This window comes from Abrus precatorius, unplaced genomic scaffold (genome assembly GCF_003935025.1).
Source record: "Abrus precatorius isolate BTA unplaced genomic scaffold, Abrus_2018 Scaffold4, whole genome shotgun sequence".
Taxonomy (NCBI): Eukaryota; Viridiplantae; Streptophyta; class Magnoliopsida; order Fabales; family Fabaceae; genus Abrus; species Abrus precatorius.
Window position 1 is genome coordinate 19,823,135 of NW_020874384.1, and position 129,385 is coordinate 19,952,519.

Below are 129,385 nucleotides of genomic sequence, written 5' to 3' on the forward strand. Positions count from 1 at the left end.
GAACTTCACTAGAATTTTATGTAACAATTTTTACAGTCCCTTGGTTTTTTATCTCTTATGTATATTTAAAATCCCTTCTATGTTTTATGTGCAATTCTTAAATTATTGTATTTGTTTATTTACTATCCTTCGTTGATTAAATCATCTCTATGTTTTATGTGGGTTAATAATGAGTTGATTTTTTTTTTTTTATAAACTTCGTTTATCTTCTAACAAGTTAATTTCTAACATATTGTATATTTAATTTAATTATATCATAGCTTTGGGCCATCTATATGAATTACAGGTAAATAAATGCTCTTTTGTTTGGTTGGCTCCATTGGAATATGACATCTCTCTAGATACAGTAATAATATAGCATCCTATACCATCCTAAAAAATATCAAATAATATCCTATATAATTCGAAGATTATATATATATATATATATATATATATATATATATATATATTCAAGAGGAACAGTAGTTTGAAATCAAAATCGACTATAATTTTATTAAAAAATCTAACAATATATTCGTACATGTTAGTTAAAAATCATTAAAAATAGTTTAGCACATGAATGTATTTTTTTAAAAAAAGCAGGTTAAAAAGGTTAAAAAAATACATTAAAAAGTATATTTTTAACACTCTTCTAATTTATTTATTTAGTATAAGTAAATAATTGAAGGAAAAAGAAGTAGGCATTGTTGCTTAACTTTGCAAATCAGATTGATTATAACTATGCATTTAATAATCATTGATTACATATAATCACTGTTCCATCAGTTTTAGAAGAAAACAAGACATGGATGGATTAGAACCCTCAACCCGACCTATAAATTTGGGCTTAGTTTAAACTACTAGACATAATTGTTCGAATTATAATAAAATAATTGTTCATAAATTACTTGAGTTCCCATAAAATTAAAAGAATTAGTTGTCCCTTGATAAACTATGCATTTTTAGCACATAATATTTCTGGTTTTTTAAACAAAAATAATGAAAGTAAAATATCTTTACGTACTAATACAGTAATACCGTAATTTATAATAATTTTATTTATTTATTTTGTAATTGTTATCTTTTAATAAATAGCAATATCAATAATAATAATTCTATAATTTATTATTAAATGTATTCTCAGATCCATTTTAAGAAGTGTCCTCCGGTGAAAGACGTGAGATTAATTTTCCTTTATTAATAATAAATTACCATTAATTTTTATATTTTTATTAAATTTTAATCAATTATTAAAAATATATTAAATAATACATCGTTAGCTTTTATGCTTGCATGCTTGCAGAGCAAGCATCAACTTACTTTAATTACTCAACTAATGCACTCTTAATATCTCTTTTTGCCATGATACTCGTTACAATGCCATTGCTTTTAGTTAGAATCTATCTTTCGAGTTAAAGCTCATTTTTTATGACTCTCTCTGCAAAGCAAAGAGATTCCACTTTGAGCACGAAGCCCCTCAAGCAGCAAATGCCATGCAACAACTAATTAACATGCACCCAAATTAAAAATAAATAGAAGACTCAGCTTCTTTTTCTTCCCTCAATACCAAATACTATTTCTTATTCAGATTAGGTTCTTCAACTTTTTATATTCAACTTTTCTATTTGTTTATTAAGGTAGGCCTTCTTTCTCTAGAGTTTCATAGTGAGTCGTGACTCGAGATCTTGGCCACATAGGCTTTCGAAAGTTTCAAAAAAGGAACCCTAATGCGGCTGGGAATATAAAGAGAAGCCTAATAAACCATTGTTTTATGTTTCCATGACAGCTACAGCTCAGTTCCAAGTGCCCTAAAAAGAATCCTTGTGTGGTTATTGCGTCGACATTTACTTGAAAATTTTGTTATACAATCTCCATGCACATATTATATATACAATAATTTGTTGTTTTATGGTGTTACCTTTTTCTCGGAAAAATAATTGGCGTTACTTTTTTTTTTTTCCCGATTTTAACATTTGTATAAAGTTTCATATTTGTAAAAGATCAATGCATATATAGAATTATCATAACTTGTTTTTTAAAAATTATTTCACCTAAAGTAGTTTTTAGATTCGTCAGCACAAATGTTATCATCAAAGGGGTACTCTTATAAGTATCTAGGTATTAACAAATTAATTTTTTGATATGAAGCTAGATGAGACGTGTGATATAAATGAGGTATATATATATAAAAAACTATTATAGTTTTTTTAATCTTCTCAGTGTAGATTATGTGTAATTTTAGTTCATTTATACTTTTAGTTGAGTTCTTTTATTTTTAAAATTAAGTAAATTTAGACTTTTAATTAATTTATTCTACTTAAAATACTTGAATTATTATTATTTTATCTGAGTTGTCCATTTTTTATGCATGTATGATTTTTTTAAAATATTTTGAAACGAAAATTTAATTAAAAAAATGGTAAGATAAACTGAATTTAAGATAAACCCTCACTCTACATAGACACACAGTAACGAAACTTCTATATATAAGACCATGTTAATTTTTTATTATTTTTTTCAATTTGCGCTACCTAATTATTTTAATGAATTATTTACTAGTTATCACGAATTATTTTAATGAAAAGTGAAAAAGAATTTCACTGTTTTAGGGTTTTATGAGTGAGGGATAACCATTAAGATAAATTTTAATAATGTTGTTTAAGAATCACATTATACTGTTTTTTTTAGAATGTGATATGTCACTAATTAAGATAACACATTAAAATTTAGTGTGTGAGATTAAATAATTTCATTAATTTGTAGTAATGTAGGTTGATTATAAAAACTAACTTAAGGACTAAAGTAATGATCTAGCCTTAAAAAATAAATGATATGTGGCAGAGAGAATAGTCCCTAAGAAACCAAGTGATTTAAATGGGGTCGTTGTTGTCTCTCTCGCGTTAAGAATGACATATTTTAAGCAGCAAATGTAATGTCGTTTATGTGCTACGAAATTCAACGCCTACCATAATTATTGTTACTAATTAGGCCTACCAAATTATGTCGTTAAAGTAGCTTTTGGTGTGTGTTTCGTTGTTCTTGAATGTTTCATCAACTTGCAAACTTGGAGTACAATTATCCATGTGACTAGGTGAAGATTACTCATGAATTCCAAAACTTAGTGGCCAACTCTGCCTAATTTTTATGAGAACAGGCCAAGTCATTGATCAGACTAGTGTTTGTCTTTGTAAAGAAAAGAACCAAACACTAGCTCTAATCGTGCTCAACTCACCTTATTTATTTTCTTCACCGATAAAACTGTGACCTAATTAATTAACATTTTTTAAAATATATAATTTAACATTTATAATATTAAAAATTTATAATTTTCTGATCCTTTTGAGCTTTTGTGCTAATTATTTTGGACACATTTGTTCCACGAATACTCGCGACATAAGAGTAAGTTGCTTGCAACTTTTCTCACTGCCAAAGGTCCTAAGTTTCAAGTTTCTTTAAACAAATCGTGTAATATTAAAGGGAGTAATTTGTCTTTTACTATAAAAGACGGCTTGTGATCGTATAAGCCTTTTAATTTTTAATTTGTGTAAAAGGCACCTGATCTATGATTACCAACTATAATCCCCTTCATTTTTACACGAGAGGACAAAAAATTATTCATGATTATATCTTGTCCTAAGTTATTATAATTAAACTATATAAATTATATTATAAAAAAAGTATATAAATCATTTAATTTTTTATTAATTATACTATTTTTAAAATATTTTAACTATCTGAATATATTTTCATGTTTTTATATGAAAATGACCCTTTTATTAGTATGAGAAAGAATCGATTTACAGTGTGAGCTATATTTATTTTTATATTAATTAAAATTAATTGCTAAGTAAATTTTTTATTCTGTAAATTATATTTATAAAAATTTATATTAATAAAATATTTAATATTTTATTCATGTATACTACATTTAAAAACATGTACTTTTTCCAATGAGAAGTGATATAGTTATACTAATATAAGTTGTACAGTTTTTATATTTTTAATAATTTTATATGAAATATTTTTTTTATAAATTTAATTGTTCAATTATAACTATATATTTTTAAATTAATTCTGAAAATTTTCGTAAAGCTTGATAATGATAAGAATGCAGTTAAAATATTTTACCATATTTTTAAAACTATACATTATGTTAATTTAAATGTATTAAAAATAATTTAATATTAATATAAAATTTTATAAACATAATTTATATTATAAAAAAATAATTTTAAAATAAAATACAGTAAAAAATTATTAAATGATATAGAAATTGATGTAATTTAAACTAGTGTAATTTTTTTAAATGTAGAAAAATTATTTAATATTTTACTAGTTTTTTAAGTTTAAAAAATTTAGTATAAATAAATAAAAAATATATATAACTCGTATCGATGTAGGTATAAACTTAATTTTTTTTTTTTTTTTGTCAACATGTTGAACTAATGAACTCAATCAAATGCAACTTTTCAGCTTAAGCCCATTCAAAAGGACTGCTAGAATTTGACCATGGCAATTTACGATTCAATTAAACGAAAATAAACCCTGATGAACGACAATAATGCATAGGTTGCATTTTTGAAACATCGCATCAAAAGAAGAATCTGGGCCGAATATAATTTATAAAGAAACTCTAAGAACTAAAAGTTTTTTTTTTTTCAAAAAAAGAAAATGTTTTTTTTAATGAAAAACTTATGACAAACGTTATCTAATTTATCTTAGACATTATTTACATACATAGGGTGGGACAAGTGTAAAAGTATGAAACAACTAATATTATTCAGACAAAATTTAATATACACATCACATTACAAGGTTTATTTTAGAGTCTGGACATCACATCACACATTTTCCTATAGGTTTTTTCTTTTTGCAATGCCATTTTTTTCCAACCACACCAACTTTTTTTCAGAAACAAGTATTCAGAATTTATTAATTATTTGAAAAAATTACCGAAATGGGTGATATTACTATTATTTTGGTCAACTGAAAAAAGGGTGATATTAAAAGAAACTACTTTTGTTATATATCTTTACATATGTCACGTTCCCCCAAAGAATGATAGAACAACAGCATGTTGGCCCAAAGCTATTATTAAAAGTTAAAACTAAAAACAACGGGCCCAGACACAACCTAATCCATTCAGCCACTCACATGAAGTGATTAAAATCCATTGCCTTTTTTTACAAAAATTACAACCTCCTCTTTGGAGTATGGGGCTTGCTTTGGGACTTTTAAGTGGATTTTTTCTTGGACAATAAACATATTTCCATGATCAGTGATTACTAACCCTATGGGCCTCTATAAAAATAATTATATAAAAAAGAAAATAAAAATAAATAAATAGATATGAAAAGTTAAAATGGAGATGCGGGGTATCGATCCCCGTACCTCTCGCATGCTAAGCGAGCGCTCTACCATCTGAGCTACATCCCCATTTGTTAGTTGATTGCCAATTACAGTTTATAGCTGTTAAACTAGTTTGACATCTTTTTGAAAATGTCTTCTGCCAAATGGTTTTCGGTTTATCTGTGTCAAAAAAACCTTTAAACAAGCAAACACATTTTTCCCCTTTAAAATCAAGATAAAATTTAGGGAAAGCAAAATTTTTGTTATTCTCTCTTATGTACACAGATATTTTATTTTGTAAAATATTTTCCTATATTATGCTAGTGCAGTTGTTTCTGATAATGAAACTAAAAGACGCATTATGTCGATTATTTAAGGTTTTCTTCGAAATAAAAAGGTGTAAAATGTAAAAAGGTTTTCTTTTTTTCTTTCTTCTAATTTGATAATGAACATGCATAAGAGCGTAAATAAGTTCAGTAGTTGATATTTTAATTAATATTTTGAAAAGCATTAATCAATACTTAGTGTCGATTAATTCAATTTAAAATTTTAGAATATTTCATACTTTTATATTATAAAATAATTATTACTATTAATTGTACAGAAAATTTTACATCCTCTAACATTCTTATAACTTTATCGCAACTCCATGTTTTTATATATATATATATATATATATATATTGATTAAGATTAATATATTATAAATGTAATTGTATTAAAATTCCCCGGTTCATTGACGAGGTGGACGATTCTGATTCATCATTGATTTGTACCGTTGCATTGGTCCGTTACCTTTGGGTTTATTGGGCCCTTGTGGTCATCATAATGACAAGCATCCTATGCGACACAGCATTGAGGATAATAGTGCGCACATATCTTATTTTCATCCCATCCAATTAAATAACAAATATATAATCTTTATTATTATCAAGTGTAATTTTTCATGATAGTCGCTTTTTTTTTGTTGAACATGGTTATTCTAATTTAGCATTTATTTTATAAATTTTAAAATATATTGTTTTCAAAATATTTAATGTTAAGAAATATTTATTTATTTCTTTTACATTCAGATTTGAAATTTTAAAATCTCAACTTTGAGATACTTTTATTTTTTTAATTATTTTTCTCAAACCTTAATTATCTATACTTTCAATTTTTTAAAATTTATTTAAAAGGTTTATTTTTTAAAGTAAACTACTTATATTTTTAAAATTTTTTAAAAATCGTAGTGCATAAAACTTATATTAAAAGTAACGATGGGTATACACTCTAGAATTAGAGTGTATAGGGTGAAAGAAAAAGAAAAATAAAAGAGTGAAAGAGAAATGGAAGAGCGAGACATAATAATAATAAAAAGGACAGATAAAAAAAAATTATATTAATTAATTATAAAGTGTGCAAATAATAAGTTAGATCTTTATTAGAAATCTGTAACTTAATTCACATAATCTAATTTAGAATGTATTTTTTTATTAAACAAGTTTATATGTTTTTACAAATCTTTAATTTGAAAGGGTGGCCTTTGTTACATCCAAAAAGTCTTTATAAACCAAAAGGTCGGGCTTTAATTTTTATTTATCGTAAGATTTTTATATTATAACATTTATTCGTTTATTTAAAACTTTGATGTTTACATAATTTGTTACTCGTTAGCTTGATTAAATGAGTTTATTAATCTATTTAAAGGATCTTGTTATATATAACATGCACAGAAAAATATCTTAATATAAAAATTGCTTTTAAACACTTTTTTAACGTAGACAAACTTTTCAAAAGTAAGTGTCTAATAGATAAATCCAACTCTCTTTGGATTTAGAAAGTGAGTTAAAACTTCGGAAATTTACAACTTGGTTCATCCTACTCGTTTTAACTCTTACTAATTTCAAGAACTAGATTAGGAAGTGAGTTTTGAAAAAAGAAGAAGAAGAAGAGATATTTAAACAGTTTAATGGTAAAAATAATATAATAAAATGACTGTAACGATTGAAAATTTTTAATTCTCTTAATAAGTTGTAAGAAATTATTGTTTTTTTAGACACTGTAATTCAATCATTATTTACAGTTAGCCACATGAAAATCAATTATGAATTAGTTTTCGAATATATTAGGAATTAGAATACAGCCTTTCGTACATAAAAGGACTAAATAACTTGCGTTTTTTTTTTTCTTTCAAATTTTGGATAGTATTCTTAAGATATTAAAATAAAAGAATAAGTTAAATTAAAATAAAAAACTGCATCTAAATTTTGTTCTTTATTTTTTTATCTTGATTATTCTCTTTTCTTGAATACTTGCAATGTCACTGTTCAAACTTGAGACATTCAATGGTAGCGTGAAGCACAGGTGAGGGGGGAAGACATGCGATGCAATGGCAGATTAGTTCCCGCACAAGGCGGCGTTGCGGGTACGCTGTCTGTAAGCACTGCAACACAAAAACATGACCTTTATCTCTCTCTTTTTCTTTACCAAAAAAATGTGGCCTTTTCACAGGGATGGAATAAATTGAAGGCTTTTATTTTCGTGATGCGGAATGGATAAATAATTATTGAAATATATGTAAATTATTTTAAAAATTTCATTGAAATTAGTATTTAGTTTCTTTTATATAAGTTTAATAATACAGGAAAAAAATGTAGGAAAAAAGTCACCCTTCAATTAAAGGAGAACTGTGATATGAATTGGATTGGACTCCGAAAGAATGATCCTCATCAATGTAAGTGTCAACTGCCTTCGGTAGCATTAATGAAAATAAAAAAAGAGAGAAACAATGCATTTTTTTAAAAATATAAATAACACATTTTTATAATAATTAAAATTTATAAAATAATATAAATCTCTATTTTTATTTAATTAATTTCATTTATAGCTTTACAATTTGAAATAAATTTTAAGTATTAATAACAAAAGGTTATGTATTTAAAGAATGCCTTTAAAGGTATATAGTATATATTTTTTCTTTACAAAAAAAACATTTCCCAGAACTGACACAAACAATTAATAAAGTAGCTACTAGGCAGCAAAGGGGGTCAAGTGTTGTGGAAGTGTAACCTGTTCAAAGTAGTAGCAAAGCAATTAAGCACCTTGCAAGCACAATGGTCGCTGTTGGAAATTGTTGCAGATCATAAACAATAGCGAAGAGAACCATAGCCTTATTATTTTCAAAATATTTCCCTCCATTAAGCTAACTAAAGCCTTGAGGCTAATTGAGGAGACATGGAAATCAATTCAGTTTCAAAGCCACTAATTTTGTTTTTAACGGTCTTGTTTCTGGGTTCTGAGCTGATACACTGCAATGTCACCTACGACAGAAAGGCTCTTCTCATCAATGGCCAAAGGAGGGTCCTCATCTCTGGCTCCATTCACTATCCCCGCAGCACCCCTGAAGTATGTCTCTCATTTTCTTCACTCTTTAGCCTTTTTCTTTTCCTATGTGTTTCATGTTTCTTCTTTTGTTGTTTATGTGGTTTCAGATGTGGGAGGATCTAATTTGGAAGGCCAAACATGGAGGTCTTGATGTCATAGACACTTATGTCTTCTGGGATGTTCACGAACCATCTCCTGGCAATGTACCACTCTGGATCTTCCTCTCTCTATTTGAACCAGCCTCACTAGAAAAAAAATAAATTTTTTTTAGTTCTTTGGTGTTTTTCTGATATTGGGTTGCAGTACAATTTTGAAGGAAGATATGATCTAGTACGGTTCATTAAGACGGTGCAGAAGGTGGGGCTTTATGCAAATCTTCGGATTGGACCTTATATATGTGCTGAGTGGAACTTTGGGTACATATTGCTTCCATAATCCATATGTGTTTGTGTGTGTGTGTGTGTTTAAATCTTTATTGTCTTTCTTTAGATTTCTTGTTTGGTGCTTAGTATGTAGGCTTATTGTGATTGACAATCACATTTTTTAATGGTGTAGGGGAATTCCTGTTTGGTTGAAGTATGTACCTGGCATCAGCTTCAGAACGGATAATGGGCCTTTCAAGGTTGAACTTCAATTTCATTGACACGGTTTCTCCCTGTTGATTCAAGTCTTGGATAATCTGACATTGCCGGTTTTTGTTTTTTAGGCGGCAATGCAAGGTTTCACCCAGAAAATTGTCCACATGATGAAGAGCGAAAAGTTGTTTCAATCTCAGGGTGGTCCAATCATTCTCTCTCAGGTATGTAATTCCTTTCATTCTATGGGTGGCATAAGTGAAGAAATACTCAAAAAACCTTGGAATGAATCAGGCACTCTCGCACATTCATACCAATGAATCACTATTCACTACTTCTAGAGAAAATCTTCAATTTTTTTCTCCACTTGTGTTGTATTTTCTAGATTGAGAATGAGTATGGACCAGAAAGCAGGGCAATGGGCGCTGCTGGCCGTGCATACGTAAATTGGGCTGCAAGTATGGCTGTTGGATTGGGTACCGGAGTCCCCTGGGTGATGTGCAAGGAAAATGATGCCCCAGATCCTGTGGTGAGCCCTCTCATTCTTCTAGTTGACTTCAGTTGTCACACTCCTTCAGAAATAGATTTTATTTGATCTCAAGCTCTTTCTTTAGTTCATCATAATTATGTTGTTACTGAGGGTTGAATATGATCCATCCAATTCTCGATTGCAGATAAATTCATGTAATGGTTTTTACTGTGATGATTTCTCTCCAAATAAACCATACAAGCCTAGCATGTGGACCGAGTCTTGGAGTGGCTGGTAAGCTATATATTGCATTATATTTGAAGTTTGTTCTGTAACTTTATATACAGTCGTCTGAATTTTTTTACCCACTTCTTCTGATATCTTTTTTCTATTCCCCATGACCGCATAAGGTTTACTGAATTCGGTGGCCCAATTCACCAGCGACCAGTTCAGGATCTAGCATTTGCAGTTGCTCGTTTCATCCAAAAGGGTGGCTCTTATGTGAATTATTACATGGTTGGTCACCTATTATTTGTTTCCTAATTTCATGAAAAAGGAAAACTCTCAACTAGTGGAATAAGGCTCGGTTGTTCTTCTTGTTATCACGAAACATATTTTGCCTTACTTTAAAAATCTGAAGTTCGCCTTTGTGTTTAATGACAAATGATAGTACCATGGAGGAACTAACTTTGGACGATCAGCGGGAGGCCCATTCATAACTACAAGCTACGACTATGATGCTCCAATTGATGAATATGGTGAGAAATTCATGCTTTATAATGAGAAGATTCTTTGATTACTTTGGTTGCTGCATGATTCACTGGCATCTATGATTTGTAGATACAGTTTACTGGGCTGTGGATTGCTGTTTTTTTTTAATGAAAACCTAGCATATGAAACAATGTATCGTGATTCTTAAGTTAGAGTATAGATGCAAATGACCTACAAGTCAAATTGACTGCTGTACTATTTTGGTATTTCCTTCTATTATATAGAGCAAACTACATGCATGAATTGTAACTAGATTTTGTTTCCATTAGCTGTGACCTTATGATTAAATGTTATGTATTTATCCATGCTAACCCAATATGAACTCTGTTGTAATTGAGTACTTCACTGTGTTTAGGTTTGATCAGGCAACCAAAGTATAGTCATTTGAAGGAGCTTCATAAAACTATCAAGCGATGTGAACATGCTTTGGTTTCTTCAGATCCCACTGTTGCTTCATTAGGAGTTTTACAGCAGGTAAGTTGTCTGATATAAAGCAGTTACCATCTTCAAGTTATGTGCTTGTTATAATTAATCTTTATGGTGACTAATACCCTCTATTCTCTATGTCCTTGGTGATTTTACAGGCTCATGTATTCTCTTCGCGGACTGGAGCATGTGCAGCTTTTCTAGCAAACTATAATGCACAGTCTGCTGCTAGGGTGACCTTCAATAACCGACACTATGACTTGCCTCCCTGGTCCATAAGCATCCTTCCTGATTGCAAAACTTCTGTGTTTAATACTGCAAACGTAAGAATACTTCACGGGATCTTTTGATGTTATGTGTATCAAGTGTAATGGAAACTTTTGTTGTCCATCAGTATTTATTTGTTATCAACTTTTCCCTTTGCGTCAAGTCATTGACTGGATTGTTACGTCTGCGTGAAGGTGAGAGTTCAAACTTCAAAGGTAAAAATGCTTCCTGTCATTTCTAGGTTGTTCTCATGGGAAACCTATGATGAAGATCTATCCTCTCTGGCTGAAAGTTCAAGGATTACATCTCCTGGACTCTTAGAACAGCTGAACGTTACTAGAGACACCAGTGACTATCTATGGTACATTACCAGGTAAGTTGCTTTTATTTGAAGGTTGTCTTGTTTATTTTCAAACAGTTATCATATTATGACTTAAAATTCTTTTGGACTGTCTGCATAATGATAAAACAACTAAATCCTCAATACCTAATGTAACAGTATGCAGATTCAAGCTGAATAAATTTGCTAGTTTTGGTTTTCCAGAAGTTGCTGAACTTGGACATTTTAGACATATTTCAGTTTTAAATTCTTGGATGGATTCTGTTATTCTACATTCTCAATTCTTAGCGTTTGAAATCTTACTGTTTTGTGGTTGGCATGTTGAAGCATTGACATAAGTTCATCAGAAGCATTTCTTCGAGGAGGACAGAAACCCAGCATTAATGTGCAGTCTTCTGGAGATGCTGTTCATGTTTTTGTTAATGGGCAGTTTTCAGGTATAGATAGACATGCAGTAAAACATTGTAGTTCTTTCTTTTGCCTAGTGATTGATTTGAAAATGAAAGATTTCGTAATTTATTTTACAGGTTCAGCTTTTGGGACAAGGGAACAGAGAAGTTGCACATTTAATGGGCCAATCAACCTACGTGCAGGAGCAAATAAAATTGCACTTCTCAGCGTGACTGTTGGATTACCAGTTAGTACTTTGTATTTTGCTTGTAAATTCAACTGATCTTGATCATTATGTTGCACTGCTTCAAGTGTTTCTATTTGCTTGGTTAATATGTTTGTAGTCACTGATTGATTTTCCTTTTCCTATTTTTCACTGGAAGAATGTGGGTCGGCATTACGAAACATGGAAGACAGGGATCACTGGTCCGGTTTTGCTCCATGGTATAGACCATGGACAGAAAGATTTGACATTGAATAAGTGGTTATATCAGGTCAGAATTCAGATGCTCACAGATCTAACGTGATATATTAAATGCAAAAAGAAAATGTTTTGAAATTAAGATGAGTTCTCTAACAGGTTGGCCTAAAAGGAGAGGCTATGAATTTGGTGTCTTCCAATGGAGTCTCGTCTGTTGATTGGGTCCAAGAGTCACTAGCTACTCAAAGCCGATCACAATTGAAATGGCACAAGGTAAGAACGATTCCAGCTACTAGATTATGTAATATGCCTAATTTGGATAAACTTCTTAAAAAAATTTTATAAGAGAAAAAAATTAATATAAAAAATAAATAAAACTTCTATTATATAATAATTTATCTCTTTGAATTTTAGATAAGTTAAATTTAAACGAGAGTTTTTCAATTTTTTTTCATTTTTTATATTATATTTTTTTTTCTTCTATAACCTATATCAACTAGAATCTTATCATCTACTTCAAACCTACAGGCTTATTTTGATGCACCTGGGGGTAAAGAACCACTGGCTTTGGACATGGGAAGTATGGGTAAGGGTCAAGTATGGATCAACGGGCAGAGCATAGGGAGATATTGGATGACTTATGCAAAGGGTGACTGTAAATCTTGCAGCTATTCTGGGACATTCCGGCCTGTAAAGTGCCAACTTGGTTGTGGACAACCCACTCAACGATGGTACTGCTTTTCTGTAAAAGATAACAGCAAACTTATTTTATGTCTTCAGGAAAATGCTACTTTTTAGAGCCGTTGAACTTGTGTGGTATGTCAGATCAATGTCACGTGCAGGGTGATAAAATAGTGTGCGACGGGTGTCAGTATCGTTACTCTCTAGATATGAATAATGATGATAATAATGCAATGGCCTTCTTTGGTGCAGTGTGTCGGATCCAATGTCACTATGTATTATTATTATTTTTTTTATGAGGCCAATGATGGAGGAATGACATTTAACCGCTTTCTATTTGGAAATTTCGCAGGTATCACATTCCAAGGTCCTGGCTAAAGCCAACCAAGAACTTGATTGTAGTGTTTGAAGAATTAGGTGGGAATCCGTGGAAAATATCTTTGGTAAAGAGAACGGTACATACTCCTGGAGTTCGTGAGTAGTGAACCCAATTCAGAGAACTAAAGAACCTGAACAAGAATAATTTAGTTTCCACCTGTGAATTCTCTCTGTGGCTTTCGTTTGCATTGGTTGAAGCAAGGGTAGCTTTGACACATTAAGTTATCATAACTTGGCAATAAATCAGCATCTGTCGGTGCGTGGCATTTTTCAACGATCGGGGTTAGACGTGTTAATCCTTATTTATGTGATCGAAATGGGTCACCGTGATTGATACAAATGGGTTGCCAAGATGATTTGTAATCTATTCGTTTCGACAAGTCAATGTATCTACTTTTTTCAAGAGAGAAAATTATCTTCGACGGGTGTCTTCGTTCATTTATTTCCATTTTGTCTGCATACGCAAGTATGTTTGTAATTGCCATTCAATCATCTACGTATCGTTAGTTTCAATCACTATCAGCCGCAGTTTAAGCTATTGTAATAAGGCTACCATTTATGCACGCGATCCTCATTGTTGACCCCCATATGATTATGGTATTTTAAGGCCCCGGCAGCATCTTCGACTAATGTCGTATAGCATCCTCTTGTTATTGCACGGCCCCGCCATCTTGCCACTAATTTACTTTTCTTTAGGAGGGTTTGCATGGGCTCCACAACCTAATCAATAGCGACTGACTATAGAGTGAGTGAAAGAGAGTACATGTGAACTTGTGCAGTAAGTCTGCCTAGAAAGCGGATGCTTGAAATGTAGTGATCATTGTAACTAGATGAAGTCCCTCATTTGCAATAACCTTAAAATTTTCTTGTGAAACTCGGGTTAAAATTTGGCACGACTTCGTATTCAAAATTTGTATTTGACTCTCTTGATAGTATTAATAAGAGAGCTTAGTTGATGCTTATCAAGAACGATACAAAAATCGTTGACATGTTAAGAGGGATCAATTCTTGTCATGTACTAACAGTATCTTGCCTCCTCTCTGCATCATTTATGTCGAACTCCCTAGCTTTTTCCACTATAATATATTGCCATCGTGCGTCCAAGTATTGGTTTTCCTTTTAAAATTTTTTGTTGCTTTGGCGTCGACGCGTCGTCACTTCTGCCGTGGTTCTCATTGATAATATCGTATATCACGTATGACCCGTCCGATTGTGTTAATCTCTACTTCAACTAAATTCTGATAATTATCGTTAGTTCCTAGTGTTTCTAAAAAATATCAAAATGAACATTTTTTAAAAACCAAGCATGATCCCTTACCTCTTAAGCTCCCAAACATACCTAAAGTTCTAAAACCAAACTGTTTGATTCGAAGGGCAGGAACTTCAAATCACAGTGCCACCGTTATAATCCATAACTGATTAACACTACTATAGAGAACGAGGATACCTATTTCTGCTTTTGAGCAATTAATAAAAATTACAAATGTCACAGTTACAAATGTCACAGCAACTATAAAAGAATAACGCACAAAGCTGAATATTTTTATAAACCGTCAAGTTGGTTGCTAATCTTGCTAGTTTCATAATCAAATGCATTTCAAGTACGATTGTGCAACAATTTCATTTACACATACTCCGACTCCAAACCCACACTGAAATCACGCAAGCTGATACAGAAATAGCTAATTGCAAACTGACTCGAAAACAATAACTTATTATTCTCAACATATTCATACGACACTTCAAGCAGCAGCAGTAGCATGTTTGCTTATTGTGAGTTGCAGCTCCTCCTTCTTAGCACCCACAACCTTGTCCACCAGTTCGCCTTCTTTCAAGAACAGGAAGGTTGGCATAGCCTCAATGCTCCACTCCTTAGAAACAGACTGAAGAAAAACCAAGGTGATTGGAAGATTCTTATTTAAGGAAATAGTCCTCAAAACACTTCGAGATTTAGGATTAGAAATAAAATGAAGTTATGATGAAGATTCAGGTATACTCACTTCCATTTCATCCACATCCACCTTGAGGAAGACTACATTCGGCAACTTCTTAGCAATCTCTGCTAGAATTGGGGCAATGAAACGGCATGGGCCACACCAAGAAGCAGTAAAATCCACCACAATCTATTCATGTAATTCCTTTCAATATTTTGCATTTGTTTATAATTGAAAAAAGAGAGGGGGGGGGGGGGGGAGAGTTGAGAAGATAAACAATTTTAAAGAATCATAATCATACTAACAATACCACAATCTTCAATAACTTCAATAACAGACGAAATTGATTTTAAGAAAAGGCAGGCAGTTTAAGAATTTTAGAACAAAGGTGCAACTTCAGGATAATAGAAACATTAAAACTAATTATAGATTTCAAATAGTAAATACTGTGACTATGCATTACCATCTTTTGTAGAACATTAAGTTCATCCATCAACTGGTAAAAGCTGATAATTTCGCGTCGATTAATTTGAAAAACATGACAACATAGCAGCATAGTAATGCACGCAACAAACACCATCATGATGCAAAATGAACAATCCTAGAAGAATCTAGAAATGATATGGCCCGTTTCCCCTTTCGAAGTCAAGAGGGTAAACGAATTTAAAAACCCTAATGCGCTTATAATTCTACAAATCAACAAGCTACGAGGAAAAAAAATGAAAGAGCAAGTTTAGGGGTAATAACCAGTTTCTTGCTCTCCTTTCCCTTCTCCAGATGTCCCTTCCACTCATCCACGGAGTGGACACCGATCACCTGTCCCTCTTCCGCCATTCTTCTCTTTCTTCCACACTATCGATTAAGCTTTTCCTTCAAATTTTATTAGCTGTGAACGCTAAGAAGGCCCCTGCCTCTTATATAGGATTTTCGGATCGTTGTGGTTTCTTATTAATTTTTTTTTACCAAAACATATATAAAATTTGGTCTCACGCGCTCCTTGCGTGTCCACACTACGTGACGCAAGGCCACATGTCAACGGGCATTGTGTGGTGACTCATCATCACCCATGACATAAGAAGAAGAGGCGCGTCAAGTCCGAACGCCAACCAGAGAGAGTCAAAGACTGCAAATACTGGTCTCCAAGACGTGTCCAATTCTTTATAACATGGGCCAAGGTTAAGCCCATGAGGATGGTATTGGGCTTTATCTCCCGCGCCCAAAACATAAAAAATTTCCACGTGGAGAATCCAGAACCGCGAACAAAAATTTCTGGTATCCTCTACTTAATCATTATTATTATTATTATCTCATCCACATACACATAGTCTTGGCTTGTGGTTTAAACTTTAAACCACCAGATTTAACAAATCTGACTCCATCCACGTCTCGTCTATTCGATATATATATTTTTTAATTTTATTTTTACACGCATTTGATTTCAGCTAAACGAGTGATTACAGTGGGAGTGTGTGGGGAGTAGTGTTAAGTATTAACAATACAGTAAGCACATAACTCTCCCATTAATTTCTGTTCTCTCTCTTCCAAATTTAGTATTGGAAATGGCATTCCCACAGCTCATTCCTACTTCGCCTTCTTCTTCGTCACTACCTCACAACCCCTACTTAAACCCCATCAGGCTCTCCGCATACCGCAGATTCCCCTCCTCCACATCGCAGAATCTTAATATTCTCCGCCGCCGGCGCCGGAAGCTGAATTCCGTTCTCCGGTGCTCTGCCTCGTCTTTCTCGGAGAAGCACCACACAAACTCCCCCAAGTCCGACGACTTGGTGGAGCTCCCTCTCTTCCCTCTCCCGCTGGTCCTCTTCCCCGGCGCCATACTTCCGCTTCAGATCTTCGAGTTTCGCTACCGCATCATGATGCATACTCTCCTCCACACCGATCTCCGATTCGGTGTCATCTACACTGACTCCGTTTCTGGAACTGCCGACGTAGGCTGCGTCGGCGAAGTCATTAAGCACGAGCGCCTCGTGGACGACCGGTTCTTCCTGATCTGCAAAGGCCAGGAGCGGTTCCGCGTGAGCAACGTGGTGCGCACGAAGCCGTACCTGGTGGCGCAGGTGACGTGGCTGGAGGACAGGCCTTCATCGTCTTCGAAGGAGGTGGATGTGGAGGGTTTGGCGAACGAGGTGGAGACTTACATGAAGGACGTTATTCGGTTATCGAATCGGTTGGGAGGGAAGGCGGAGAAGGAGGTTGGGGATTTGAGGAGGAACTTGTTTCCGACGCCTTTTTCGTTCTTTGTTGGGAGCACGTTCGAGGGCGCTCCGAGAGAGCAACAAGCGCTGCTTGAATTGGAGGACACCGCCTCAAGATTGATGAGGGAGAAGGAAACCTTGAGGAATACGCTTAATTATCTAACTGCTGCCTCTGCTGTCAAAGACGTCTTTCCTTCTTCTTCTTCTTCGTCCTCTTCTTCTTCTTCTTCCTGACGCAATGCGAAGGTATTGTTGTTTTCTTGTAACTTGATCACAATGGCATTCGCAGAAACATTGAGAACAAAGAAAGTTGTAAATCCTTCTCGTGGGTAATCTTATGTGCTCAACAATCCTCTTTCTTAAGCGCATAATTTTAAACACTGAGACTACTGTTGTAATTTAAAACAATAGTTAGTGACTTAGTGGTTATACTATTGTACGGAGTTGTAAGACGTTTTTGTAACTTGTTGTATGTATTTTGATCATCAAAATCCGCCTCCTTATTGTTCATGGGAACTTAAGGGCCTGTTTGTTTTACTTTTGGAATTCCGTTTGTACACTTTCCGAAGTTAGCTTTCATATACAACAGGCTGTAATGATTGAATGCGGAAATAATTGGATTCAGTTTGAGGGATAGATTCATGAACCTTTGTGTAAAAAAATGCTTGGTTTCCCTGTCTGATTCGAACAATTGTTTAACTATGGGTTGAATTATCATTGGGGCCATCAGATAGCATACCAATCAGGCTCTGGCTTTATTTTAATTGTTCTGGATTAGTTTCGGGTGGCGTCTTCACCTGATTTTATTGGTTTCCAATCTCTGTTATTCGCTAGACCGGGATTTAGATGGTTTCTATTGTTTTGGTTACTTACGTTTGGTGACAACTTGGGCATTTTTATACAAAAGCTTGTATAAAGAAACATAGATAGTTGATAGTTTCTGTCAATTGCGGAAATATTAAAAGGGCACAAGAGCCTTTGATATTTTTCCTACCTTTTTCCGCAGAAATTACACGCTGCTTTATACGTTCTTTCATTATATAATTTGGTTGTTCAATGAAACATAAAAACTCACTTGTGCGTGTGGCATTGTTCTGCCTGGTAAAATAATGCTATTGAAGTTCTAAAATCATTCCGTGAATTTCATACAAAATATACATGGTATTAGTAAAATAATCTTGATGAGTGAAAAAGTGGAAGGGATACATTTTGGAAAGAAGTTCCCTTCAAAACTCGGTAATTAGATGTGTGACATCAACATTATTGTCCCTGGAAACATTATTTTTTTTATAGGCATGTTTAATTTATGTTTTGCAAATTTTAGTTTGATAAAGTGGAAAGACTTTCTTTTCGAGTATGGTGTGAGACGAAATCTAATAATTACGGGAAATATAACTATTTGATGATAAACTTTTGAGTTTTTATGCATAATCTGATCAAAACTCTCATTTAGTATGTAAAATGTATAATTTGATTAAAGTTAGTCATTAAAATTTAAAATTTTAATATCTAATTAACAATTTACATTAATTTTTGTTGTTAAGAGAAATTAAAATTGAATAATAAAATTATTATTTATCATGTTAAATGACATATAAACTTTAAAAATAATTCATTTTCATTTCTAACTTTGCAAATAACAAAGTTTTTCTTTGTCTATGTTTTCGCTTCATAAGTGAGAACTTTGAAGATACTAATAAAATCAGTCTTAAAGTGACAACACTACTGTTAACTTTAACAAGAAATAGATCATGTAAATAAATAATTTTTTCATTTACAACAAAAAAACTCCAAAGAAAATTTGATAATTGATGTCACTAGTAATTGAGATGTCTCACATGTAAAACTTTTATTGAAATGATTAAAATTGTTATATACTCATAAATTTGAGGCTTAGATATATTTATTCAAGTAAGAAAACTCAAGACAGAGAAGTTTTGCAACGTAAATGCTTTTGCAAAGATAGTTGGAAAAAGATGCCATGAAAAAGGCGAAGCATAAGCGCAAAAATATGAAAAATCAAATACTAAAATAAACTATTTTTAAAAGATTATATAACAATATTGCTATGTGTCATTTTAAATAACAAATAATCGTTCTGTCATTAAATTTTAATGTTTCTTAACGATTATTAAATTTAGAAACTAAAATTTGAAATTTAAACAATAAATTTAACAATACTGCATATTTTAAAAACTAAAATAAAAGTTTATTTATAAATAATGAGTAACTTAACTTATTCAAGTCATCACTACCATTAATATGTCCTACTGTCGGGAGTTTGAACAAATGCAATTTCTCGTACAGGCTCTAACTGGGGAGTGGGTTGTTCCTTTCGGCAGTATCTGCGATCTCCGAGTCCTTATCTTAATCTAGTCCTACGAACTTAAGTGATCGCATGAATTGTCTTAATGAGTCACATTCGTGTTAACTATATATGCTAATAAAACTGAGTAGTACATAACAAAACATACATGTGTTCCTCTGTAATACAGTAATATTACATTAGAGTTGTACGTGCATTCCCTATTGTCCCCCCCCTTTCAATGTCCCTATATCATAGCGAATATAATCCATTCGACAAAACTTGTTTCCTTTTGAACCCTAGTCAGCTGCTAGAAATAGAATAAGTCGATAATACATATAGGATTGCTACTAGAATGACTCAACCATAGAGAAGTAGAAAATAAATCCTTATTGAGATTTCCAACCTCTTTGATTGCGGGAAAAACCTTGGTTCTCTTGTGCCATTGTTGTTGTCCCATTTGCAATTCTCTGGAAGTATACAGACATTCAATAAGCATTGTTTTTTATTAAAAAAAAAAATCAATGTTAGTAACATATTTTTACAATATACTGTATCTATCACATTCTCTATTATTTGGAATATGAATAGAGTATGTTATTAGCATTTCTTGTAAAACATTGCAGCCAGCAGCCAGCTTACGATTGTTGAATTGAAATGAGATTCGATTAGAACAAATGCATAGATAAATTCATTACCCAGTTTGTGCACAACATTGGATCATTTACTTATGACTAGTATAGGTAAGAAGTTCATACAACCTTAAGACATTGGGCCTTTCCTGTATCACAGATAGGATAATCTTGGGGGCAGCAGTGGCGCTTGTCTTTACAACATACAGCAGAAGTTAACCCACAGCATTTCCATGAAAAGCATATTCCAAGAAGGCGCTTGGCACAGCAACATGTTTCCCCTTCTCCACAGTGAGTAAACAGATTACATTTTACAGGACCTGGAGGTGGTGGGACAGGTGGATTAGGTTTGGTCTTGGTAGGATATGAAGCTAACGTGTTGATTCCACATATCCCTTTGGAATCGCCACTGTTTCGTTGCATGTGTATGTAACCATTCATTCCCCAACCTCTCCCCCATGAGTTCTTTACAATCCAATAATCAACTCCATTTTCTGAACCATATCCCACTATCAATACTGCATGATCAAGAGAAGTTGAACATGGCCCGGTGAAGATACCCTAATACAGAAAAAGAACAGCATCATATAAGATACATGATACAAATATAAGTTGATACTAAAATTGACCAGGGACCAACCTTTGAGTACAATTGGAAAGCTCTTTCACTACCACATATGCCGACGCTTACAGGCTGTGATGCAACAGCCTTTAGTACCTCTTTCTCACTCGGAGGCACATCAACATAATCATCAATTGTAACAACACGCCTTTTTAACTGTAGAATAGACGCAGGGTAAAAAAGGTGAACACAGACAACTATACTAATCTCGGCAAAACAAATGAAACAGAAAAAGAGAAAAAAAGCAAGACAATATGATTAACAAGCACGAGCACCCTATTTGAAATAGCTTATAGTCTTTTTTTTTTTAACTTATTTTAATAAATTCCTTAGTACAACTTATTAAAATAAGTTATTTCTAGCTTATCCTAGTAAGTTTCATGATTGAATTTACAAAGTAAGCTATGATTTTCAAAAAAGCTTATTAAACAAATGCTTAATTAACATTGTAACTAAACGTACGCATACTAACATAACTTAAGAATTCATCATTTTGGAGGGGAAGTGGTAAATGAAACAAATACCTTGTCCTTGCTGCAAGAGCGTTGGCGAGCTTGATATGGATAATCTTCTTCAGTGTCAATCCCGCGGTTGTCTATGACAAATTGATACGCATAGTCCATGAGTCCACCATCACAACCGCTGTTGTAGGACGTATCACAATCTATGAGCTCTTGCTCAGAAAGGCTTGCAAGAGACCCCGTCACAATCTTATTTATACCCTCAATAGCACCCGTAGCTGAGAACGCCCAACAAGCACCTACATAATACACATCTCCCAATTGTCACTCACTCAATTACATCATGCATCTATATACATTCACTCTCTACAAATTGCAATCATAATTTAAAGTTAAAAAAGTAAGAATAACATGTCATGAAAAATCATGATGAATACTTTTTGGAAACAAATTGCTGGTGATTATAGAGTTTAACTATGATAGTATACATTAAAATACACTGTACATGTAAATTTTTAAAAAACATAAAAGTACAGTGCGTTTTAATTAAATTATTATCAATATTAAGAAAGTGAAAATTTTTAATAGAAGATAGGTAGTACCACAGCTTCCTTGGTCTTTGACGGGGGTAACTGCGCCACTTTGTCTCCAATCGATCTGAGAAGGAAGGTGTAGAAGGTGATGGGATGGTTGATTCTGAACGCGTTTGAATCCAAGGAAGGAAGGGGGTAAACCGAGACGAGAGGTTTTGAATTCGTGGTGGGTGAGATCGGCGAAAGCGTTGAGGGAGAGGGTGTAGGTGGAATTTCCCTTTTGGTTGTGTTGGGAGACAAAGGCATAGTTTTCCTCGAACACTTTGAGCCTGTAACGTTTTTCCTGTTCCGAAGAGTATGTTTTGGCATGTTGCTGGCACCAGGTTTCGAAGAGTTCGGAGGTGTCGGAGGAAGAGGCGAGGGACAAAAGTGCGGAAAGGAAGAACAAAGGTAGGATTTGTAAAAGAGGATATAAACAAGTCATGTTCATGGTTTTGGCTTTCGAGACAAAGCTCAAATCCAATTCCGAAAAAATAGGGACATTCAAGTGTGTGTTACCTGCCTTTGCCTTTCCCCTTATTCTTTTCTATTATGTGGATGGATCATGAATATTGGATCTCAACTCCGCACCCACATAATATCAATATTTTAACAACTTCCCAACTATAGTCTCTATATATATGAACAACTATATCCACTAATTTTTCTCACTGTTTGTCTCAAAATTGGACAAGTGTACCCGCATTTTCTGCATTATATTGTCTAATGCCGCTCTTATTTAATTCTTTTTTACATTGATTTTTAATAATTAATTTTATTTTTAAATTGAATGATTGAATAAATGTATTTTCAATATCATTTTTTTCGTTAATATAATAAAGAAGTACTGGCGTGGACTTTTTTATTGATTTTAAAATATTAAATATTTTATTATTTTTAATATAATAAATAAACTGTTATTTTCAATATATTAAATAATTTCAACTTTTTTTAAAAAAGGAGACTTTGTTTCTAATCAAAATTGTTATGTTTTATTTTCTATTGACGTTACTTTTTTTTTCTTTATTTTCTTTTATGATCTCAAGAGACTTAATAAAAAACTCATTAAAATATATTAAATTTTATTAAAAAGAGAAAATAAGTTATTACAACATGAATGAAAGGTAAAAAAAAAAAAGGAAAGAAAAATTAGAAAATGAGATAATTTAAAATTTCACTGAAATATATTATATATTTACTAAAATTTATACAAAATAAAAGAGACAAGTAATAATTTTAATAGAGTTAATATTTTTTATTAAAAATAATTTATTTAAAATATTTTTGACAGTTAAAAAATTAAATTAAAAAAATTAAATGATTAAACCAAAATAAAAATGAGAGTTAAGAAACTAATTCATTGATTTAACATAAAATAAATATAAAAAAATATACATTATTTATATTTTTCAAATGAGGTCACAGTACAATTTTTTAGAACCTAAAAAATTGGAAAAAAAATCTAAGAAAGAAACAGTTAAAAATTGACAATTTTATTATGAATTATTTATCTCGAGAAACAATTAAGAAATAGATAAAATATGTCCAACGCTATATTTAATCAAACTTGTTTTTCTCATTTTTTTTTCAATCAAACAAGGGGACTTTTTTTTCTTAAACTAAATAATTTAAAATTTTAATCTTTTCCAATTTAAAAAAAAAATCTTCCTTTTTTCTTTATTTCTTTCATTACGAGAGGGGCATTAGGTTGAGTCACGTGCAGGCGGTCCGGCTCAGCAGCGAAGAGGAGGTGAGAGGCACGTGGTAGAGTTGAGTTGAGATTGAGAATCAACAGTCAGAGACGGTGGCGTGACGCTTGAATCGGATCGTCCTCTGCTGTAGCCACCGCAGCCCAACTTCCTAACTGCCGCCACTTTTTGGTTTCCACTCCTCTCTTCCATTTCCACTAAACCATGGACCTCGATCCTCGTCAATACGATAACGTTGTATGTTTCTCCATCTTCTCTTTTTAACTTACGATTATTTCTTCAATTTACTTTTTCTGATTTTTAAATTACCGCAGTTATGTCCTCAATTTGTCATATTCTAATCACATAACTAACTAATAATTTCCGTCCTCCTTTCAATTTCTTTTGGTCTTCTTAACCAATTTTCGTCCATGTTAGTTGTTGATTGAGAACTCGACCGGAATGTATGTATTATTAATGTGGTTGTTGTCGTTGCCCCCTTGTTTCTCCGAAGATTTAATTTATGATAAACGATTTCTCACTCTCAGCGAAACCCTTGAGCCGCGACGACAAATATTTCAATTAATTATTTTCTGAAAGATATTTCCCAACCCTAATTTCGGATGGCAAAAATTAAGCCAAGTAGGGAACGGAAAATGAAATATAATCTGCACATGAATTACTAATTATCTGCGTCATTAAGATTTCGGTCTTGCCAATTAGTACCCTTAGGCATTGGTGTATAAATAATTGGAAGTGAAAAGTTCTTATTGAAAGTTACACTAGACAAAGAGGTGTATTTATTATATTTTCTGTCAAAAGAATTTTCACTTTTAGTTCCTTATCTGGTGGCTTAATTTGCATTTGCGTTAAAATTTTCTCCTCACTTTCTTTGGGGAAAGAAAACTTAATTGAACTGAAGTTGAACTTGTGTAGTATGCTCTGTTGGGTTTCTAATTGAGATTATTGATATCCTAGTTGCATTGATCCTCTTGCCATAATTAATGTGATTAAGTTCCATATCTTTTTGTGCCGCTTGAATTTACAGGCTATAAATGATAATGACATCCACAATGTTGTTCTGTCATATCTTATACATAATTGCTATAAAGAATCAGTGGAGTCATTCATTGCTTGCACCGGGATGAAGCAGCCAGCAGATTATTTGGAGGACATGGAGAAAAGGAAAAGTAGGTTTTCTGTCATATTTCAGTATAGAAGATTAATTCAGGATGTTTTGTTGCTTCCTGATCATGTTTTATTTGCTTGCTCTTCCTAGGAAGTTTAGTGTACACCAAGCATTCATTCATAACCACTCTTGTAAATTTTGCATCATCTACAAATGCACATTGGAATAGTCAACCCCGACTTGGCGGATGCTGAACTATTAGTTCGCTTTATTACTACTTTAAACGTCTGCAGCTCCTTGGAATGACCGGCTGACTTTTGTCTTAAGGGTGCGATTGGGTACACAGGGTTTATATCATAAATTTGACTCTGCAACTTACTGAAATGAGTTTAAAAAAAGCTTATTTTGATAACTAAGAAGCTTATTGAAATAAGCTGAAGAGATCTTATAAGAGTTATAGATTTATAAGCTAATTTCATTAGCTCTTCTAAACTCCTCTCAAATAAATTTGAGTTGTGATTATACTTTTTTCTTGTGCATCCTTTTTACTATTTTAAAATATCAATTGGGCTTTTCTTGACATTTTTTTATTTCTTGCCCTGCAGTCTGCGGGGTAGAGGGTGCTGGGAAATGCCTCTGATACCTATGAAGTTAATTGACTTTCTATTATATCCTATTACAAGTAGTAAAGACCTTCTTAATGTTATATTTGATTTTTCTTCAGGAATCTTTCACTTTGCACTAGAGGGAAATGCACTTAAGGCTATTGAGCTTACAGAACAGCTGGCGCAGGATATTCTAGAGAACAATAAGGATTTGCAGTTTGATCTTTTAAGCCTTCATTTTGTTGAGCTTGTCTGCTCCAGGAAATGGTGAGCAGAAATTAGTTTTGTCTCCAAGAGAATATTTTGTAAACTTCCTGCTTTCATAGAATCTCATTTTATTGGCAGCACAGAAGCTTTGGAGTTTGCTCAGACCAAGTTGAGCCCTTTCGGAAAGGAGCACAAATATATGGAAAAGCTCGAAGTATGATTGCATTTTGCATGGCTTTTGTGATGTGTGTGTGTTTGTAGGTGTGTTTACACGTGCTTAAGACTGAATAAATATTAAGCTGCCAATGTTGCAGGACTTTATGGCCCTTCTCGCTTATAAGGAGCCAGAGAAATCCCCGATGTTTCATCTCCTCAGCTTAGAGTATCGACAACAGGTTGCAGATAGTTTGAATCGAGCTATTCTTGGTTAGTTAAATTTATATCTACATGTTTCTTTATGTTTAATATATGTCATTGCAAATCTTAATGCTTATTTCTACCCACGTTAAGTATATGAATTTTTTTTTCATCATGGATGGTGGGTAATTGCCAGCACACTTGAACCTTCCCAGTTACACAGCAATGGAGAGGCTAATACAGCAGGCTACTGCGGTAAGACAATGCTTGAGTCAAGAAGCTGGCAAGGTAATGGGACTTAGCTTACCGAAATTGAAATTTATTCAAATTTCTGTCTTAAGTAAGAAAACCTTTGATTCCTCGTCTCTTTTTGGACCAGGACACACAATTTTTGCATAATTGCAAAAGTAGATGTAATTACTATATTATGCTTATGCACAAATTACCGAGGGTCAAACTGATTCTTTCATTACTTTGCAGGATGGGCCCCCACCATTTTCCTTGAAGGATTTTCTCAAAAGTTGACGGAGAATGAAGGATTTTCCTTGAAGGATTTTCTTAAAAAATCCACGGACAGCTGTGGAATGAAGCAAGTTTACCTTAAGCCATTGTTGGCAGACGTTGGATTGGTGTATGATTTGATCTTAGGTGTGAAGTTTGTCGAATGCCTGTTCATCTATAAATTCTTTGTTGTCAAGCTATCTTGATCTTTTTGGTCTTGCTGCACTTTTGTGAGGCAGGAGTGATTCATGAGTGAACATGGCGAAAATTGTAATTATTACCAGATTGAGATAATCCTTCCTGTCTGTCGCAGTTGACCACTGTGGCCTGGTGTCGTGTCATCTGTCATAATTTTCTCTAATTTAGATTATTTTTAATCCATTGCAAGGTTGGGCAGACACATATAAGCATCATAATTTCCCTTAGTTTAGACTTTTTTCAATCCATCGAGAGGTTGTGCAGCCAAAGCCAAGGATATATATTTGATGTAAAATGCATCTGCATCCACATGTACGTGGATATGAAAGGAAAGTTGAAGACAATTTTAGTGTTTGTGTGACTTCCTTCTCTTGTGTGTTGGAATTATCAACGTTTTGGAATATTTCTACACGTTGGGTGTGTACAAAAGCAATGTCTGATTTAAATTTTTGTAGGTATTATATGCTTATCTTTTTATTTTGTATTCTTATTTTAATATTATTCTTAGTATTTTGGTGGGGAGGCCTATCCATATTTGTGACCTTAATTAAGCACACAAAATATGTTCTGGCACGCACTAATTCCATTCAATATCATGTCATTTAATTGGATGATATCTTTCGAGGACTACATCGGTCATGTCTAAAGAAGCAACTACCTCGAAGGTCAAGCGGGAGATCCTGAAAAACACCCCTAAAAGCTTTGCCCACTGTCTCTAGTATAATTATGTTGCTTAAACCAGTAATTGATTCAGTTACGATTAGACACAACCTTTACACTCATGAAGCAATTCTTGGTAAATTACAATCACAAGGAAGAAAAGCTAAGGGATTCTGATAGATCACTTGTCCTTATTATCGACTAGGGAGATGAAGGAATATGTGACTGTGCAGACATGGAGGGTAGTAATGGGAATTTGAGCCTCACAATTGCACGATTAATGTTGGACACTTTGGTCATTCCGGTGCCTGCAGCTTGTGAATTACAAGTAGATTGTGACTTTTATTGAATAGACTTTTCTAGTGTTCTGTCAAAGAGATGGAAAATTATTAAACAAAATTCGAATCTGAAACGTTCTGCGTCTCCATCCTTATCGGTATGTGGCTGTCTGGAGTCTCCAGACTAGACAACTGCCATAATAGAATATCCAAGAAAAACAATTCTGCTTTCTCTTATGTGACAAGGACAATAGAAAGGGAATTAATTGAACAAATTTAGAACAAGTAGTTCACTGTTACACATGTTCATCCTTGTTTCAGTGGGCAAAGAATTTATTTACAAAAAATGAAATTCATAATTACTTATATTTCGATATACTTTCTTCTGGTAAATACAAGGTAAAATTATTAAGTCAGAAATATACTTCGGAATTATTATGCACTTCTGCACCTGCTTTGGACTTTGCAATGGTGTCTAAAAGCCTTAGAAGTAACAGGTGATGAAATATGGATGTAGATCTATGTTCAAGTTTACAAATTACAACTAATACCCAATATAATTTAAAACAAAAAACAAAAAAGTAACAGGTGATGAACAAAACTTTAGAAGTAGTGGTTTTGAAACCTCGGTTTGGGTGAAAGGAAACGTGTTGGCATACTGAGTCTCCACCTTCCCCCCCTTCCCCCTCGCTGGGCTCTGTCCATTGGATGATATGCTTCAGTTTGTTTGTGAATTAAGTGATGCAAAATGAAGAGTGATGCAAATTACAGTCCTACCTATATAAATCATGAAATCCCGCAATTCATATGGTAATAAATACCACTAAATAATAAAGTCTGCTTATCTCTCGGTTACTCCCTATCTAGTCTATTCATTCACCGCTAGATTTGTTATTAATGCTTTGGCTAAGATGGGTGGGGCTATCAATATTCCAATAGCATCAACGGTCCTCTTTTGTGATGACAACAATTTAGTTGAGTCCTTCTCTACATTATTTGTTTGTATTGGAAGGTGCTTTCTGAGGATGTTCTGCACAATTCAATTTATATGGACTTCTGAGCAAGTGTTGCTAATCTTAACCGAGGGGTGGGGGAGGGAACCTTGGTCTCTTTTCTTCCTCTACCCACGAAACGACAAAAAAAGACAAGGGCACTACCTAGTACTACTAGTGCTATGAACCTGAACAATAATATTAAAATTAAAGGGATGTACAACGCCGATCAGTTTCGGTAAACTCGTAGTCGTGTCCCATTTGGTACTTGTGGTGTCTCAGTCCATTGGATCTAGTTTCTCTCTTTTTTCTATTCACTGATTCCCAAGCCCTTTCCTTGAAACACCTAGGATTGTTTCATCCCACGTATGAACCCTTTGCTCTAAATGTTGTCATGTGCGTAGTTTTGGAACCCCCGCAAGCACTTATCTTCAACCGTTTCCCTCCCAATGACACCGCCCCCACCCAATGGTAAATGACTTATCCAAATTTTAATTATTTCTATAAACCCACAAAATACCCATTATCCAGACAACCGCCTACTCTCGTCCACAACTTTAATTTTCTTTAATACTTTCTCCTTTTTTATATTGTTTTTTTATTTCGCACCCTTCTCATCCATCACAAAAAATCTCTCGCAATTAGAAAATATGAAATGGTAAAAATGAAGTAAGAACTTGGTTTGGTCTTGGCCGTTTGCCACCTGAGCTAGTATGCCAACAAAAGCGCAAGCCAAGTGTATATAAGAGAAATCAACAGTGAGGCTTACTGTGGACACGATCTGTCTGGCTCATAATGCCAAGTAGCATTGTAGGCCCACTATGGGCCACGTTCCAGGTTCAGGTATTTGTATGTAGCATTTACCCTCTTCTTCTTTGCCTTGTTTTTTCAATATAAATACCACCTATCAACTCATCTCCTCTTTATGCCCTTGTGTTTATCTCTACTTTTGTAAGTCCTTCAGGATTAGTCACAAACCTCCATAGCCCACCAACTCTTGTTACTGTGCTACCAAATTAACAATCACAATGTTGAAATCAAGCATGAGAATTGATGAGAAAAAGCAGCTGAAAAAGACAGCACAGGCCAGCTCCAGGAAGGGTTGCATGAGAGGTAAAGGAGGCCCTGAGAATGCAAGTTGCACCTACAAAGGTGTGAGACAGAGAACTTGGGGGAAATGGGTTGCTGAAATCCGTGAACCCAACCGTGGTGCACGCCTTTGGCTTGGGACATTTGAGACCTCTCATGAGGCTGCTTTGGCTTATGATGCTGCTGCACGTAAGCTTTATGGCTCAGATGCCAAGCTCAATCTACCAGAGCTCTCTGTGTCAATGCAACCTCAGTGTCCACCATCTTCTGTTACCATTCCAATGGAAAACATGCAGCAGCCTCAAATTCAAAACAACTTAGAAATGGTCACTTATCCTAGTTTCAACACCAATCCTGCACTTTCCATGGCTTCTCAACAAGTAGGAGTTGGACCAATATACACTAGTGACTCAGTTGTGTCTCTTCCCTTGGATTCCAACCCTAATCCTGTTGAAACTTATCCAAAACCCATGGAGAATGAGGGGGAGTTCTGTCCCTCATGGGGAACTATGACCAACGAGGGTTTGCCAGTTTTAGATGAGTCCATTTGGGCTGAAGCTGCTATGTCCCTAGATTTTCCTATGATTCCAGAGGTTGAAATTTACCCGACGGGAAACTTGGGAGATGCGAGTCTGTGGGACTCTATGCAAACTCCATGGTGCATGTAATTTGATCGAGTTGATTGAACTCTCAAGGGCAAGAGAAACTATCAAGTATACCACATAATAGCCTTTCTTCTCAATTCTCATGTCGTATGAACTGCTGTCCGGTTTTCATATAAAGTGTATATATGAGGGTAAGTACGATGTAAAGAAAGACATATATGATACCCAATCAAAACTAGCTTATGGCTAGATATAAGATATATCATATAAAACTATAATAGTGTGTCTACCGTGTTGAGTCTATGGAAGGCCATGATCTCGTGATTATTTAGCACACATGGTTCTTCTTTTGTAGTAATATTATATTATATATCAATGTTTTGTGTCGTCCGTTTGTCCGATCAGTTCGTTTGTCCGATCGGTTCGGTTGTTGATCTTCGTCGCTCCTGTGCTATAGTAATAATATTATATGTAAATGTTACGTAATATGGTCGCAAGTGTTGCCCTCTTGCTAGGTTATCGATCTAATAGTATTATATGTAAATGTTACGTAATAGGGTAATGGTCGAAGTATTGCGCTCTTTCTAGGTTATCAATCAGTCTCCTGTGTTATGGTCGAAGTGTTGCCCTCTTTCTAGGTTATCAATCAGTTACCTGATATTGTAATAGTATTATATGCAAATGTTACGTAATAGTGTTATGGTTGTGGCGCCTTCTAGCTAGGTTATCAATCAGTCACGTTGCCTTTGGGCAACTCGTTTCACATATGTCAATAAAGATGTACTTATTTGTACGTATTATATAAAATAATGTTGCATATAAAATGTATTATTGGAATAATTTATGCCTACTGTCTATCTTTGTTTAAGTCATTTTTGTTTTAAAAATTCTTATGAGTTGATCCATTTAGTAAATCATTGGATTATTCATTAAAATAACTTTCCTCTATCTTTAAGACCATAAAGATTCGGTTCTAAGTTTAATTATTAAGACTTTGGGCTGATTCTACTATTCTTATCAAAGTTATCTCTAAAAAGGAATAGATAAATACATGCAAATACAGAAATTTGACTGCCCCTTAACATTTCTTCAAATGACCTAAGGTAATGATTCAATATTTTAACTATAATAACTACCTTAAATTCAGTTTATTTTAGAAAAGAATTGTTGAATGTAGTTTTATACATACTCTTTTTGTTTGCAATCTTATCAATACCAATCACTGAAACAAGTTGCTGAAAACACTACTGGAATAGATTGCAGTGATATAGTATACTCCTCCCTCGACCTCTGTCTGATGTTTCCAATCCCTGCACACAAGTATAAGTGAAGCATTTTAATTTGCAACTTTTTTTAGGGTAATTGTACTAATTTCTTGAGAAATTGATATTAGTGTCACATACATTTTTTTAAATTATAATATAATCTTTTCTTTGTTAAGTATTCTTCTTGAATCTTAACATCATTAGTTATTTACAAAAGAAAAACATTACATTTTTTTCATATTATATTTTAATTTGTTTTTATTTTTCAAAGTGTTTTGAAAACACTGGAGTCCTAAACATGTAGAGAAATAATGTTAAGATCCCGCATCACTTAAGTATATAGATAAAGTTCTCTTTATAAATAAATTTCCCCCTTTCTAGTTTCAGTTAGATTTCAGGATGAAACTAGTTTTCTCAATTCATGCTTCCCTACATCAGTCAAGTATACAGCTAAAGTATTCCAGTAGTTCAATAACAAGTTAACACTTTCTTGTTCACATAGTTTGATAGGCAAAATACCTTCAGGACCACCTGATATATCATAATGCTCTACAGGAATCGATAATATAATTTTTCCATTGAACTGTTATGTGAATTTCAGAACAAAACGATTCAACGTTATCCTGTTGTGGGTAATAAGGAACTGTCTGGACACTGAAAACAACTACAACGAAATGCCCATGGATGATATGAGAGAGGGAGACATTGAGTGAAACAAAATATAATGGTAACCATTTTTTACTGCAATTCAACAACTTCAATTGTAAATAAAATCTGATCTGCAAATGGTATTAAGGACCTTCGCAATAGATGCCCTATTCATTTTTTGACAATAGAAATGGGTTGTTGGCCATATTGCCCATTTCTTCAAAACCCTCAAATTTCAATTACATTTGCATAAGAGGTTATAAGACCTAACAGTCCAGGCAGCATTTCCATAACGAACGATTACATTTGCAGAAGTTATAAGACCTAACAGTCCACACGACATTTCCATAACAAAATGTTATGTATAAATATAAAAAAAAATGATGGTTCAAGCGACTAAGCTCACCAGGCATTGCGGACCGTTGGTGCAGCAGCTTGTTATCCCTCCACGGTTGGGAGCCTGAGGTATTCGCTGCTCTGTGAAACCAGCCTCACGCGGTGCCCTCAAGACTAGAAGACAAGGAGCCCTAGCCTTCGCTGAAGGCCCGTGACTCAACTCTCAACTTGGAGCGGGCAAGCAAACAAATTGCAGCCACAGCCCAACCCAACCGAGCAAAGAAGCTGTTCGATTAGGTTGATGCCCCAACTTGGGTCATAAGCTGGCGCAACCCAACTCGGCGAACTGACAAGCTTGTCAGAGGGTTTATAAAGATTATGCCTTTTTTTTTCTGCTGAATGTGGGACTTGCAAATGTTAAGACACATTGTATTAACTAATAAGTCTATTTTCCCTACATCGATTTACAACCAAAGTATTTAACTAGTATAGCAAGTGAACACTTTCTTCCTGGTTGGCAACATACCTTTGTGATTAATGGAGAACATCGTGAAAATCACATTGAATGTCCTCCCTATGCTCATACACTGATTCTGAATTATGTTTGGAAATTTGCAAAACAAATAACATGCAGACCAGTTGGTGGTGAGAGTTATTAACGGGTCATTCCCTCCAATGGGTTGGGTTAAAATGAATACACAGAATGCAAATCCCAGCGAAGCTAGCTGTATAAAGTTTCTTCAAGAAAAATCATAAATTTTCAGCCTTCACAGCTGAGATATGGGCTATGATTTTGGATTTACAGTAGGCCTTCAACACTGCTTTGAGAAAATTATTGACTTATATGACCTCTATTCAGTGTATTGTCCAACTAATTGTAAGGGCATCCGTGCCCCTCCCTTTAGTTGTTTAGTTTGTTTTATTTTGGGCATAGATTCAGTTTTTAGCAAAAATACATTAATTTATGACTGAAATTAATAGCAAAATGAATATCTGCAGTCTGCTCCGCTCCTAATTTCTCATCTATTTAAAATATACTAGGCAACCAGCCCCAAAGCCTCAAACAAAGGAAACCTACACAAGTAACCACAAGAAAATTAACATCAATTCCTTCCTAATATTTTCGGAGATTTATAAACCGTTAAACTGAACACTTCTTAATTATAAGTTCTTTATTCAGATATGGACATTTGTTTTTATTTTTTTAACTGTTCACATAATTTCAGGTTAAATACGGTGGTTGGGTAGTGTGTTTCTTATAGCGACGAATCTAACAATCAAAGTCTAATCATTACATCAGAAGTCCACTTGAGTTTGTTACTTCTGTTCCTCGTCAAGCTTGGACAAATCTCAAACCCCACCCATTATATATAACATGCCCTTTATTTATTTTAGAGTGAACCCTTTATTTATGTCTACAAGATTAATGTATATGCCCAGATTATTTTTGTAAATAACTCATTCCCTCAAAAGATTAACATCTTATTACAATAGCCTTATAAATATTTTAATCATCAAAACAATTTTAAAATCTAAATGGTGATCCATATTCATCCTTATAAATGGCTAAACCTAAAACAGTAACAAGAAAAAAAGAAGAAGATGAATTTGATCATTGTTTAGTTTTTTTTTTAATTAATTGGGTGACAAAAATATTTAAGCAATTATTGTCAAATGACCAACCGATTACATAATTTCCTCGTCGTTTAACCTGGATAAAAATATGTGCTTTACAATACTATATTATGAAATATGTCATTAACGGGTGCCCAATTACTGTGAGTATTACAGACAAGAAAATGGTTGCAACTATTCATATAACATAGTAAAAACATTTGGAGATGATGTTTCCACACAAGTTCTACTCAATTATTCTAGCGAAATGCAGCAATAGATGATGTTTCTTCGGGGTGGCTCCAGTATCTATTTTGCAACCAAATAGAATCAGCCACCACTGCATATCCATCTTGATTACGATTCCAACTAAAATGAGCATGACTTCTGTTCTTTATATCAAGAATCCCATGCCCAAAACTGGCTTCACGGTATGCTGAGTAGCTTGGCTGGGGCTCTGTCATACTGCACCATTGAGGACAATGTAACAACTAGTGCGGTTTATTTTAAAAATGCTGAAAGCTTAAAGAAAAATAATAACCATTATAACAATAAAAATAAAAATATAATGAAATCATACAGATCAATTTTTGGTTAGGTAATATACGTACACAGTAGCCAGTCCTTCTAAATTTCCTCCATCTCCAATTGTTATGTAAACTGGGGCAGATTGGTCATTGATGGGCCTGCACAGCCTATTTACAATATTATATGCAATATTTGATACGGGTTCCTGCAACAAAGAAGCATGGGATTATCACTTAACAAGGTCTTTTTATTTCTCAAGTAGTAAGAGTAGATGTTTATTTTCTCAAAATTGTTAAACATAGAAGCAACTTTGATCCATCATTGTCCCAGGAGGAGACATTAATAAATTGTGCCAGCAAGTTCCATTCACACCAAACTATGGGGGGAAAATGGGAGGTTACATAAACATTTAGGTATGGTTTTCACCCTATATATATCATCTTTCATGAATTAATTTGCGCTCATTGTCATTTACTGATAAAGATAACTTTATGTGCAAGAGAGCTATGCTGTAGAATACTCTCCTATCTTTATTTGACCACTTTTAATAGATGAGTTGCTAGAAAATTTATGTAGACCAACTTCATCAAGAATTTTCAGTAGCTAATATCTCAGTCTATCAGAATGGAAATCAAGATACAATATAAAGAATTGAAGACACCAATATTAATGCACAGAGATCAAGTAGAAGCAGCAAATACAAGTGTTTGGAATATTGCAATTAAAATGAAAACAACAATGAGAAATTGGGAACTTACAGATCGTTCATAAGCATGAACATGGCCTGCAAATACAACATCGACTTTATACTCTACAAACCATTTCTCATACATTACTCTAATGGTCTCCCCTTCCATATAGTGAGTCACATAACTATTGTACATTGGACTATGCATGAGAACTATCAGCCATGGTGTTTCTGTCCTGTTCACCTTGGGCAGTTCCTTTTCAAGCCATTTGTACTGAGGAGTGTATTTACCTTGAAAACAAAATGAAAATCTGAACCTTCAGAAATAAGTAAAATACTTTTTGTATGCATACATGAGAGCTTCTGTAGTGCTCAGTTGTGCATAATTGGCATGTTTTCGAACATAGCACAAACCAAAACCATTATTTCAAGTTTATTCATAGTACTAAAGATACCAGCTGATGAGGTATAGAGGAGATCATAGACTTAATTTCTAAAACTAAAATTAAACGAGTGAATTTTTGCTAGTAATTATTATTTGCAGTCATTTGAGAAACAAAAAAAAAAGCCTAATATCATTATAAGCATCTGTTTGCCAGAAACAAATTCTCAGTTCTCAAGCTGTTCTGAACAAGATATGCATCATGCAAATTGATTAAAAATTGAAGTTAGAAAATACTGTTATTCAGAACTGTCTATTTATCCGACAAATAATGCACATAATATATTCAAAAGCTACCAGCAAGTATTGCAAACAAAAATATTACCAAAAGCTGAGTAAGAAGACATAACAACGATGTATGCTGAAGCTCTCTTGATAGAGTACCACAACGGAGATGTACTATCAGATACTCTATATGGTACATGATAACGAGAAGTATAAGGCTTGAATGGCTTGGTCTCACCCTGCAGTAAATTAAGACTCTAGTTTTAAATCAAACTAGTAAAGCCCTTGAATGAAATCCAAATGAAAAATCAAACACAAAACAAAACAGTGTGTGCATAATATCACAATAAAGAACCCTTCCAAGGAAACAAAACAATTGAAATAACAAGCACTGAGGTAGTCAACACATACAAGTTCAGGAGCAAAATCAATTTCATGATTTCCTGCGGTCCAAATCCAAGGCTGATAGGCAGCGCAATTCTCTCAATGAATCTTCCCCAGGTATCCCACCTTGTGTTGTCATGAAATGGATAATCATCCGCATAAGAGAGATCCCCCACATACACTACTGTCTTCCCTTTAGCAGGACTTAATTCATAATGGGTAAGCGTCCTATTGGAATTATAAGTTTGGCCTAGATCCCCTGATCAATAATGGTATAATTCAGAAAGTAAGATTCCTATCTCACCCAAGAATTAAGGCCAAAATAAATATTTTCTGTTCTTATTTCTTGTTTTCACATTTTATAATAAAAATATTATGTTGTTTTTATTTTGTTTTCCATTTTAAAGATTGACATAAAAAACAATGAAGTTTTAAATTTTTTCAAACAAACCTTTGAAAATAAAATAAAATAAAAACAATGCGACATAACAATGGCATTCAAAGAATAGTAACATCAAGAATCCACAATTGAAGACCAATTAGTCACACATGCCAAATCAAATGAACAAATTTCAACGCCACAAACAGCATGTTAAGTTAATTAACCAAACAAGCAAATCATAAAAATCATTGAATGAAAAAGTGTTAATTACCAATGAGACCAAATGTATAAGGAACATTAGGGCCAACAGGAGGAGGAGTTTTGAACCAGAACTGTCGAGTGGTATTCCCTATTCCGACCAAATAGTAATATTTGGTGTCAAACTGTATTTACAATGAGAACAGGTGGATGTTACCCAACAACAGCTGTTAAGTTAAAAAAGTGACACTTGAGTACTAGTGCATCACGCACCTCCAAATCCTGAATAGTGCAGTGATGAACGTAACCAGAAGTGTAATTGAAGTAGTTGTAGGAAATAAAAAACCCATCAACTTGCCATTTGAAATCGTTGTTTTCTTCCCAGTAAATCACGGTGCTTGAACCCGGTTCATCTGGGGTAACCCATGAGATGATCACACCTTTACCAATATGATCTCCTTGTGTTATATGAACCTTTCCAAATCCACATCTTCAATAGAAATCAGCATATATAACAAGTCTAACAAACTCTTAGAAAAGTAGTTTCAAGTGTATTTAAAAAAACATGACTTTACCTGCTGGGGAGAATCGTAACCAGGTGGCACACGAAACACATCACTGTCTATTGGCATATCCAAAGACAAATAATCATTTCTTATAAAAGTACTGGTCTTTCTGCACATACTGAAACGTATATCTCCAACGTAGAAGAGAAGTAGAAAAACACTAACAACTCCTCTATGCCAATTCAGTCCCATTTATTTTCTTCAGAGTTGAATCCCAGTCAGCAATAGAATAGGCCACTACACTACAGTATGATACAATTGCATAGTTATAATCACACAGAGAAGATTTATTAGAATGTTCATATGGGTGGTTCGTATATGCTTGTGCCACGCACCGTATCCACCACGCATAAAGAGAAACACGCGGCGACGGATGAAGAGAGGACAAAGGACCCATTAGTTAGCTAACACCTTACTGCAACGAACCGTGAGTCAAAGATGACAACAACTCATCAAAGTCCCAAACATCAAAGTCATTTAAAATTCCTTTTATTATTTACATAGGGGATGCTGAGTTGCTGATGGAAAATTGTGCCATAGTTTATGAAAACAACAGTGATGTTTATATATTTATAAATTTCGCCTTATTAATGGGGCTGGAGTTAGTAGCATAATTCATTTTGTGCGATAGTTTATATAATGCTTGTTATGCATGTATCATTTTTTATTCTCACAATAATATTAATAAGTTAATAACAGATTTATGCATGTATCATTATAATCATAGTTAAAAATAAAATTCATTTAATATCGCGTAACTACTCGGTCCATGATTGAATTCACAGAGCCAAATGCAGGCATCCATGAAGGAGATTATCTACAAGTGCCATTATCTGATCAACTGTCGTTAGATAATTAAAAAAAAAAGAGTTATTTTTATTCTATTAACGTAGGAATATTTATTTTTTAACATTTTTTTTTTCTTTTATGCAAAACAAAAACAATCTAGAATGCTCAAGTTGCTGTATATTTACAATCTCATAATTCTTTACGAATTATAAAACATAATAATTTAATTTATCTTCAAATTACATTAACACCGTTTATTTTGCCAGGCTTAGAAAAAGTTAGGTTTTGATCATGGTTATCCATTTCTCTACGAATTTGAGTCTCCCGTATTCGTCACTTTTCATTTAATTTTTTTTTCTGGCTATCTATAAACTTAAGAAAGGTCGGAATTCTTATTTTATGAAAGTTTTAAGGGTAGAGTTTCACAATTCAAAAGTTTCAATAAATTAGAGGTTAATCCAATTTAGCCTTAGTGTAGGGATCTCTAGCAAAAGTAGAAGATCTGCATTTACAACATTAATATTTCGAGTATTTCAAAGATTTAGCTACCCTTTTTGCCTGTGATTAAAAAAAATCAAAAGTAATCTTTCTGCAAATGAATTTTTCCTCTGGTGAGAAAAAATGCGTTTGTTTCAACAGGGATTCATTAATGTTATTTCTTTTGGTCATTCAACTATAGAAAAATTGAAAAAAGGAGAATTATCGTCTAAAAGCTTATGTAGCACGCCGATTTTTATTTTTTTTCCTGTCCAAGCATATAACGTTTTAGTTTTCTTCTTAAGCATGTTATGTCTTGGGCTGGTCCATTTTGCACACATTCTTTAACATACTCAAAGGCACCGGTTGAAAAACAAAGAGAGAGTAAGGCAAAGATTAGCCCAAATAAGGTTATTCATTGGCCCGTCTACAGATCCAAAAGGACATCGGAATTTTTCTTCACACCTATTTTAAAGTTAATTTTCATCTCTCTCTTTTTTTCTAATTGTCTACGATCTATTTTCTTATTTTATCGACTTCTTTGGTAGTTATTTGTATGTTAAGATTTAATTTATTTTCTTTCAAAAATTATTATATTCATCACCATAATTGCAAACAAATGCAAATATTTTATAGCATTCTTACTCAAACATAATTATTTCCAATAATTACTTGTATTTTATAAATAAAATAAAATACAAATATAAAAAATATAAAAATATATAATTTATTTAAATTTTCACTGCATTTGGTTCCTCAATCTGTCCTTCCATTTAATTAAATCTCTATCTGATATTCTTGTAATTTGTTAATCTATTTGATATTATTGAAAAATAAAACTTATTCTTAAAAAATGTTTATATAACTAATCGTGTTTGTAATGAAAAATTCTCATTATTTTCTCAAGCAAAATAGCTATTCCCCCTCAATTTTTGGGGTTCATTTCTCAAATACTCATTATTTTGATTTACGAGAAACAGTTATAGTGTTTTCAGAAAAAAAAACTATAGAAATTATTATATTTTAAGATATTTTTGCTTTTAAATAAGTTTAATGTTATTTCAGTATTACTAAATGGGTTGATAAGATAAAAAAAAAACTATGTTCGTAATTTAATTAAATAGATGGGAAAAAATAGTATAATTTAAACAGTTTGACACTGTGTAGTAACTGTTATCAAGTAAGCGGATCTTTTAGAAGTCAGATGTTATTTAATTTATCGTTATAAACTTATAGGTACAAAATTTTGGTGGGTAAGGATATTCTTCCAGTGAGTCAACAAATCAATCAAGAAAATCTACATGGATTTTTTTTTTCTCGTTTTAAAATCATAAGTATAAAATTTGGGTGCGTAAGGAATATTCTTCGTACGTAGACAACAAATCAATCAAGAAAATATAGATGGACTGATTTATGAAAATTGTTTCTTATATGATTTTAAGGGACGATTTTAAGTTTTTTTTTTTTTTTTTTACTTTTTAAGTATATTTGAAAGATATGTGTATATATTAAAAATAAATAAAATTAAAAAGAATCATATATAATATTAATTTTCAGTTATTCAAACAAGAGTGAGAAGAGTCATTAATTATACTTGAGGCACAATAGAACAATTGTAATGTTTATTGTGAATATCCTCTGCTATAAAGATTAGTGATTCAAACAATAATTTGAGCGTTAAATAAATAGGATGTTTCAATTTTTCTTTGGTGCTTTGGTAATTACTATTTTGTTCTTGCAAGTTAGTAAACAAAGTATCAAATTAATAGTGTTTGGTTAAAAAATATATATTGGTACGAAAATATATTTGATTGAATCGATAAGGTAAAGGGATGCTGTTTGCTTCATCAAAAAAGGAAAAGCATAGACGGATAATTGATAAAGTCAATAAAGCAAACTTTCTAGAAAGGGGATTAGCTCAACATATGATCATGGACATTCCTAATGATTCATCATACCCTCTCGTGATGTCTGGGGATATTCTAGTTAAATTAATATATATCATCCTGTACTTGATATTATACCTAGAACTTTGTCAATTTGTCCATGTCTTCACAAGAATAAACGATGACATGTTGTTGGCTTGTAGCCTCATCGATGCATCTTCTAAACCATTATGCATTTTATTTCTTTGCCCTTAGCTGCTTGTCAGGTTTCTATCTATGTCTTCTTATATGCATGCTATCGACATAATGGAGACGATGTAGAGCTGTTATGCCAACGTGCGTCAAGATGACGCGATTGATATGATTATTAGATCTAAGACGTATTTGGATAACTAGTTATCTAAATACTTACTCAATAATTTTCTATTATATTCAAATTAATCATCAAGTTTCTTAAAAATATAATTTAATAAGTCATGTTAAAAAATTCATTAAAATAAATTATAAAAAGTATAGACTATTTTTATAAAATCTTCATAATTTTTTCTTAAACTTACTTGTCTATATGCGAATTAGCTTGCAAAAAGAACAATCACGCACTGTCGGCCATTGCTAATGCACACTGCACACTTATGCTTCAAATCTGCCTTATATATATGTTGAAGATCCTTTCTAACGCCCAGTAGAGCTTTTAGTTATCTGTGCTTCGGATTATGCCAGCATTCACCTCACTTACGAATAGTTGTTAAAGTTAGGCAATGATGAGAAATTAGAGATATTGATTAATTCCAACCGAAATGATTATTCCGTTTGAGGGTGAACAATTATGGCTTATCAAAATCTTCATGCTTAGCTAGCTTTTGAAACAAGTGGAGTGTTCACGTCTGAGAAATTGTGTGGGTCTCTGTGACCTTTCCGTCTATGTCATGATGATCTCTAGCATTACCTTTGAGACAGTGACCATATAGCTTAATTAAATTATTAATCGACCTCCTTCCGTAAATCAAACCATTAATTAACATATAAAGCATATGGGATTGCAGTGTCTAAGCTCACTTTTACGTGACATCCATCATTGTAATCATTCCCATAAATTAAAAACCTCATTCTAAAGAGTCCTAGTAAGAAAGCATTTGAATTAACCCAAAAAGAAGAAGATGAAAACCCCTTCATACACACACAAACTTCCTGACATAAAGTAGTAGTAATGTATAACTGGTATCATTGTCTTCTTTTTTTCTCCTCTCTCTCCGAGAAAATGCTTCACCAGCTTGAAGTTGGAGTTTTCTTGATCACACATTTTCCGTTGATGAAGGGAGAAGAGGTTGATTAAGTGATGTTTTGGCATGGCTTGCGGTCCTTATGTTGCTATGCTCCGGAGTGGATGTAATTGCAACTTGTTCCTTTGCAAACTTCTTCTCTTCACTTTTACCCCACAAGACTAGGTAAAGTCCCACAACGATCAACACTGCCCCAATGATCCTATAACATCACAAATTATCATAATCGCATCCACACCCAAAAAATTATCAATCAAATTAGAAGTAACTTTTCTCTTTTAGTAATAAAGAATGTACATTGAAAAAAAGCAAAAGGCAAACAAGATAAAGAAACACAAGACACCGCACCTTCCATTCAACATCCTATGATAAATTTTAAAGCACTTTAAATAACCCTCTGGAACGGGGAATCTTTAAAAGTTGTTCATTCGTATTTCTTAGCCTTTTCTCAGTTGAGTCAGTTGTCACTGAAGGGTCAAACCATGCCTTAGCTCTAGCTTACTTGTTGTTTAATGGGTTTCATTTGTCGTTTTGCAAGTCGTGAACCAAAAGTACCCCTCATCTATTGGATGCTTTTGGTCGTCATTTCGGACTCAATATTATTACTTCTACATATACGTGGACGGTCAAAGTTGTCAAGCACAGAAAAATTATACACCATCATTTTTTCATGCCTTAATTTTTTTTTATATTTTTCATCATATTACTTAATTATCACGTTTTTTCATATCTCTCTTCTTCTTAGATGCTCATGCGCACAAATATACACAGATGAAGATTATATTTTTTTCAAGAGATATTTTCATCAAAATTATTATGCTTAAGAATCTTTTATAATTTTAAATTTTAAATGAATTAGAGATTCTTAAATATATATATATATATATATATACATATAAATATATAATTAATATGCATTTATATTTTAAAAGTGTAGTATACTTTAAATGAATATTAGATTAATAAAATTTAATATTGATAAAAGAATATTAAATTAAATACTTAATTATAATTTATATACTTTGTTTATTCTTAAACTATCTCTATTTTTTTTTCATCATACTACTTGTTACTTTTATTACATTCTCTGCATCTCTATCTTTTTCTTACGATAGGTATTCCTTTCTAAATGTGATTGAACATTTTTCTTAACCTATGTGCTTTAAAAGTTAAAGGAAAAGGCAGATGGCAAATATGAACGAAGGAATTATTTTAAACAACAAAAATCAAGAAAATGAAGAGGAAAAGCAAGCTTGGACACACCCGCCTAAGTAGAACTCTTCGCCTAAAGCAATGGAAGCCATAATAGCGACAACAAGAGTTTGAACAGGTTGATACACGGCAACGAACACAGGACCACCTCTATCGATGCACCATATCTGTACAGCGAAGGCAATTCCGGATGCCACCACTCCCTGCAATGTATATTAAAATTAATACATTAAAATATATACATAAACACTAATACACACACGCACCCACCATTATATTATCTCTCCAGAAATTATTGCATAAATAGTACTCTAGAATAATTCATCATATCACAACTCAAACTCATTAACTCAACTATATAGAATTAAGCTGGAAACGTCAAGTTATGGCTTTCATGAGGAGATTTTTGCATATTAATAATTCTTACGCGCTTTAGATTTTACTCTAAAATTATCGTAATAATATATAGAGTATTATATACTCAAAATTGCAGAGATTTTTCAGGTACTCCTTTTTTTTTTTTTCCTCTTTAAAAGTGAATGTCCAACTAAATATAATTTTATAAAATTATTAAAAAATATTTTTATGAACAAAAAGTCTAAAAATCAATGAATCTTTACTTTTAAAGAAAATAAAAACTTTAAAAGAATTACATCAAACCCTGTCTCAAAGACAAGTAAGTGGAAAATAAAAAAGGACAAACCAATCAATATGGATTACAAGGTTGAGTGAAATATGACAGTACTATTATATGAGTAGTTAGGTAGAAGTTACTGACCGCATAGAAAATAGTGAAAACTTCACTACCAGATTGGAAAATCCAAGCTTGAGAATCTCTTTCAACGATCAAAGCAATGACAAGGAATTGGAGGAGTCCAAAGAAGCATGTATAGGAAGTGACAGAGAGGCGAGCAGGGTACTTCTTGAGGACAGGTGCTTGCAACACAAGCCAACCAGACCAAGACAAGCAATGCCCTATCAGGTAGAGGCAACCAAGGGTCCAGTTCTTGCCCTTTGCATCGCCCAGCGAGAGTGTGCTAAAGTCAAATACTACTTCTTCATTGCTGTTTAGAGGTGGAGTTGGACTATATATTGTTGGACCCTTGTAAAGTGTAATCACCGTTGCCCCAGCCACACAGAATACCGTTCCTGCCACCTTTGCTATCCCATCCTTTCTCCTCAGCCGCACTTGCTCTATCCTGAAATTAATTGTAATTGTAATTGTATATAAATAAATATTGTGTATATAAGCATATCCAGATTAATGTTGTGTATTCGTGTGCCTGCTGGGTGCTGGTGCAATAACTTAATTAACAACAATTAATTAATTAATCAAGATTTTAAGGGCTTGCCTCAGTATGGCTGCCATGAGAAATGTAATGGCTGGGACTGAGTTCTGAATGGCTGATGCAAAGGTTGGGGATGTGTTGTCCAAGCCAAGCAAGTAGAAACCTTGGTTGGCTGTAATCCTGTGTGATTGATGCAAAATATTAAGTAAATTTAATCCTTCAACCTTTTTTTAAAAGGAAAACAATGATATAATGTTTCCCTTGAGTTTTTTTTTTTAATTAGTTAATTAAATGTACATGGTGTAACAATTTTACGTACCCGACAAGCGCCAGAAGAAAGAAGTTTAAGAGGAGTTTTAAGGTAAGGGCAGGTCTCTCCTTCCTGGACAAAAGAAAAAAAAAATAATAGACATTGCTGAGAGAGACAGAACATTGATTAAAGACTGTAACTGAAAAGATTTAATTGCAGTATTTTGTGCACTTATGTGTGTATTTGTATATAAGGAAATGGGAATAATTAATATTAAGGAGTTGATTTGTTAGAGGAGCACTAACTTTTCCAAGAAGTAGGCAAAAGGAACGAGAAGAAGAAAAGCAATAATGTTGCGGTAGACTGGGAAAACAAGTTTGCTAATGCCCATGTTAAGGGCAGCTCTTGAGACCACATGGAAGCCAGCATAGCCAAACTGCAGGGCCAACATGGCCGCATGCAGCTGAATTCTTTCAGGGATGGAGCACCACATTCTCTCAGAAGAGGCTGAGCCTGAATCAGCCATTGAACAACAAGAACTAGTATTACCTAACCGAATAATTGAGGTCTAGCTAGATGCTAGTCTTGGTTAGTATTAAAGTGGTGAAGAGGAGGTGCAAGAGTGAGGATATAAATATAGAGTTCGAGGGAGTGGGGAAGAGTAGTAGAGTATTGAAGCAATTGAATAGGTGTGACCCCACAATCACCCTAAAAAGGCGTTATGTCAACTGTTGGTAGCCTTCAAATGTTTTTGGTTGTCTCCCACATTCTTTGCTATTCCACCCTCCTTCGCTGACAAGACAATCCCCACCGCACTTTGATTATAATTTAACTTATAAAATTGTAAAAAAAATAAATCAAGCTATAGAGAGTGATCATCAGGTTGTTGTCAGGTGTGTGTTTGAGCGAGCCAGAAATTAAAGAATGATAAAACATTATACGGTTTTTCTAACTCATGAATTTAATGATATACGATAAAATTTTATTTATGTATAATAAGTTTTGATTGAAAGTAACAATATTATAAAATTTAATATATTAATATGCAGTTTATAAATAAAAAAAAGTACCATTTTTTTTTATTTATTAACGTGAATAATAAAACTGTATATTATACCGTGTAATTAACCTGGTTTGGCTTTGACACCATGCCAATAATGATGATAGTTGAGCAATGGCCGAGCCGCCATTGATAGATAGCGCGCACGAGTGGAGTGGTGGATGCCCCATGCGCTCTCATCCCCATGAAAGCCTTTACCCCACCACACTCCCCCACCCTGCACTCCTCTACTGCCTCTTTTTCCTATTCAATTATTATAAGTTATTACAGAGTATAACATAAATATGCTGTTATTTTTGTATACGATGACTAGTCTCTAAAATATACTATAGTTTTCTGCTACCTTCTTTTTCTTGTACTCACTTTAAAAATTTCACAAAGCCGTACCATGTATATATATATGCAGCTATGATGAAATGGATTCAAATGTAGTGTTCCCACTCAGGTTCCCACTCCCCAAAGTTAGCATAATATGCGGATTGGTTGCTGGAATGAACCTCTTCGCTTTTACCAGACACAATGCCCCCTCCTAACCCTTTTAAAATGCGACCACCTTTCAAACTTTTAAAGGGTAAGCCTAGATGGGATTTACGGTAAATCTTTAATTTTGTTGGAAATTTAAGGTGTGAGTGACGACATTTTACGTTAGTTAGGAAGAGAGAAGTGATGTTAGTGATGAAAAATAATAGCAATACAATTCTAAACACGTATCTTTAATATATTCTTTATTATTATTTAAATTTTACAATATTATAAACAATAACTAGATAATTTAACAATTCTCATAGATTTTTAATTGATAGTAAAAAAAGTGCACGTCTTAAAGAAACCACTGTTAACTTTAGATATAAGTTGTGGTGGCAAGTACTTGTTGTGATGTTTTGCTTAGTTCATAGAAGAAGATTTGCCTAATTTTGGACTCTCGTTTGACCACCTTACACCAATTGATCTTTTGAAACAAATAAATAAATAAAAAATATATACGTATCTGACAACCATGCTTTACTACTAATTGCATTATATGAGAAAAGCTGAGTGGAGGAAATTAAGATGAAGGGGAACAGTGGGTCTGACCCGGCCTGCATGAACCGGTCGGTACCACCCTGACCAAGCCAGTTGGGGGTCTTAATTACGTTTCCACGAACTTCCTCTCCTTTTGCCTTGCATAAGTACACACCTGACAGCTAAACTTCAGATTTTGTGTGCACGAGAGAATCTTCACATCACCTCCTTCACCATTTCCTTTCACTCCTCTCTGCCACCAATTTCCACCATATTCTCTTCCTCAACTCAATGGACATTAAAATTATTATTATATATTATTATTATTTGCATGCCTGCGAGTCTCTAAAGAAATTTATAATACAAATTTTATTTTTTCAATAAAAATTATGCTATAAATCTTTGTATGATATAAATTTAACAAATAAATATTTAATTAAATTATTTATTATTTGTTCCAACACTGCCTTAAGCAATCTCACTTTAGCTGTGGTTGTGGATAACCATTATTGAGTTGCGCTATTACTTTAGTGCAATGTGCAATATTAGTAGAGAAGCGGCGTTTTGAACATGATCCCATTTTCATTGTTCACTTTGTTCCTTTTTTTTCAAAAAAATATATATGAAAGAAGAAATTAATTAAGGACGGGTTCGGCTTTTACCTTTGGTTTGGTGTTATTTTTTTTTCTGTTCAAATATATAGTACTAAATAATATTTATATGATTTTGATGTATCATCAATATAAAAAAAATTAACAATGATACTTATTAATATAATAATACATAATTAAATGACAATTTAAAAAAATTATATTGACATATTCTAGTTAAATTCTATTTATATATCTTTTCTATAAGATGAGAGTTGAAACTCTCCATGTCTCTTTTTCTAGTCCTTTTGGAGTGGTACTTAGAAATAATGTTGTGGAATTAAAGCTCATATGCATGAAACTAGCAGGGATTCACAGCATAAAAGAAAAACTAGAAACAATGCAAAAGTGTAACTTGCAAGGATTGATTTGTAAAGAGTGACGCCAACACTACATGTGCACTGAGTACAAGTGGCAAATTAATTAGCAGTAACTGTTGTGGTCCAAATCCGTACCACCCGACTATTCTATAATTTTTGTAGGCCAATTCGATGCTTTGCAAGGTTGGTAGGTGCCACCATAGGTGTGGCATATCACAACTTAAAAAAAAAAATGAATGAACGAAAAGAGAGAAGGAGTGAATTAAACATTTAATACTGTATAACTTCTAAATTTAGGAAAATGTTGCTGCTAATTAATGAAGGAAACAATCGACAATAAGTGAAAGAGAAAGAGCTAGAGATAAAAATAAAATAACATATATATAATAATAAATGATTGATAAAAAATGAGAGACATAAAAAAACTAAAAACAAAAGTGGAAATATATAAAAATTATTAATTGAGTGCTTAAAAAAAGCAATTTTAATAAATAATTGATAAGGGATACTTAATCGAACTTAGAAAGGAAATTTTTATCAATGAGTCACAAATAACTTTGAGTAAACTTAGACATTGCACTTAATTTAAAAGTTTTAAAATTATTAAATTAGGAATTATTGTTACTTAAATTTTTTTATCTTTATTTAACGTGAGACTTCTTTATTAATACTTTGTCTTAACACCAATAATAATAATAATAATCATTCGCATCCAACTAAAGAATATTAGTTCACTCCAAAATGTATATCCCTCAAAACACATGCTAAGAAGTGGTAAGACTTTAAAGAAGAAAATGTCTAACTTCGTTTCTGGGTTCAATATGGAGATTTATTGCGGGAAGTACTTGAATGAATTAAGAGTCGCATTCTTAAAAATTAATCTCAATCAACATAAAATAAGCCTAAAAGTACCGTTGGTTTTTTCATGCAAATCCAAGGTATTCTTTAATCCAACTAGTACAAATTTATTCATTCGAAAGATAAGACTATATAAACGAGCTTTATCTTTTTAATAAATTACATTTTATACACGTAATCAAGAAACAAACATATTTAAGCAACCAGCTAAAAAAGTACCTTAATTTGACTACTCAATGAAAATAATATAAGCATATTAATGTATTAGTACTATTTTTATATATATAAAAAAAACGACGATATGACATTTTAGAACCATGTAACAATTCAACTTTTTTTTTTCAATTTTTACAATGAAGAATAAAATAATTGTTAATTATAGGCGCGATGCAATTAATTACATGCAACTATTTATACAAGTGGGGAGTTAAATGGGTATTTAGATAATCATTAATCAAGCGCAATTGCGCAAAACACAAATATGTATAATTGCTCATTCTTATTTTTTTCCTAGTGAATTGCTTGGTTCATGCCAATTTAATAGTGAGATATAAACGTGTTGTCTACTGTTACGATGGTCTTGCTTAATTACTATTAGTGCAAAGCATTTGTATGAATTTTCTGCTGGAGTCATCGTACAATGATTTCAATTTTTTAGGGACTAAGGATCTAATGGTATTTCCAAGAATCTAAGGAAAATTTTGAAAAATCAACAAATGTATTCGACCTTTTTTCAGGTAAAATGGCACCCTCAGTTCACCTTGGTTTTTACTCATGTCAAAGTGTTAGCATTTTTCTTTTCACTTATTTTTTATTAAGGTTAAATTGTAAATAATTTAGTTAACAAATAACATCATACTTTTTAAATACACTTAAACTTTTACTATTTGACAATTATCTAGTGAATTGTTTTCTGAACCTAACTCAAAATATGTTATATCACGGAGTGAAGACAACTTCATAATTTCCTCTAATCATAACTGCCGATATTGCGCCAATTTTAAAAATAAATCTATCTCCTTTTATTGTTTTTTTAGTAAATTAAATAGGCGACATATTTGACAAACATTTGAAAGTTAAACACCTTATAATTGCCAAAGTTAAAACAGCATAGCGTCATTTTTATTTTTTTTTCCTCCCAATAGTCTTGTGTTCTCTTTCCTGTTTTATACTGTCTTAAGGGTCCCTCTATTTTTTCTTTTTAAAAAATTATGCTTTCATTTTTCTAGTTTGAATTATATAAAATTTAGTCTTTTAATTTTTTTGAGTCAATAAAAAATGTCTATTTTTAAGATTATGAAAATTTGATTCTTTTGTCAATTTTTCATCTAGAGCCCATAAATAATTAATTTCTATTTAAATATTTAAGAATTTGTAATAAAATAACTTTAAAGGTTTAGAAATTGAAAATTTAGTAAAAAATTATATATGATATGAAATTGTATATGAAAAATTTGTAGTGCTATTAAGTAAAAATGAGAAATTAAATGCTTTAAATAATTACAAAAAATGACGAGAAAACTCCGTTTGCTTAATTTTATATATAAAGAGATATAATTGACATTAAAAGTATTAAGAGATCAAATTTTCAAATAAATCAAATTAAATGGAAAAAGTGGAATTGAGTAAAAATAATAATGAAAATTAATTAAGGTTAGCTTTCTTTATAAGGCAGATAGTTTATGCCAACTTAATAATGAAAGTGGTGCAGCATGCAGTGAATTAATATGAATTATTAGCACATAATAATAATGTTATATGAAACGCATAATATCCTCCAACTGTGAATTGTTGGTTGGTTGAAGAAGTTTGTATGATACAATGCTAAACGAACGATGATTAAAATGTTGAAAAAAAGGGAATCGAGAATGGAATCAAATCAATTACCAGTTGAATTAATCGGAGGGACGCTATTCCTCCCCATGCCCGAACCTGATGTTGAAAGGTGTGAGTTTTGACACAACGAGAACCAAACTTGATGTGCTTTCCACGGTTGCATTCATTGCTTAGTTCCCACTAATTAGCATGTGCACTTTTATCTTTGTCATATTGGTCACTTATGTTAAGTCATCTTCAATATTAGTTCTGGTAGGGATTATATCTCATTTGCATGCAAAGTTGAGCCTCTTGGATCTTCGATATTACACCTTACTAGCTTCATGCTTTTGATTGGGTAGACATGAGTCAATCACAGACTGACACTGGGTATCTCTCATTCAGACCTCAGTGGTGCGTGGTAGGTCAATAATGCTTGAGTGAAAATATTATCTTTCCAAAGGAATGGTTCGCATTAGTAACTTGGGATATGTATACTTCATAAAAATCAATAATGCCAAATCCTTGTGATGTTTATTTTTTGTGGTAGATGCAATAAAGAGATGGCACAAACATTGAACCTTTGTAGGTGGATAGAGATTTGAAAGGGAATGCCCAGCAGAAAAGCCTAAAAGAAAACCTCAATTGTAATATTTTAGCAAAGGTTCTGCGTCAATCACTTTGATCGTATTGATATTAGAGTTATAGAGTAGTATGTTCCTTGTCATGGATTGATATATCTATGTGAATCGATGGATAGATTTAGTTATTGGAAATATTTTTTTTAACACCTAGAGAAAATATTTTTAGGTGCTTCCTTTAAAGATATATTTTTCATGTACATATAAAATATAATTATATATAATATTATATACAGTATAATTTTTAATAGTTTAGGCATTGAAACCCTTTATTTATAGGTGAAAGCAAAACTTTTAGCTTTGGAAACCCATCAACCAAAGATAGTTTAAAGTTACGCTAAAAGTTAAAATAATAAAAATTATATATATATATATATATATATAAGAGACATTTTAAGTCAGAAGTGTAAGGTGAAAAACATTAATAATAATTATTAAAAAAAGTAAATAATAAAGTAGTAATATTAAATTTAAATTTTTTATTTTTTATTTTAATTTAATGATGATTATTAATGTATTTCACTTTTTATAATAACAAATATATATATATATAATTGAAGAGTTAGATTTTAGCCAAGCCCAAACTCTAAAGTGGCCATCTTTTGTCTTTTTATTAAAACCCATTGTATTTCACGTTTTCTGAGCCTTTTTTTTTTGAAGGGAAAGTTTTAAAAGTAAAAATTATAATAATTGATTTTTTTTAAAATTTAGAAAAAATATATGCTTTTAAAATTAAGAAATTATCTTTTAAAATTTTTCAAAATTTATTTGAATCAATGAGGAACATTGTGTGTCTAAGTGAAATTGATTTGACAAACATTAATGATATTATTAGTATTTCTTGCAAATAGATTATTTTAAAATATTTACAATACAATAATATTAAAATAATTTACAATAGTTTATTTTTATTATTGAATAATAAATATTTTGATGAAGACTATATTAACTTTTGTTGGTAAAAAAGTTTAAAATTTGATTTTAATATAACATTCATATATAAAGTGTATAGTTTTAATTATTTAAGAGCAAATTAAAACTATAAAAGATGAAATGTACAGAGTTGAAATTGTATAAGCTTTTTATGCAAAATAAATATTATTATAAAGTGATAAATTATATTTCAATAAAATTTTAAAATTTATTTACATAATTTATGTATAAATTAAAAGAGTATTTGTTGTTATAATAATAATAACAACAGCAACTTATATCATTAATCAAATATCTAATTTTGTATTCAAATAGCAATCTTTTTGAAAAATGAAGTCAAGTTGTGAGAGTTCGCAACGAAACCTTACCAACCGGTTTCCATTTTTTGGAGTTTGGATTGCACATATCTCTCCTCCTGCTTGTATGCTTTGGCTCAGCTGGTTAGAAATAAATGAAGGTAATATTTGATATTTTCAATTATTTGATACTTTTATGAAAGTAACATGAAAAATAATATCTTCTACTTTTGATGAAAGATAATATTTTTTTAAAAATATTAATTCTTGAATAAGTAAAAATAATTTTTTTCTCTTTTGATATATATATATAAAAAAATTCATAAAAATTAATTATAAACTGTCAAACATTTTAATGATAATCAATAATAATTAAATCATTTTTAGGAAAGTTAAATAATAAAAAAAACTATAAAATTTCTCAAAATCTTATTAATCCTCATCAAACATGAAACTAGCTAGAGATTTTTGTATGCTTTTTTTCAGATGGACTTGGCTTAAAAGGGTTAGTCCATTCAGGACACTTACACTGATGCATGCATAAAAAAGGACCTATACTACATTCTTTTAGGTGAATCTAATAAGTTTCACACTGTTATTCTTTCTTATAAGTGGATGGTGCATCTCATCAGATAGCACCTCCACGTAAAAACTTGCTACTAAGTTGCGTGTGTAGGAAGACCATAATGTAAAAAGAAAAAACAACATTATGTGATGTGATTTGGTGCTAATTATTTTCAACTTACCCTTTTTGACCATACCATCCTTCGTGATGATTACAGCAGGAGTTGATGTCTCCCATACCAATCTGGACAAAAATCCCTTTTCCAAGTCTTGCCATTTCCTTGTTTATAGTCATTTTACCTTCAATAGTTTGATTCTACTAATAGGGATTAATACCAAACTTCATTCTTGTCACATCAAAATAACTTATTAAATATTTATTAGTTTAAGATATAAACATAATCAATAAGCTTTTAAATATGTCTTATGAAAATAAATATTAAAAATTATTTTGCAACTTATTCTAAAATCTTGTACGGTGATATTTATTTACATATATTTTTTAAAAAATTCAACGTCAATTAAGTGTAGGATCTTATTTTAAATATAATATGATATTAATTTATCCTACTTTTTTATTCTGTTTTAAAATGAACTACTAAAAATTTCACCAATGTGAACTCTTTCACCACTTAAATTAATCAAGGGATCTTTCACAAATTTAGTTTTGCCTAATAGCGTGAAACAGGATACTTGTATCTTTAACACATAACCTTTTTTAGAGACTAATTATTTGTTAAATAATTATTTATTATTTCTTAAATTTTTATCATATTTAATATTTCATATAAAATGTAATTAAATTATGAACCATTGATTTGTGACAGTGTTTGTGGCAGAAGACAAAGCCGTAGGAAAGATTGAGATGGCCAGAAAGACGGTGAAACTAACTAAAATTATATAATTTTGAAGAAAAAATATATTTATTATTTAAAAATAAAAAATAATATTTTTATCAAGATTTTTAAGATTATTAAAATATTAAAATTATTCTTGTGTTATAAAAAATAGTCATCTTTCTCAATTTATGTTGAATTATTAATTTATAAATAATAAATATAATATTATTTTATTCAAATTAAGATATAATTACTTATTATCTAACATTTTATTTTAATAAATATTATATTTTCAAAACACTTTCATCAATTTTTTATTTTATGTATTTTGCAAATTTCAAAATAAAATTATTTAATAAATAGCACATACATGCACACGCATGTAATTTTAGTTATTTAATTTTGTTTTATTCACATAAAATGCATGATTTTGAATATTGATCATAAAAATAATTTTTTTAACTGATTAAAAACAAATAAATTAGTAAATTAATTTTTAATTTTAGTATAAAAATAGCTATCACATTAAAAAATTTAAGATAAAACTATTCATTTTAATATGTATAAATAAATATAAAAAATATTAAATAAAAAATTATTTAATTATTGAAAGATGTATGAAAACTCTTCTCAGCTGATGGAGAGAAAAGAAATTTATTGTATAAAATGATAAATTTACTTATGCACTATCATCTTAAAAATAAAATAAAAATTATTTTATTAAAAAACAATAAAAATAAATAAATTTTATTTATTTTTAGTCTCTTGCTTTCTCTGAAAAAAAATATGTTAAAAATTTTTAACTCAAAATTATTAAAATAAAAATAGAACTGATTATGTAAATTACTGCTAGACGTCAAGACATGTCGAACGGATGACATTAAAATGAGAATGGTAAATTAAAAATATAGTTATAGATTTTCAACAAATTTTTTGATAAAAAATTTGTTTAAAATGTAAATTAATTTAAAATATTTGGAAAACTTCAGTGAAAAATTGATAAATTAATTTGTCAAAAATTTTAAAATATCTTAACCAACTAATTTTGATAAATACTTTTGCTTTAAACTTAAAGCATTTAATTCAAAAAATATTTTTAAATCCTCCAAATTATACAAGACATTTTTTTATGTCACGTTATTTTATGAGAGAAATAATTTTATCATAAATAAATAATAAAATTAAAATATAAAAAATTATATCATTTTTCATGAATAAAATCTCATTATAGTTTATTTAAGATAGAGTTATTTATCCAAAATTAACTTGGATAAACTTATTTTAAAGTTGTAATTTTATAAGTTTTCAAGATATCTGGTAAGTAGAATAAAACGGGCCCATGATGCATAATTAAGTGGCACAAAGTCATGATTTATGAAAGATGAGTACTCTTATCTTGCAATGATATTTATTCATGCATGCAAAGAATGTCTTCAATGGGCAGGGCAGCGCGGGCAGGGACCATTGACAATTGACAATATTGTCACATAACGACAATTCTCCAATCAAAATGTTTCCTTGATCACTGTTTCTATATATCTCTCTCTTCTTTTATTAGGCAAGCCACTTTGGGAATCCACGTTCATGGGAGTGACAAAGTCTTCCATTTTTCATCCTCTTTAAAGAGCCTATGGTGGTGGAAGGGTCCCAAACAAACTGGGACAGCCAACCCACCAACACTCACCATACAAGGTTTACTTGAAAATGATTTTTTGCTTAGTATTGAGGAGATAGTATTGGAATCTTTGAAGCAGGAAAAAGGTTGCTGCGAAAATCTTCAAAGCTGACAAAAAAGATTCCCAGTTGAATTGCACTACGGAATTAAGAAGCATGGTGGGGTGACCAATGGTGCTTCACAAGGGCTATCACCATTCTTCTCATTTGGGTGTTAACATTCAAAACTCCACTTGATGCATGTCCTCTACTTTTAGTGATATATATGCATTCACCAGATGCAACCTAAGGCTGCTAACTAGGCTCAACTAATCTTGGCACGCCAAAACTGCAAACTTGATGATATTAATGACTTCTATATGAGCATATAAATCAATTGACGGGAAATTGTCCTATCTTAATCAAATATCTTGAATTTGAATAAAAGAACTGCAATTGTACTAAAAATTTATTGAAAACATTATATTTTCACTTAGTTTTACCTGACTCGGTCTAAATTAATCAAATTTCTAATATGATATTTAACTACAAGTGTTCCAAAACACATGCAAGAGAGATAGGTTTGTATTGCCTCAATTTTATAAGAGTAAAATATCATAATTATTTACCTAGAACTTTTTGTTTCAACCGTTTAGATAATTTTAGGAAGCAAACATGTGCAAATACAATCAACTGAAAACATGTATTGATTCTGCTTAATTGATGAAATAAAATAAAGAAATTTTGGGAAACATACTACTACAATACGACATACTAACTTTACCATGTTTATTTTTAACCTTTGACTTATGTGTGCATGTTTAAAATTGAATTCTTTGTCCATGCTTGACAAATAATTTCACACAATTCTAATTGTAAGAAACAAAGTATAAACATTTTGTGAAATTACAGTTATGGATTTTGAAATCTTGTGGCATGCATTTATATTTTGCATGAAACGGACCAGAACTTATATAAAATAAACAAAGAGATTCAAAAATAAAAAATTTGATTAGGCCATTTTTTGTTATTTTATGTTTTATTTGTTATTGTAATTTAAAAAATATTTTAATAAAACAAAAAAAAAATATTTTTAATCTTATTTTTCAGCTAGAAAAACAAAAATTAAGCTAAAAGTATAAAAAAAATGATATTTTGGAATTGTTAAAAATATAACAATTAGAATGATGAAATTGCATGAACATGATAGGTGAGGAAAACAAGCACAGATGATGGATGGATGTTGCTTCTTCCCTTTTTGGGTCATGAGTGTGGGTGCTTCTTAATAGGAAATATATAAAATGCTATATAACCATATGTCTAACATAGATACACAATTGACCAAAAAAAAATAAAATACGTACATACTACACACATATATAATTAAAAAAAGGTTATTTAACAAGATAAATACAAAATTTTATTAAATAATAAAAAATCAAAATTATTGCTAAGAATTTTCTTTACAAATATACATGTCATTATAATGGGAGTCTAACTCCATGCAGTGAAAGTTGAGAAAGGGATATTTAATCCTTATCGCGTAGAAATCATTTCATGGATACTGGCTACTACAAGTACTTATTACTCCCATCAAATTTTCAACCAATCCTTAAATGGTTATGTGCATTGATGCATGTTTTCCTTCTCATATTTAGAATATTCTCTGCCTTTCTTGTGCAACCAAATTGCACAGTTGTATAGCAGAACAAAATAACTTTATTTTAATCATATAATAGCTGTATCATTCCAAACAAACACGAGGCAAATACATTTCTAATCAACAATTCATCACCTAAAACCGTTTAAGGTTAAATTTGTACAGATGTAGCATGAAATTCATCGGAATTTCCGAACTGGTGAAAAGATTTGAAACTACTTTCATCATTTATATAAAAAAAAAAAATCATACGAAACTAAGCCACAAATTTTATTTGCTCTTGGAGCAGAATTTTTTTTATTTTTTATTGTTTTGCAAAGAAAAGGAAATTATGTGGGTGCAGATATATTCAATAGTCACGAAAGACAAACAAGGAGAGGAGCATCATATAAATAGGCCTTAGGCCTTCAGAACAAAATAGCTCTATGTACAGGGTGCCGAGATATTCTATGCGTAACAAGGCAACATATAATTAATTTTCAGCTAACTGATATTCCTCTTGAATGTACACAACTGCATCTTTAATAATTTAATCGGTAAAATATAATGAAAAACTGAGTATTCTTCACAGTTCCAAATACATACTTTGCTAGTCATTTTGTTGTCAAATGATCCTTCCCTTCCATCAACCTATTTAACAACCTTCTCAACAAAGAGAAAGCGTCTGAATTTCAACTATTTTGGGAGCGCTTGCGGAGTTAGGGTAATAGAAAGTAAATAGCAAAGCAATTATTCAGCGCTTGTATCTTCAACAGATTTCTTGTACTCAGGCTTCAGTTCGTAAGTTCCTTGATTGGCCCCTCTTTTATTGTATACACACAGTTCGTTCAGGATCTCTTTCAAGAATTGCTGCAAAAGAAAGGGGGCGGAGATAACCATGCTAGGAAGTGAAAAAAAATGCTAGAAAAAAAAAAATCACCCCCCCCCCCCCCCCCACAATGCACCCGCCCACAAAAATAACAACCGTAGAAAAACATACCGCAGGTTGATCAGTCTCTTGGACAAGCTGTTTCAAGGCCCAATTAGGCTGCCTTTCAAATAGCTTGAACATTATATCCTCCAGCTCACCTCGGTCTCTTCTTGTTCTCTTTGTATCAGATTGCTTAACTGGCTGTGTCTTCTTCTTGTCCTGTGAGTTTCATAAGAATAAGAAAAAACCTCAGAATTATTCTACGCATACACACATTAGAGGGATCCAACTTTCTCCTTGGAACAAACATCATTCATCTTAAATGAATTTTCATCAAGATTATATTCCCATGAATTTATGATTGTATCATCTCATGGATAGTGCTAACGACTCTGGCTATTATATCACAAAATTATGAAGTCACGATATTTTACATTAATCATTGATGTAAAACTTCCACACTGGCATGAAATTTCACACAAGCAAAAGCAGCAGATGAAGAATCAATTAGAAGCATGTGAGCAACTTGTCCACAAGATCATATATTTTATATAGAAAAAGGTACCTTGGAGTTGGATGAAATTAGACCAATCATTCCAGGCATTGGCCTCATTAGAACTCCACGATCATTATCAATAACCTTCCAGTTGAATCAACGGAACCAAGAATCAATTATGTAATCATCAACATAAAGCAAGAAATATTAAGGGATAATTAAATAGAAAACATAAAAAACTACCTGAATCTGTCGATTTTTTATCATAGATTTGTTTGTCCTCTCACGGCAGAGTTTACCATACTCTTCAATGTTTTCACCATGGGGCTTCATATCAAACTTATGTTCTACTTTCCCTTCCATTGCAACCTTGCCACCTAAAGTAAATATAAAAGTTGTTACCAATCTCAAGGCAGCTAAGCTTCATCATGATAACCAGGAAAGAAAACTCTTAAGTACACAAGTATTATTCATTCATTTTAAATCATTAAATATATCAAAATTCACAGTTATCACTTGTAACAACTAACATCGTGATAAAGCAAATTATTTAGACCAAAGAAACTTAATGGTCCTGGCACTTCTCATCCTAAATCACTCATTTAATCAAGCCAAACAACTTCCAATAAACATAATAGATGCTAATTACTCAAAAAGTACTCTAAACTTAATACATATTCATACGTCATATGTCAAAGATACATTCATCATCATATCTTCAAATCACATTAAGCCACAATTATGTCATGCAAAATAGCTTTTTAAAAAAAATAAAAAAATTGCCCCTTATATGTCATAATTGATTGCAGCAGTTAACAAGATTCTATTTCCTCTCCTCTGTTATTCAAATTGCAAAACAGAGGTTGGAACTGTAAGGAGATAATGATGTCAATTTACTCATGATTCAGTGGGAATGGTGATCTTGATCACACTCATTGACTCACTTTGGTCAGATCAAGGTAGGATTGTCAAGCAAGATTGTTTAAGCGATGGAATTGCCTACCTCTTAACAATTAACAGTCTACTGAGTTGCCATTTAAGTGGTGGATCAAATCCATTGTGGGGGGGGGGATGGAGGTGTTGTTGGGGGGTTTATACCTAGACCCAGCTAAACCCGACTGTCTTGTTCAACCTTGTCTCTCCATCTCTGTATTGTGATTCAAACTTTGCCTCAGGTCCATCTTCAATCTTGACTTCTAACTGACAACTGCACGATGGCATGCGGCTGACAACTGGGTGTGATTCCTTGCTGGATTTTTTTTCTATATTTTGACAAACACCCTTTGAATCACAAGTTCTGTTTTTTCCTCTCCTAATCCCAGGTAGGACCTCACTTTAGACTCCCTTCGACAGTCCCCCAACCCCCAAAAAAAATAGAAGGGGAGGGGGGAAAGATAGCAATGTCTTTACATATTATAAATTAAGCTGTCTAGATGCTTTTAGATTGAAAAATAAATGACAAAAGATATAAGACAAAACAAAAGCTGTCTGTGGGTGGACTTGTATTAGAAGCAAGGTTATCAAATCAGGATTCAAAATTGCGAATCAGATAGCCTATTTTCCAAATTGCAAATCAAACCGTGTAGTGATTCATAAGATTTAAACTCAATAATAAAAAAATAACATATATAGCTAACAAGTTAGAACTTATGTTAAAAAGCTAAAAAACTATAGAACATAAATTTATTAGGAGCATTTTAACCTTTTAAGGGGACTAGTGGCAAAGCTAACAATTTGTGTTGCGAGAATGCTTGAAGAAAGAACTTAATATGAAAAGAAAGCAAATTGATTAAATATTTTCACCCAGATTTGACAAAAATGAAGAACCACAGCGAATAAGAAAAATGGTATGCACTTGTGTGACAAAATGAAAGTAATTTTTGGATAATTTATAGAAATTAAAAATACTTCAAACTTTGAACGACTAGTTAATTAAAAAGCATCAATATTTATCTCTAAAATCTTGCCAAATTATTATATACATTAGGTGAAGGGGGTGGACCCTCCCTCTTAATCTCCAATCTTGATAATTACAAAAAAAAAAACAATACATCACTAACATAAATAATTTCATAACCATCAAAACAAATACAGATGTATCATGCTCTAGCTAATAAAATAGAAATTACTATTGATGACCAGTTAAAAATAGAAATTAAAAGATAAAATAAGCATTCTATTGTCTAAAAGAGTTTATATATCTAATAATAGTAGTTAATAGCACACTGTAGCGGCGCAGCTAGCCTCCATGTTGCAGGGCAATTGTCATGTCACAGCAATTGCGGGGGTTCACGGCCAGAACAGGGAGAAGTTTGCATGTGCAATCACGCAAAATTGGGAAAGCAAGAAACCCTATTCTGAATTTTCTAAAATGCAGCGTTTTAACCCTATATATATATATATATATATATATATCAATTTCATCTTCCCCACACTCACAAAAAGTCGAGGCCTCAACATAGCATTTTCTCCCCTCTTCACCAGCTCACCTATTCCATTTCATCGGAGAAATTAGCTTTACTGGCGTCTCTTCTTTGTTTCTGTTCACCAGATTAATTAGCTTTTCTGGCGTCTCCTCTTTGTTTCTATTCACCGGATTAATTAGTTTTTCCAGCATCTCATTTGTTTTTTTTGTTCACTGATCACGCTTACTTCAAGCTATGTTTTGTTTGCTAGAGGAGATAAAGCTCTGTTTTTTTTTTCACTGATAACTCTTATATATTTGTTCACTGACAACTATGTATCTAATATGGATGCATCATGCTCTAGCTCCAATAGTGAATAATTTAGATATTAGTAATTACTATTGCAAGATAAAAACTAAAACGGACATTAAGCTGAGATTACAATTCTCACCTTGGCTTGCCTCGGAGAAGACGCACATAGGAACAAAGTCTTTAAACATATTCAAAGAATAAGTTTTTGGCATATTCACAGCTTCAGAGCCAGCCATTTCCATTGTAAACTGACATAATTATGAATCCGTTATAAAATCAATGACTATCTCACGTCAACACAAGCAAAAGAAAGTAATCAGAAGCACTTATCTATACGGCAACAATTCTATAAGCTATTTTCATTCCTCTTGCACAGTCAATAAATTCCAATTGGACAATAGTACACAACATTACATAATAAGAAATCATTAAAATATGGAATTGATTTGCTTTAAAAAACACTTCTCTTATCATGGAACTCATTATTGACAACAATGAATTGATTTGCAAATCATATTCCATGTATGAAATACCTTAAATAACGCCAATAGCTCACACTGTAGTAGTGTAGAGCAACTATGGGCTGCTACAAAGTTTCAACAGCAAACATTTATTAATAGCAGTTGTAACGGCAACAATCACAACCAAAATTGCAGTCATAGAGCGATACAGAGTGGCTCATAAGAAAAAATCATTTTACCACCAAAATAGCATTAATTTTTACCAGATTTTAGGGGCAAAGTTAAGAATTCCCTCCTGCTTTTCAAAATTAAAAAATATATTCCTAATGGGATGCAGTTCCTAACGCTTATATCTACTGTGCAACACTCGCACTTTTACCAACACCTATCCATCTCATGCAGTATTCTGCCGACACCCATCCTCAAGACTTTTTTCTATCTTGAACTTTGAATCACCTCTGTTTAGAGCTTTTGAACCCTCATTGTCCTCTGTTCTTTTCTCAATGCAACTTCCACCCTTAATATTTTGAGTAATATATTTTATTCTTTGAGCATTTATGTTAAATAGTATAACATATTTAATTTGTATATAATACTTATACATAGCAAACATCATGCTATGTGCTATTATTCTATCACAGCGTTTTATGGGGTCAATTGCTATACGACATTAATAACTATGAATAATTTACTTTATTACCCTTTCATAGGATAATTAAAATAGGAAAATTAATAAGGAAAAAATTGTCAACTCTTATAATTAAAATCAAAGTTGCAAATATATAGTAAGTGAGGGGAATACTTGGATTCATAATGGATTATAGACTTGCCTCCGGACCAAGTACAGAAGCCAAACCATAATTGTGTCATACCTAAAACATTTTTACCCTCCTCAACAAACATGCATCCTTCACCATTCTTCACCCACAAAAACCTTCACCTCATCCCCAAAAAAATGTCTCCCACTCAATCACACACAAATTATTTCATACTCCCTCTCTCATTTTTTTTCTTCGTGGCCACTCTAATCTGGTGCCCAAGGCAAATACAACCTGTACACAGACGAACCGGTTTGCAGTTCTCAGGGGAAACCAACGACTCTGGTAAGACTGGCACACACAAGTATGTCTAAAAGATTTGAATAAAGAAACAAACAAATTCCCATTCTACGACCTTCCAAATAAAATCACTATAAAAAAAATTGCTGTTCCAAGCACATGTTAGGTCAAACATACCGTACGAAAAAATAAACTAGCAGTAAGAGAGCAGATTGATAAAATCTTAACGAGCGATGATGTCGGTCTAAATAGCATGGAAGTAAATGAAGAAGAAAGGAAGTTAGGGTTGAAGCGTAAACCTGAACAGCAGAGGGATCGTCTTCGGGGTGAAGAGGATCGAGGGAGAGAACAACCTTAGCCAGAGGTTGAGAAGGAGGATGAGTCTGCCATGACTTAGCCACCACCAAAGGACACTTCATCAGCCACACCGATCTCTCTGCTTTCGAAGTCTCCAAGTTAGAGCTGCTACCTCCACCGTAACCGTTCTCCTCGTCCATCTCTCTCTCTCTCACACACACACACACTGCGCTCGTGTCTGAAAGTGAAAACACCCTTCGCCCCAAGTCAATTTTATTTGACTTCGTTTCCACTTTCTCCAAATAAAATTCCTCTCTGGGCCTAAACAAGATAGATACCCAATATTGAAACCATGTGTGTCGGCCCAAAAGTTTGGCAATGTTTTATTTTTTTCAATAACAATAATGTACTAATAGTGAGATTGTAACAATACAGTAGAAAAACATTCAATGTCAATGACATAATATTTATATTAAAAATATGAAAATTTTACATTAAATGAAAATACGTCTAATATTCTTTTTTGAATAAATTACGAGTCTTTTCTTGCATCAAGTATTTCATGTTTTATATATTTTTCTTTTAAAAATTATTATTTAAATTTGTATGCTTCTTTTTATTAATATTTATAAGTACAATTCAAATATATTACTAACTAAGCATACAAAAAATATTAATTTTTGAAATATTTTTATTGATTATCACAAGACCTTAGCCCTCTTTATGAATATTACTAGTGTAAACAAAAATTGCGTATCACTATGAAACATACAAAAATAAATAAATAAATATTTCTCAAATATTATTTTTCATTAACAAAAAAAAGGCTGTGAAAATAAATTATGTCTATGTACATTTTTTATTTTTTAAGTGATAATTACATATAGGAAAAAAAAACACTGTGATCTCTATAACTATTTGTTTGAAAATTACAAAAACTATGAAACAAATCCTTATTTTAGTTGTTATTAATTTGTTAAGAACTGCTTAGAATCTGAATACAATCATAAACCACCCAATGTCAACAGAGTGAATGTGGTTTGTATGGCTTTCTGGTTGACTACACTGTGGATAGAATAAAAAGAGAGTATATTAATTTAAAAACATATCATGACCTTAATCTACTATAATTAAACAACGGGAACAAGCTTTTCTAACTTTTTGTTTGGTTTGGAGCGTTGGAGTGGAGTAAAATCCTTTTGATTCAAATATTGTTGTTGTAAAAGTGAAAGGTTTGCAGAAAAAGGAAAATATTTAATTGAATCCCAACTTAAGTAGTTATCTACTAAATTATTGGCATAGTGATGTTCATAAATTGAAACTTTTTGTAAAGGAAAAAATTTTTGAAACAAAGTTTTTTTACATCCACATTCAATCAGTTTGGTTATAGATTCAAATTTATTCGAAATCAATTTTTATTCTTTCTTTTAGAAAGCAGAAAATAAAATTTGAAATATACAATGATATATAAGGTATAGGTAAAATTAGTTTTTTTTTTCTCCAAGAGTTAAATTTAATTTAATTTTTTAACTTTATTTTGATTCATTTTATTTTTTCAATTTTTATAAATATTTTAAATGAGTCATTTTCTATTAATATTTTTTATTAAATGTACTATTTTATATTATTTATCATCTTTTTTCTTATATATGTGCATTGTCGATTATTTGTTTTTTATTTTTTTGTTTTCTCAAGTTTGTACAATAGTTATGTAAGTTAAATCTCTTAACAACTGCTATTTATTTATTTATTAAATTTTCTCTAACTGAAGCAACAAATGATACCACAGAGTGTGTGATGATATTTATATGAAATATATATTTTCTTTTAGTTATATTGAAGTAACAAAACTACTTAAAGTTTTAATAAATATATATATATATATATATATATATATATATATTGTTACATTTTGCACTATTTAATTAAGAATATTTATTGTAATTTAATTTTTCTTTTTAGTTAGATGATAGATGAAGGTTACGTAACTCCAAAAGTTTATGACATAACTTACAGTGTTACTCTCACAAAGGAAATGCTAACTAATTTGAAAGAAAATGTAGTGTTCAATTTACACAAATATTTTGATTTTAAATGACAAAATACAATACTTAATTTATTTATCATGTCTAAAGCCATGGCTAATATTATCCCTTAGCACTTGTTGTCAAAAAGTTTGATTTAGAAGTAATATAAGGAGAACAAAAATTACAGATTTGAGAAAAAAAAAATGATAAACAATGTATAAATTTGAGTAGAATGGGACAGTTAATTATGCAAAATAATTCACGTAACAGAACAAGATTAAAAAAAATCATATTTTTAAACAAAAACTAACTTTTTTGAAATGTTTATAAAATTTAGAGAATCAAAATAAATGAAAATAAAATCAAATTTAATCCTCAACTTAAAACGTGAAAATAGTAATTTTGACTAAAATGTATTTAGTAATATTTTTAAAGCATCTTAAACTAAAAAATATAAATTAATATCTTTTTGAAATGATTAAAAAATTACAAGATATAAAACAAAAAAATTATTTATTCTATCATTATCTATCATAAAAAAATTAAAAAAGTTGTTTGAGAAGAAAAAAATAGAAACAAAAATTTCACTTAAAATTAATAAATTTTATAAATAATAAAATTAAATTATTATATTAACATAAAATTAATATATCTATTATTATATATAAATATTTTAATTTAAATTTTAAATATACCTTCTCATTTCTATTAAAAACTCTTCTCTAAACATATCTTAAAATAATGGTCGGGGGCAAAGGTAAAGATCATGCGAGGGCCACCCGGACCCCGGTACTTGGAGACCGCAAGTTTGAAGGACCTAACTCCAATAATAAAGAAACACGCGTCGACATTGTATTGGTTACATTCTTTAGATCTTCTCAGATAGCGTTCATAAAATCTCGCAAAGTCCAAAATATCCCATACGGCCATTCTTCCCGTCTCATACTTTCCCTTCCTCCAATGGCTAGACGTTCACTCTCGCTCTTCACTCTCTTCGTCTTCTCCGCCGCCGTAGTAACCGCCTTGAACTCCAACTGGATCCACGACGAGGAAGACCTTCTGATCCGTCAAGTAGTGCCCGAAGTGGAGGATCACTTGCTCAACGCCGAGCACCACTTCTCCGCCTTCAAGACCAAGTTCGGCAAGACCTACGCCACACAGGAGGAGCACGACTATCGTTTCCGTGTTTTCAAGAACAACTTGCTCCGAGCCAAGTCGCACCAGCAGCTCGATCCCTCCGCCGTCCACGGTGTCACCAGGTTTTCCGATCTTACTCCGTCGGAATTCCGCCGCCAGTTCCTCGGCCTTAAGCCTCTTCGTCTTCCCTCCGACGCAAAGAAGGCTCCGATCCTCCCTACCAACAATCTTCCTACAGATTTCGATTGGCGCGACCATGGAGCCGTTACTGGCGTCAAGAATCAGGGTTCGTGTGGATCGTGTTGGTCGTTTAGCGCCACCGGAGCTTTGGAAGGAGCTCATTTTCTGGCGACTGGCGAGTTGGTGAGCCTTAGCGAACAACAACTGGTCGATTGCGATCACGAGGTCAGTCTTTACTTTATTGATGTAAAAAAAAATTTCCTCTTCTATTTTTACTTATATATTCTGACCTTGTGACTCTGTTTGTATATGCTTCTTCGCCTATTAGATTTTGGTGTAAAATTGTTGACGTGTGTGCCCCCTTGAGATTGCTGGTTGTGTTGATAAATTCGCCGATTTGCCCTTCATAAGTTTGCAAATCTGTAGTATGTTTGTTGTGCGTGTTAGAGCATATGATTCGATCATTATTGTGATATCTTAAAGACTTGATGTAGTGATTAGTGCACTCTTTGGGAATTTGAACATTAGCTTCATAGGTTCGGATAGTATGATTTACCACCTTCGTCATCTGGCAGCGTTTGCGAAAATATGATGAATTAACGTTTGCAATTTTCCCAGTGTGATCCGGAAGAATATGGAGCATGTGACTCGGGCTGTAATGGTGGATTGATGACCACTGCATTTGATTACGCACTCAAGGCTGGTGGACTGATGCGAGAAGAGGATTATCCTTACACTGGAAGGGACCGTGGCCCTTGTAAATTTGACAAGAGCAAAATTGCTGCTTCCGTTTCTAATTTCAGTGTGGTTTCCCTTGACGAAGATCAGATTGCTGCAAATCTGGTGAAGAATGGCCCTCTTGCAGGTAGTTTATTTTAAAATATATGCAGATTTCTTTCATTTCTTTGACCGTCCTTTATTCTTTTTTGCCAAAAATAAGATATTGCCAGTTAGAAAAATACTGACTTTTACTTTGCATGGCACAGTTGGTATCAATGCAGTTTTTATGCAGACATACATTGGTGGAGTCTCATGCCCTTACATCTGCGGCAAGCATTTGGATCACGGGGTTCTTCTGGTGGGCTACGGTGCTGGAGCTTATGCTCCCATTCGTTTTAAGGAAAAGCCTTACTGGATCATAAAGAATTCATGGGGGGAGAGCTGGGGAGAGAACGGATATTACAAGATCTGCAGAGGTCACAATGTATGTGGGGTGGACTCCATGGTCTCAACAGTAGCCGCTATACAATGATCTAACCATTAAATGTTAGGATACCTTATGGTGGTTCCAGACTGCTCTTTATGTAAATAATGTGTAATGTATTACGAAAAAGGAAATCGATACACTAATGTTTATGCTTTATGTAATTCTCTGTGCTAGCTAGTCTAGCTACAAATTATTATCCAGAGCCGCTATCAATGGTTATTACTAGTAAATTTGCCTTCTACTACTATACAGCCCTGTGTCTAGACTAGTAATAGCATGTTTGATTGGTAAACACTTGAATGTGTTACGGAGTAGAAAATGTAAGAGAAATTGCTTTAACACACGGCTAAATATTTGTTAGGTTTTATTTGAACAGAAAATTAAATACAAACTAAGGATCTCGAGAATAGTTTGTCTACCAAAGCAGTTTGACTGATAATATAGTCTGACAACAGCAAAAAAAATTAACGAGATATTTTTGTAACTTAAAAATTTTTACTGAATTTTTCATTTAACTTATATTTAATATATTATAATTTATTATTTTATTAACAATTAAATAAAACCTTGATCGTGCAGAATTACACACTCAAAGCCTAAGGCACAACGGGTACACTGCAACCGAAGTTACTGACTAGTTTGCCCAATGGAGACTAATGTCTCTTTCCTCTTACAACTGCAGGCCTTCTAGTTTTAACTAGAAATGTATTGTAATGGCCAACAGGAAATATAGATATTACATTGTTTTACTGCTCTGATTTCAACAGACAATTGACAACACAAGTACATGGTAAACTACAAGATAGGAGACATGTAGAGTTGGTTTCATACACAAGACATGCCAGGTTCTTGAGTTAAATTTGACATATTTCTATCTATATAAAATATCATCTGGTATTTACTAACTTACAGTTCATCCTCATCCGTAAGTAATGTAAATGAAAATGGAATGAACTTGTAACCATCTCCCTCGTAAAATTTGTTTTGGAACTCTACCCAGTGAAGCCTCAAAGCATGCAAGAAAGCACTTAGAGTTTCCATTAACAGTAACACACCAACAGTTGCACATACAAAAACTAAAATGCCAACAACGAGAACAACAGTGTTATTAAACCTGCATCGGTCACACAAAACATATAGGGTTAATAAGTCAAATAACTTTTGCTCTTGCGTAGCACAAGAATAAGAACTTACCCCCAGGCCAGAAGCAGAACTTTGTCATAGAAAACGCTCGACAACTCGGAATGAGCTAGGCTATTGACCAAACATAAAAAACTATGACTGAGATAGACTGAATAAAACAAAAAACCAAGGAAGAAACTAAAATGAAAGGGTATGATGCATTTAAAAAAGTGTCTTTAAAATGAACAGTCGGGCTAACACGTCTTAAGAGAATTGATTTAGGAGCATTGAATATATCTAATTAGATACTTCTAAACTAAGTATTTAAAAGTGCTTTTGGTTAGGTTTACTGACTACTAAGTTTGTAGATAATTTTCTTCAATGCGTGGCTTGATATAGGTTTTAATGTGTCTTTCATGGTTTCTTTCATGATAGAATGACAAATTTTGCTAGATTCAGCAACTGGCCAACAACAAATGGTTTGATCCAGTCAAACCTAGGGGCACTGCATTCAATTCATTTGGTCACTAGTCCTTGTAAGACATTAAGATAAGTTTTTTAATAATACGTATTTTTCCAATATATTCCTTCCAATACGAAATCATTTTGTGTGAGGTTTCTTCCATTCCTAAGGAGTTAACAGGATTTCAAATTCCTTTGGACCTTTACTGATTCATAGTTCTCGCCATTCATGAATTGAAAATTTATCAGGAAGCCAAAATTGTATTGCAAACTGAGTCATCGCCTACTTGAAGGAGGAAACAGCACGCCTACATCCATGTTGAATTTAATTCTTTGTAACCTAAATTTGCAGAATAGGAATAACTTTCAACTACCTACCTGAGGGCCCATAAACGGAGATATGAAGCTGTATTAGACACAGCTCCAAGCACAAATTCTATTGTATGTATAAGTTGGTGCACAAAAACCTCGCTGAACTCAAATTCCTCATGGTCTTGGGGAATACTATGTGAATCTGATTCAAGAGGGTCACCCGCACCGTAGAGCAAAGAGTAAGATTGACCTTGATGCCTCTGAGGAAGCGTGGCAACAAAAATTAGAATGGGGTTTAATAAATAAAAAATAAAAAGAAAACGATTAAATTTTATTGTACTTCTTGATGTTGCTTCTTCAGGAGAAACGGCTTCGGTAATAACATCCATGGTACAGCAACAAGTGCCAAAAGTAGTAACACGAGCTAACAGCAAATGACAGTGGGCAGTTCAGACGTGACATCTGTTCAGTACAAACGAACAAAAAATATATTCAGATCAAATTTGAAAATTCTTACTTGAAGGAACTGTTGGCCAACAAAAAGCTGGTTTTCACCCAAATCATCAGTTGGGCTTAGAAACATGTATATCATCACATGATACAGGTCAGCCTGTGATCCAGTGCACCATTTTACAATTATGAGGAGTGAAAGGTAGCCAAACAAGCTGTTTAAGAATATCATCTGGGGAATAAACTGGTACCTGAAAAAATTGGAAAATCAAATTAATGAACGTTATACAGATAGAGATAGATCACGGACGACATTCAACTAAAGCAGTTTTTTGCCATTACCAGATATTTATGTTGTTTTCAAAGTATTTTGCATTGTAGTAGCTCATTATGATTCCAAGATTCATCTGGGATACTCCCAGTAGAATCGACATCTTCATCTTCAAAGAGTTAAGAAATGGCAGTTCACTCCGAGTACCATGCCATTTAGGATCCACACCAAATGGGTAAGTGTCACGCACTTTTATCAAACCTGTTGTAGAAATATCCCTGAAAAGGTAATAATAAATATTACACACATATAATTGTGACCGATTAGCAGAGAACAAAATTAATGTGCTGAATAAATTGTGCTCAACCACCTGCATGAAGGATCACGACATTCATAGGCAGATGGTCCAAATAGTTCAAATGGAACAGAGAAGAATTCATTATATATCAATCCGGTATAGATTGAAAAGAGTGACATCATCATAATAACGTAGCGTCCACCAAAAGCCATTTCCATTATGTCGCCAAGTTTCTGCCATTACAACATTGAAAACTGATGCTGGCATAAAATAGGAGAAAACAGACCGAATACAAAACCCCATGACCATGGGTTAAGTACCTGACATGAAAGTTTTTTCTCTCTGATTATAAAATACAAAGCCGCCAGTAATAAGCACGTGCCATGCCCCCAATCACCAAACATTACAGCAAAAAGGAATGGAAACGTGATGACTGTGTATACACCGGGATTTGCTTCCTGGTACTTGGCAACTCTGAAGTGTTCGCAAATGATTATTTGAGTTCCCGGCAGACAATTAATAAATCAAGAAACAGCTAAGAAGCTAGTTGGAAATAGAATATAAAATCCACTGGTACAAGTTATACAATAAGTCACCAAACTAAGGCTTTCTGAAGTGATAAATGCGACCTAAACACTAGTAAAATAATAGACATTATTAGATTGAACTAAACGCAAACATATGTCCTAAACATAATTACATAAAATCCACATGTAGGAATTGAAAACCTATATTTTGGAATGAATTGACTACAATAATTGATACACTTACACCAGTTCCCAGCCTTTTTGGAAGTATATTCTACTTTAAATTTAACATACATCGTTAAAGTTGGAAATAATGGATTAATATGAGAATTATAAGAGCATGATATAAATTTTAATTCAATGGAGAATTTTTTTTTTGTATGATTCAAGGGCGTGAGATTGATTTTTTATTTATAAGGCTGTCGACAGATCCTGACAATGGACAGACAGGATACATAGTAGGCCCAAACGAAAGCACAAACACAAGTAGTGGTAAAAATGTTTAGCAAAAGGGTGAAAAAAAGTAGTGGTAAAAATAAATCGTACTGCATAGCAAAAGGGTGAAAAAAATAAGCAGTTAGATTTTATAAATATTGAGCAAACTGAGAATATTTAAAATTTTAAATGTTATTTGAAGCAAAATAAATGAAAAGAACGTTAGTATCAAATAAGAAAAAGTTTTTGATAACCAAAGAATAAATCGTGTATTAATGTAGTTTATACGACATAAGAAAATTATTCGCTTTTTATTTTGTATCCTTTTTTAACTATTACCAACATATTGATCTGCACAACACACCAGTCATTTTTTTTAATTATTAAGATAAAAAAGAGTTAGAGAGCTAAGGAATACAATAGACACGTCTCTCTTTTTTTTCAACAATACAAAGTAAAAAATTTAAGGAACTGTTTGGTCTGAAAAATAAAATTTTTAATTAAAAATTCCTATTTTCTCTCCAATTCTGATGCTAATTTTCAATTTATTTTGTGTTAAAATATTTATTTAAGAAATAGAAACATAAATTAATATTTTTTATTGCTTCTTATATAAATCTTTAAAAACAGAAAATAAAATAAAAGATAACATTTTTATAATTAAAAATAAAAATAAAAAACAAATAAATAAATCTTAAATCAAACGCATCCTAAATGTTTCATTTCCTATAATTATTCTCAGCTGGATCACACAAAAATTAAAATCATACTGAGAAAAGGGACAGATATAACATGCACCATTACATTGGATTAAAATTATTAAATCTCCAGGCGTGACTATGTTTTAGTAAGTGCAAGTCAGATCAAAATTACCTGCTAGGGATTTATTTTATTTTATAAAGAAAGGGGAAATGGATTTTGGAATATGCTAAGCACTACGTAACTTACCCATAGGCATCTACAATTTCTTGAAAAGAAGAAGTGAATTTGTTTGTGCGAAAGTAGGTAGGCGGTGATTCCTTTGTCTGTAAAACCTGAAATATGGCCCCAACTTGAGAGTTACAGTCTATAGTTGCCCGCTGCAATACTTTGTGAATCTGTATAGTATGGAATCAGATTAGTTAGCTATGCTAGCCAGTAAAAACTGCAGTCCTTGTAGGTTTATGCACAAACGTATCAGAAATTAAATTCCAAGTTCAAGGACAAACCTGACTTGTAGCAAAAACAGGACACCAACCTTCTGCAAGGAGACATTTCTTTGTCACATTAATGCTAAGCATATTTAGAGTGTGATAAATGGATTTTTCCTTCTTCAACTATCAATTAAAATTGAAAGAAGGAAATGTCAGCATTGGAATGAAAATTAATTGCAGTAGCTTACCAGAAAAACAGGAAAAAGAAGCATGAATCACATAGTATGTATGCGCCTTTCAGCAATAATCCTTAGGAATACTAGATCGAAAATGTCAAACAGACCTGAAGGCTCCACTGCTCATAGTGATATCCAATTGTCTGCAATAGAGTGCTCCAATGAAGCAATCCTGTATCAATGGTAGTCCTCAATTCTGAAAGTCTTCCTGACACCTAGCAAGTTCATAATATGCAATATTATTTCTCGTGGCTAATTCGTTATCAGATTATGAAGAAATGTTAAAAGATAAATAGAATTAATTTTATATTAATAATATTTTATTTAAAAATACATAAATAATCTTTAATCTTTAAAATATTAAAAGAATTCCAACGTCACTAAAAAAAATTATGGTACCATCATTTGGATTGTCTTAAAAAATTACTTTCTACAGTTGTAAGAGAAGAGTATGAAATTATTGGCAGTAATTTATTTTATGTTTAAAATAATAATTTATTGGAGAATAAATGAAAAATAAAAATTGTTAAAAAATAATCTGATAGTAGTCGGTTGTTGTAAGTATTAAATTTTTGTTTATGATGAAGTTTTTTTTTTTTTCAATAGAAAAAATTTTTTTGGTTACTTTGATTTTTTTTACCGAACATACTAAGTTTTTTTTTCATCCATACTACTGAAATTTGACAGTTTTATTTTAGGCTGTCGAAGAAAAAACAAGACAGATGTTACCAGGAAAACAAAACTGTACAATAGCTTTGCAGAAAGTAAGAAAGAAGATTAAAGGTGTAAAAATATTCATCTGAAGTGTCCTGTTTACATAACAAATTTGCCGTTCTTATTAGTATTTGAACAAGAAATTATCAAGATGCAGTAGTTTGAAGCATTTAGTTAACACTTAACAACAATTGAAAGCAAAATAGAAGCCAAAAAGAAAATTATGTGTACCTCTGTTATCATCTGAAATTGTTTACTCAGTTCATCTGAGAAAGGATACCGATTTGTTCCAAAAGCATCACATATTTTTAGAATTTTATTTTTAACTCTTTCTCCGGAATAAAAGACAACAAATACGTTTTTATGAACCTGTAAAATGGGAGACTGTGAGTTTATTGACCAAAATGACTAAGAGTCGAAGTGACCAGTAATAATAGAAGAGTAAATTTCCAGAATCAGAAGAAATATTATACGTAGAAATATGTCAAAGAAGCGTCTTCACTCATCTCTATAAGTTTACTACATATCTGAACTTCTTCAAGAGGTTAAAGATTTCAATTTAAGATTTTAAAATAACCTTTTCTCCTGACAAAGGATCCAGAACAGGATGTTCAACCACAGCCTGTTTGAGAAACACATTTCCCCTCGTAGCACGAAATATAATTCTTTCGAAAGGAATTGATTTTTCCCTGGGAACAAGACCGCTGATAAACCCCAGCTTAATATGCTTTGATGTTGGCGAATCCGGCTGAACATAATTTTGTTAAACGTCATCGACAGGAAAATAGAACAAAACTGCAAAGTAATAAGCAGAAACTACAAAGCGGCGGCTTATACTTGTTCCATTAATAATGGGCTATCAATGGACCCTTCAACAGTTGTCCGGACTTCAAGCTCCCTTTGGTGAGCTACAGCATTATTTTGTGCTGAGGAGAAAAACTCACCAACCTGAAATGATAAAACAAAAAGGCACAACTTTGACTGCAGTTGTCTTATCCAACCACGAAGAGAACAAAACAGATCATGGGATATGATCAGATACAAGATACAACGCTAAGAATAAATTTGCATCATATTAACAATATGCATACAATAAGACAGAGAAATCATAACAATATACAAAAAATAAGATGCCTCTACACTTTTATTTAAACACAAACAAGATCATCAACAGCAAAGTTAAAAACTATCAGAAATGGTTATGGCAATGGTGGCAATGATGAACTTAGCGAACCATACCTTCTCTAAAACAAGCTTATACTCTAATAGCTCATTGTAAGTGTGTTGCAACTTCTCATTATTTGTTTTAATCTCAAGTAGCTCAGCTTCCAGTTCTTCAAGTTTAACCTAGCCATGAAGAAAAAATCCATTACTTTATACTGCGATCTTGAACAGAGAGAGGGTGACCAAAATTTCAGAGCATATAACAACCTCCAGATTTTCCAGATCAACATGGCCATCTCTTGTTGACAGCGATGAGGGAGACAAACCTGCCTTCGTCATTTGTTCCTTAAATAACCGCAGCCTACGTGCCATTTCCCCACATCTTTTAATCTAAATGGTAAAATAATGAGTTTTGCGGCCAGTCGTGTAAATCAATTCTATAAAATATGAAGATTAGTATATGCTGATACGATTTTTTCGCATTGTTATACGAGGTGTGCCAAAAGATGGGCTCGTGGGATTATTTAGCAACGTTGACAAATTCAAGGTTACATAAAAAACCTAAATTGATCCGGGAGCACAGAGTTGCCTAAAAAGCCAAGATACTATTTGTTACTGAGCCTCACTAATACCCCTGGCACAAAAAAAAAAAAAAAACACGCACAACGCCTCATAGTAACACTTTGATAACCTATTTATATTTGCTAGAAAGAGTTCTCTCCTGAGCTTAAGATCCTCAAAATAACTAGGTTCACGAGCACAGAACATAAAAGATCTAACAACATGCTGGGATAAAAACAAAAACAGATCCAGAATTCCAGACTCCAGACGTATTTTCAACAAAATGTGAATCGTAAAATCTGCTTACAGTAAACTGAAATAGAACAATCATAGCATGTAATTGATGCAACACGTATGCGCCTATATATGTATTGTATAACTACAGAATTCTAAAAAGAAAAATATCAATAAGGCCATGCACATAATGCATGGACGCCATAAATTATTTGGCAATTTATCCAGATCTCCCGGCATTAGAGAGTTTCAAGCTGCTCCAGGACACACACAATGCATAGGCGTATAGCTGCTTTCTTTTCTCTAAAAGAAGAGTTGGATGCAAAATAAACGCAACCACACAGAATAGATTTATTATAGGCACCTGAGCAGCATAAGTCCGTTGGAATGGGCTTTTATCTGCATTAAGCTGAGGATCGATTTAAACAAAAATTTATCAATGTAAGAAATAAAAAAAAATTCAGACAATCAAAAGCATCAAAAGGTCACTGAAAAATGTGAGTCAGAGCATCATAAGAGTCGCCGCAATGAGCATTGGAAAGGATTCATACGTCTTTGAATTGGAAGAGACCGAGATCGCCAAGGTAAGAGATGGATCGATACGCTGCTTCGATTGGAATAATCAATTGAACCAGTTGCATAGGCTCTGAGCGTAGCAGATCCATCGAGGAAAGAAAACCACCTTCATTCTCCATCTGGATTTTCGAAATGCACAAATACAGAATGAATGAACGAAATGATATCTGTGGGGTGAATGCTCTTCTTGCCTTATGGAGAAAGAGTTCGTTTACAATCACCGCACCAAATCAAATATTGCCGCTACTTACATCCCGCGGTATGTAATGCTTCCTTTTCGTCCTAACACTCGCGCGCTTGTAGAAAAATTAATTTGACCCCGAAATAAGGAATGTGTTTGTAATAATATAGATAATATTTGGAATCATTTTCTAAATGGGTTTTGTTAATGCAGGCAAAAATAAAAGATTTACGTATTTATTACTTTCACCAGAAAAATATAATTTTTGTTTATTTTCTAATGCAAATCTCAATATTGTTTAGCAATTCAAAATAATATAGTTAAAATTAATTTTATCTAACTTTCAAAGTTTTAAATTATCGTAAATAGTCTACATAATAATAATGCGAGTTTCTTTATCAATGGAAAGCAGAAGGATCTATTACATTAAAAACAAGTATTTACTATGTTTCAAAAATTATTTAATGTTTATTTTTAAATAATTTATAATACTGGTGTAATTAATATATTTATATTATATCTTCATTGACACACAGTAAAAACTAAAAAAATTTCAACCGTATATTTTATAGTAAGATTTTGAAAGAAAATAAAATGAATGACAAATCCGTTACTCTTGTTTTTATAAAAAAAAAAAATTAGCTGATACTTCAAAAAATATAAAATATTAAAATGTTGAACCTATGTAACTATGTTTGTGTCAATTTTTCATCTTAAAAGTATAGCTTTCTTTTTAAAAATTTATCCCGCACTTAATACGAACATGGGGAGTTTATAGAACAATTGCGAGTGCGATCATGCCGGACATGATCCTGTGTACGTTTAACATGCCATGACCAATTTCATGATGACGATTGTAAGAAGTGGTATCAATTAACTGTTGACACCGAAACTGGATAGCATTATATTTAAACAATAAATCTATTTTTTTTTATTTCATCCATATTATTTTTATTTTCAAAGGTTTATGATTGAAATATCCAACAATATTTTTAATTATAAACATACAAAATAATATTAACATTACATTAATGTACATAAAATAAACACAAGATCAAGCACGTATGGTTAAAATGAAACATAATTTAACAATCTTACACATTTTTAACACAACAAAATAAAATCAAGAATAAATTTTAAAATCACAACTGTTCTTTAACAAAAAAACTGAGTCATAGAAAAAAAAATTTCTAATATTTTTTTCTCTCGTAGACCAACACAAAACTCCAACAACATTCAATAAGCCAAAAAAATAATAAATAATGAAGACTCTCGATTTATTACGCCACTGCGATGGTGGTGCATTTAACGGTATAGCATGACGAAGTTTTGACGATGAAAGAGTAATTTTGAAAGGTTTAATTGTTAGAAAAAAAAAAAGAGATAATTTCTATGGTCAACTGTGAATTAAAATATGTTTTTGTCGGTCACACGTAAAATAATTATTTTTTAAAATTTATTTAAAAATATAAATCTTTTTATTTTTAAAATATTAACTGTTAATTTTAAAAATATATAAATTTTCTTTCAAGGTTACAAATATCGTAATAACTACAAAATAATTAGGTAACAAGAAGATGACAAATAGAAGAGAATGAAAGAAAAGATATATTATTTTGTCATAAAAAAGTTCATTAAATAACTCCCCAAAAAGAGAAAGGAAGCCCCCACATACAAGGAGCCCCTCCCCTTTATGCCAGTACTGTTGCTTTGCCATGGGCTAGTAGTGCTGCTGAAGAGAGGCGGTGTCTTCTGCTACCAAGAGAAGAACCTTACTTTGTTCTTGCTAAATTAATATAGGTAAAGAAATTTATTCGTGTTCTGAAAATATTGATATAGAATCATAAACTTTCAATCCTAGATTCTTTTCTGGCAGAAAAAAAAATGGAAACATTGCATGGTATAAAAGAAAAATAATCATTTGAAAACCCATTAAATTAATAAATGTTAAATTGATAGAGAAAGAAAAAAAAACATAATATATATATATGACAAATAATGTAATAAAAAGTTTAAAATATAATATGTATATATATATATATATATATATATATATATAATAGTTATATGAAAACGTTTACATTTTAATTTATTGGAAGCAGAAGACGATTCAAGACTCGTGATGGTGTTTAATTACTTCGACTTAAACATTACATGTTGCTCCAGGAAAAAAAAAAAAAAAAAAAAAACTATGCCATACAAATAAATTCAGGATTTCATCGTTCATCAACCAATGAAACCAATGAATATTAAAAGTTCTTGTTAAACATCGTAACATTTAATATATTAATAAAATTCAGTATTGTATTTAAGTAAAGCTTTAATTTTATTTTTTGCTTAATTAACAATTTCTGTTATTTGACCACTTCTAAAAAAAATATTTTATTTTATATTTATCTGTTCATTTAAAAATTTAAAATAATACCAATTATTTTATTTTAAATTATGTACTTATCTTTATGTAAGTCTTGAATACTTACCATAAATTAAAAAAATAAAATAATCAGTAAAATCAAACAATAGTTTAATTTCAATTTATAAATATGCGAATAATATTATGACTTATTTAATGATTTTTATATTTTTATATCACATTACATAATTTATCATATTTATTATCTTTTATTCTATTTTTCTATTTTCCATAATAGGTAGCACATAAATCTGTCCTGACAGTAGCCAGTGGCGTGTGAATTAATTGATATTAGACCAGAAAAATATTAGAATATCCAGACGTGCAGTGACTACGCCCCAAATGAAGGTCCAAATTGCGTGCATGCATAAATTCGGGAAAGAAAAACGATGCCGGTACTTCGTTCGGGACTCGCAGGATTTAATATTTATGCATAAAAATACATTTTCTTTTTGTATGTCTACTTTTTAAGAAGAAAAGTTTATTTCTATTTATTGAGAAAATAAAATAAAATAATTGTTATTGTAATTATATTTTAACTTTACGTGATTCTTAATATTTTACGTACTTATTATAAATGAAAATAATAAATACAGTATTAATTTAAAAATATAAATGAAAATATTAATTATTTTTAAAATTTCTGTACTATTATAATTAAAGTGAACAGAGCTTAAAAAATAGAATGAATACAACTTTATGACTTGGCATGTATCACATATTGTCGTTAATTTTATAAACAAAATCCCAACTAGGCTCCAATTGATCGTTACAAACAAAACCTAATATAAAAATTTTCTAATATCCACATGCGAAGTTTGTATATATATATATATATATATATAAATATTATCTTTTTATATCAGTGTAAGTTTTAAAAATTTATATCAAATCTGAACCTTTCGTTTAACTTACATTTAATGATTTATAATTACATTTTACTCACTCAAAGTTAATTGTTTTTTTACAAATATTATTTCCCATATCTAATTTATGCATCAAAGCCTTACACTTGTTTCTATTAAGGGAGAACAAAAAGGAAATAAAGACATTGTAATTAGGAAACGACTTTCTCCCTTTTTTTTTTTCTCTCGAAACGGATCATGTAAGAGTTTGACGTAAAAACTATACGTGGGATAACGAAACTGTTGTATGTTTGGACATAATCAATTCAACATCATTCCATCTTACTTTATTTGTGCATGTGTGCATTGCCCTTATCAAACTAATTCTCATGCTTTGAGTGATTTTATCGTGATGCTTTAGAGCATGAGTTAAATTAAACTCAGCAAAAGGTAACGTTTTATGCAATTCTTTTCAGCATGAATGGAGTATTGAACGATGGTTTTATAGCTAACTTTTGTTTTTGTTGTCCTCTCTCTCTCTCTCTCTCTCTCTCTCTCTTATATGGAAGCATGTGGCCAACAGAAGTGACTAGACTTGAGCTACAATTATAGATTTAACTCTTTTTCTTTTCCCTGTCTGGATGTTCCGCCAAAAAGCATATAACTCAGTCAACTTCAATTTTCTGTTGATCTTAATAAAATCATGAAGACTGCCCATGAAATCTTAGCAGAAGAATAACATTTTTTTATTTGACTTCCTCTATAAGGATGAATGGAGATCATAGGGTAGGAAACGATGCAATTTTATGTTAAATACTTTCCTATAAACATGATCAACGCTGGTAAAATGTATTAAAGATAGAGCTGGAAATTGGAGGGAGAATACGAAAAAGAAAAAGCATAGATGAAAGAGAAAGAGGCCGGTATGTCTCAATCAGCTGAAGGTGTTGTAGCACATGTTATGGGCCAGTTATTACAAAACTCGGGAAATTTTCTCCAGAGTTTCTGATTCTTCCTTATGCACTAAAACAAGCAGTCTATGAAAGTATCATTAGCCCTATCATATCGTATGTACCTTAACCTACATAATTGGGGGCAGTACACACTTATATGCATAAACATACATCACATGCACATACTTTTAGATGCATTAAACATTATGAGCCAAAGAAGACGACTTTTTCCAACTCAAGCATATGGAAGTCACATCCATGGATCATGGATGTCTATTCCAGTGGCTAAATTTTATCGTTTTCCAGAGAAGTAGTTGGTGTAAATGCTAGTTGTAGTTCTCCATTTATACGTAATATAATTATGCAGGATATCGATTGATCGAGGTGGAAAAAGGTATAGAAAGTGAGCCATCCAGTGTTTCGATCACTTCACGGCTAGTTGCCAATTGGCAATGCATGGGGGACAAAGAAAAGATGGACCATGAGTGGCCTGTTTCTCCCAATAAATCGCGCGGAGAGTTTCTTTTAAAAATAATATATCAAAATTATCATAAAGAGAAAAAAACAGCTTTTAAAATTCTATGCTAAACCAAACACGGAACCTATTTCGTTCTATTTATTTTGATCTGGCAAGCAAACGGATAAACGGGAAAAAGCGGCTTCGAGTTCAGCACCAGCCAGAAAGCTCACTCAACATTAACCCAGAAAAAGAAAAATACTATAAAGAAATCAAATCACCCAGCATAACAAAACTTAACATAATAATGCACACATATCCAAATGCTGTCTGTGTCAAGGAAAACACACCACAGCCCCACCCTCACAGCAAAATCGAAATGTAAGTGTTCTAGAATTGAAAAGTGAGAGTTTACCAATATTTAAAATCAAAATGACCATGAAAACCTGAATTGACATTCGGATAACACCAAACAAATATCCCCGGCCCCTTTAATTTCAAGTACTAGAATCAATGTCATAATCATTTTAAATTCTTAACTACTTTTCCTTCTAGCTAGCTAGCTACTTCAGCTTGTGTTAAGATGGATATACCGAGGAACTCCCACAATTAATAATTCTAACAAGAGTCAATTAATAACAAGGGGAAAAAAAAAAGAAAAAAAGAAGACTTAGTTTCAGTTATTATTGGAATAGCGAGATACGTCTTCAGGATCTTGGGGGTTGGAAGAATTGCGTACCAGCCATGAAAGCATTAAGCTGGGCGGGGTAAAGTGAAGGGTCAAAAGGGTTCCCACTGGGTGTGGTTGTGGTTGCAGCGGTTATGAGACCAAGTTGTTGTGGTTCAGCTCCACTGGAAGAACCCTCACCTGGTGCACTGGTGTAAGAACTTTCCGGTCCTTGATCGTAGAGAATTCCCTTGAAAACATGCCCTCCGATGTTTACAGCGGTTTGATACGCGCACTGTTCATCTGAAGTGTCCACTGCGCTCACTCTCACACACCGAAACACCGCCGAAGTGCTCACTTCCGGTGGGAATTGTCCTAGCTCCAACCCTAAGTAATAATCAAACAAGTTAATTAAATCAAGGAGTTTACTAACCAGTCAAAAACACTAAAGGACGTGCCCTCTATTTTTCCATTATTATTCCAAAAGAAAAAAGAAAAGGAACCAGTCTACTTAACCAACGTTTCACATGGACGAAACTAATAATTTCGTCAGTTTTACTGAAAAACAGTGATGGAATAAGGAAAAGAAAGACAAGGACAGAAAAAACAAGAACAAAACATGACGGGTGACAATGGAGCCGCGTTTCATTTTCATTTTTCAGGGTCAAATAATATGTGGAAAAGTTAGGTATAGTCATATATAGAAGACCACTCCACAACTCCTCAAAGATCTCGATCATTGCATCTTTCTCTAGCAATATCCTAGACTTTAAAAAGTTATACATGGTTGAAAATTAGAGATCATGGACCTATATATCAAGAAGGAGCCAGAATTCAATTAGTTTTGTTTATTTTTTTATATGAAGTTCTATATATTATTCTAAGATGGAATTAATTAATGTATTACTTTACCTGTGGGAGTGATGGGTGGCGGAGCGCAAGCTAGTTGAGTGTCTCTATGTCGTTTAGGATTATTGTCTCCGCGGAATTGTTGTTGTTGGTGGTGCTGCAACGCAGCGAGATGTTGCTGTCGTTCACGGCGTTTGGCTGCGGGGACCCAAGTGCTCTTGACGTGGGTTTGGCACAGAAACCCTCGGCTCTTACAGCAAGTTCTGCATCTGAGATGAGCACAGTCTTTCTTGGCTTGGTTCCCACAGTCTTGACAGTTCATGCCGCTTGTGCCTCCAGACCTCATCACACTCAATCCAAATCTCGTGGATTCATCAGACACACAGAAAGACACCTCTTCCTCGTTAACGTTGGAGCAATTCCTGCGACTAGGACCCACTCCAAACGCAAGGTAGTTGTTCAAGTTCTGGTGTGGGTGATTGGAGTGCGGCCATATCTCGAACCCCTTGTTGTAGATCTCTTCGTTCCTGAACAATAATAGGTTATTGCTGGCGCTGCTGTTGTGTTCTTTTTCTACTTGTTCCACCTTGTTTTGTGGACCTAGAGAGAAGAACCCAGCCATTTGTTGCACCCAAAAGCTGAGACGATTATCCCCGATTCAGAGGTAATATCCATAGCAGAACCTTCGCGAATCTTAAAATATTTTACTATAGATCGGGGCTACAGCTGTAAATTTTCGCGTCCGTTTGCAGACAGTAACACTAATAGGTTTGCTTAGTAATTTTGACCCAACCGATCCTTTTTTTGTCTTGTTCACTCTCACTGTGTTGTTGTTGAGTTGAGTTGAGTTGGTGGGGGCGTCTCAAATATGATCTTCTGGAATGGTTTAGTTTTTGCAGCTTTTGAGGAAACTGTTTCTCCACCAAAAAAAGAAATAAGTAAATTTAAAAAAAAAAAAACAAGAATAAAATGAGTAAAGAAGACAGAGTCGGTGTCGCTGATTTCCCTCAGTTCCCTCGAAGCAATTATGGCACGGAATTAGAGCCTCTGCTACGCCGCCATGGTAACTGCACCCATCTACTCTACTGTATATATATAAGTGTCATTTATGAATTACGGTACTTACACTCTCTCTCTTTCTCTATACCTCGGCTTTGTTAGTTGTTTAGACTTTAGAGTACTGTATCCTACACAAGAGTGGCTTTGTTGCCATGGAGTGTTGCTGAGACTGTTATCAGTGTTATGAAACGAGCGTGTGTTTGACAGAGAAAGAGTGCGTGGGGGAACATGAAAATCTATCACTCAGCATTTTTCTACAGTTCTCTTCCAGTTTCAATAAATCTCGGCCGGGATGGGTGAATCATATCTGTGCTTTGACCATCCGACGAACACCATTCTTCCACGTGTCACATTTTCTGCTTTTGCTTATTCGTCCTTCACCGGAAAACCCGGTGGTACTTTCTCTGACCCTCCCCGTAAATTAAGATTTTTTTTAATCAGATTTTTAACGTCTCTGAAGCAACCTTACCCATTGCGGAATACTAATACTGTGCATCACCCAACATGCATCTACGTCGCTCCTTTCACCACATACGTCTCCATCACCGCTCAAATCCTTCACCTCATCACAATCCGACGGCTCTCATAATTCTTGCCCAACCATCATCTGCAAACGAATTTATTCTTTCTACTGCTTTATTCAACCAAAATTTGGAGGGAACGAACAAAAAAATAAAATAAAATATAGCCATCATATTCTATGTAGCATTCAAAACATAATCATGCTCAAATCATTCTTTTAAGATTGTTTAAAAATAAATTAGTTTTATATTTTTAATTTAATAAAGATTTTGTGATTACATTTTAAATTTTCTTTTTGAATTAATAGTTTAAGATATCATAATTAACGTTGATTTTGAAACAAAAGAAGGTTAGTTTTGGGGGTAGGGTATTGTAATCTACCTAATGCGGGTATATTTAAATTGGTTTACCTGTTTTCCCGTCCTATGCCTCGTATTCCACCTCAAAATTCTTGGCATAATGATTATATGATTGACTCGCAATATGGCATAATAATATGTTAATCGCATTTTCATGGCGGAGAGGTCAACACCTGGGATGCAAAATTCGGCCAGACACAAGCCAGGAAATTAATACATCCCGTGTCGTCTACATGGAACTCGCACACGGGCCTCGCTAACAAGTGGGGTACGGGAAGCGTGTTGATTTTAAGCAATTAAAAAGGAGCAAATGCATTGAATTTTAGTATGCTTGGAGGATAGTTTATTATTATTTTTGATCTAGCTGCACCTTCGTTTGTTTCCTCTTTGGGTGTCTCGGTGTATTTACATGCATATGAGGTTCAAATTAAGATTCTACCAACTTCTGCCAAAATCGTATTAATTAATTTAATTACTTTCTTCAATTTTAGGCCTTCCATCGTGGAACATGCATCACACGAAACCTCAACAATAGTGAGACTATTTCGCATTTGATGACTGTTAGATGGAACGGTGGATAAAATATTTATTTCTTTGTTTCTTCCATCCGTCCCGACTTAGCAATTAACCTCGTTTTCCGATCTTATTCACATTTGTTATTTGCCATATAAAAAAAGTTTCACCGAGAAAATATCAGAATGGTTACATATGTACGGAGATTCAGGCTGTAATCATGTTTTAACGAGCAAAAAAAGTGAGTTTATGGTATTCATAACTTATGCTTAAACATATTCAAATGTGTTTAAGTCATTATTTAAGTTAGTAATCTTGAATTTATATATAGAAACACGCGTATAGGGGTTGCCAGGGATAATTAATTTAGTGATGGAAATGAATGTAGTATGGGATGTGTGGTTAGGCGCTCGGATATAAATTCGATTTATTACTTTGTTAACTTTCTACATTCTAAGCGTAAATGACATGCTTTTGACCATATTAAGGAATCCAATTAGTTCAAGTGAGCTAAATATAGGTTAATTCGACATGGTTCAATACTATAGTTACACACAAATGAACTACGATCCGTGCACACAGATGGGTTAGGATCAAGTAGCACGTGCCAAAAATCTGCTTATATTTATCATGCATCAATCTGTTATAGAAATAACTTTAACCATTGTGATCCTATATAAAAATATAATTTTGTTGGGAGAGATGAAATCAATTTTAACAATCATTACACTTAATATAAAGGGATTAGTTTTGGGTTATTTGTTGAAAAATATAATCGAGGTAAATCTAGGTAAAATTTTAGAAGTATATATATAAAGAGACATCTTTTGTATTTCACTTGGCTAATCGGTATATTTTGTTAAATAATTATAAATGTAGCATAAAAAGATTGTTTTCAAGTGTTGGGATGTTTTAAACTTACATAGGTGCCAGTCAATTAACGAATCTTAATGTAGGAGTTAAAATTTGTTGACTTGGCGTATAAATAATTTTAGTTTATACACATAATGCTTTCGAGTAGACAACGTTGTCAATATTCATGTTTACCGTTTTTTGTGTGAATTTGCTATCTCATGGACCTCGTGATTTTGAACCCATAGTCGTATGTGCTACAGCGTGCGTAACAAGTCATACAGACAGTTGATTTTTTGGATACATAGTACATAAGTACTGCACGAGAGACATAGAGAGAGGCGACAAAAGAGGTTTGGATGGTTTTTACAGTTTAAACAGCTTCAGACTCAGCAATATGTCATTCAAAAAAGGGAAAGACATTCATTCAAACTCGCTCGTTCAAAACACAAAATGAAAACAGTTAAGTATTGAGAATCAAGTTTCACCTCAAATAAAATTTGTTAAATTATTTCTCACAAGAACATCGTATAAAAATAGAATAGAAGAATCTAAAATTTCAAAGTCTAATATATAGTCTATCCATATCTTACAAAATCTCACTTATTAGAATACTTATTATATAAATTTTTTAAAAAATATATAATAAATGATGGAAATTTTAGCCGCAGACAAAGCCTTATTAGTTAGGTTAGAACGAAACTGAATTATAAAAAGTTTTATCAAGGTTGTTAGTTTGTCTTATTTTTAAAACAAGAAGTCTCCCTTCATTCCCTTCTTTTCCAGCGAAAAAAAAAATGGCGGCATTGGAAGAAAAAGGGTGGTGGAAGTAACAGGGTAACCCCCTAAGTATTGGCAGAAATATTAAGTAAACAATAATATTTCTAAAATTTTTCTTAATTATTGAAAAAAGAAAATATTAAAACAGTAATTTTTTACAGCTTGTATTTAATGCTTTTTTGATAAAATATTTAAAAATAGAAAAAAATTATAAATAATAGCAAGGGAGCGTTCAGCATGGATGTAAAATAAAATGTAAACACGTGAAGCGTCCCCAACGTAATGAATTGAATTTGAGAGAAATAACAGAGGTTAATAAGTAAACAATTGGCTCCAATAATATAACGAAATCAGGTAGCAAAGATAAGGACACGAGCTTAGACTGACTATACGCACTCTTTTGCAATCTAATCTAAGCTAATCTACCTCGGCATGCTTAAAAAATTTTATACCAATTAACCAATGGCATTTGCCATTGGTACTCTTCCATCATTCCAAAATATAAACTTTATATTCTAAATTATATTGTTATTTGGGGCCCGAGGAAGCAAATCATCTTCTTCCTCACTCACTCGATACTATTTTACTATAATTAGGCCGCTTCTTCTCCAACATAGCACATTCTCTCACTCTCAAGTATCTTCTTTGTCATGACTCACTCATTACATGTATAAAATTATTTGTTTTATCAAAGATTTAATATAATTATGAATATGTTAATATTAAACCATGTCACAATTTTATTAATAAAATATAATGTTTATTAATCCATATAATTTTAAATAACTTGGTCAGAGGCAGGGATACTTTTACCTTGTGCTGTTTTATAATTTGTTGGCTATAAATATGCAGTCTACCACTTAAATCAATTTTGATTAGACAAATAGGTGGGCGAAATTAAAATGATTCCCTCATGTCTCAATCTTTGATGGTACCTTTCTTTAAAACGAAGTCTGAAGGTGGTTAATGCCGACAACATTAAATTATGAAAATGAATCCTCAAAAAAAAAACCCGCAGGTTTAGTTAGAGATCCTAAGCACAAGTGATTAGACTTAATTAAGTTGAATGAATCATTGGTAATAAAGGTTTTACTGACTCATATAGTTGCTGACTAATCTAGTGGAGGCTTACAATAATTAGGAACTGTTGAGTAAGGTATATATTGCCCGTGCCATGATTGGAAACAGGAGAGCTAAAAGTATTGAGAAGACGTTACTTTGTTTTTCTTTTCTTTTCTTTCTCCGTCGCATACTCTTTCCCCTATCCGGTTCTCTATCATGATTGAATCGTAGACCAGTTTGAAAGCCGGTTCGGGCTGGCCCTAACAATTTTATTTACCTTGTTTAAACGCCCATCATTTTTCATTGGCCATTCCTTTTTTTCTACCCCTCATGTGTCCTGGATTGCAATATAAGTAATTCTTCCTTTAAGTTTTTTTAATTTTTAATTCTCGTTATTATAAATTAAATTTATTCTTATTTTGACACAGATAGTTAAATTACATCTTTGTTTAATTTAAAAAAATAGTGTCTTTTCTTAATTAATAAAATATAATAATTTTTTAAATTTATTTTAATATAAACTTTTCAGACGACAGTGAATAACCATTTCTGAGTCATTTTTCTTTGCAAATTTCAGTTTTATTATTAACCAATTCATAAACACTCAATTCTTGATTATTAAATCATTAAATGAAGTTTTAAATATCTTTATTGTTAAGTTTGAAACTTCACCAAAATTTCTATTTTATCTTTTACAATTCCATGGTTGATACAATAAATATTTAAAATTAATTGCTCGTGATGCTAAGAAACACAGAGAGAAAAATAATTCCTAAGATTTTTTTAATATTAAATGTGTAGAAATGTAGAACACAATCATTTATAAGGGGAGGGAGTTGTAATTTTAAAAACTAAACAAAATTAAAATATAACTTATCTTATTTTGAAATCATTAAAATAAATTAATTTAAAATATATATATTCTTTTAAAACATAATAGACGTGTTTTACTACTGAGACTTGGTTCAAGTAGTATATATTTTATTTTATTTTTTAAAACAAAGTTTCGAATTTGAAGCTTGTGTAGGGGAAAAAAATAGCTAAGAAGCTGGTCTCGTCATGATATAGATGGTCTCTCCTTGAGTTAATTTATGAAAAAAATCATAATTTAATAACAATTTTTTACATTTTTATGCTCACAAAATTGTACGTTTACCTTTACTTACAATGGAAACTCATAAAAATTAACAAGGAAAAATCATTAATATAAACAAGTATAGCTGAAACAAACCAAATCCAATCAAATATGTCAAATTGATGAGTAGATTTACAAACACCCAGTATTTAAATTTATAAATATTTTAAAATCCACCCCGATCTAATAAAATGGAGTCATTATTCTTGGGATTAAAGAAAATTTCTATTGCAAGTCTGGTTTTTAAACTGTACGACCCAGAAAGAAGCCTTCGCAATTTCCTCTTCAGTAATTGTAAATCTTCTAACTGGTTTTCAAGAAATTAAATATATTCATGCTTAATACTTTTAGTAAATTTAATAAAAAATTATAAAAGGATATAGATTACTTTGTCTTATTTCATTAAACCAGTTCCACTTGTATTGAATTAGAGAACGTGGGCTAAAATTAGAAAGGTAAATGAATTGAGTTGAAATGAACGTTTAATTATTTTTGTTAAACAAATATTCAAACTTGATTTATCAATTTAAACGGGTTGATATTAATGTTTAAAATTGTTTGAAAAATATGAAATTTAAACTTAAATAATTGATTATTACTGCGTTGTGGCATCACTTTGTAGATTTGCAAAAGGGGTGGAAGGGACACCTTTAGGAAGTTCATGTCCATGGATTGAAATTTGAGTTGATTGTGGAGCTTGGCAAAGCTGGATGATAAAATTGTTGAACTGGCCTGCGACTGGTTGGAATGTTAAATTGGTTGAGTCCGGTCAAAACCTTCGACTGAGCCTAGCTATCCCTAGCTTTTTAGATATCGAACTCCGTGATCATCCATCATTTGTTTCCTCTTATTTCTTAGCATAATAGGGTCATTCATGCTCTTGCTCATGGACCACCTCATGCCCTCCATGTATTCTACACTGCCGTCCGACCAGACACAAACCCTCCTTCGCAAATTTCTTCTCTAATTCTGGAATCCTGTATTTTGGCTGTTTATTTAATTTATAAATGTTTTTTTGTTTGAAAATATATTGAATATGAATTTATTTGAATTAAATAGTTGTATTGAGTTTTTTATGAGGTTATTTTTTATATATTATTAGTTTAATTATGTATATTATTAATTAATTTAAAATAAGTAAGATATATTTTTTTAAGTAATTATTATGCAAGTCAACAATGTTTCATTATGTGACACTAGGTAAAAATGAATTTTGTTTATACTCTCGTCATATTTCGTAATTATTTATTTAGATATTTAAAAATAAAAATAAAAAAAATATATAAAATGACCATAGACTATTTGACGTGTGTATCATAAATGTTAAAAAATAAAAAAATTTCATGTTATGATCCCATAACAATTTAAAAAGAAAAACACACACATACAAGGTGACACAATTGACACGTGTTTTTTTTTTTTTTTTTTCATTTTCTAAACAATTGCGACAAAACTGAAATAAAGTCTGTGAACCATTTATGAACACTTTAATAGTTAATTGAGAGTTTGCGACAAAGGCCAAAAGAAAAAAAATACGAGAAGAGGACGAGGCTACAAAAAAAAAAAAACGTTTGTTTTATTGCAAAGCTGCGATGGTGCTTCCCGAAAAGGAAAAAGCACCCTGGACCCAATTGATCTCAGCCGAAAATGGAGACGATCTTTTTGAAACAGGTCTTAAAGAAGAATCATGGTTGCGTGGACCAAACAAGAAGAAAAGAAAATCGTTGGCAGTAGGGGAAGAAACCTGCAATAACCAAATTATGGGGATAGAAAGAGTTATTAATTCCTGTGGGTACACTTTGTTGTTTCCTCTAATTTTTTAGTTTAGAGTACGTTTGGAAGAGTTTACAAGGAACTTATAAAAATGGTTTAAATTTTAATAATAACTTTTTAAGTCATTTTAATCATTTTTTACATGATTTATTAAAATATTTTATAGTAATGTTTGGAAACTGAATGGAAGCATTTCCTTTCCAATGCTTTGAACAAAGGCCCGCATTGAAAAAGGCATGCTGACTCTCCCAAGTACAAGCCGAACCGAATGACTTTCTCTTCTTCTTCGTTTTTGTTTCCTAACATTTCACCTGTTCTAATGGTCCATGCAATGTTGCCAGTGTCCAATTGACAACAATTAAAAAAACTAAACTAAAAAAAAAACAAATGAGTACTAACAAAGTAATACGTGTATGAGTATAACAGTGCAAATCACTTTACCATAATAGAATTACCAAAAAAAGAAACTGCAAACATTAATAAAGCAATACGTGTAACTAGGTACATATTTATTAAAATTAAGTCACAATAGTAAAAGATAATTTATCCGAAAATTAACAGTGTAAAAACATGCAAGCTATAAAGTTTGACGTAACATTGATAAAAGTCTAATTTGACATGGCTGGCTGGCAATGTTGTAATTATTTAAGGATAAGGATGAGGATGGGTCTAATTTGGGGAGGCTCGTGGGTGCAATGATGGCTCGCTGATAATTTTTATATTCAGACCAAAATAAGTTTCACTTTATGAACATAAGTAGCCTCTCAGCCAATAAATGGTCATAATGTCTCGTTCAAGGTAACACAACCAAATCAACAGATCCATAGCTTCCGCCATACAATCTTTTCTCTCTTTTTTTTTCCTTCTTTTCCAGTTAAAATACTAGAAGAGCTTTATCTTCCTTTTATTCCATTAATTATTAATGCTCACGTGCCTCGTGACCCCAGCAAGAAGCCAAGAACCGATACCCTGTGCGTACTACAACAAATTATATTTTATTGGCTCAAACATTTTTTAATTTCAGGTCAAATAATTTAAGTAGACGTGGAATGGGAAAAAAAAGCTCGAAATCCTTTTGGGCCTTAGATCTCAAATTTTTAGAGGCCCGGGTTAACAATTTGGTCCTATGTTCACAACAGATCTATGGGCTGATAAATTTATTTAAACTTCGAAATCTGAAAATGGATCCAACAGTATGCAAAATTTTCGGCAAAAACACTTTCCAGTCACTACAGTCTACAGATCAGAGGTTGGGAATTTTATATAAAGTCATGCATTCAAATATAATGTCAAAATTGTGCCCCAAAAAAAAAAAACATTTCATGTTTACCAAAAATAAAGTAAATGTAGACTATATCCCTAACCCGTACGTTAATTGTCACCAAGAATCAGGGAACAATTCCTATCCCTATTTCCCCTCCTTTTTGTGTGGGTCGTTGAACAAATATCCCTAATCCCGGTGTCCCCACCAAGCCGATTTGGGCCTAACAAGTTAAATATATGTCCAATATTCGATGATTGGGCTACTTAATGCTGTCTCCTAGTTTGACCAAAAAAAAATTCTTGTTCTGATCTGAATATCCAAATCGAGCATGAGCAAGTAAACAAAAAAAAAAAAATCCCAAATCGAGAACACATCTTAATTATATTCGAGTGAATCACAATAAATTAATTGATTACTATCATGTTTTTATTTTGTCTTCATAACTTTCCAAAGTTCAAATAATTTAATTTTTTTTATTGTATTTCTATGAGTGAATAAACTATACCCATTGAAATTATTCTATATTATTTTAAAATAATGTTAGAATATTATAATTATTTGTTTATTTCTTATGCTTTATCTTTATTCTTCTTAAACTGTATTTAAATAATGTGTGCAGTAGAGGACGAAGTATTGAAAATAGAGGAATAAAATTACAGTAGATTAAATATATTAATTGCTCGAATACAACTTGCGAAAGCAACCAAACAGAACCAGATCTCGCTCCGGTTCAATTTTTGTTTTTTTCAAATACCTTTTATAATTTTTTTAATACGCCAACTTGTCCAACCTCTCTCTCGCTCATGCTTACCCTTCCCCTATAAAACCCCTGCATGTGGACTAAGAAAAAACGCGCACATTAAAAACCTCTTCTTGAACAAGTTCGATATACTTAATTGGCATGGCGTCGAGATCCGAGATTGAGCTTGTTGTAGACAGAACCACCTCCACCATCATTAGTCACAACAACCGTTTCAATAATCGCGAATCAGCCTCGTTAGTGGTCGCAAAGTGCTCATTAATGTCCCTAAATTCCATACTAACAAAATTTCATGCAGGTTATTTCAGAATAAGTCTCTCCCTAGGTGGCCAAGCTTTATTGTGGAAAACACTAATGGAACCAACGGATGACACAAGCGCTCTTCGACGCGTGTTTCGCACGCTTCCCGCCACAGTTTTCCTAGTACTATGGTCTCTCGCACTATTTATTCTCGTTTCACTGTCTCTTCTTTACCTCTTAAGGTGCTTGCTTTTCTTTAAGATGGTAAAAGCCGAGTTTTTGCACCATGTAGGGGTTAACTATCTCTTCGCTCCTTGGATTTCTTGGCTTCTATTGCTTCAATCGGCACCATTCGTGGCTCCAAAAACCGCCACGTATTTGGTTCTCTGGTGGATATTTGCGGTGCCGGTGGTAGTGCTGGACGTGAAAATTTATGGGCAATGGCTCACGAAAGGGAAGAGGTTTTTATCGAGTGTGGCGAACCCCACGAGCCAGATGTCGGTGATAGGGAACTTGGTAGGGGCACAAGCTGCGGCTCAAATGGGTTGGAAAGAGAGTGCTGTTTGTTTGTTTTCATTGGGAATGGTGCATTACTTGGTGTTGTTTGTGACGCTTTATCAGCGGTTATCGGGTGGAGATGGCCTTCCAGTGTTGTTGAGGCCAGTTTTCTTCTTGTTCTTTGCTGCACCCAGCGTAGCTAGCATGGCTTGGGAATCCATTGTTGGAACCTTTGATACCACTTCCAAAATGCTCTTCTTTCTATCTTTGTTCCTCTTTGCGTCACTGGTAAGTCCTCTCTCTTTGCACTGGTTTGTTTAAACATGACGCAAGAGTTGTGATCTATATTATTTTTAGAACGATTTTATTTTAACACCCAAAACACGTCTCCACTCCAAACAATTAATGCATTTGGATATTAAAATATATATTTTTAAATTATTTTATATTTTTCTTTACTATATTAGGATTATTTAAATAGTTTTATACATAAAATAATTAAAAAATTATTATAACATTCCAATATATTGAGTGTATGGTGTTAAAACCCATTTTGGGTGTTAAATATCATTGTTCTTATTTTAAATTATAATTAGCATTTCATGACAAATAATTAATTTATAAAATGTTTAATTTTACAAGTTACGAAATAAAGAAAGGGATAAAAGGAAAAAATTGTATTTTATTATTTAGATAAATAAAATGCAGGAAGAAATGGTGAGGTATCACTTGCGATTAAGAAAAACCTCCTTCAAAGAGACGTGGAAGGGGAGCTCGGATGTGGCTTTATTTTTTCCTTATTTTTTTAGTTTTGATTGCTTGAATACTTTTATTTTTGGTAAATTACTTAAAGATAAGAATGATTTTTTAATTAATGTATTTTTATATCATTTATTTATATTTATATTTCTTTTTTATTTAAATAAGTAGACGGAAATCTTTCCACGTCTTAATTTTTATTCTCATTTATCCAAAATATTTTTTACTCGATCTGTATTATTCTTTTTTTTTTCCGCTGTTTTATTTCTAAATCCACTTAGTATAATATTAACAAAATGAAATGTCAATTTGGATTAATAATAATGATGATGATGCATTTATACAGTTTGGTATATATCAACTTACATTGAATTTATGATTTAATTGATTGCTAAAAAGGTAAAATATTTATTAATTTTTTATTTTATTATTTTAAAAATGGTCAGTGTAGGAATAACGTTGTAAATTTTTAATATGCAAATATTAATACTCTAATTTATTTGACATTAATTATGTGATTGGCCTTGTCAAAGACAGTTGCATTCGAATGAAACAAACATTACAAATGTTTAATAAAAAATAAATAAATTATATGATAAAAACATTCGAACGTATAAAATTACTTTTGTTAAAACCTATTGAAAACATCTAAAAGTGTTTTTTTAGAAAGAGATATTATTATATTTTTAATGTAATAAGTATTTTTAATAAAAATTATCACTATTAATTATTTAAAATAATAATTTTCAAATTTAATAAATATCTCGAGCAAATATATCTTCAATACGCCCATTTTTCTAATAGCACGAGATTATTAAGCCTGGAGCAGTTTACCTACAGTTAAGAAAATGACTTAGTCCTGGAAGTTTATTTCATAGTAATTAGTAAGTCAAGTTCGTATATTTTATCAGACTATAATTTAAACTGTCGTTGCTTTCATGCATACAATAGTCTCCCTAAAATGGATTACATGTTTAGTTGTTAATATATTAAACTAAATGTCATATTTATATTTTTAACATAATACATAAATTTTTTAAAAAAATATTTTAAAATACTTTAATTCATCTTTAAAAATTAAGACTAATAAAATCATTGAATTAATGGTTGTCGTTTGTATTTATACTCGTGTGTGGTGGGGGGATTTTTCTCTCGAATCTCTTAGACCACAATCAAGTAATGACAAAGAATACAGCTGGACATTTACTGGTAGAAAAATTCATTTATTAAATGCCAAATAAAAATAAGCACATTTACTTGTAGCCAGCTTTTTTATACGAAACAGGTTATACTCATGGTCAACATTTATGATCAATTTCAAATTTCAACAGCTGAATAGATTCCGGGGAAACACATCTACTAGTACAGTAGCCCTTGCTTAATCAAAACGTTAACATTTGTGGAGATATTCAAAATAAAAGCATTATATTTTAAAAAAATTAATATAGTCAATGTTAAGTTTTTAAAACAATTTATATTTATTTACACTTTTTGTACCACGTATCACGCCATATTCAAGTGAAAAAGTAATACTGATTCATCAAAACACATTTGTAAACAAATAGTTTGATGCTAGCTCTAATATCACTTAGTAATTAATTATCTATCTATGTTGAACAGGTTTGCAGGCCAGCACTGTTCAAGAGATCTATGAGAAGGTTCAACGTTGCTTGGTGGGCTTATTCCTTTCCAGTCACAGTGCTTGCTATGGCTTCCACAGACTATGCACAAGAAGTCAAAGGAACTATTTCGCACGTCCTTATGCTCCTCCTGTTATCTCTTTCCGTTCTTGTTTCCCTTGCTCTATCGTTGTTCACTTTGTTCAACTCTAGGATGCTTCTACCGGATAACGATCCTATTGCAAACTTGCTCATTGGTTAATTTATCTACCAACACCACAATGACCGAAGCCTTCATTTAAATATAAATTATCACTAGCACGTAATAATAACCACAGATAATTAGGTGCATGTTTGTCTATATCTATATTATCCACGTACAATCAAAAGTTCCATTACTATATCGATATCAATTAAAATAACTTTGATATTAATGTATGTTGTACAAAAGTGAACCGTAGTAAGATAATAATATTCAGCGATGACTCCGTAGTTTGATTGTTTTGTTATTTTGTGTTGGAACAAACAAGAATGGTCAACAAATTTCTTTTTAGAACTTAAATTCGAGACTAAAAATCAAACTAAATCAATTCTACACTGTTTTATCCATTTGCTCTGTAAGTTTCCACTTGTATATTTGCTTAATAATTATATGAATAGTTAGTTTAAAATTAATAATCTGTAGTTTTTTAGAACAGGACATAAATATATATTACTCGTATCCATCCAGACACCAATGAAACCCGATAGGCTATTTGTGAAAGGAATCACGGTGTCCAGTTTATTTGAAATCAAGTTTCAGCTCCCCAGTCACAACTAATCGATATTTTGGCACCGCAAATCCTTTGTGACAATAAAACATGGGGTTATTAATCAAGTTGCAGTTGTGCGATAGCGACAAGCGTCGTTCAGAGCGCCTCCTAGTTGGTGGTTACCACTTACTGGTTTGTGAAACAAGCCTATGACAATGACTACAGTACTATGGTCAACGCTGGTTTGCACGGAAGTAGAAATATTATATATATATATATAAGGAACGACTGAGATGATTTATAAATTTATAACAAAATTACTTATTCATAAAATTTTTACTATGAAGATATTTAAATTTTTTTCTCCAAGCTGTTCTTATTTTTTGCCATTAAAAATAGGTTTTAATTTTTTTTTTTTAAATTTCAATTGAAAACATTTTTTTATTAAATAAGACTTTTTGTTTTTGTATTTTTTTAAGTAATTGAATTAGCCTTACTTTTATTTTAATATCTTATCTAATATCTAACACAATTATACTCATTGAAACTTAAATTATATTGAAGACAGTATAATTTTAAAAAATCAAATTATAAATACAAAGATCCCATATAGCCATGAAACATACAAATACAATTAAGTTGTTTTGATCAGTTTTAACTTGTATCATAATAAGACACACGCAAGGCCGAGGAGGAAGCGAATTTGCACAAGGAATCCTCTTGACAACGGTGTTAGCTAAATATATAGACAACTAAGTTCATGAATCGTCCAGTTGGCGAAGTCTCTTATGTCTGTTTTGCAATAAAGTATGGCTTTACCTAATTCGTTAACTCGAATTTAGATGAGAATATCTTTTTCATATCTAATTTCCTTCATTAATCGGATCAAGCAACTATCAGTAGGTCATTAGTTTATAAGCTTAAACAGACGAAAACGGTTATAGCAATTGAGGTTGCATAAGCTCAAAAATAAAATAGTATTGTTCTAGTCAAGTACTGACCATTTTTATTAAACCTGAAAAAGGAAGCAAATTGTTGAGATAAGAAATAAATAATTAATTAAATACGGCAAAGGATGCATGCTATTTGATTATTCTTGTGAAATGATGGGCAAATCACGGAGCATCGTCGAATTATTCCTTCTGGAGTAAAAATACAGCTAAAAATCTAAACAAAATTAGGAATGTCAAAATCAAATGGATTAGGTAGAGGTGTATATGACTTTTAAGTTTTAATTCAAGAACAGATAAACTTGGTTTTTTCTTTTGTTTTCTTAGAAGCTAGACAAGATGAGCGACGAACGCTCAAACTGTGTCTGCTGATATAAAGTCCAAAGAAAGCAAAGATAAAACATTAAACAACATTGACAATATATATCTTTTTAAAATATCAACGAGTGAATAAAGTAATGTGATATTAAAGAATTAGAAGCGTGGAATCATAAAGTAAGCGGTATCAACATATATATCCGGTTTCAAAATATATATATCAGATTAGAAAGAGAACACTTGACTTTAAATTTTGAAACATATGTCACAGAAAATATTCTTCGCTAAGATATTTCACTCTCCACCAGATAGTGGCTACAAGATTGAAGATTGATCCCAAAAATACATAAATTGGAGTCAAATGCACGTGTAAACCCTCAACGCATAGTATTCATCATGGCCCAAGTAAATGTATATAACATGGTGGATATATTATTAGAGATAGAAATAAGTCAATGTTGCTTATTGAGAGTTGATGACTTGAACTATATCACCATTTTAGTCAAGTTAAATTTATTTGCTAAATAAGTGTTTCTGGATGATTCTTCTGAGACTCAATATTCATAAATTTAATGAGGTTATGTATATATTGAAATTTTTTAAAAAAAATCTCAATTTTTTATTATAAAATAAATAAAGCACTTATGATAAACTCTTTGGAAAAGTTGATTGAGTGTGCCTTTCCCCGTGTGATTTCAGAGATGCTCATCACTTTCTTTTGAAGGTTTGAAACATAGTTTAGTAACTATCTTTAGTCTTTTGATCAAATTAATTTTGTTTTAAAGTTGATAGCTTCACATGATCAAATGATTAGACTACTTGCTTTAGCAAATAATTTTAGCATTTTAGGTCATGCTGAAAAAGGAGCGAATTCTAAACAATTAGATCGTATGTTTCATTTTGGTATAAAATTAGAGTAGTAAGTAAAAGTGAGAAAAAACAAAGTGTATCTTTAAGTCTTTAGAGCAAATCAAAGAGTCACACGGATTTCAGAATAAATTGGTTAGAAATAAGCTAATTTGAGAGTGTATCATATAGCTATTGTGTTAAGTAATCTTAATGTAATACAAGTACTAAGAGTGTCCATAATTATTGTTTATCGTAAAAAAAAACGTCTTTAAAGTATAAAGACTTCAAACTTACATAATTTATTTAATTATTAAGTTTTTTTCTACCATGCATTGGCTTACCAAGGCATCATGGGTTTATTGAACATCATGTTAAATTTTATTTTACAAAAACAAAAATGAATCTTGAAAAAACCTACGTTAAATAAAGAAAATAGGCTAAAAACTTTTATTTAAGAAGTAAATAATTAGTGGGCATAGGATATATTAGATGCCTTCCTAGCTTGGGTGACGAGCGAAAACCCAATTACAAACTGCTTCTTTGACCAAAAATCAATAATACAATGAAACAAATTGCTTCCTCTCTCAATTCCGTAGGACCTGGTAGGTTCTGATTGTTTAAGCACTATACTATATACTTGACAAAAAAAAAACTCTATACCATTGATGGACCCAAAAAAAAACAAACAAACAAAGCCTTCTAGCATATAGCTTGATTGGTTGTGTTTCTACAAATGAACAAAGCATATTTGATGAGTGTCTTATTTCAGGTAAGCAAAACATATTTGTTTTGATATTTTAATTTTTATTAATAATTATAAAAACATCATTTTTCTTCTTTTTTTCAAACATACACAAAGAAATCGAGAAAGCACTTTATTTATTTTGTTTTTTACAGTTTCCTCTAGACACACTCATGAATTAGTTGAGTAGAAATTAATTTATCATGACAAATGTAAGTGTTGTTTAAAGCAATGACATACACGTCAAAAATATATAAGTAGTGTAATGATTTATATTAATTTGTTAATTTCATAAGTGTCCTTGTCAATTTCACAAGCGACATACTAGGTTTCTTAATTTAATTTTTTATTTTAATAATCTATCATCTGATTTTATGATAATTGTGTAAAATAAGTAAAAATAGAATAAAATTAAGAATCTTTATATTAATTTAGTATTATCTTCAATATTTTAAAACAACAGGTAAACAAAAAATAGTTTTTAAAACATTAATTGAAAAGGGAATGAAAGTAGAAATAAGATAGCAGACGAACACCTTAAAATCTGCTATTAAGGCGTTCCTGAGGTGTTCGAAATGACGACACTATGGACCTCAACAACGTTAACTTTTTTCCAATTCAGTGGGATGTGACTGTGACAAACCAAAGCTTTTTGATGTTTGAACTTTGAACATCTGTTCTACTTTCATTTACAGCCTAAACCTAGCTACTATATATAACTGCACATATTATCATATACAGAGCAATCTGTAACCCCAAGGATATTATATTGAGTTCAATGGAATGAGTGATAGAGTTTGTTTGCTTTATGGTAGGAGCCTGTCGCCTGTCAAATGGGATTTGGACTGAAGAAAATTGTTTTCCTTCGCAAAATTATTCCTCCATCGGGAAGCTTTTTTTGCTGTGAAGAAATCTATCCCAAATAAATATTGGTTGTCTACGTAAGGGCAATATTTTTGCCATCGATGACGTTTACGCTTAATTGATAATGAATTTATATTTATTCAGTATTGTTAATTTAAATTTTATATTTATATAATTTTTAATATGAATTCAAACACACGCCATATTATGTAAAAAATATTTTTTTTAAAAAATAAGACAGACAATTATTTTAATTAAGGTGTGTATGAATTATAAATGGTAAAAAAAAATTGGACCTTTTATATTTTTTATATAAACAAAATTATAAATTGACACAATTATTTTTCATTGAATTCAATCTTTCTTATTATTTAATATAGTTATATTTACTAAAATTTGAACTCAAAATTATGAATTAAAAATTAATACAACTATCTAAAAATATTCTTGAAATTTTTTAACATGCAACTTGAATAAATAACCTTCTTGATCTCAACAAAAGCATTATTCCCTTATATTAAAATTACCAAACGCCTTGTTTGTGAACAAAGTTGAGACTCTCCAAATTATAATTTGAGGTGGGCAAACTACAATCCGTAGGTCAACGTGACAAACAACAGATATTCTATAGCTAAGGGGAAAAAAAGATATTGGAAGGAAATAAATAAGTGTGATGTAGTATATAGTAAGCAGCAGTTTTTAAAATATATAGAAACATGAAAATGGAGTTAAGAATTTATCCAGTGGCTGGCTGATAAAGAATAAAGGAAGCAGTGCATGATGCAATTAGACGTAGGGTATAGTGGGGGTTTATTGTTCCGTGACGGAGTAAGACGGAAAGTAAGGGTCCCCACAGGGCACATGGTAATGGCGTTGACGACGAAACGAGAAGGAACACGGGACGTTTATGACAAAGCCTGCAAAAACTTTCGCTAATTTGGCAAAGAGCCTCCCATTTCCGGCAATGCAGCTCCCCACCTTCTCTTTGTATTTCTCCTCTTTCCCCTTCGTTTCTCATTCATATTATCCCATTCCCATTCCAATTTTCCAATCACAAACCATAGCTATTGCAGATCATGGCTCGTGGAAAGATCCAGATCAAGAGGATTGAGAACACCACCAACCGCCAAGTCACTTACTCTAAACGACGCAACGGTCTCTTCAAAAAGGCCAACGAACTCACCGTTCTCTGCGATGCTAAGGTTTCCATTATCATGTTCTCCAGCACTGGCAAACTCCACGAATACATTAGCCCCTCCACCTCGTACGTTTTTCTGTTCATTTTTATTTTAATCTATTAATTGATTAATTCCTCGACTCAACACATTACATTCTATCTCTCTATTCTCAAACAAACCCTAGCTACTTACCTACCTATGTACTTGGCGAATCGTGTTCTCTTATATGTCTTTTTCTTTTTCAAGGACAAAGCAGTTCTTCGACCAGTACCAGATGACTCTAGGAATTGATCTCTGGAGTTCTCATTACGAGGTTCTCTGTCTCCCCTTTGCGTTTTCCTTTTGTTATATATATAGAGAAGCTTATTTTGGGGTTGGTTAATTTATTCGCCAGAGTATGCAAGAGAACTTGAAGAAACTGAAAGAGGTGAATAGGAATCTTCGCAAGGAGATTAGGTATTATTATTACACATCTCTTTGGTAATTTTTGTTCATCCTATATATGTGTATATATATATATCCTGCATGTATGTGCATATGTTTTTATGTATGTATGTATGGTGGATTGTTGTTCATGGATTAGGCAGAGGATGGGAGATTGTTTGAACGATGTGAACATGGAGGATCTGAGACTCCTTGAGGAGGAAATGGACAAGGCCGCCAAAGTTGTTCGTGAGCGTAAGGTTAGATTATGCCCTTGCTCAGTTATATACACTAGCTTCTTCTTTTTCTCTCACAAGTTAATTGATTTACATATGCATATTTCTTGAACTTGATAGTGTCGGATACACATACACATATACTTGAGGGTATAGATTTTAGAGTGCAAGCTTATTTAGCATCTGATTCCAGGGCACGGCACGGAGTTGAATTTTCATAAAATAGTTAAATAGATTAATTCTTGATTTTCCCATGTTTTCGGCCAACTTTTACTAAAATGAAGGATTGGAAACGTTAATCAACAACTTATTCATTCATCGAAATCACTGCAAATCGGTTAAACTGTACTTTTTTTATAAGACTTTTTTAATTGAATCACACAATTTAAAAGTTATTAAAAATAATTACAACATTCTAAACACAGTCTTGTTTAAAGAGAAATTATATTCTCATAATAATTATTAACAAGTTAAAAATGTAATAATAAATAATGTTATTTTTAAAAAGTCTTATATTAAGGATCATATAACTTTTAACCCTTGAAATAAAAAGTGTTTTAAAAAACATTTGACACAGAGCAGTACCACTACTAGCTACTACATTCCCATCTTTGCTTCGTTATGAGAAATCACGCTGTGGTAACCTATGAAGCCCTCTGCTATTGGAAAACAAGAGTAAATTTTTTAAAAATTGTATAATTTTGTTTTTTGTGTTTTATAACTTGTTCTTTAATTTTTGAAATCGGTCTAACAATTTTAATTGGTTTTTTTGTAGTTTAATTTGAGAGGATAGGGACAAAAAATTGTTTATGGCCGCGTGTGATGGTTAATTAGTTTGTCGACTAATTACTTTATTAGAGATATCAAAATTTTGCGGGTGTCACACAATCACACGGGTCCACGACAACATTGGACACTATAAATATTCTACAAAATTAACCTGTTTTCTGGGTATAGTTTCTTTCTACAGGTGAGTGTGGATCCTATAGAGATTTGTGATATCTTTTCCGGTTTTCGCTTCAGCGGAGCGAGAGCATTTCAGTATTTAATCTATTAATCTGGGCATATTGGCTTCTATGCTATAAATGGAATTTTGAATCTGCTTCACTGTACAAAAAATGCCATATATTCATATATAATTTAGTATTAAATTAGTCATCATAAATATTATAGGTTTATATTGATAAAATGATATATCATGCTAATAGATAGTTTTGTTAGCATACAAAATAATACATAATTTTTAATATTTTTAATATTTTTTAAATATTAGTATAATAAGTATATCATATATACCAATAGAAGTTAAACTAACAGTTTTATTTGTTAGAAAAATATTATATTAATAGAGACACGGACTTTACCTTAATTATACTCTTTCGGGTAGTAATATTTCCTTCGTTTTCTGTAAAAAGAGTAAAAGAAACAATCTTATCGTTCATACTTTTTGTCAAATAATAAATGACAATTTTTTTTTATAATGCCAACGTGAGTACATTAATATATATGTCTTAGGCCCTAGACTTATTTAGCATTTGTCAAGTAAAAAACACAATGAAAGTATAGTTATTCTTCTTTCTTCCAACACAACTTGTCTCTCTTTTTCTTCAAAACACTTAGGGTATGTTTGATTTTTGGTTTTAAAACAGTTTTCTGTTCTTAAAAATTAATTCTAATACAAATTTCTTATTCTGTCTCCTTTGGAACACATAATCCAGAAGTTCTTCAAACTATATGACATTATTGTTTACGGAGAACATATCTGGCGTTTTAATTTTTAAGTTAATTGTATATAAACAGTTGCATCTAGTAATACAATTTACTGGTTGTGAAAAGCTTAACTATCACACCTAACAACTCATTTATGATCCTGTTTGAAGATTTCGAACTCACTATACCGTACCATTCTAACAATTTCCTTATGACAATTGTTGACAGTACAAGGTGATAACAAATCAGATTGACACCCAAAGGAAGAAGGTAAAAGTGGCGAACTTATTCCGTCAATAATATTTTCTTCTTTGTGGTTGGTTCAATTCATTTGATTGTTGAAATTCCTGTATTTTTTCGTAGTTTAATAACGAGAGAGAAGTGCACAACAGACTTCTGCGTGACTTGGTATGTGTTTTATTCAGCATAAGTTTCTGTTTATTTTAACATATTAATGCTTCGTGGCTCACACGTTCTAAAATGGCAATTGTTTCATTGATTAAAAAGGATGCAAGAGCGGAAGATCCACGCTATGGATTGATAGACAATGGAGGGGAGTATGAGTCTGTGATGGGATTCTCAAATTTAGGTCCACGCATGTTTGCATTGAGCCTACAGCCAACCCATCCTAATGCCCATTGCGGAGCAGGCTCTGATCTTACAACTTACCCCTTACTTTTCTAGTACGCAAGCCCTCTCAGAAATATACATTCACTTAATTTCCAATAAAAATGACTAGCTATATATTACGTTCTGTTTAAAGTATATTCGGTCTCAACGCCTGTGAGAATTAAATTCCAACTGATGAACTGTTATGTGTATCTTGTTTAGCCTAATCATACCGGAAATATGACGTCATGTTTCCTTTTATCAGTGGGAATGTTCAGTGTGACGAATGTTTTATAATTTATAATTTTTTTATACTTTTTTCTTATTAAAATTATTAATATATTCTTTTTAATATACTGAAATTCTAAAGTTGTTAAAATTGACTATTCATATACATGTGATTTTAATCATTTTTTTTCACTTTAAATTTTTAATTATTAAAATTAAGTTTTTCACTTCAAGTATGATTGATTGAGGTATTTTTTATAAAAAATATTTTGTAAACATTTTTTAAACCCTTTATATTTATGTATTCTGTTTGATCATAAATTTGGATTTTAACAGTATAATTCTGTGATATGTTTAAAGAGAAGTAAAAAAATTATTTATTTTTATTGAATGTGAATTTTTTTGTTAAGTGGATAGAGACAATTTTAAATGTGGAAATGGTGAAAATTTTCAATATACAAACTTTATATTTTTTAAAAATCTACCAAACTAAAAGACAATGCTTTTACAAGTTAAATAAATAAATAAAATATCACTTTCGTGTTCCATACTTTCCATTCAATTTAATTGGTATAATTGTAACATTTAATTCTTCTTATGTCTAATCATAATATTCTAAGTTTCTACTATATTCATTTCTCTTTCGTATTAATTGTGTATTTACTTTTCAAAGTCTACCCAAATCAAATTCAAGCATGTTTGTCTTTCATTCGTGTACTGTCATTTTCAAATTTATATTTCTTTTAATATTGCGCGAAGTATTTATTCACTTAAAAAAGTAATTGTATTAAATAAATATTTTTTCAATATGTGCTCAAAGACACGTGTGAAAATTTTTTTTAAATATAATATAATATATACATTCAATTATTATTTAAAATATGTATTGATTTTTAATAAATCTGAAATAATAAATATTTTATTTTTTAATAGAATTTCCTATTTTAACTTTTTAATATGTGCTTTATGTACATGTTAAAAAACTAATAGTTAATTTAATTAATTACAAATGCATGAAATTCTTGATCACATAAAAGAAATAAAAATGATAGGGAAACAGAATAATATGTTTAAACTTACTAGTCGTTATATTAATGGTATGGAATTTAGATTAAGTAGGAGATATGGAATATTTTAGTGATTAATAGAGAAAGGGTGATAACGAAGAAAAATTGAAACAAAATTAATTAGATCGAAGTTATGCTTAGACTTATATTATATTGATAGATGTTTTTTTTATAAGATTTAATTAAATATATTTGTAATTTTTATAAATATGACTAAATTTTATTTTAATAGTTCATGTATGTTAATTTGAATTCTGGTAAATTTTATTTTTTTTGGTTATATTTTATTATAATATGATTAGAGCACTTCCTCTTACGTTTAATTGACCAAATGCCACAGACAATTTTTTAATAATTTAAATCAACAAAAACATCAACTTTTTATTCATTAACAATAAATATTTATAAAATTAATTTAAATACACTATCATTTAATAATGAATTATTATATCAGACAAAATATATTATTTGTGAAATATTTAATATAAAAATTATAATTCTAATTGATTGACACTATACAAATTTCTATACTAATATATGAATACTCTATAACTAATTTTTGTATTCTTCATTCACAGTACGGTTCACATTTTGGCATACTCTATTCATGCTAAAACGAGTGGGTTTACTTCATTAAAAATAGATGATTTATTGTTTTCAATTAAATTATCAATGATTAATAATTTAATAAAAAATACATTTTTTGATAAAAAAAAAATAAATACATTTATAACAAATATCGAAGTTGGTTACAATTAATTATTATTTATGTACTTTTTTCTTTAAAATGCAGCTCTCCCATCTTACAGAAATTACATTCATTGAACATCTCGGTAAAATTAAATATTTTAAAACCCTCTTTTAAAACATTTAAAACATAAATGCTTTTGAATATACTAAAAAACACATTTTTAACAAAATTAATTTTTTGAATATTAATTTTTTAAAATTAATTTATAAAAAAAATCCATTAATTGAAAGATATTATAAAGAATACAATTAAAAGCAGCATAAACTAGCAATGCGCTGTAAGGGTTTAACTTGAATAGGTCAATTCAGATGCTTACAGATATTTAAAATTTTCCATGTATTTAAAAAAGGTAAGAAAAGTGTTTTTTTTCTTAAAAAAAAATTAAAGATATAACCAATAAGTTATTTGAGCACATTTGTCACGCTTGTTTTTTAAAAAATTAAATATATTTTTAAGAAATAAATAAATAAATAAATAATTTTTTTGTGAAAGTAAAATAATTTGTATTTGTACTATTAATAATAAATATTTCATTATATTAAAACAACTAAATTAAAAAGATAAGTTTATATAACTAAAAAATCACTAAAACAAGTTATTGAAATTAAGATATATCATCTTTATTAGTAATTTATATTAAAAAATGTAAATTAATAAAATTCAAATCCGAAGGATTCTTATATTATATATAGTGTATAAATTTTTTTAAAATATTATTTAAAAGAAATAAAGACAAGTAAAATATAACTTAATACATAGATTCATATATATATATATATATATATTATGAAACTAAAAAAATTACAATAAATTAATGATTTATAACGATAAAGACGATGAGGTCATGAATGGACCACCGAAAGGTAGTACTGGAAGTGAAACGGGAGGCTGTTACAGTACTAGTTTATGAATTTAATAATTGATTAGTTTTTTTTTTTTAATCTCTTTATACATAAAACCATTCCATTAAGAAAGGAAAATCTTTCCACAGAAAAGGGAATAAAATCTGTCCACCTTGACCAACAATCATAATTAAAATCAGTATAAAAAAATAGTAACACAAATTTTTTTAGATATATTTTATTAACAGTTAAAATTTATTAAATATTATAAAATCACGTGAGATTTATTCACAATTTGTTTTTATAAATTATAATTAATAATAAAATATATTATGAGGGTGAAATAAAATAGTATAAGAAGTAAATTTTATTTATTTTTTACTTAAAAGAGGGGCTTAACGCGCTCTCCTAAGAGACCATATGCCAGTAGCATCAAAACAAAGAAAATGAAGTAGATTCTTTTACAAGTATAAGAATAAGTAAATTTGATAACACAAATAGAAATAAATATAGATATGGGATATCTAAAGAATTTACAAGAAATTTGGGAGGTAAATTTTACTCCCAGAAAATAAGATGAAAAGAAACCCCTTTTGGGCGTAACAAACGCCGCGGGACGGTTTTGGTTTCTTTGCGCCTAAAAAGGTTAAAACCCTTAAGTCGAAGGAAAAGCACTTAGCACAGTGACATTGACAATTTGACATAGGGGTTTTGGGTTTGGGAGGGAGACAAAGAGATAGTATTGATTGAGCAATGGGAGCTCTGGCTACACTCGCCCCTTGGACTCCCGAAGATGATCTTTTGCTCAAAAACGCCGTTGAGGTTCTCCTTTTCCCTTATTCCTCATTCATTTTCTTATTTATCTGCATTCTCTTTCTCTTTTGCTGCATTTTCCATAATCACTTTCTCTCGTTTCGATTCATACACTCTATTTTTCTTCTACCTTTTCCTGCCTTCAGTGGACACCTACTCACACCAGGAATTTCTCTGACTATTATTAATAATAATCATATATTACGAAACACGTAAATTTGGTGCCTACATTATTGCAACACGCATATCTTTGACATGTTTAAGTCTATAGTTGACTGTACACGTGTTTGTGTATCTGAGTATTTGGTTCAACTTATATTCGAGAAATGATAGTTCATTTCTGTTAAGAGAAGAGCGATTATTTCATGGAGAAAAGTCTGTTGCCAAACATATGATGAATACTGAATAATGAATAGATCTATATTGTTTTCGTCTGGTTTTCATTTTTGAGAAAATTCCAGGATTCGTGTCTAAGTTTTGTTAGTATTTAGTTTTTTATTTGCACTTTGCAGGCTGGTGCTTCCTTAGAGTCACTCGCGAAAGGAGCAGTGCAGTTTTCTCGAAGATATGGTATTAGAGAAATACAAGATCGATGGTATTCTCTCCTCTATGATCCTGTAATTTCTGCTGAGGCTTCTGCTTGCATGACGAACTTTGAGCTTTCTGCATCGCCTCTTCCGTCGAGGTTATTTAAGTTTGGACCTTTAAAAGAGAGTAAAGTTGTTTCTGTTAAGAGAAAATCTGGAAGTGTTCGCGCTTTGTATTATGCTATGCACAAAAGAATCCGCAATAGCTCATTAGGTTCCATGGATATAGGTTTTATAGTTGATCCGGAAAATGGCAATTATATAGTGAATGGAAGTGAGCCTCTATCTGAAAACTGCATGCCAGAAGGTGAAACTTTGAATCATTTTTCAAATCTGGATCCTGCTCGGTATGCTTTTTCTGAAAATATGATGGATGGTAATGTTGCTTCTAATGGAGTTACTGCTCATGCATATAGCACTGGAGTTGACAATCCAGTTGAAGAGAATTTCCCTGTTGAGCAAAATTGTATACTTAAGGAAGAACCTCAAATTCTTGGAGATAATATGTCTTTGAATGGAGTGGCTGAGGACTTGGGTGTTCCAAAAGATTTGGGTATAGATGAGTGGATTGGAGATGATAATTTAGAGAAAATGCCCTTGTCTGCATTGGATCATATCAACAATGACCCTGGAAATTTGTGTTCTGAGTTTGATGACAACAATGTATTTGATTCACCTGAGCTAGAGTGTGGAACATCGTTTAACTTATCTCCACTTCCTGAAATGCCAATCTGGAGAACAGATGACAGCATTCAAGAGTCTGATATTCCATGTGATGGTTTTAAAGACTCTATTCCTTGTGGGGAGGCCTATTTGGAAGAACTGTCCAATTCTCTCTTCAACTTCAGTAGTGAGGAAGAACTCTTTCTGATGGATGTTGATGGAAAAGATGGGATTGACAAGTCTTACTATGATGGTCTGAGTTCACTTCTACTAAATACTCCGAATGATGCTAATCAAGATCAGATACCTAAAACGGATGAAAGAGAATCTTTAATGGCCTCTCAGGCACATGCTACAGATCTGCCAGCTTCATGTCACGCAGAAGTAGATGACAACCCAGGGTCAGGCTCTAGTGGTGTTCAACTAGATCACAAATTAGAATTGCCCAAGCCATCTTCTGCCTTGGGGAAAGACCCTCAATTTCCCGAATATGTTAATGGAATTATTTACTGTACATTAAACACCGAGGACCCAGAAGTTCCATCCAATGATGATGTCTTCCTACCATTTGATGTGCCTCCTTCCATATTTCCCTCTTCATCTAATTCAACTTTTAAAGAATCCAGTAAACCAATTTCATCATCTGTTCAGGATTATGGATTTAATGACAACAGAGCCAGTGAAAGAGGTAAAATTTTGATGCATGTAGAAAAGAAAAACCTTGTAGAATCTCATGCATCCCCTCAAATGACGGGATCTGCTCACTTCTCAGGACCTGTTGCTGGTTCTAAGGTAAACTGTGATTTGCCTGCTAGTCATACATCACACACAGGGTCTAGGAGTGCAGTTACTGTTGTTGGTGGCTTGGGTGTAAATAATGCAGCAAACACAACCAATGCTCTTCTGCATTCAAATCAAAAAGAAGAAGCTACCAATGCTGACCTGGCAAAGCATCTAAACAATCGTGTGACAAATCCTTTCATTAAGAAAGCAGTTGTTGGTTCTAATGACTTCAGAGATCATCCCCAATCCAATGGTTCTGGCATGAAGAAGGACCAAGATTTAGCCTTACCACTTCAAGACCACCAGTTGCCACATGCTGAAGTGGGGTCCTTGGATGTTCTTGGGTCAGAGCTGGTGGTAAATCCCCAAACTTTAAATGAGGAACAACAATATATAGAGAGTGACGATGAAATTCCTTCTTATTCTGATGTAGAGGCAATGGTAAGGTGTATTGCATCAATATTTTGATTAACAGTTAACTTTACCTTTTTATAATATCTGTCACCATAATCTGCCTTAATCATTCTGCCTCCTACAGGTACTTGATATGGACTTAGATCCTGATGATCATCAAGATTTGTCTTATAATGAGGAAGGTATTACACTATTACATTGCCATGAATTTTAATTGCCATTACTTTGTGTTATTTGTTATCCTTTTTTTTTCTCTGGAGAATAGATACCAATACAAATAAATGACCCAACTAAAAAATAGTTCTATTTCTTACTTTTCTGATGTGGCCTCATGGTATCCAAGTGTGCTAGACATATTTTGGTTGTTTATAGCCTCTCAGTGCTCAGTTCTCTTCCTTGTGGTTGACCATATTTTTACATGTCTTCGCAAAGGGATGAATAAAGATAAAACGTGAGGCCTTTTTATGGGTCAATGGAGTTTTTTTAAGGTGTTTTTGCATTTGTAGAGGTAGCAATACTTTAATGCTTTTTCCAAGGATTTTCAGTTCATTGGTAAACCTCTAAAAGCTTTATTGCAGTGCAACTTATATGGTATTTATGGTATTGTCATGGTTAAAAGGTTCATATCTTTTGTGTTACAGTCCTTTTTTTGCATTGGAGTGGGATTTGAGCTGTGCACCAAACTTGTTATTGAATTTTATGTGTGATCATGGATTCTGCAAGTCATTTGCATAATATATGGAAACTACGGAATTTTACTGAATATATGCATGGTGTCTGCTTGCCTTTGTGTGTGTATGTTTTCCTTGATCGTTAGTCATTAAATATGCTTGTTGATCTCAATTGGGTATTGTTTTGTTTGGATTACTATCTTTACACTAAATACATCTAAGATTGATGATAGCATATTTATTTTTTATTGCTTCCACTTCCACCAACTACCTTCTTTTATTATAGTCTAACAATGTATACTCTGATTACTATTTAGTATCAAAATATCAACATGTGGAAAGTAAGCGAGCAATCATGAGGCTGGAACAGGGTGCCCATTCTTGTATTCAGAGAGCCATTAATTCACATGGAGCATTTGCCATTTTATATGGTCGCCACTCGAAGCATTATATTAGGAAACCCGAGGTATTTGAGCATGTAAACTGCTTACTTCATGTCATTTGAGAGATGTTTTTCACGATTCCTTTTGTAATAATCAAAGCATAACAAACTCATGTTTTTGTTTGTAATAACTACTGCAAAAAAGTACTCGCATTATATATTTTGTTATGTACACTTGTTCTATTCAGATTGTGTTCCTGACCTGAGGTAGGTGATCTAGTTGTAAGTTGTGGAGTGATTTGTGAAGAATGGCAAATAATCAAGGAAGTAGTAGTTGGATAGACTTGTTCAACAAATATAAGCACAAGTTTGCTTTGAAAAGTGCCCCCTGCTCTGGCATACTTCTTTTCTTATATTTGAAAGAGTGAAGGCTTTCTGTGATGTGCGACTGAAATTTAGTTGAGATCCATAGTGTAAATTAAATTTTAAGACATTAAATGATGCCTTGATGATGGCTTGATTCATCCTGTAGGTTTTACTTGGACGAGCGACAGAAGGTGTTCCTGTGGATATTGACTTGGGCAAAGGAGGGTATGGCAATGCAATATCTCGACGTCAGGTTAGTTATATTTGTCAACTTCAATGTCAATGTTCATGTTGTGGCAACCTTTTTGGTATGTTTTATAGATTTTGATAAAAGCATGCATAATCTACTCCACGTTTTCAAATTTGGATGACGCTGTTTACATCAGAAAATTAGTTCTACAGTATTACTATTAATAACCTCAGTATGCTATAATGAAATGCTTGACACGGTCATTCTCATTAGTCATTACTGCTTAAGATTGCATTCAACATACCTATAATAGTGTACGAAGGATCCATGTGTGCTTTAATGCATCAGGGTAAGTCATCTGACAATGGGGGCAATCTTTCATCTGGTTCATGTTAGTCATTCTACTTAAAATGTGATGTTAACATGCTGTAAATTTAAATAGTTGGAATGCAGGATTATTTTGTTCTTGTTCAGTTTGAGACATTATTTGTCGGGCATAGACAGTTGGGTGTTGTCTTCACTACAAATAAAAGTTGACTTCAATATACTAATTATGTTTTTTTCCTTGCTAACTTGTAGGCAATTATAAAGATGGATAAAGATGGATCATTCTACATCAAAAACTTTGGCAAGAGTTCAATCCTGGTAAATAGCAAAGAAGTTCACACTGGTCAATCTCAAAGATTGCATTCCAATTATCTGATTGAGGTATGTCATACATCTCCTGTCAAATTTGATTGGTTTGTACAGGCCTCAATGTGAATTATCTGATAGGAAATGATTTTCTTTCATTTTTTTTCGATAAAATCAAAGGAGACTACCTCTTCATTCATGCCTGCCTTGCACTACCTATCCTTCTTCTCTATCATATTCTCATTTTTTACCCTGCTGAATTCCCACCTCCCATTGTAGCACACAAATCAGTAATAGGGGTCTGTCATTATGCTTATTTGGAAAGTTTTTCAGTATGCATATATGTTCTTGCCCATGTGTTGTGCTATCCTTTCAACTTTATGCTTCTTAACAGTCTTTTCATGCCAAGTAGATAGGATATGTATGTGTCTTTATGACTTATAAGATATGAAGATGATGCTATGCTTAGCTTGTCATAACATTGATCCTTTGATTATGAATTTTATATGCCTAACGTTTGGTTTCTGCAATTGGCATTACATCACCTTTTTTGGTTTAAGCAGTTGGCAAATGTTTGGGTGTAGGGAATTTAATTTTGCACATGATGTGTGGCCAATAGTGTTTATATGCTTGCAGATGCTTTTTCCTATTTGTTAAGTTGGATTAAGTTCACAGCATCACAAATTTCTTTGTACTTCCTACTTCAATTTCACCATATAGCCATAGTAGGGATATAAAACACAGCTGGTGTTATAAGAATGACACATAACAGATTATATTATTTTAATTAACTAAATCTTCATTTTAATTCTTAGAATAATGAGCATCAGACACAGTTACCATTACTATTCTTTGCTGGCAACAAAGTTGTCGCCTTTTGGTGCTTTTTCAACCTTATCGCCTTCTCTCCAACACCATGATTTCTTCCACTTTTCTTGCATCCTATTCTTTTCTCCCAAATTTTAATATCGAAATTTCCAATTTTAGGTCTTTGTTTCTTGCTACCTAGTTGAGAAATACTACTTGCGAAAGATGACTTATAACTTTTTGTTCTTTAGATGTTATAATTAAAGAGTTATTTTGGCATTTTATGAGATAAAATGTGAGAGATTTGAATAAATTAACTACCGTGGAAAAGCTTGAGCTTAGAACTAGGGAATGTTGAATTTAAATGTTCAAGGCAAGATGACATGATTGGATGGAAAAAAGGTGATAAGGTTGGAGAAGTATGACTTTGTCGCAAAAAAAAAAAAAAAAAAAAAAAAAAAAAAAAAAAACTGACAATGATAGTTTTGGTGAGTGAGAATGAAGAAAAATGATAAGTAGCTGAAAAATTTTAAAAATTTAGAATTAAAATGTCTTACGAGTGACAATCTTATATATTGAAATATCTAACGGACGGCAATCTTAAAAATTAAAATAAATTAAATATATTTTATATCATATATGTTGTTATTTTTGTCACATAATTAATTATATATATCATTTAATATAATATATTAATATATTTTTTTTTTATAAGAACTAAAATATTTGATAGAAATGAAAGTTAAGGACTAGCATCACTTTTTTAAAATTTTAAAAACTAAAATTTCCACCCTTAATAACTCATGGACTGAAATGGTAAAATAGTAGTTAGTCTATTTCAATTTCATCTTTGCTTTTTATATTGTGGCAAGTCTATCTTAGTTTATAAAATAATTGAATTTATAAAGTAAAAATATAATTTGTTTCACTGCCCTTTTTTCACCTGTATTAATAGGAAATGCAAATTCTTTCACATATCTGAATAAAAAAAGTGGTTTATTTTGTAGGTGAGAAGCATGCCGTTGATATTTGAGATAAATCGAAGTCGAGTGAAGCAGTACCTGGAACATATTTCTGACAATTCACAGACCTTATAGTGTTGATTTGTAAATGAAAGCAAGAGGCTCCTAACACAGAAGGTGCTTATTTTTACTGCACTTTCTGATTTTGATTAAGTGGTGAGGAGTGACCTATTGTTCTATGTCATTGCTTTTATTACTGAACTCGTGTTTCCCCGGAATGGAGTTTTACACCTTTACACTTTTCTTCCTCAAGTTCCTTTTTCCACCAAAGTTGATAATTCCACCCAATAGAATATGCAAAATTTATCCAATCAGCTAAAGTATGCTTAGAAAGTAGCATAAAAATATGTAAACAAAAAAAATTTAATTATGTCTTTAGTCCTTACAAAAGAAGTACTCTTTATGATAAGTCTTTAAAAAAATTGTTTAGTCTTGACATTTAAAAAATGGTTAGAATTTAATTTGAATATTAAAAATTTAACTCATAATTGATATGTTATAATTGTTTTGAATATTTTATATTCAAAAATTAATATTTATAAAAAAATCTTAAAAAATATTCTTATTATTTTTAAAAATGATTAATTAATACAAAGATTCCCCATCTTCTTCAACCATTGAAGATCTTCTCAACACTCCAAATACCAAGAATCTCAAACATCATTTTCTTCTCCTTTGTAGACCCACCGTTTAGTGGCATTTTGTTTTTTTGTGGTGCTTATCTCGTCTTATTCATAGCTTCATCCTTTTTAATTTACTCTCAAAGAAAAAGAACTCTTAGTTCCTTTTTTTCTTTGGCGCACTCCTATTTTTTACATTGTTTTCCCGAACTTGAATGGCTCAAACCATGGATAGAGGGACTTGATTTACTTCTTTTTTTACTTGGCTGTTTTTTTTTCCTTCACAGTGAATTAAAAAAAATAAAAATAAAAGGAGAGCAAAGAAAATAAACCCATCGCTCACTTTCCTCGCCTCTTTCTCTCTGTACTTCATTCTCGGTTAGTTCCTTTCTCATCACTCTCAAATTCCCCAACCATAATTTCATCTTCATTCCATTCCTACCTTACCTATTGCAATTTGTCTTTATTGTGTTACACAACATATGCCCTATGTTTCTCGCTCAATTTGATTTCTTTTTTGCATTTGATCTAACTTTTGCAAATATGTTTGGTTTTGTAATTCCATCGACTTATTCTATAAGACTCAATTGTTCTTTGTTGTGTAATATTGATTGAAAAATTTGCACCCATTTCGATGATGTGTTATACTATTTCTCCTTTTGATAAATTCTTTTTTTAGTGTTTTCTTTCTCAGGCTTTTTTGAAGACTCACCTGCTTCTAAAGATGCACCTCGCAGCACCACTATTTCACAAGTTGAAGAAAGGGAAAGAGAAAAGAACTTAGGGAAAAAATAATATTGATTTTTTAGATATTTTTTTTGTATATATTATTTTTTATACAATAAAATATGAAAAATAATAATAATGTGACAGTGATGAATTAATTTTTTTAAATTCAGTTGATCACTTAATAGAGATATAGATTAAATATTAACATTTTTTAAATGTCAAAAATAAATCTTGGCAATTTTTTTAAAGATTTATTGTAAAGAGTGTTACTTTTATAAGGATTAAAAATATAATTAAGTATTGAGCAAAAAATATATATATCTAATTAAGTCAATAAAATAATCTTTTTCTGTTTTGAATTTCATTTGAGACTCCGGAGATTATATATATATTATAAGGAAAAGAATGACAATGGGGTGATGCATGACATGCTGTCAGCTTCTAAAAAGTTTTGTTTTATGTAAATAGTAATTATTAAATAATTTTAGTGTATAATTATCATGTGTTAGTTTAATTGCAAGGGTTTTAGAGGGTTCTTCACATTAGTGCATGATTTTATTTTAAGAGTAGTTACTCCTTAGATGTGAGGATACTGAAGCAAAAGAAAATGATTTCTGGCATATATATAATGTGATTGGATAACATATAAGCATGACCTTAACTTTTTATTGGTGAGTACAAATTTTCAAGAACTTTGTTTTAGAAAATTTAAAATAAGTATAAGTATATTCTTAGCAAATAAGTTACAATATAGTTCAATCTTTTATATTTTTGTTTGTTATCTTTATAAATTTCAAAATTAATTATCGTAATTTAGTAGTAATGTGTCATTTTTACTTAAAAAATGTTTTTAACTATATTACATAAAATAAAACCAGCGATGTGAAATGAAATTTTATGGTTTTGTGACGGTATTCTTTTGATAAGCTGAAATAAAATTTACAGATAAGCTTATCTAGCATGGACCACAACGCTTCGGATGCATAAAATTTTCCATCGGAAATAATGTCTTACCTTAGATTATATCATCTTTTAATATTCAAGACTCATTCTTAACTATTCATATTAAAAATTATGAAATATTCAAAATTATCTGTGCATTCATATGTTGACGTTGTTTCCACTTTCTGTTCACATGATCAACAAAGCCGACGAGATCTTATGGAAAGTTCAATACATGTCGTTTTAGATATTGGTTCTCCCAAAGTTTAATTTAAAAAAATTAGAAGTAGTTGTGAATATACAACTTTCGATGTTTCAAAAACTGCGCATCATGAAAGCTTATCAAATTTTAGTTTATTTTTTTTTAAAGTGAGTAAAAACCATCTGCGATGCATAAGATTAACTATCTTAATTTTTTTTGTTCATATACATACTTAAATTCAAAACCTTAGATAAAAGAATCAAATATATACCACTTAAATCAATCGCCGATTAATAAAAGAATGTAAAGTTTGGTATCTATTTTGGAACTTAAGAGTATCTTTTAAATAACACATCATGTTTTTTAATGATTAATAAGCTTATATTGTTTAATATTTCATTGCTAAAATTATTTATCTTCTTGATTCTGACAATGTTAGGTTAGTAGTTGCATACAAAAAATTATTCACATCACAAACTATCGACGAATTTATTTTTCATTTTTTTTTATCAATCTTAATTAAGGTTATACATTACACATTAATGAGATAATGTCTACAAATTTTACGTGCAAGTAAGTATGTATTAGATCATTTTCATAGTTAATATATATAAAATCAAAGTCACCACCAACAAATAGCAGCCAATAAGACGGTTGACTTGTTTCAATGAAAGTTGTAGGAGGCGGATGCACTGTCCCAACAATTTTCACATTCTTCCCAAAAAGTAGCCAACAAGGGAAGACATCAAATATTCAAAATATATACGGTCCCCCTATCTGTAATAATGTCCAGAATTAGCCTTTTTGTGCAAAATTTTCTTGAGATGAAATCCCACGTGTGTTGCCTGTATTTGTGATCGAGACAAGAATGATCCACCGAATAAGGGGTACGGCCGAAGATCTTGGATCATGTTCATCATGCGCCCTTGGACCAGCTTTCAATTCTGTAACGATTATTATATTTTCGTAAATCTTGTGACTCTCGTTCTAACCTTCCCTTCCCAACCTCACTAGCCGCGCTCAACTTTTCAGCCACTTCTTTGTATAGCAAACATAATAAAGATAGTCAACCGGTAAAGTGTTAGATCAGAAAATTTAGAATATCCCTTTTAAAAGTCAATTTAATTGTCTACTCTTCTCTCTTTGTTTTTCCATGTGTAACGTGTGTCTATTGGTGTATATTTAAGGTCATTATTATTTAAAAAGAAACTTTTTAAAATCATAAGTATAACAAAAGACTTAAATGTCATAAAAGTTTGTAAGATTTTTTCTCTTATTTGAGTACTTGCATTTCCAATACCCTGAAAAAAATTATATCTACACAATGCACGTAAACGATAGCGACTCAAGGACCAGATCCTCGTGAACGGTACTGTTCAGTACGCTACTCCAGTCAAAGTCACTCCAAGATTATTGTTAATTAATTTTTTTACATAGGATTTGATTATCTTAAAGTGAAAAAAAAAAATGAAGTGATTAAAAAGTGGTGTATTTACAATCGTTTTAACGAAAAATAAATTTTAATTTTTTAAAATTCAAACCGACATTAAAATTATTTATATTTTCTTATTTTAGTGTTCACAGTGCTAAATGCATCAGCCTCAATCGATTGGCACCCCTCAGTCCCAGAATTGATGATATTCTCAGCTGTATGAGTCATTTGATGTAAATGCATTTAGTGAGCATAGCGTGTAACATGGATGGCGCTTCAAACTTCTTGATTAAAACGAAAGGATCCGCAAAGACTAGTGTTATCTTTTCAGTCATCTTTTCCCGGAAAATATGGATTACGATTAAGGACTGTGTGATTGAAATCAACTACAACTTTTAAGAAATACTTTTAAATCGTAACGTTGTCTTATTCTTGACTTTTTATTAAAGTGATTACTAACCATAATCTTGCTAATTAGTATATTAAGGGTACTGGTTAAGAGTATTAATTAATATATTTTTAGTTAAAGTGGTGAAAAATATAAGAAAAGGCAAATAATTTAATCATAGAGCGGTGATACGAAGATCAAGGTACCCAAGGTGTCTAGATCAATAAATTTGTATGTGTCTCATAAACTTCAATTATGCGAGTAAAAAAGCGCTCCAACGTGTAGCAGATTTCCATAGCCCACCATACATATGAAGCCACCACTCTTTATTACAGTATTTCTTTCTGATAAACGATACTAAAGAACTGGGGTGTTGAGAATATCATAGATTAAAATTTTATCATTTATTTGTTAAATTAATAAAATATTATTTTAAAATAATTTTAACATATTTTAATAATTTTTTTCATAAATTACTAAGGGAATCAATAAACAGATATTGTAAGGGGATATAATATTATTGCATTCTAAATTTCTTTCATCTTTTCACATTAATTAAGGAAAACTCAGTTTAAAGATAACAAAACGAGTAAATTAGTTATCAAACTTACTATTAGTTTGAATGGGTTGAGAACATATTATTAGCTCCATATTTCATTGATACATGTGAATCAATAGGTCCATGAGAAGTTCAGTCACTTTTTCACTTGGAATTCAAAGCACAAAGCACAAAAAAGTGTTTCTATAAACTTATTTGTCTAACAAAAAGGTAATCTATTCGTCTTCTTGTGCTTACCAATTCCTCGGCTAGGGTAGGTTGGTTAAATTTTGTATAAATAAATTTGACTTGTTTAATAATTTTAAAGTTTGAGTTTATCTTTTTAAAAGTTTGATTTGTTCAATTAATCTTTTTAATTGTTTATTTTATATTAAAATATTTAATAGGACATTAAACTTATTTGTAAATAGGCTATTAAATTATTTAAATAAGTATATCTTTTTAAAAGGCATAAGACTTATATTTAAATAAATTATTAAAAAAGTATTTAATATCTTAAATATGTATAATAAAATTACATATTCATATTAATTACTTTTAAACCACATAAACGTATTCAAAATAATGTAATGTAAATCATTGTTATGTTATGCGTATAATATATGAAAAGAATTATATTAAGTAGGACTTTCTCTCTTAGAAAATATATAGTAGAGACCTTCTTCAACTCAACGAAAATTATTAGGTTTTTAATTTAAGATTTTATTATTTTAAAATTTAATTAATTAATAGCATTGAAATCTATTTTTATTGACCAATTAAAATTGTCTCCCAAGATCTATAATTATCGCAAAAGATTCAATATTTATACATTATTAGAACTTCTCACTCATAGAAAGTATGTAGTAGAGACCTTCAACTCTAACGAAAATTATTAGAGTTTTTAATTTAAGATTTTATTATTTTAAAGTTTAATTGATTCAATATATTATTATATTATAATTTTTATATAAAATTATTTAATATATTATTATAAATTTTAAATAGACTATAATAGATTTTTTTCTTAAACTCAAACTTGACATATTTAATTAATTAAATTTTTAAATAACTTAAGTTAAACCTATTGATTAAATAGGCTAAGTCGAGTTAGGTTTTAAAAAGGCTAAACTGTAAACCTCTGTTGGACGGTTTAACCTATTTTTATCTCTAATTATGACTAGTTTGTCCATTTTATTGTAAATTTTTTATTTAATAACCTACTTGATTAATCACAATAAAATTCGATAAAAAATATTAAAATAATAATTTAACGAGTTAATCATGTGTACTTCATTGTTAAATACTAAAAAAAAAATACACTATTGTTTATTTAAAAAATAAAACAAAATACTGTCTTACAATACTTTATTCTTCAATTTCTTCTCTTAAATTTTGAGGATCCTTTATATTATTTTTTAAAAAATTTTAAAATTTATTACAAGTACTACATATAAAATAAAATCCACACGTGCTTAAATTACAAAATTTTCTTATTTATTCTGTATTTTTTATAGTAATTTAAAAAATATAAGTTGTAAACAAAATCAAATCTAAATCATTTTTTGTTAAGACATAAACTAAATTTTTAATTTTATTTTTATTTAAGTGAATTAAAATTTGTTTAAGTAAATTTGTATTTCAAATTTCAGTAAAATTTGTTACTAAAACTTGCTTAAGCTTTTATAGAGAGAGGGTGTGTTCTTATAAATGAAAAAACAATGGCGTTATTATTTTTTTCACAATTAAAATATAATAAGTTTTATTAACCTCAGCTTTTATGATTAAATTTAAGTATTTATAAATAAAAAAATTTATAAAAAATTTATAATTATTATATTAAAATTATAAAAATATAATAAATATTTTTTAATAAAATTTTATTATTATTAACTGATTATTCTATTTTTAAAAATAGAGATTAATAAAATTTAAATATAATTATCAATTTTGTTTAGTGATCTTAAAATTAGCTTTACACACTGTTGTTTTCTTTGCGTCATTTGACACCACTATTATCTTGTTCTTGGTTAAGAATAAAAGGGAAGGGAAAAAACAAGATCTTTAAATGATTAATAATTAAAAGTGGGTGAAATGAGGAGTAAATTAAATATTTGTGGCAAAATTTTGTTTAAATGGAATAAAATAACGAATAAAAGTAACATAATCAAAGTTGAAAAGGTTGAGAGAGAGTATATACATAAGAAGGAAAACATGCCAACTGAACTACCTCAATAAATCCAACAAAAGTAAGATGACGAAGTATCTCCACTGAAACCTCTTTATGTGAGCAAATATGAAATAACTCATTCTCACTTTTAGAATTTGATGGTCATGTTAATCCCAAATATGCTCTGATACATGAACAGACTGATACCTCAATAATGAACCATCCTTTGGACTAAGATTTAAAACCCTACTTCGCAATGAAGATGATATCATCTGAAATTAAATTTGTCAAAAAAAACTTAAATTATGTATGTTACAATTAATAAATTAAAAATTCTATTAAGTCTATCATTTTATTATTCATTATTAGTACATGTGTTTTTTTACAATTATTTAACTATAACAATTTCAAATTTTAAAATTAACCTAATTTTTTTTTCATTTCATTATTATATTGTTTATTTTTATTAACAATTTAACAACTTTTAAACTCTATTTTACAATTAATATGTAGCAATAAATATAATTACATGCACTTAATTAAATATTATATATAATTTTTTATTTACTTAAAATTATAAACAAAGCATATTTTCATGCACTAAGTTCACTTTGTATATCAAATTTTATAATTACAAAAAATAAATAAATACATAATTTTATCACACCTAATTTTTTTCTGTAATTCTTCATATTAAACCATAAAATCATTATTTTTTTAATTTTATTAAAGTGTTCCCTCACAATAGTTAAAGTTTACTCCTATTTAAAGTTTAATTTCATTATCACAATAATTATTAAAAAATTTAAACAGTTCAATAATTATGAAGGTTATACATGTAAAAAAAAATAAATGTTTCTAAAATTTTGTAAAAGTTCTTATGTTAAAGGTTGGCAAAAAAATTATAAATTTTTTATAGTTATAAAATTTGTAAAGAACAATAAAATTTTCTTAGTTAAAGTAAAACTTCTGTTATGTTAATTTTCATAAAATCATTATTTTCTTAATTTATTATAATTATTCAATAATAATTTTGTTTCTTAAATTATAATTTTTTTTAAATATGTAATATTTTAAATAAATTTGATGACATAATTATTATATTTTATTGCTAATTTTTTTATGAATATAATCTTTTAAATATGTTTATAATTATTATTTTTTCATATTTTATCTATTTTATAATATAATTGTATATGTTCTTTTAATAAAAATATTGTATTTACTATATCTAATATTTTTTATTTCACTAATTTTTTTATATATCAATTTACTATCAAAATATGAAAATTTATTGTTTCTTCTACATTAATTATTTAATATTTTCACTGCATTCTTTATATATATATATATATATATATATATATTTTTTTTTTTTTTTCATTATCATGTTTTTTATTTTTTTTCTAAACTATATATTTATATATATTATTCTTTTCTCTTAATTTATCAAGTTATTAAAATAATTTTTTTTATTTAATAATTAATACATATTATGGATTGCTATAATTTTTATTTATTACATTTTTAAACAACTAATTATAAATAATAACATATATATTATATAATTTCTAATACAATTTATCTAAATTTTTATTTGTTCCAAAATAAAGAAATTAATTTATAAAGTATTTAAAAACTAAAAAAAATTTGTGCACCTCCGCACTTTGATATGAATTTAAAGGAACTCTCTTCTCTTCTTCATGAGCTCCACTCACTGACTCCCTAAACACTTACCCACAATTTCATCTCCACCACAATCTCAATATTAGATACATGCAATTTCATATTTAAAAAACAAAATATAGTCAAAATATTTGTCTCATTACCTTGTGATAATTTTTTCCTCAAAAATCTGAATACCAAAAGCCAATAAAATGCCAATATACTTTGTATTTTTTTCCGCAACGACAAGGCTCTGCAACAAAATGCAAAACAGAGAAGATGAAAGAGAAAGGGAAAGAAAGAAAGAAGTCTGCGCCAAACGGTCAAATTTTTCTGCCACGTGGACCAATGAAAAGAGTGTTGTTCCTGACCCAAACGACACTCTTGAATAGTCATTAACCCTACCGACACTGAAATTGACTGTGACCCAAACGATTCTCTAAGATTTATATATGTGGCTTCATTCTTCCTCAACCGTCGATTTTTTTTATTTTATTTTTTGTTTATTTGGTAAACACTAGAGTCATCTGGTTATTAGACAATTTTACTTTTTGATGTTATCATTGTTTTAGACAATATTGCTGTCAAGTGAACACCCATCTCTAGACTGTGAATTTATTTACATGCAACCGTATTTTGGTAATTAGTTATCAAAATAATTCAAAAGGGTAAAAAAAAATAAAAAATAAAAAAAGCCTATTACTAAGGTACCTTTTGTTAAATAATAACTATAACAGTCAAATATAGGCTTAATGCAATGATGCTTTTTTTCCTTGGTGTGGGGAAATTGTACGTTTACGTGTGTGTAAAGTTTTTTTTTTCTTTCTTAATGATGATATAGTAGAAACCTCTACGTTTTATTAATATATTGTGTTATCAAATGCATACGCAAGACCCTTCGTCACCGTGATTGTTTTCATTTGAGTTAATTCCATTTCAGTTATTAAGAGTGTGAGAGTTAATTACTTAGTCATTGATTTTTTTAAAAAGTCATTCATTTTTTGTATATAAAATTAAAATAAATGATGTTTAATGGCAAATTAAATTAATTGATGCTTATATTTGAGAAATTTAAATAAGAATTCATCTCTTTTGTTTTGTTTTATTTTATTAAAAAAAAGTATCTTTATTTTTTATATTATATAGTTCCTAAGCGCAGTGATGATTGAATAAAAGCTCTCTTAGCATGCGTAAAGTTCCTTTTTAATGATAGTTTAAATTTATCCTACTAAATAACGTCAGATGCACGAGTTATAGAAAGTTATTACACTCGATTAGAAAAAGTAAAAAAAAAAAGTATTTATTCTAATTTTCTAAACTTTCCAAAAATAATTTATCTTTCCTTATTTAATTTATAAAATTAAAAAATTATGTAACTTTTATTTTTTGTGTTTTTAGCATTTTTTTACATACTCAAATTATCTTACTCGATTAATTTTTTAAAATATTGATTATTCTAAATTTTAAATTTTTTTAAACATAATCTATTCTTTCCCTATTTGTTTTATAAAATAAAAAGTTTATGTAATTTTTTTAGTGGTTTTTGCATACTTAAACTATCTTAATTGATTCTCTCAAAATGAGTTAATTCAAACGGGTATTATGTATATTTGGGTTTACACTGAACCACATTTTAACTCACATTTTTTGGAGAGACACCAGTTTGCAATTATATGAGTAATAAAAATAAATTTTATCAATTTAATTGTTTGGGTTCTAATTCACTTAAACTTTTTGATAACCAAAAATTAAAAAATGCTAAAAAAGAAAAGATTGAATTACTGATGTGGTCAACGTAGATATTTAACCTATTGAAGCTGCATAATTAAGTGAGTCAATATTTAAGAGAACGTGAAACATGACAGCAAAACTGGCGTTGTTTATTTTGAAGTGACTTGACGCGTCTGGGTGTATTTAATTTAATGGGTATCCAAACCCAAAGCAAAGCCCATCCTCACTCATCACACCCTCACCCAACTAATCAAATGAAGATCCACTGCGACGCTTGTAACAAACACCACGCTTCCATTTTCTGCACCGCCGACGAAGCCGCCCTCTGCGACGCCTGCGACCACCGTGTCCACCATGCCAATAAACTCGCCTCCAAACATCAACGCTTCTCTCTCACCCAACCTTCTGCAAAACACCATTCCACCTGTGATGTTTGCCAGGTAATTAAACTAATTAATTAATTAATTATTTTTAAACCACCCAAAATATGTTAACTAGCACGTGGATCAACTTAACTAGTTGTATTGAGTTCAGGTTTTGAACATATATATGTGTATACTTGTTTATTATAATTTCACTATAGTTGTTGTTGATGAAGAAGTTTTGTTTGGTGATTGGATTTGTAGGAGAGAAGAGCTTTTGTGTTTTGTCAGCAAGATAGAGCGATTCTGTGCAAAGAGTGTGACTTTTCCATTCATTCTGCTAACGACCTTACCAAGAACCATAACAGGTTTCTTTTCACTGGGATTAGGCTCTCTGCTACTTGCACGCTTTATTCATCAACACCCTCTACTTCTTCTTCCAATTCCAAGAAAAACCTTGTTCTCGATTCACATCCACCTTTGATGACCAAGGCTTCGAATTCTCCTTCAACAGTGCCAACTCCTGTTACTATGAATACCAATGAAGAAGCTGGTTTCACGAGTAGCATATCGGAGTACTTGATCAACACTATCCCTGGTTGGAAGTTCGAAGATTTCCTCGACTCACCTTCTGTTCCCTTTGCTTCCTCTAAGGTTAGTTATCCACCAAATGCATTGGTTTATGTTACTGTACTTTGCTCAAAATTCAAGTTTCATCTAGGTAACTAAAATAATATTCAAGTTTGGACAGATATTAAAGGACCTGCATAATTTGAAGTAAAACTCAAGTTTTAATGAAAGAAGAATACTAAAACCAGCTCAAGTATTGCATATAAGTTTTATCTTTCTCTGAATTAATGCTTAATTGGATGTGAGTTTATTAATTGGTACGTTGATGATGAAACTATACAGAATGGTGATGAAATGTTGTCACTGCTTGATGGTGATATCGATAAGGGAAATTTGGTTTCTTTTTCGGCCGGTGGTATATGGGTTCCTCAAGCACCTTTTTCTATACAAATGGATGGGCAAAATGGGTACAGAGAGACAAGGGAAGGAAGCAACAGATCAAGGTCTGGAGATGATAATTTCATAGTTCCACAGTTAAGCCCTCCCATCATGAATGCATCCAAGAGACCAAGACTTCTGTGGTAAAACAGATTCAACTTTTTAGGCCACCTAGTTTCGAACCTTTTGGCTTCTTTTTCCCCCCTCAAACTATGTGGCTTGAATTTCACTCTCCCCTTGTTGTTTTGGTTCTGTTTGTATTTTTTTTTTTGGGGTTGGGGGGGGGGTGGTTTGCCCTCTCCTTTTTGAACTCACTCTTGTCTACTTCTCCCTCAACCGGGTTGTGTACTTGATAAACTATTGTCTCTCTTTCACGTTGTAAATATGAACGTTTTAACTTTTAAGAGCTCTGGATGTTGAGATTGTTTTTGCTACATCTTAAAAAGAGAGAGCTAAAATTTTATGCAAGGATATGCTACACCTATGTTGAGTATCACTCGAGCTTGAGTTAATAAGAGCTTAGGGGTTGTGGATCTTTTTAACCAACATCACGAGGGATGAACCGATCATGTGAGCAAATCAAGGATGAACTAAAGTCATGATGACTTATTATGGTCCCCAGCAAAATCTCATATCTCTATCAATTTAGTCTAATTAGGAATAAATTTCAAGCATAATTATGATTCAAGATGAACGGACAAAACTACCGTGTACAATCGCAGGTATTTTTTTTCTTTTTTTTATGTTATTCCTTAATTAAGATTAGAGTTTTACTTACACGTATTATCAGCTCAAACTCTAATTTTAATTAAAGAATGATACTAATAATATTCATCGGATTCTATTTAAATTAAAACCGAACGTGTGGATAAACTAATAGGATTATTTCAACGTGTTAAATATTCCATTTAAATTTTACCCTTCAAAAATATTAAGTTATTATTAACAGTCCACCCAGCATAAATGGGCCTACATAAGTTAGGCGGTATTTATTTTCACAGTTTTGGTCTGAGAGCATTTACTGAACAAATTCTTAAATAATTTTAATACTTCTTAAAATGAAATTAAAATTTTATTTTAATAATTCACACAATAAAAAGTAACATTAATTATTAAATAGAAACTTTAGCTTTAATTACAAAATAATCCTAAAAATATTCAAGTTATAAAATGCCTTTCAAGCTTTCGAAGTAATTTAATGATTCTTTTTTTTTTTTATATAATAACTTCCACCTATCGAAGCAGGAAAACGTTTACTCGGCCTTACTTTTTGGTCAGGGGCCATGAGAATGGGCTGTCCCATTGAAGACACCTAAAACTTTAATGGAGAAAAGATGAGGAAGAAGATGGTTCCCCCCTACCCACACGTGTAGCGTTAGGATGTTACATATTAAATTTTGTAAAATAATATTTTTGTATTCAAAAAATTTATTAACTCAATTGTTAATATTATTGTAATTTTGTCATGAAATTATATGTATGAAATTTTATATAATTTAAATATTTGTAAATATATAATCTAATAATATTTATTTATATTTTAAATAATATATCATAAATTAAAATACAATGAGATGATAAAATATTAATTGGTATTTAAATTATATAAAAAATTTTCCAATTAATTTATTTTATAGAAAATTTAAATAAAACGATTAAATTCATAAAATTCACTCTTAAAAAATATTATTAAACATGTGGTTTTAAAATTTAACATATTATTTAATCTAATTCATATATATATACATGATGATGATGATGATAGCAATCAAGCTACTAAGAGACATGAGCTGAGGTGGGGGCAGAAGAAGGTTAAAAGGTATCGAATGCAGGAAAATGGGTTTGTCTCTACGCGGGAACAAGGAACTTGGCCGCCGACCGTAGCCATCATCGTTATGTTTGTTGCGTTTCAAATTTGGGTATTTAATCGAGAAAGGATTGGTAATGTTAAACTTTGTTTTTGGCTACGATTCTTCTGAATTGACGACATGAGCAGGTGAGATATAGTTTGTTTGGCAGAGTTCTGGATGCAAATACTGGATTAGTTAAATCATCGCCAAATGCCTATTCATCGTTGCACGTTGTCAACAATTATTGTTGATATTTGATTGGCTGAAAAAGGTATCAAATCTTGTCAAATCTATTTCTCAAAAAGCAAAAACAGAGAACGGCTTGATATAAGAAAATATAACAAATGAAAATAAATTATCAGTAGAAGCGTGTAAATTTCATGATCATATATATGGATCAGAAGTGCACTCGTGCTTTGATTCTCAGAGGCAGAAAGTTTTACTCAGTAAAGAATCGTGTTATGAACCAGAAAAGGCAAAGTGGGGTGCAATTCAATTTCTTTTTTTCATATGAGAAAACTATTCGATCGTGGAATATTGGGACTTGGCTTGTACGATGATTCCTCCACTTTTAGCATTCACAACTTTACTTTTACATATGGACTTTTAGTGACATTATTGTCAAAACTTTGCCGCTGGATCACTACAAATACATCAAATATGGTATTATATTTGACTATTTTATCTTTTTATACATATAAATACATCTAACCATGCTTAATGAACACGGTGTGGGTTATGGGTAAAAGTTCAAATCATGTCTCAATTTTCATATAGTTTGTTTCTAAGCAAAATCTAAGTCAAGTTTCGGTCAAAATTTATAATCTAGTTTATATCCAACTTAATTTTGATTAGACTTGTTTATTAAATTAGTTATATTGATATTTATGTAAAATATATTTATCTTAAAGAGGTCAGATTTTATATCATTTAAAATTAAAAATATTTTATTAAATAAGTTTTTCAAACTGCCGATGGTCTGGGACGCACTTAGGTTATATATTAAATTCAGAGTCTACTACTTAGATGTCAATATATGCACACTTAATGCTCTATACACACACATCCATATCACTCCCATAATCTTCTATTATTGTCCCACCAAAACTATATTTTATACAATTGTTAGTGTTATAAC

General features: G+C 31.4%; 14 protein-coding genes, 1 non-coding gene and 1 pseudogene across 19 annotated transcripts; 9 read left to right on the top strand and 7 right to left on the bottom strand.

Annotated features, from left to right (window-relative positions):
- Positions 1 to 5,345: 5,345 nt before the first annotated feature.
- Positions 5,346 to 5,418, bottom strand: TRNAA-AGC. Its single transcript has one exon. It is a non-coding gene; the product is annotated as a tRNA-Ala (tRNA).
- A 3,128-nt stretch (positions 5,419 to 8,546) lies between these two features.
- LOC113865680 (beta-galactosidase 3-like) lies at positions 8,547 to 13,518 on the top strand. Its single transcript, XM_027500393.1, has 18 exons — positions 8,547 to 8,717; positions 8,804 to 8,899; positions 9,000 to 9,112; positions 9,252 to 9,318; positions 9,403 to 9,495; positions 9,657 to 9,800; positions 9,946 to 10,034; positions 10,151 to 10,256; positions 10,411 to 10,498; positions 10,867 to 10,985; positions 11,096 to 11,260; positions 11,399 to 11,577; positions 11,872 to 11,981; positions 12,072 to 12,181; positions 12,318 to 12,428; positions 12,515 to 12,628; positions 12,884 to 13,086; positions 13,389 to 13,518. The coding sequence occupies exons 1-18, from the start codon at positions 8,547 to 8,549 to the stop codon at positions 13,516 to 13,518; spliced, it is 2,208 nt and encodes a 735-aa protein (XP_027356194.1).
- On the bottom strand, positions 12,836 to 22,733 carry LOC113865681 (probable cysteine protease RD21C). Of its 3 annotated transcripts, XM_027500394.1 has the most exons (7): positions 22,187 to 22,733; positions 21,648 to 21,883; positions 21,142 to 21,279; positions 20,631 to 21,062; positions 20,276 to 20,339; positions 15,415 to 15,537; positions 15,193 to 15,297 (listed from the first exon to the last, which is right to left on the bottom strand). In XM_027500394.1, exons 1-6 carry the CDS (start codon positions 22,605 to 22,607, stop codon positions 15,464 to 15,466), a joined length of 1,365 nt encoding a protein of 454 aa, XP_027356195.1. In that variant the 5' UTR covers positions 22,608 to 22,733; the 3' UTR covers positions 15,193 to 15,297; positions 15,415 to 15,463. The 3 variants fall into 3 exon arrangements, 2 of the variants coding, with proteins under 2 accessions (XP_027356195.1, XP_027356197.1); XM_027500396.1 differs by lacking the exons at positions 15,193 to 15,297; positions 15,415 to 15,537 and having other exon boundaries at positions 19,991 to 20,339; positions 20,631 to 20,645; positions 20,822 to 21,062; XR_003505005.1 differs by lacking the exons at positions 20,276 to 20,339; positions 20,631 to 21,062; positions 21,142 to 21,279; positions 21,648 to 21,883; positions 22,187 to 22,733 and adding an exon at positions 16,096 to 16,238 and having other exon boundaries at positions 12,836 to 15,537.
- LOC113865682 (lon protease 2-like) lies at positions 16,783 to 18,830 on the top strand. The gene has a single exon (XM_027500397.1). The coding sequence runs from the start codon at positions 16,908 to 16,910 to the stop codon at positions 17,796 to 17,798; it is 891 nt and encodes a 296-aa protein (XP_027356198.1). The 5' UTR covers positions 16,783 to 16,907; the 3' UTR covers positions 17,799 to 18,830.
- A 1,129-nt stretch (positions 22,734 to 23,862) lies between the features above and the next one.
- LOC113865338 (glucose-induced degradation protein 8 homolog) lies at positions 23,863 to 27,300 on the top strand. Of its 2 annotated transcripts, none has more exons than XM_027499814.1 (7): positions 23,863 to 24,102; positions 24,893 to 25,034; positions 25,698 to 25,845; positions 25,924 to 25,999; positions 26,100 to 26,211; positions 26,339 to 26,430; positions 26,623 to 27,300. In XM_027499814.1, the coding sequence occupies exons 1-7, from the start codon at positions 24,070 to 24,072 to the stop codon at positions 26,665 to 26,667; spliced, it is 648 nt and encodes a 215-aa protein (XP_027355615.1). In that variant the 5' UTR covers positions 23,863 to 24,069; the 3' UTR covers positions 26,668 to 27,300. The 2 variants fall into 2 exon arrangements, with proteins under 2 accessions (XP_027355615.1, XP_027355614.1); XM_027499813.1 differs by having other exon boundaries at positions 23,872 to 24,102; positions 26,085 to 26,211; positions 26,623 to 27,199.
- Positions 27,301 to 29,814: 2,514 nt separating this feature from the next.
- On the top strand, positions 29,815 to 30,528 carry LOC113866296 (dehydration-responsive element-binding protein 2D-like). Its single transcript, XM_027501177.1, has one exon. The coding sequence runs from the start codon at positions 29,815 to 29,817 to the stop codon at positions 30,526 to 30,528; it is 714 nt and encodes a 237-aa protein (XP_027356978.1).
- Positions 30,529 to 34,588: 4,060 nt separating this feature from the next.
- On the bottom strand, positions 34,589 to 37,858 carry LOC113864319 (annotated as a pseudogene).
- Positions 37,859 to 42,137: 4,279 nt separating this feature from the next.
- LOC113864320 (protein WALLS ARE THIN 1-like) lies at positions 42,138 to 45,538 on the bottom strand. The gene is made up of 6 exons (XM_027497912.1): positions 45,230 to 45,538; positions 44,994 to 45,056; positions 44,738 to 44,854; positions 44,164 to 44,584; positions 43,437 to 43,588; positions 42,138 to 42,375 (listed from the first exon to the last, which is right to left on the bottom strand). Exons 1-6 carry the CDS (start codon positions 45,448 to 45,450, stop codon positions 42,186 to 42,188), a joined length of 1,164 nt encoding a protein of 387 aa, XP_027353713.1. The 5' UTR covers positions 45,451 to 45,538; the 3' UTR covers positions 42,138 to 42,185.
- A 12,043-nt stretch (positions 45,539 to 57,581) lies between these two features.
- On the bottom strand, positions 57,582 to 63,394 carry LOC113865337 (transcription initiation factor IIF subunit beta). Of its 2 annotated transcripts, none has more exons than XM_027499811.1 (6): positions 63,157 to 63,394; positions 61,478 to 61,586; positions 58,865 to 58,998; positions 58,691 to 58,765; positions 58,195 to 58,344; positions 57,582 to 58,064 (listed from the first exon to the last, which is right to left on the bottom strand). In XM_027499811.1, exons 1-6 carry the CDS (start codon positions 63,352 to 63,354, stop codon positions 57,945 to 57,947), a joined length of 786 nt encoding a protein of 261 aa, XP_027355612.1. In that variant the 5' UTR covers positions 63,355 to 63,394; the 3' UTR covers positions 57,582 to 57,944. The 2 variants fall into 2 exon arrangements, with proteins under 2 accessions (XP_027355612.1, XP_027355613.1); XM_027499812.1 differs by having other exon boundaries at positions 57,613 to 58,064; positions 58,195 to 58,335; positions 63,163 to 63,392.
- A 2,675-nt stretch (positions 63,395 to 66,069) lies between these two features.
- Positions 66,070 to 69,897, top strand: LOC113864463 (cysteine proteinase 15A-like). The gene is made up of 3 exons (XM_027498198.1): positions 66,070 to 66,723; positions 67,117 to 67,363; positions 67,485 to 69,897. The coding sequence occupies exons 1-3, from the start codon at positions 66,142 to 66,144 to the stop codon at positions 67,748 to 67,750; spliced, it is 1,095 nt and encodes a 364-aa protein (XP_027353999.1). The 5' UTR covers positions 66,070 to 66,141; the 3' UTR covers positions 67,751 to 69,897.
- LOC113866297 (V-type proton ATPase subunit a3-like) lies at positions 68,612 to 76,319 on the bottom strand. Its single transcript, XM_027501178.1, has 18 exons — positions 76,176 to 76,319; positions 75,989 to 76,033; positions 75,097 to 75,219; positions 74,905 to 75,012; positions 74,503 to 74,613; positions 74,243 to 74,413; positions 73,897 to 74,034; positions 73,059 to 73,166; positions 72,791 to 72,898; positions 72,531 to 72,679; positions 70,941 to 71,094; positions 70,693 to 70,853; positions 70,394 to 70,600; positions 70,119 to 70,302; positions 69,942 to 70,025; positions 69,668 to 69,861; positions 68,900 to 68,959; positions 68,612 to 68,819 (listed from the first exon to the last, which is right to left on the bottom strand). Exons 1-18 carry the CDS (start codon positions 76,317 to 76,319, stop codon positions 68,612 to 68,614), a joined length of 2,457 nt encoding a protein of 818 aa, XP_027356979.1.
- A 5,437-nt stretch (positions 76,320 to 81,756) lies between these two features.
- Positions 81,757 to 83,187, bottom strand: LOC113865919 (protein SHI RELATED SEQUENCE 5-like). The gene is made up of 2 exons (XM_027500727.1): positions 82,629 to 83,187; positions 81,757 to 82,103 (listed from the first exon to the last, which is right to left on the bottom strand). The coding sequence occupies exons 1-2, from the start codon at positions 83,185 to 83,187 to the stop codon at positions 81,757 to 81,759; spliced, it is 906 nt and encodes a 301-aa protein (XP_027356528.1).
- Positions 83,188 to 92,785: 9,598 nt separating this feature from the next.
- Positions 92,786 to 96,022, top strand: LOC113866298 (S-type anion channel SLAH4-like). Its single transcript, XM_027501179.1, has 2 exons — positions 92,786 to 93,670; positions 95,762 to 96,022. Exons 1-2 carry the CDS (start codon positions 92,786 to 92,788, stop codon positions 96,020 to 96,022), a joined length of 1,146 nt encoding a protein of 381 aa, XP_027356980.1.
- Positions 96,023 to 101,311: 5,289 nt separating this feature from the next.
- LOC113865623 (floral homeotic protein DEFICIENS) lies at positions 101,312 to 104,466 on the top strand. Its single transcript, XM_027500312.1, has 7 exons — positions 101,312 to 101,499; positions 101,660 to 101,726; positions 101,808 to 101,869; positions 101,997 to 102,096; positions 104,011 to 104,052; positions 104,146 to 104,190; positions 104,290 to 104,466. Exons 1-7 carry the CDS (start codon positions 101,312 to 101,314, stop codon positions 104,464 to 104,466), a joined length of 681 nt encoding a protein of 226 aa, XP_027356113.1.
- A 3,545-nt stretch (positions 104,467 to 108,011) lies between these two features.
- LOC113865691 lies at positions 108,012 to 114,713 on the top strand. Its single transcript, XM_027500410.1, has 8 exons — positions 108,012 to 108,101; positions 108,605 to 109,967; positions 110,019 to 110,566; positions 110,664 to 110,721; positions 111,528 to 111,676; positions 112,125 to 112,211; positions 112,728 to 112,856; positions 114,596 to 114,713. The coding sequence occupies exons 1-8, from the start codon at positions 108,033 to 108,035 to the stop codon at positions 114,683 to 114,685; spliced, it is 2,493 nt and encodes an 830-aa protein (XP_027356211.1). The 5' UTR covers positions 108,012 to 108,032; the 3' UTR covers positions 114,686 to 114,713.
- A 10,549-nt stretch (positions 114,714 to 125,262) lies between these two features.
- LOC113865783 (B-box zinc finger protein 21-like) lies at positions 125,263 to 126,825 on the top strand. The gene is made up of 3 exons (XM_027500527.1): positions 125,263 to 125,467; positions 125,654 to 126,043; positions 126,302 to 126,825. Exons 1-3 carry the CDS (start codon positions 125,282 to 125,284, stop codon positions 126,542 to 126,544), a joined length of 819 nt encoding a protein of 272 aa, XP_027356328.1. The 5' UTR covers positions 125,263 to 125,281; the 3' UTR covers positions 126,545 to 126,825.
- The last annotated feature ends 2,560 nt before the right edge of the window (positions 126,826 to 129,385 follow it).

Coding starts and splice junctions, on each gene's coding strand:
- LOC113865680 (XM_027500393.1), top strand. CDS start 8,547: ATGGAAATCAATTCAGTTTCAAAGCCACTAATTTTGTTTTTAACGGTC. Junction 9,319..9,402: donor CGGATAATGGGCCTTTCAAG/GTTGAACTTCAA, acceptor TTTGTTTTTTAG/GCGGCAATGCAAGGTTTCAC. Junction 12,182..12,317: donor GCGTGACTGTTGGATTACCA/GTTAGTACTTTG, acceptor TTTCACTGGAAG/AATGTGGGTCGGCATTACGA.
- LOC113865682 (XM_027500397.1), top strand. CDS start 16,908: ATGGCATTCCCACAGCTCATTCCTACTTCGCCTTCTTCTTCGTCACTA.
- LOC113865681 (XM_027500394.1), bottom strand. CDS start 22,607: ATGAACATGACTTGTTTATATCCTCTTTTACAAATCCTACCTTTGTTC. Junction 21,884..22,186: donor CAAAGACCAAGGAAGCTGTG/GTACTACCTATC, acceptor TGTATTATGTAG/GTGCTTGTTGGGCGTTCTCA. Junction 21,280..21,647: donor GCTCTTGCAGCAAGGACAAG/GTATTTGTTTCA, acceptor TCTATTCTACAG/TTAAAAAGGCGTGTTGTTAC.
- LOC113865338 (XM_027499813.1), top strand. CDS start 24,070: ATGGACCTCGATCCTCGTCAATACGATAACGTT. Junction 26,000..26,084: donor AATATATGGAAAAGCTCGAA/GTATGATTGCAT, acceptor ATAAATATTAAG/CTGCCAATGTTGCAGGACTT. Junction 26,431..26,622: donor TGAGTCAAGAAGCTGGCAAG/GTAATGGGACTT, acceptor ATTACTTTGCAG/GATGGGCCCCCACCATTTTC.
- LOC113866296 (XM_027501177.1), top strand. CDS start 29,815: ATGAGAATTGATGAGAAAAAGCAGCTGAAAAAGACAGCACAGGCCAGC.
- LOC113864320 (XM_027497912.1), bottom strand. CDS start 45,450: ATGGCTGATTCAGGCTCAGCCTCTTCTGAGAGAATGTGGTGCTCCATC. Junction 44,855..44,993: donor TTTCTTCTGGCGCTTGTCGG/GTACGTAAAATT, acceptor TCAATCACACAG/GATTACAGCCAACCAAGGTT. Junction 43,589..44,163: donor TTTTCACTATTTTCTATGCG/GTCAGTAACTTC, acceptor TATACATTGCAG/GGAGTGGTGGCATCCGGAAT.
- LOC113865337 (XM_027499811.1), bottom strand. CDS start 63,354: ATGGACGAGGAGAACGGTTACGGTGGAGGTAGCAGCTCTAACTTGGAG. Junction 61,587..63,156: donor ACGATCCCTCTGCTGTTCAG/GTTTACGCTTCA, acceptor TAATTATGTCAG/TTTACAATGGAAATGGCTGG. Junction 58,345..58,690: donor TAATTTCATCCAACTCCAAG/GTACCTTTTTCT, acceptor TGAAACTCACAG/GACAAGAAGAAGACACAGCC.
- LOC113864463 (XM_027498198.1), top strand. CDS start 66,142: ATGGCTAGACGTTCACTCTCGCTCTTCACTCTCTTCGTCTTCTCCGCC. Junction 66,724..67,116: donor TGGTCGATTGCGATCACGAG/GTCAGTCTTTAC, acceptor CAATTTTCCCAG/TGTGATCCGGAAGAATATGG. Junction 67,364..67,484: donor GAAGAATGGCCCTCTTGCAG/GTAGTTTATTTT, acceptor TGCATGGCACAG/TTGGTATCAATGCAGTTTTT.
- LOC113866297 (XM_027501178.1), bottom strand. CDS start 76,319: ATGGAGAATGAAGGTGGTTTTCTTTCCTCGATGGATCTGCTACGCTCA. Junction 74,614..74,904: donor ATAAGCTTGTTTTAGAGAAG/GTATGGTTCGCT, acceptor TTATCATTTCAG/GTTGGTGAGTTTTTCTCCTC. Junction 72,680..72,790: donor CTGTTTTTGCTACAAGTCAG/GTTTGTCCTTGA, acceptor CATACTATACAG/ATTCACAAAGTATTGCAGCG.
- LOC113865919 (XM_027500727.1), bottom strand. CDS start 83,187: ATGGCTGGGTTCTTCTCTCTAGGTCCACAAAACAAGGTGGAACAAGTA. Junction 82,104..82,628: donor GCCACCCATCACTCCCACAG/GTAAAGTAATAC, acceptor ATTATTACTTAG/GGTTGGAGCTAGGACAATTC.
- LOC113866298 (XM_027501179.1), top strand. CDS start 92,786: ATGGCGTCGAGATCCGAGATTGAGCTTGTTGTAGACAGAACCACCTCC. Junction 93,671..95,761: donor TGTTCCTCTTTGCGTCACTG/GTAAGTCCTCTC, acceptor TATGTTGAACAG/GTTTGCAGGCCAGCACTGTT.
- LOC113865623 (XM_027500312.1), top strand. CDS start 101,312: ATGGCTCGTGGAAAGATCCAGATCAAGAGGATTGAGAACACCACCAAC. Junction 101,727..101,807: donor TCTGGAGTTCTCATTACGAG/GTTCTCTGTCTC, acceptor TTTATTCGCCAG/AGTATGCAAGAGAACTTGAA. Junction 101,870..101,996: donor AATCTTCGCAAGGAGATTAG/GTATTATTATTA, acceptor TTCATGGATTAG/GCAGAGGATGGGAGATTGTT.
- LOC113865691 (XM_027500410.1), top strand. CDS start 108,033: ATGGGAGCTCTGGCTACACTCGCCCCTTGGACTCCCGAAGATGATCTT. Junction 110,567..110,663: donor ATTCTGATGTAGAGGCAATG/GTAAGGTGTATT, acceptor TGCCTCCTACAG/GTACTTGATATGGACTTAGA. Junction 112,212..112,727: donor ATGCAATATCTCGACGTCAG/GTTAGTTATATT, acceptor GCTAACTTGTAG/GCAATTATAAAGATGGATAA.
- LOC113865783 (XM_027500527.1), top strand. CDS start 125,282: ATGAAGATCCACTGCGACGCTTGTAACAAACACCACGCTTCCATTTTC. Junction 125,468..125,653: donor CCACCTGTGATGTTTGCCAG/GTAATTAAACTA, acceptor TTGGATTTGTAG/GAGAGAAGAGCTTTTGTGTT. Junction 126,044..126,301: donor TTCCCTTTGCTTCCTCTAAG/GTTAGTTATCCA, acceptor GAAACTATACAG/AATGGTGATGAAATGTTGTC.